Source organism: Vulpes vulpes, chromosome 4 (assembly GCF_048418805.1).
Source record: "Vulpes vulpes isolate BD-2025 chromosome 4, VulVul3, whole genome shotgun sequence".
In the NCBI taxonomy this organism is placed as follows: Eukaryota; Metazoa; Chordata; class Mammalia; order Carnivora; family Canidae; genus Vulpes; species Vulpes vulpes.
The window spans coordinates 134,843,179-134,987,357 of NC_132783.1; the positions used below are offsets into that span (position 1 = coordinate 134,843,179).

A 144,179-nucleotide genomic window follows, 5' to 3' on the forward strand; every position below is an offset into this window, starting at 1 on the left:
CTCCCTGAATTAGTTTAGGGCTGCCATACCAAAGTACCACAGACTGGGTGACTTAAAAGAAATTTGTTTTTTTCACAGTACTGCAGGAGGCTAGAAATCCAAGGCCAAGGGGTTGGCAGGGTTGGTGTCTTCCTTCACATGGTACTTTCCCTTAGTGTGTCTGTGTCCTAAGCTCCTTTTCTAATAAGGACACCAGTCAATGGATTAAGCCCCACCCAATGACCTCTTTCTACCATAATTACCTCTTTAAAGATCCTATCATCAAATACAGTCACATTCTGGGGGACATATTCAGGTGTAGGGGAGAAAAAATAGTTTCCCCTTCACCTTCTAGGTTCTTGTCTGAGAACTCCCACCTCTAATCATAAAACACAAATTAGCAGGAAAAAAACAAACAGAAGTTTAATAACATGCATACTTCACAGTGATGCCCAGGAAAACTGAGTAACCTCTGAAGTGGGCCAAGCCATCACCTTAAATAGTATCTTCAGCTAAAGACAAAAAAATGTTTGGGGGTGGGGAGGTCAGTGTTGGGAGGTTACTAGGAAAAACATAGTCAACAAGTAACAAAGGTGTGGTTGTTATGATGCCTTCTTTATTGATAAGAATTTCTAAAGATTTAGTCATCTTTTTCTGCCTGGTACAGAGAGGGAGACAGCCTTACAAATGGAAATTTTTCTAATAAATGTAAGGTTTTCATACAAAAGGAATACTCCTATTTGGATTTCAGAGCTTCTGTTGTTTGACTGTTTCTTAAAAATATTTAGCCCAAAATAATCAATATGCCAAAGAAGTAAATTTTGGATGGCAAATTCCGCATTCCTTCAGGGGGTTAAGGACTTTGACATATGAGTTTCATGGGGACACAATTCAGCTTTTAATACTCCCTAAAATCTATTCACAAACTGGCAAGCAGGGTGATCCTTGCTTAACAAGAGTCAGACTGAGTCATTTCTCAGCTCACAGTTGCCATCTTGCACAGCCCCATCAGGAGCCTGGCATAGAGGAAGACTTAATTCATGGCTTTTTTTTTTTAATGAATGAATGCATGTTTTAAGTGTGCTTTTAAAACTTCAAATTGGTGTTAACATTTGTTTAATAAAATGTAGCTCTATCTACTTTTTCCAAAACTTCATGTAATAACCAAGAGTTTTGGTGTTTCAGGATTTGGAGTTATTTTGATTCAGGTGTATTCTGTACATTTAATGCATCCAAAAGAGAATTTGAAAGGCACAGAAAGGTCAAAGATCAAAGATTTTATGACTGTGTCATTTAGTCCTGTACGAGTTATCTTAACATACCGTGGGCAGCATATTTCTCAGAACCACATGTAACTGATGCAGCGTTGAACTCTAAATATCCATACAAAGTAGAGAAGGCCTTCTTTTGATGTAATTCTCTTGATATCAGAGGAAATGTGCATCAAACTTTCTATTCATAAAGTATAACAGTGCTTTTAACAGCAGGCTTGGTAATTAGTTGGGCAATTAAGGGACCATAAATTATAATTTTAACTCAGATAGACATCCTCTCTAACACCTTGGGAAGTCCATTTACCATTACTTTCTCTATTTTCCCATCTATAAAATAAATCTAAATATAGATGCTCCATAAACTTGCTGACGAACTAAAGAAAGATAGGTTTAGAAATGGAAGAGGTTTTGCAAGGTTATCTGGGTAGGTCCCCAGCTTCCACGCACATTAATTTTGTAAGGATAGACAGTTGCATTCTCTAGTTTATTCTTGAAAATTAAATATATATATATTTTAATGTTTTTATAGAGTTTTATGTGAATAATGCTACAAAGTGATTTCCATATATTATAAGTGTGTATCGTATGGAAAGCTAAATATTAGCTAATGTCTGCTACAGAGGTAAATATATTTACCAGCGGTAAGCTTGGTTGCATCTTAAATTTCAAGGTCAATCATTAATGTATTTAAACTAAGGTAATTAAAGGTGTTAGTACCTACAGATCCTGATTCATGGCCTCCTCTCTACATATCCTATTCTGGATTTAGAACTGAGCTTTAATATTCCTTTCCCTTTCTGAAATCATGTTTTTTTAAAAAGTGCTGGCTTGTATTTCCTTTTCTTATTTTGTTGCCTCTTTTTCTCTCTCTCATTAATACACACTGTGTTACAACCAAAACCTTCAATCAAACCTTTTATTCATTTTTACTGTTTTGCATTTCTGTTATCCCAAAGGGATTTTATTCCTATAATATTTACTGCTGGGCCACATTTAATCATCTTATCTTTTTTTGGGAAAAAACCCACACATATCCTTTCTTTTCTACCACACTTTTCCCCTGGGACCCTGATGGAGTTGAAGTTCATAATACTTGAGAGGTTGCACATTTTAGAATGGTGTCACCATTCTAAAGGTGGCCTATGGGCGTGGTCCCCAATTTGGGTACAGGAGGTAGAAGTCTACCGGTGTCCTTGCCTTTTAAGGTCATGTGTTAGAGAAAAAAAATCATTCTGTTGCTTATTAAATTCTTGACACCTATTCAGCTCTCTCCATAGGTTTTAAGATGCAACAAGGCAGAGAGAGATAAGGCTCAACTCCACATAGAAGAACAAGTAGTGATATTTAGTTAGAGAGTGGAAGGGGTCGGGGCGAATGGGTGGAAAATTCTCAAGAGGACCCATCAAAGGTAGGGGAAATTCTTGTTAAACTGATCTAGCAGTTTCTGGAGGCAGACCAGGGTGAGGAGATAGCAGGTGTGAGATGGTAGGGCATGAGGAATTTGGTAGATATGAAGAGTGGTCAGATAGGGATCTGCTTTTCACAGATCCTTTCCCTTTCTTTTTTTTTTCTGTAAACAGTTATGAAACAATTATTATTAATAGATTGTATTTCCATAACATTTTTCTTCTGCCAGAATTCCCAGGGGATACCACATACAGAAATTAAAGGGACGCCTGGGTGGCTCAGTGGTTGGACACCTGCCTTTGGCTCAGGTCTTGATCCTGAGATCCTGGGATCGAGTCCCACCTTGGGCTCCCTATGGGGAGCCTGCTTCTCCCTCTGTCTGTGTCTCTGCCTCTCTCTCTCTCTCTGTGTCTCTCATGAATAAATAAATAACATTTAAAAAAAAGAAATTAAAAAAACCCAAACAATTATTTCTTACACCTCTTAACTCCGCCTGATGTCTGAAGCAATCATTGTTAATCTCAAGAATTTCACAAGTATTTTGAGTTAAGTTCTGTAAAATCCTCCAATCTTGGAGGATGGCAGCCTATTAGGATGAAATATTTGGAGGATGAAGAGCTTTAAACTTTAAAAACAACGAAGAGGTATATGAAATCTGACATTCTGGACAGAAAGAGCCTCGAAGAAAGTGAAGAAATGTGTAAATGTTACATATTTGGGGGAAGAGTTTTACAAATATCCAGCCAAATCTTAACCAGAAGAGCTTTCTAAATAAGGAGTCACTTTAAACTTTAGAGTGTTTTTAAAGTCTAGATTAGAATCTTAGTCAAAGAGTATGATTAACTATAAGTTTCTGGTAAAGTTTGGATGTCATCAAAATGGCTAGATTTTGTGCCTGTAACAATTATCTTTCATCAGTGTCTCTTAATTCTCAGTGCAAAAAGCAAAGAATGGCTAATCAGTTGAAAACAGACTATACAGTATATGACACCGAAGCGTCATGTGTGAAGGTATCACAAACATAGGGGATTATTTCAAAGACAGATACATATTGGATATAGAAACAGTGATAAACTTCTCATAGAATACAACTGAACTCTTAGAATCCTATAAACATAAAATGTGATTATTTTTTTCTTAGACTTCACTACATTTAAAATAAGTTCCATTTTCTTTTTTGCTTATACATGATAAGTTGTCATGTCTCCATTACTTAGATTGTAGGCAAGAGTCATTGTCTGAGGTCAGGCGCTTTGTATAGACTTTTTAGAATTATCTCTTCTCTCTGGAGACTACCTTAAGTTTAGACATTTCCTTGATCCTGGTCACTCTGGGAATTAGGCTGTAGCACATGGTAACTGAGTCCACTAAGGTCACCTGTCAGAGTTAATACCTTTTAAAAAATCAATAATTAGGACCACAGCTTGTCTGAAACCGGCTGATGATATGTAAGTCTATTTGTTTTCAGAAAATCCTGCACACTGACATGGCTCTTGAAATCAGTGGGGCAATGATGAAGTGGTTAATCATTTGTTCTCTAGCCTTACACATATCTGAACTTGTCATTAATCATCAGTGTCTGTGGGTGTGCTTGCATCTTTTTTTTTTTTTTTTTGGACTGGTGAGTTATAAAAAAACATACATAACCGGTGAGTGATGATTAACAGAAAGAGTGTGGAGAAATATTGGCGCTGCCAGTTCATTGTTTTGTGCTTAACTTTTGCCAGTATTCATTACTACAGAAGAATATTTGAATGACTTCATGTCAACACTATGACAAGCAGTTCAATCCTTCAGAAATATTCATAAAATACTTTGAAGCCATGAAAATTTTCACTGTGGCATATAATGATAAATCATCTCTCTCTACCGCTCTTGGTGTGTACGCCTAGGTTCAGACTTGGAAGAGTATGTCCCTCCAAAACTGAATTATAGTTTATGTATGGATTATTTTAGGGTCCCGGGTAGTTTTTTCCCTAGCTGTATATTTCCGCATGGTTTAAAAATTATTTAGGTTCCCTAAGTCTAACTGTATTCTTTCAAAGTTAGATATATCTTAGTTAGATTTCAGGGAAATTCTTAGACCTGAGGCAAGTGAATTTTCCTATACTTTCTGGACCAGACACTAACCCTTCTGGGGTTTGCTCCGGCCTTGAGGCCAACCACCACCCACATGGGTGTCTCAGTAGTCAGAATTGCTAAGTCACCTTTTGGTTCTGTGAATCTGAGGCTTTTCCCTTTCTATGATTTTTTTTTCATTACTGAGTTGGTCTTTCCAAGGACAAATTTTTTAGCTGCTAGAATGTGAAGCACACAAGCCTTGGCTCTTGGCAGTTACTATTATGTCTCTGGTCAATTTTCTAGTTGCACCGCTAGCATTTAGCTTTGATCAATTAGTGGGAAAATACATGAACAAAATTCCATATTGGTCAGATCTTGCTTTCATAAGGAAAGCAATAACCATGTGTGAGTTTATGAGTACATGCTCCTAATCACTGAGCATCTCAGACAAGTTTCTTTGACAAACATAATCTTTGCCTTCCTTGTGTCATGTATTTGCTTCTTGAATCTCCAGTGCCTTACTAATTCCTTTGTTTTTGAGTGCACAATACTTAATCCCTGCTCGTTCTACCTCTGAGTCCCACAATCTCATAGAATGTTTATAAGAAATATTTACAGCATTTGTTTTTGGAGAGAAAAAATCAGAATCCAGAGGATTGGCTTAATGATTTGAAACAGTGGTATTTCAGGCATTTGGCCCATGATTCACCTTTTAAAACCTTGTCTGGTGTGTAGGAGACACTCAATAGATATTTTTTAAATAAATGACTGAACACTGAATTAATCTTTAATGGTGCCAGCCAACCTCACCCCTTATCATGCACCTGCATTTGCTGGTTAAACATTTCAGAGTTTTTTTTTACTGTGATACAGTCTGATATTCAAACTCCTTATCTTGTCAGTCAAGTTTTAGAATAGTATGCACCATACATACTCTTAATCTTGCATTGTGTCCCAGTAAGAGAGAAATTTTAAAAATCATTAATGCTAAAACTATTATGTACTTATTATATATGAATAGCATACATATAGTACAATATTTTTTTTTAATGATGGCTGAGGGATTTGAACATCATATATTAGGTAGGTATTTGAATATTATCTCTTCTCAGACTACAATATTTAATGTTGAGAGCCAACTGGTTGAGATTTTCCTTCTCATTGATTTTCCTCTTCATTGATTTTTAGTCATATTAACCATAAAATCATTATGACAATGTAGTAAATATATCCATGGATTGTTTCTTTTTTAGTTAAATTTCTTTAATGAAAACTGCTGGCTGAAATATATTTAGAATTGTTTTCCCTGTGTTTTTTCCTATAATTTTGGATCATTTAAATGGAAAGAAAAAGTCGAATGATGCAACTTTAAGCAAAATATCACCATATAAAATGAATACACAATCTGAAATGTTATGATGATATTAATTAGTAAATAAAAGCCAAGTCTAGGAAATCCAGGAAATCAGACTTTATATATGAAATTGTAGTACATACTACAGTGTACTACAGTGCTCATACATGAACGCGAATACTTCCCACCTGTTTTTGTTAGAACATTTTAAAAAGGTGAAGAAATATATTTTGACAATGATGAAAACAATAGGAATTTATGATATACAAAATATTTTCCCCTAGATTTTGTATTTATGTAGTGGGAGCAATTGCTAAAACAATGAGAAGACGGGGAAGATAGATTTACACTTGGTATTAGTAAGACTTAAGGTTTAATTTCTCTAGCCGTATATCCTGATACTTCTTCCCAGTGTCTAAACATGTTTAGTTGTCTTTCTCTTCAAAGATATAAGACCACACCAAATCAAACCAAAATGCCTGTCTCAATCAATTTCTCATCTGGCTTCCGCCTTTTCCAATTTTGTACTCGGATCCAAGATTCTTACAAGACTTGTCTACCTAAGTGGCAACATTTTATCACTTTCCATTCACTCCTCAGTCTACTCTAGTCTGGCCTTTTCTTTATTTCAGCAAACTAGTTTTCTCTGAAATCATGAGTGAAATCCTCATCTCTAAATCCATACTTTGCTTCTCAGGAGCAACTGACACTCTGGTCGCTCTCCCCGAAATACTCGCTTCCATTGACTTGAGCTATATGGGTCTTTCTTCTACCTTTCCTTTGCAGGCTCTTTTTTTCTCTATTTGACCATTAAATATTGCAATTCCTTAAGACTCAATCATACTCTTTTCTGGTTTTTGTGTATTCCCCCTAGGATGTCTTCTTTACATCCATAGTTTAATTTACCATCGGCATGATAAGGACTCTGAAGTTAGTATTTTGATCTCAGACTTCTCTTGGCTTCGGTTTTGCATGTATGTATTGTTCCTACTTAAAAATCTCTTTTTAGATGTTTCTAAGGTGCCTTAAACTCAACGCACCCAAAACTACACTCATGGCCTCTGTCCCAAACTCCATCCTCCTGTGTTTCCTGTGGCAGTAAATGTTATCTATACCTCTGATCACATCTCATTCATCCTTCTGTGCTCTGCTCCAGCTGCACTGGCCTGTCTGCCATTCTTTGAATAAACCAAGAAAATTTCCATCAAAAGACCTCTGTACTTGCTTTTCCTTTTGCCTGGAATGTCCTGCCTCTAAATCTTTCCAGGGCTATTCCTGGAAAGTCTTTATTCATTTCTCATCTCAAACGTGGCTGTCTCAAAGAAACTTTCCCCTGAGCACCTTATCTAAAGGAGTGGCTCGCCTACCCCTGCTGTTCTCTACATGTTGCTATTTTTCTTTTTTATGCTTATAAATATCTATTGTGATGTTATTTTTATATATGTATTGCATTTTCCCAAACTAGAATCTAAGCTTCTTAAAGAAAGTTACGTTTTTTTTTTGTTGTTGTTGTTCATAACTGTCAAAAATAGTGTCTACCAAATACTACAAGTCAGTTTTACTTTTTGGTTCTCAAATTCATGTCTCTTTATCCCCATTGCTACTACTCTTGTTTGAGCTACCATCCTCTCATGTGCAATAGCTTCCTTAATTACTAAATCCATTTAGTTACTTTTCAATACACATATTTTCTGCCCTGCAACTAGAGTGGGGTTTTTACAGAAGCAAATCTGATAATGCTTCTTTACTTCTTAAAAACATTTAAGCATTTTCCCATTCTTAAGGTAATGATACAAATCTTTAACATGGGTTATGAAGCCCTGAGTGATGGCCTTCATTTCTTAATGCTTTTCCTCTTAGTCTCTTTCTTTTTAACTACTCTGTTGTTCTGAAGGTTACTCAAAAGCACCATTTTCTTCCTATCTTCAAATCTTTTATATTTTTCTTTGGCTTGGAAGTTTCTTCAATTGAATTCACTCACAGCTCTGGACTTTATCTGGTTAATTCCTATTTACTTCTCAAATTTCAATCCAAAGTCCAGTATACTCTGTGTCTGGCAATGTGCTATGTGCTAAAATATAACGGTAAGCTAAATATATCTACTTTCTTACCCTTTAAATCTAGAACAAAAACAATATAAACTTACTGGATTCCCCAAACTAACTCTTTCTAACCCCATTAGCCCTTTCAGAATTTCTAAATATATATATATATTTATGCATTTATGGGATGTTTTTGATCTCTCTCACTAAGCAATAAGCTTCATGATTTGCAATATAGGTTTGTGGAATGAATGAATGCATCATGTCCATTGAATACATACTTCTTAAATACTGTGGCACATGTCAGGACTCAAACTTGATTTTAGTTATTAATATGATAATATTTTGCATATTTGTTAAATATATACAATGAAGATAGTTTCATGGTTAACATTTGAAGCATCTGTTATTACATAGCTCAAGCTTTATATTCTGTAACATTTTTTTCTTTCTCTTGTAGAATCTAAGTTTCATTTCCCTGCACATCTCTAATTCTGTCTAATAGGAATCTTGCTCGTGCTCTTGTTTACAATATCCTTTGATGAAAAATCGCAACTTTGGTCAAACATAATCCTGATTGAATGGGCTCAGTGGTCTTTGCCACAAGCATTTAAATTAATCTGTTGGCAACAGGGAGAGAATGCATTTCTTTCTATTTGGCAGGATATTAACTCATTTCAGCCATGGAAGCTGTAATTTTCTGAATGGTATCCTAGTGGCTGGCAAAAGTTAATGCAGGTTTCTAGTCCCTTTCTTATGCCAATGGTACAATTTACACACTGAGAATCTGGCTAGACATACGTTGAGTTAAACCAGTGCCTGATGTAAAACATGATGAGTTCAGTTCAGCAAGTATGTTTTGAATTTTACTCTGTGGAAACTCTTCTTTTTAGCACTAGTGGGGGATAGAATAAAACGTATGAGAAAGTCAGGTTTTTAAATAAGATTGTAGTCTTATTGGATAATAAAATGCACATTTCCCTGGGGACTTCATGCCATCATCTGAGAGCATTACTTATTTTTGACTTCTTCCAAAACCTGATCCCCTGTTTCAAATTCAAATTCAAATTCAAATTCAAATAATTCAAATTCAAATTAAAATTCAAATTCAAAATGATTACTCACTTTTGAAATCTTGGAATTCTATCTAACATTCTATCTCTTTTCTTTTATACCATGTGTCTGGTAGGTCATCATGGTATCTCTTCCTTTTCAAAACTTACTCTTTTTTAACCCCATCGCTTCCATTTCTGTGACCCACATTACCTTCTTTCCTCTTCAATGAATGATTTTCTATTTGAGATATTAGAAATAAGTTTCTATTCAAAAAAATTTTGTAAATGATTTCATAGAGATGGACCACTGGAATGTCATTCACATAGACAAAAATGTAAGCAGTACTCCAAGGGCTGCATGAGGAAGTGGGTCTCCTATGATGTATCATCTAGCCAACCATTGCTAAGTTGGTTTTCAAATGTTTGATCCTTTCAAATGAGAAGAGATTCAGTACTTAATCAATTTTAAAGTGTGGTGTCTCTAATGGTGGTAAGTTCTTCCTATAGTGTATAGAAATCCATCTTTTCTTTTTGGTTCTTACTATTTCTCCTATTTAATAATCTAAATATGTGAATAAACAGCAGCACCCTACGAGATCTGAACGTCATCAGCTATGTTAATCTTTTCTCTAATTGTTTCTCATAAGGTGTCTAGACACATTCAAAACTCCCTTAAACTGGGATAGTGCTGGAATGTAGTTCTGTAGATTTTAGTATTTTTTTTTTCTGCAAATTTGTTTGTTTTCTCACAAGTGAATTTTGTTTTACCCAAGGGACTACTAAATTTAGTTGAATTTAATGTTGTAAAGATACTATTATATTTCAAGATACTTGTTCCTAAATATAATGAAGGGAAAAAAAACATTGTTGGCAGAAGGGTACTTTAACAGCCTAAACCCAACAGATTAAAATAATCAGTTGATAAAATTTTCATTTTAGTTATTATACAAGGCTAAAGAAACCAAGGTCTACATTTGATAAAGTTTAAGAGACTCAAAATTGGAGGAGGTATTTGAGCCTGTTGTACTGAAGTGACTGTATTTTTATCTCTAACATGAATCTTTATTAATATTTCTTGGTGTAGAATATACTTGAAGTGACAAGTTCGACTTTGAATAATTGGTTAATATAGCAACTATTCTGTGCCTCGGTAGTTGGGATAACTTCAAGAAAATCAATATAATATTTCAAATATCCTCCTTGTTAAGATTGCTCATTTTCCAACAAAAGAGACATAAAAAAGCTCAAAAGCAAATTTTTTGTTCCCAGTATGCTTTCAGGAGATAAGAATGACATTGTCTCAATACTCTTTCCTTTGGAATACGATAAGAAATAAATAATTATTTAGGATACAAATCCTGAGAGCTAGTTAAAACAGTATACTTTGTAAAAGCAGCCTATCTTTTTTTTTTTTTTTTAGCAGCCTATCTGATTTGTTGAGCACCTGCCTTGCAATTCTAGCTGTTCATAATTATTTCTATAATCCAGAGGCAAAAGGAAGAGAACATAGCCACAGCATATGTAATTGCAGGACAGACAGAGCTCTTCCTATTCTTGGTCATTGCAGCGAATGGTAATACTTCTTTCAGGGACAGGACTTTGTAAAGGAAAGAGTTTATTTTTTTCATATCAGCCCTATAAGCAGGGACCATTTTGATAGACTTAGGTAGAGTAGCCCAGGGAGCATCATATCAAGTTCTCCCTGGATGAACCTTAATTTTATTTTCACTAGTCCCCCTAGGATAAATGATGGCCCTAACCTCTTTGTATCTCTTTGCATCGAGTGTATTAATGCTGTCTATTTTAGTACCCACATTTTTTAATGCACTACAGTGTTTGAATTCTTCCCTTAAACAGTATACTGTCATTATATTCAAACATCCCCTATGATGTACTGATTGCCATAATCAGTGGGTATATTTCTGCCTTTCTCTTGTTGAAACTCGAGGTGGCATTTGATGCTTCTGTGACACCTTGCTGTCACATGCTTCTCATAATGTACCTCTCTATACCCTTCATGTATGTGTTCCTCTCTCTTTATCCATCTCTGAAATGCATATGTTTCTCATGTGGCAGATCCTGCTATTACTTACTCAATATCCATTCTTCCTTTTTTTCTTTATCAATGGAAGACCATACTACAGGTAAATATAGTCACTTCTCCAGACTCTTAAGAGCAGTCCCAGGCAATGAAATGTAATAAATTCTAGAAGATGGGCTTATGGGAAGACTGTTGCTTTCTAGATAGAAAGGGGCAGGTACCTTTTCTCTTTCTCCTTCTTTTTGCCAAGAATGCGAAGCATGAGCATCAGATAGATGAGCCAGTTTTTGACCTTGAGGATGAGAGTCACTTGTTTAGAAAAGCAAAGGTTGATTGATCCTGGGTTTTTTATTGCCTTCTTGGTCTGCCACCCCCTGATTTCTCATCATGTCATAAAAATAAATCCTTCATTGGTTAAGCCAGTATGGTTTTTGTTTATTTGCAACCCAAAGCAAGTCATGCCAATCTCTGCTATCGTATTGTGTTTTTAAATTTTTAAAAATTAAAAAAATGTTGTATTTGTTTTTTCATTTTTTTACTTTATTTTTATATTGTTTTAACTACCAATTAACACAATGTCCTTCATTTTAGTAAAAACTCCTTACATGCAGAGGTTGAGTTTTTCATCCATCTACCCAAACTACCTGGCACACATCTGGAAAAAAGCAAGAAGTCATTCTTTGATTCTTTATACATGAATAAGAAACATACTTGGGAATCACAGAATCCATGGAAAGGTCAGCTTCATTCTTTTTAAGATTTGATGGATTGATTGATTTAAAGAGAGCATAAGCAGGGGGAGGGAGAGGGAGAAAGAGAATCTCAAGCAGACTCTGCACCTAGCACAGAGACTGATGCTTGGCTCAAACCTATCACCCCAAGATTATGACCCAAGCCAAATTCAGGAGTCGGATGCTTAACCAAGTGGGCCACCCAGGCGCCCCAGGTCAGCCATTTTTATACTATTTGAAATTTTGACTTTTTAAATATGTTTTTGGTAAAAAGTATGATAATTTTTAGTGGGGACCCTAAGTAATAGTAATTTAGTACAAGGTTCCTTACAACCAGGAGTTGAAGAAAACCTAGTAAATGTAGGGGGATCAGCTTGAAATAGATTATCTCACCTAATGTCATAGAAAGGAAGGAGAGAAGGAGGAGAGAATGGCTATTAGTTAGTAAAATGGAGATAATAATGAGGCTGACCTTGAGGGTTGAAATGGGTCAACACATGTGAAGTACTTAGAACACAGTAAATAAGCACAATATGTATTAGTATGTAACTGGTGCCTAATATATTAGGTATTATTATTGTTAAAATAACTTCTCCAACCCTCCTCTAATAAATTTAAGTTAGATATATCCCTACCCATTATACTATATGCATATTTCTATTTTTGACTTATCGACAGGCGTTATAACATTGTGGAATTCAAACCCAGGGCATATGGGTTTGAATTTTAGTTCTGTTACTTACTGGCTATATGATCCTGAGCATGTTAATAAAGTGGCTCTGGGTCCCCTCTCATAACAGATTGGGTAAACCTTGTTAATATGGCACTCCCCACCCTCGCATTCTCTTGCTAACTTGTTCTTGGCAGGAGTTCATCCAAAGCTGTGCCACAAGTGTGGCAGTGTGCAAGCAGCCCCAACAAATTGTCTGCTATGGGAGGGGAGCTGGAGCCACTTTAGAAAAAGTCCTTTTCCAGGGCTGGAGGGGTGAGTAGGCCGGAGAGCACAGGGGTGGGCCTGTGGTGCCGGCAAGGTCCATGGTAATTCCTTTGGGATGGGATCTGCAACCACCTGAGAACACTCCTGCTCCTCTAGCACATGCTCTGAGATAAGTAAACACATCTCCCTTCCTTATGCCCCAGGTGTTTTTAAGATCTTTTTAAACTTCTGCTTCTCTGCTGTATCTCAGAGGGGCTCTTGTGCTCTCTCTTTAAGGGTGGGCTCTCGTTTTCCTTTTGCCCTGTGGGGCCTCCCAGAGCAGCCTGATGATTTGTACAGTTCCAGGTTCTAACCCTGCCCATTTTAAGAACCTATAAAGGATGTTAGGCCCCTCTGGTTTTCAAAATCAAGTGTTCTGGGCATTTGTCTCTCCAGTGCTGGTCTCTTGTGCCTGGAATACCTGGTGTGGGATGTGGCCCTCTCCCTTCTCTGCATCCCTATTTGGCTCCTGACTGGGTCTCTGCCCTTTCTACCCTCTTTGTTGTGACCTCTTTTCTTTTTTTAGCTGTGGAGAGTCTCTTATGCCAGTCTTTGGGTCATTTTCTGGGCTATGTATACTGATGTAAACGTTATGTAATTGTATCCAAGGAATGATGTGAGCCTAGGATCCTGCTACTCCCCCATCATCCCCCGAAGTTAGTATTCCATTGTTTTTATCGATTAACTTATCAGTGGGCACTTGGGTTGTTTTCATGTCTTGGCTATTGTAAACAATGCTGCAGTAAACATGGGGGTACAGGTACCTCTTTGAGATAGTGATTTCATTTCTTTCAGATTTTTAATTTTCAGGGACCCTCTATAGTTGTGTAAATTTACATTCCCACCAAGAATGCACATGGGTTCCCTTTCCTCCACATCTTGGCCAGTACTCTTTATATCTTGTCATTTTGATAATAGCCATTGTAATAGGTGTGAGGTGATACCTCATTGTGGTTTTGATTTGTATTTCCCTGATTATTAGCAATGTTGACACTTTTTTTTAAAAAAATATTTTATTTACTTACTTGACAGAGAGAGAGAGCAAGAAAGTGCACAAGCAGAGGGGAACAGCAGGCAGGAGAGGGAGACGCAGGCGCCCCACTGAGTAGGGAGCCCGACATGGAGCTGGATCCCTAGACCCTGGGATCGTGACCTGTGCAGAAGGCAGATGCTTAACTGGCTGAGCCACCTAGGCACCCGACACCTTTTTTTAAAAAAAAGATTTATTTATTTTAAAGAGAGAGAAAGAGAGAGGGAGAGAGATGGAGAGAGAGGGAAAGAATCTTAAGCAGACCCTGAGATTGTGACTTGAGCAGAAATCAAGAGTCAGATACTTAATTGACTGAGCCACTCAGGCACCTCACAGTGTTGATACCTTTTAATGTACTTGTTGGCCCTTTGAATATCTTATTTGGAAAAATGACTATTCATGTCCTTTGCCCTTTTAAAAAAATCACATTTTATTTTACTTTTTTGCAATTGAGTTGTAGCTATTGCTATAAATGTTCCTCTTAGAACTGTTTTTGCTGCATTGTATAATTTTTTAAAGATTTATTTGAGAGAGAGTTCACGTGTGCACATGTGAATAGAGGGAGGGGCAGAGGGAGATGGAAAGAGAAAGGGAATCTCCAGCAGACTTCCCAATGCATGAGGAGTCCCAGCCATCCATGTCACAACACAGATCATGACCTGAGCCAAAACCAAGAGTTAGATGCCTGTCTGAGCCACCCAGGCGCTCCTGCATCTCATAAATTTTGATATGTTATGTTTTCATTTACAATTCCCTCCAGATTTAAAAAAAATTTTTTCCTTTGTTCTCTTTTTTGAAGCATTAATTGTTCAGGAGCATGTGGTTTAATTTCTGCCTATTTGTCAATTTTCCACCTTTTCTCCTTTTATTGATTTCTAGTTTCACACTCTTATGGTCAGAAAAGATACTTAATATGATTTCTGTCTTCCTGAATTTGTTGAGATCTTTTTTGTGTCCTAACATATGCTCTATTGTGGTGAACATTTCTCTGTACACTAGAGAAGAATGTGTGTTCTGCTGCTGTTGGATGAAATATTCTATATGTCTGTTCGGCCCATTTGGTCTATAATGTTCAAATCCACTCTTACCTTATTGGTTCTGTCTGGATGATCTGGATAGATCTGGATGATCTATCTAGTGACAGGACTGTGGGCTGGTCTCTACAACCAGTCGTGGTTAGTGGAGTCTCAGGCTGTGCTCTGAGTTCATACAGGGCCACAAGCTATGCCCCCAAGTTGGGTGGGATCCTTAGCCATGCTTCATGATCAGGTTCCTGGCTGTACTCTTTTGTTTGGCAGAGTAGCTGGTTATGCTTTTTTTTTTTTTTTTTAACTTTGAGAAAGAGAGAGCACAGAGAAGAGTAAGAAACAGACTCCCCACTGAGCAGGGAACCCCACATGGGGGTTGATCTCAGGGCCCCAAGATCATGACCTGAGCCCAAGGCAGATGTTTAACCAGCCAAGCCACCCAGGCACCCCTGGTTATCCTCTTTGGTTGGGAAGGGCCCTCAGCTATATTTTGTAAATGAGTGGAGCTACTACTGACTGTGCTCTATGGTCAGGTGGGGTCACTGTCTGGGCTCCCTTTTTGGGTGGAGTTGCAGGCTGTGCTATGTGACTGGGTGTGGTGACTAGATTTGTTCCCTGTCTGGGATGGTTGTAGGCTGTGTTCAGTAATTGAGAAGGATATTCACTGGGCGAGTGGTGTATGTTGGACTCTGTGGCTGGGTGGTATCATCCTGGTTCCAGAGCTGCCCAGTGTCACTGTTTAGGCTCCTGCCAGTTGTGCTCCAGTTTCCTATGTTCTCTGTCTAGGCTTCTTGGTCAGGAGGGGCAGCAAGCTATACTTAGGTTGGGTGGACCCTCAAATTTGCTTCCATTCCTGGGAGAGGCTATAGAACAAGCTCCACTGCTGATATGGTTCATTGGCTGGGGACCCAAGTCAGACAAAACTGCCAACTAAAGTCCCTGGTCAGAAGGGATCACTGACTCGACTCTGTTGGTGGGCAGAGCCTCTAGCTAGGATCTCTGCTCAGGCATTGCTACAGGGAAGAATAAGATCTGCCAAGATCTGAATACCGGTTGCTATAAGCCCTTCTCCCTTTTCCAGATCTTTGACTGATCCCCAGAGTCAAGCCCCACAGATTTCTCCCAGTGATTCCTGAAACGTGAAACCTGAGTGAGTCTCTCCGGAAGTGTGCCACAACCCTGGGGAGCTAGATATCCACCCTGGAATCTCTTCCTGCTGAAGAAACTATAGGCCCAAGGGGGCTTTCTCAGAGCACCACTGTGCTGGCCTTGAAGATGGGTGATGTGGTCAGGGTGTAGTTGCTTTTACCGTTCTAATGTGATATTCTTGGTCTCTGTGGGTCAGGGTGGGTGCTTCCGCCTCACCCCTGGGGGTGGGCTCTAGAATTTTCACAATGGCGCCTTGTTTAAGAACTATTGCTAGTTGGTCTTCTTGAAGAGGGGGCCTGAAGTCAGGAACTGCTGATTTTATCCTGATGACTGAAATTGAGCTTTCTGCAGGCAGGGTTTGTGACATTCATTTTATAAATTTCTAGTAACTAATGCTGCAACAAGTATATCGTTGACATTCATCAAGTCTTTCTTGAATGCATAGATCATTTCTTTTTCTTTTTATATTAGAAAGGAACAAAATTAAAAGTAAAAATAGATGAAGTTTTATTTAAATATTCTAAAGTTTATTGTTCAGAGTCAGATCATTGGCACACAATGGGTTTCACCATTCCTCTGCTAGTATTTCTTTATTCCTGTCAGATTTGATAAGGACTATAATAAAACTTAGAGAAAACATTAAACTGCTGACACTTGAAATATCCTGTTAGAAAATCTGATGTTCCCACTATTTTCACTCCCGTGGTTCCTGACTGTATTAAGCAGGTTTATTTAAGGGCAACTTAGGTCATGAGAGAACTTATTCTGGGTGACAGATTATACTGAGCCTATACTTTGTGTGTTTCCGTCACAATGCACTGTAATGGATTTGTCGAGTTTCCTTTTTTTTTTTTTTTTTTGAGTTTCCTTCTATTTTATCATTGAGGTACCAGATAAACTTGGGTCAGGTGAGTTCCTCATACCGTCATACACTTGCTGCTGGATATTGGGCCCTCTGCAAACAATCTTCCCAATCAGTTTGAAGATTTTATACAGGTGTGTAACATGATCCAAGTTTGTATTTGGAAAAGATCAATCTGGAGCTCATGGGAAGAAAAACTGGAGAGGAGTGACAGATCAGTGAAGAGACATGCAGTAGCCCAGGCCAGGAACCTAGACAGAAACAATCACGGGGTGCAGACGTTGCCACAAAGGTTTCATGAAATAACACTCACCCTTATTTCTTGCGATGCTCGTTATTTTTCCTTCCACTTTATTCCTTCATTTCACTCTGTTCCTTTTCCATTCTGTTCTACTGTATTTACGATGTATTTACATTCTGATACACCAAACCACCAAGTTGATTTTTACAAACTATTAAGAGGTCACAATCCACGGTTTGAAAAACTCTGCTTTAAAGATCCTCCTGAACCTCATATGGTTTAAAGGTAAATTCTACTAGTAATACCTTTATTGAGAGTAGGCTAGTGTACAGGAGTTTCTAGGAGACTAATTAGGGCCCTTGTGGATCTTCACGCAGAAATCTTGCTGAGGAGCTCTAAACCAGTTAGTTAATCATTTATTCATTTCCCATTCAGCCAGTGGATATTTATGGACTGCCTCCTCTAGGGCATTGTGCTAGTTGTTGGGGCTAAAGCGCTCAACAGAGGGCAGATCCAGAGTTTCTGGGGCTTGACACCTACATAATTTGGCGACTCATTTTGAGACAAATGATGTAAAATTGCAAATATAAAATTAGGTGCCAAAGTCATTATTTATTTAGGATGGAAAAAGATATCACACCATATTCTTTTTTTAATTAACTTATTTAAATTCAATTAGTTAACATAGTGTATCATTAGTTTCAGATGTAGAGTTCAGTGATTCAACCGTTGCCTACAACCCCCAGTGCTCATTACATCCTGTGCCACACCATATTCTTAACGCCTCAGGTCCCTTTGTTCTAGGATCTCTTCAGGGAATTTGCTGAAAAGGTTTACACAGTAATGCGTACTGACTGCAGCCTTGTTCCCCTCCTCACCTGGGACATCCTGCAGCTTCCCTCACTCACAGGGGCCTCTTTAGCAAATGGACCACAACCTGATATTCATTAGCTTCAAAGTAAATCCATTTGTGTTTACTTCTGTATCAACATGGGCAAGTCAGACACAATGAAAGGACTAGTCCTATGATACATTATTCAAGTAGTTTGTGAGACAGAGAAGTACAGAGAACTGGTAGGAGAACATAAAGAAAGGAAATCAGACAGCCTTCAGCAGAGAGAAGATTTTCCTAAAGAAAGGCCAGCTGGAGAGAAGGAGTCCGAGCTCGTGTGCTGTAATCAGATCCGGGGACTGGTGCTGGTTTGCAAACTGTCAGCAACAGACCAGGACAAGACACATCCAGAAACTTAGAGTAAGTGTCTAGAACCTTTTAAAACAACCTGAAGAAATAATTCTGTGTCCATTACACCTAATTATATGGTTTAATCTTGCATTTTGCATGCCTTCCTATAATTCTGTTTTTCCAGAAATTCGTTTTTCTTATATTTACAAAGGTATGAATCTGCACAGATATCAGGAAAAAAAACTTGGTTCTTCCTCGTAGGTAAATTGAGAAACTGTCTGGGACTCTCCTTGCAGCGGAACCCCACTGGTCTCTGCTTTCTGCATGCCATTCTTAGAATAAATAAAATTAAAAAGAAAACAAAATAAGATTTGTAATAAGAACTAGACATCAAGAAGTATTATCTTTACCTTAATATAGAAAACTTTAGTAAATAAGAATATTTTAAAAATAGGGTATGAGAGTTTAGAAAACCTCAAAAAGGGGCATGGAAAATTAGGATGTGATAACTTTTAAAAAATGTATCAAATAACTAAAGGATAAATGACTACATAATATAATTTAGCATAGAATGAGTTCAGATGACAATGACATTTTTCATGTAGGAGCTCAAAACCAAATTGATGTGCATGTACTCACAGCACCAGGTTTGTTTTCTGGCTGAGAGCCAATGGGTAGAGATGGATTCCTTGGTCTTGTCCTGGGTGTGTGACGGTTCCAGCATCCATGTTGCTTTAAAATGCCAAGGAAGGAGGAGACACCAAATTCCCTCAGTGCAGGGAGTATGCATTTCCACATCCGTAGTGTGCAATCCAACAGCAACTCCATCGGATTGTCAGATATTCCTATGGAAGTTGATCAAATGGTGACATAGTGATCACATTGCCTAGTCAACAGAACATCTGTTAGAAATACAAGGACAATATATTTCAATTTAAAAGAAATCCACAGCAACCAACTTTTTGATATTTATGAACTAAGAAAGAGTTTGCTTCTAAAAACATTTAATTTCATTTCACAAAGGTCAGTAAAAGGATGTTTAGGCATTATAGGAAGAGATATGCATTTTACCTTAAACATCAGCCGTTAAATCCTTTTTAAAATAATTTCTAAGTGTTCAAGAGGATTTAACCTTTTCATAAAACTTTTATTAGATTCATGGACAGAAAAAGAAACCAGTATCACATTTCTATTGAGAATTTCCCACTTGTTTTCTCCATTTCCTATTTTAAACTCATCACATATTTTCTACTTTAAAAAAATATTTTTTTAACATGAGCCCTAGTTTCTCAAGTAAAATTTATGTAATTCCTCTCACCAATAAAATAGCTAAAATTTGGTCATCTTAAGAAAGGCTTTATTAATACAGCACAAAGCACACTATTTTTAAAAAGTTGCTTCTCATAAAAAATATTTAAAGTATTATTTTTTTTCAGTTGAGCTAAACTAGCAGATTATCTAATCATTTGCTTACCTCTCTAAGCTCCTGATTCTTGCAGGGTTACTATATCACAGTCTTCTAAAATTAATTCATAATTTTGTCAATTATTTTTCTTGACAGATTTAGAACATTGTGTATTGGGTGCGTTTAAAAGTGTTCCTATATTTACAAAATAGCTGGAATGGATGACTTTTTTATTGTAGCATTCTTCTGCCATTATGTCATAATTGCTTAATTTAGACAAAGTAATGCCATGTCACAGTGGTAATTTAGCAAAGATAAATCACATTTTTGTTAGGTTGTTTTCCCTCTGTGTAGTTAGAATTATACACTTATATGGAGCTAGTGAAATTTATAAATGGAATCCACTTTGAACTGAATTTGAAGGAAAAAACATCTTAACTGAGATTAATGCAGAAAAGATTTGTGTTTACCTGCATTTCCTGTTTTTGTTATTAATGTTTGTGTAGATACTTAAGTTTCAGAAAATTGAGAGAATTTTAGAGAAATGTCCTATACCAAAAGTGGAGCACATGGATTGCGAATAATTTATGTGAATCATTGAAAATACACCTGTCAACAGAAAAGGAAACACAGAGAGAGGACTTGGGTCTCTGCTGGATGGATATTTTTTTCTTACAAGATTTTTCTCTGTTTTGTACCATGACACAGAAATGTAAATGTCTCTTGGATAAATTGATGTTGATGGCATTTTCATAAATTGTGCTTTCATGAATACTCTCTGGTCACAGTATTTGGAAAGTGTGATAGCTATAGATAGCTTTGTGTTGGTTAGTCTACTGCATAACTATTTTTCTAATAGCATCAAGGAATGAATGCATGAATAAATGAATGGTACTGGGGGATACTTGGAACATTGATTAGAAGTCATTAAACCCTTGAAATATTTAAGATTTGCTAGAAATTCAGTTTTTCCATGGACTTAATTTGGATAGTGTGATATGTTGGTTAGGTCCATTTCCCAGACTCCTGGAGGAATTTTTTTTTCAAAGAAACAGCAACACATGCTTGTATACTTTCTCTAATTTTCAACGTATTATTTATTTTTCTGAAGACACATTTCAAAGGTGAAAATACTTGTTGCAGGTGCTGTGGATCTAATTACAGAAGCACACAGATGTCATCACAAATACAGCTTTAAGGCCCAGGATGTAAGTTCAGGGTTTGAAGCCCAGACCTCCGTTGAGGTAAGATCCATGGTTCTGTAGCAAACTAACATTAAGTGTTCTGAAAATGAGAGGCATGGTGAAATCTAGTGGTGCTTTGCTCCCATTTTATTGATGTAGTTCACCTGGGTCCAAATGCAAACTAGATAGAAATTCAGTCTTATTTTAGTTGGCTTCATTTGGGCTAGTTTTGATATACAGTTGTCAAATTAGATATGTATAGTAAGAGAAATACAGTTAGTTATGAGTACAGGTGAAATTAAATTGCTCATAAACAAGATAGCTATGAGAAGGGGAATAATTTGTTGGAGTGAAAAAAAGTGGATATTGGATAGTATATGTATAAAATAGTATTACTCGATCATGCTTACAAAACATCTTTTGTAAAATCTAGATAAAGAAGTTATCCATTTACTCCCTTAAAAAAGTAATCAGTTTATCCCAGACATGGGTGTGAGAACTTAGCTTTCCTTCAGTTCAAACACATTATTACACAGCAAAGAAGAAAAGAAGAAAGAGATTAGGGGGAAAAGCTACTTAGTAGAGGCCAGAAGCCTCTCCAAACTGAATTTTAAGTGCTGCTTCTGATGTAGGTTTCTTCTTTTCATTAAAAAGGGGTATTAAGGAAGTAACACAAGCATAATAACTGTTCACACAGCCCCTTTCACAAGTTATTCTTAGTGGCTTGCATTTTTCTGGGCCTCGTGTTGGATAGTGGAATGGAACTGGTGCAGATGGTGGAGAAACAAATTCTGTGGAAGTGGCCACAGTGAGCAATATGGTATAATCTCAGACACAGTGTTTTCATTGTGCTTGATGCATTCATTCATTTGCAGATGAATTCATTTGCAAATTACCCCCAGCTCATATCCCTTTCAAACTAAGAATATGTCATTCCAAGAAGGCCAGCACAACCATGACCCACTAGATTCTTTAAAAGCCTGCCCTGGTTCTGGTTTTCCCCACCCTCTTTTATTTCCTGTGCAAGGCTGGAAGAGTCTCAGTGAAGAAAGCATGGGCTCACGCAGAATACGAAGGAGTTCCCCCAACTAAGCATGCCTGGACATTTTCCCTACAGATATTTCATTCCATGTCCATTTGAAGAACGAACTGAAATTGGTGAAATTAACCATAAATTGATGGAGTAATCTTGGGAGAGAAGGAATTACTTTAATTAAATTTACTTTGTCATCATGGATGTGCAGTATGTACATAGATACCTATTTTATTTAGTGGGGGGAGATATCTTGCATATTCTTATATTGGGTCAAGATTGTCTCTAATGCTTGGAGGTATAAAAGGAGTAGAGAATGAAATTCTTAGAAGAAAATAAATCACAAAAGGAACTATTGGTAAGATGGGATATAATTCTCCAGTAAGCAAGAATCAGTGCTGGAGGTTTCACCTGTGTCTTGCAGCATCTCAGGATAGATTGGCCAGAAAGATTCTTTGCTAATGCTAGACCCTGACTTTTTGAAACAGCCTCCACCTGCAAGTTGCTCACACCTGACAAAGGCATCCGGGCAGAGTGGAGTCTGGTTCTGCAGATAATCCATCCTTGATAATGAAACCGTGGAGCTGAAACCTGAAGAAATGATGACCTCAGAGTCCACTAAGTGCCTGTAGAGGAAAGGCCAAAATTTTTCCATGCAGGGGATTTAGAAAAAGTGAGTGTGTGAGATGAACAAGTAGCTTCAACATGGCCCGATGGTCTTCATTCTGTGCTCCCATCTCTATCACATTTGCTCTTCAAATTAGTTAAAGGGTCATTTATGTGTGAACTGAAGTGTATAACTAACTCAGTTTTGTCCTTCTGTTTGAATGATACTCAATATATTATTATTAACGACAGGAATAATTTTTTTTAATTTTTAAAAATTCTTATTTATTTATGATAGTCACACAGAGAGAGAGAGAGAGGCAGAGACACAGGCAGAGGGAGAAGCAGGCTCCATGCACCGGGAGTCCGACGTGGGACTCGATCCCGGGTCTCCAGGATCGCGCCCTGGGCCAAAGGCAGGCGCCAAACCGCTGCGCCACCCAGGGATCCCAACAACAGGAATAATTTAAATAGGTTTTGTTCCTTTTACATAGGTTGTCCAATTTTTGACATCTATCCCAAGAAAGGTGTTAGTACAGATCGGTAGAAATAGTGAGAACTATGAAAACACATTGATCACTGGAAACTACTGTTGTTTGCACAAAATAAAAAACTCCACTTTCCTTTTTTTTTTTTTTGGATATTAGACATTACTTCAAAATATTACCTATATTCGTTCTCACGATATTCTGTGGGCAAATATTGGGAAGGATACTAGATGCTAGGTGGGTAAGTAATCATTTACAGAACTCATTAGTGGCTCATTTATTATCACTCTGAAGTAAAATATCTAGTTACTTGCCTCTCGACTCTCTTCACTCCTGCACCATGAGCATTGAATTGAAAGATTAAAAATACTGTTGCCAATGTTGCAGTGTTACAACACACTTTTTCTCCCCTCTCTCTACAATAATGAACAAAAATAGCCAGCATCTATTATATAGTTGGCAGTAACATACATTTTCTTTAATCTTCACAGTGTTCCTTCCATAGAGGCATATTATATTCTGTACTTATAAATGAAAGAACTGAACCAAATAAAATAACCTATGTGTAAAGTCACATAACCCATAGTGTAAAGATTTCAGAGATGACTCTCTGGCTCCCAGACCTATGCTTTGCACTCTGTTTTCAACTACCTGTGCAAATTTTCCTTTGAATATATATATGTCATCAAAAATATTGCCCATTATATAATCCTGCTGCTATCTCAAGATTGCATCTCTTATGGAAGGAAACATCTCTGGTAAATAAGGAGGGGGGTAAATATCCTCCATCACTCTAATTAGAATAGATAATTTTTGTATACTGATAACTTGATAGCTTCCAATAGGATGAAAAGAGCATAAATACCATCATCATTTATTTTTAAATAAACTTTTAAAAATTTTGGAAAAAAATAGATTTGTATTAAAGATAATACAGATTTTGTATATACTGGAGGATGAACACTGACCAATAGGCTGGCTGTGTTAAAGTTATCAGAGAATTCAAGGACAGGAATAAAAAGTTTACTCATTTGCATTCCCTTCCCTCAAAGAACACTGTGCTGTTACGATGTACAGAGTCATAATCATTTTTTGATAATCCTTTGCTTAGCACAGTATTGAATGAGTGAATACAATAAAAATGTAATTCTTAACTCATTTTTTTACATGAAAATTTTTTTTGCATGAAATTCTCAAAACATTATTTTTTAAGAGTAATTTGATTGAACTGGCAGGACAGTTTGGTTAAACTACTTGAATGTCTAGCTATTTGTAAGAGTTTAAATGAGACTTCCAATTCATTTCTTTTCCAGAAGGAAAGAAGGAGTATCAGATTAAATCTTTTTGTGTGTAGAAGCTCCCAAAGTAAGTTTTGGTTTGAACTGTGTTTCCCCACAGTAAACTGTAGTTTCAATGTGTTTGAGAAAACTAACATATTTTATTTTTCCTTGCCATTTCTTTCTTTCTTTCTTTTCTTGTTTTCTTTTATTTACAAAAGAAGTCACTTTCTGTGGAATTGAGTATATATATATATGTTTGCTATAAGTACACGTTAAGTTTGGCTAAAAGAAGAAGGGACATGGGAAAGTTCATTTTGCTACCCTGTTTGCAGTCATAACACCTATTTTCTGAGATTCTTGAACATTTCATTAAATTTACTTTAAAATTTAATTATGTAAAACCAGTGCATTAGGGCTTGTGAAATCATCATGGCTTGGAAGATGATCACTCAAGAGCTGTACACTCAGGGGACCTGGGAGGTTGCATTACCAATTACCAAAATATGCTTAATGCAAGCCCATTCTTCCTCCTACATGATACAGCATTTATTGGAAACGTTCCAAAGCCTTATGAATATGTATGCCCTAAATTGTCCATTTAGCTTAGCAACAAAGAAGTGTTTCCTGTTACATTGTACAATATTGGCCATCAATTACTTTTAAAAAGGGTGCTGCACACGATTTTGAATAAGCAGGCAAATAGAAACTACAATATCCTACCCTTTTGCCATACAGTAGTAAAAATAAAAGGTAGGTCCTGATGCACACACCTACACACACAGAGTATGTATACAGGTATATATTGAGCCTCCTACGTAAAAATATGTATAATTAAAGCAGTTTTTATTTTATTTTTAAAGATTTTATTTATTCATTCATGAGAGACACACAGAGAAGAGAGGCAGAGACATAGAGGGAGAAACAGGCTCCCTGCGGAGAGCCTGATGTGGGATTCGATCCCAGGACCCCAGGATGAGCTAAAGGCAGACACTCAACCACTGAGTGACCCAGACGCCCCACAGTTTTTATTTTATGTGTGGCATATAATGACCTTCCTGTTTTTTATGGACATGTGAGTCGCACCACTTTTATGAGTACACCACTTTGACTATTACTCATCAACTTAATCTCTAAATTATGTCAGTTAATTTGTTACAAGATAGTTTTAGGCAAGGAGGAAGTCTGGGAGAGTGAGGCAGAAACTGTGCTGCTGCTGCTGCTGCTGTATGTCTAGTAGTTAGAGAAATATTTTTTAATGTAATTCCTTCTTATTGTTCAGTATGGTATCTCACCCAGGAGGCTTCCTGGAGTGAGCAAGCGTAATATCCTCTATGTTTGCTAAGTATGTATCCATTTTGTTCCTCAGAAGTTATTGGCAATAACTGATTACTAAATGCAGCTTTAACAGTCATAAACCCTACTCTGGGAGATGGGGAGAAGGCATATAAGAATCAGAGTCTGAAGCAACTGATGTGCCATGGATCTGTATGATAAGCCACCCTCCATGGTGTTCTTTCTGTTTTGTTTTGTTTTACATTTGGTTTTAATTAGATTTATTGTGCAGGGAAAATTCTGAGAGCTTTTCAGTAAAATGCTTGTCATGTGCTGGCTATCACATGAAGATAGTTTGGCACCAAGGAGAAAATACTCCTTCAGTTTTTGTAATTTCTTTTTAAAAAATTAATTAATTAATTAATTAATTAATTAATGAGAGAGAGAGTGAGCGAGCATGGAGTGGAGGGGCAGAGGGAAAGGAAGAGAGTCTCGAGCAGATGTCCCACTGAGTGCAGAGCCTGACGTGGGGCCCCGAGATCATAACTTGAGCTGAAATCAAGAGTCAGACACCTAACCAACTGAGCCAACCAGATGCCCCCAGTTTTCTTAATTTCTTAAGGAAAAACAATTATATGTTACCTTTTGATTGAAAGAAGAGAAATGAGGTAGGAGAACTGACTCCCCCCTCCCCCAAACAAAAAAAAATCAAACATTAAGAATAAATCAAGATTTATGAAATCTCTTATTTTAAAAAGTTGTTTCTTTCTTTTGCAATTTTAGCAGTTGGGCCCATTTGTTTAAAATTTCTATCCTGAGGAATAAATTTTAAAAATCTTCCAGGTAAAAAAAAAAATCTTCAGGTGTCCAACCATATTGCTACTGAGTCATATATCATAAAAATCTGGCTGTAGTCAGTTTGGACAGAGTTCTTGGAAACATGACATATACTTCTACATAATAAATAGGAGTCATGAAAAATGAGGAAAACAAAGCACAAAATAATCTTCCATTAAACTGCCCCAAATTAAATTCCAAATATTTTCAAATATTCATAGTTCCCTGGGGAAAAAAAAATCATGTTACCTGCTTGAAATGATAATTACTGCAGTGCTATTTTGGAACATGCCAGGTACTTAGATTAGAATGGGACTTACTATCAGATATATGAATATGTTTGAATATGACTTCTTATATTTTATTTTTGAAAGATTTTATTTCTTCGTGGGAGAGAGAGAGAGGGAGAGAGAGAGAAACATAGGCAGAGGGAGAAGCAGGTTCCCTACAGGGAGCCTGATGCAGGACTCGATCCCAGGATTCTGGGGATCACACCCTGAGCCAAAGGCTCATTCAACCACTGAACCCCTCAGGCATCCCAGATTTCTTATATTTTAAAGGAGATCAGATTTCTCATTTTCCCTTTGGGCCATTTTATTAGGAATTCAACTTGACAAGGACTTGAAGACATTTACTTAAAATCCCTTGCTTCCCTGGCCCTAGTCGTCTACCAGCTACAGAGCCTTCAGCCAGTCAAGCTGTAGTTTTCAGGAACCATCAACAGTTTTTTTATTTTACCTTCTAATATTTATCTATTTTCTCCTTTTCTAGTAGCAAACCATCCCCAAACTTAGTGGGCTTAACAGCAGTAGTAGGAACAGTGAATCTCCACTTGAACCCCAACTGGGAAGACTTAAAGGCCGACTGTAGAATCATCAGAAGGCAGCTTCACTCCCACATTTGGCAGTTGATGGAGTATCATGGCTGGGACCTCAGTTGGGTGTTCAGCTGGTATTTCTCTGTGGCTTTGCCTTGTGGTTTCTCTGTGTGGAGCTAGTTTGGGTTTTCTTATGGGAAGACGGTTGGATTCCAAGAGCAAGTACCCTAAGAGGGCCACATAGAATCTGCATCACATCACTAAGCTCAAAGACCACATAGTGTCCCTTATGCTGTAATGGAAGGGGAGGGAGTATTGACCCTACCTCTTGATGGGAGAAGTCTCCAAGTCACATCGTGGCAGCCACTTTTGGATGCTATAATCTGCCACATTTTCCCTCTTCTCCTCACCTACAATTGCTATTTTAGGTCTGTGTCTGACCATCTTTTGCTAGAAACTTCAGGCCAATGGCATCTTATCTGTTGGTCTTTCTGCCAGTGCTCTAATTCTCTTCAAATCTACTCCTTACACAGCTGTAAGAATGATCTATCTAAAATGTAAATCTTTCTTCACACTGTTCCAAATCCTCAAAAGCTCCTTCTAAAAGGAAGGCCCTCAGCCTGGTGTACAAGCTCTTCATGTTCTGTCTGCCAAACTCTCTAACTTAGTCACAAGGCACTCTCCAATAATCTTCTTGCGGTTGTCTCTCGCCCCTGTCCCTTTGCACCCATACACATGCCTCTCATGCCTTTTCCAGGGGTGTCTCCTTTCCCTCAACTGCATCCGCCCTCTTCATCTTCCTCTAGCTAGTACATTCCAATTCTTTCTGAGTAGGTCTATGGCGGTGTCTCCTTCACCCAGTATGCAACATGATTCCAACCTATCTTTTAAATTGTAATTCTCAAAAAAAAATTGTAATTCTCATTTCCCTCCTCTACTAAATGGAAATATAGTCCTCCATTCATATGGCTCTTGGAAAAATTAAGTGAATTTAAGACATGTAAAGTGCTTATAAAATAATACCCAACATATGGGAACTGCTCAAAAGATGTTAGGTATTATTATCGTTATTATTAGCTAATTATATCTTACATTTCTGGCAAGCTGGAAAAATTCTGGAAAATGTCCTGCCTCAGTATATTTGCATATGTTCATTTTTGCATGGGATTCTGTATCCTAGTTTCTATCTAGATCCATTCTCCCTATTCTTCAAATTCTGTTGTCAGTTCCACAGATTCTCGAAAGAGGACATCTAAAATGGATTAAATGTTTGTGTACTACCCAAATGTGTATGTTGAATGCTCAAATTGATATGGTAGGAAGTGGGGACTTTGAGAGTGATTAGGTCGTGTGGATGGAGTTCATGAATGGGATTAGTGTCCTTAGGAAGAGACCCGAGAGAGCTAGATTGCCCTTCTCGCCGAGTGAGGACTCTGTGAAAAGGAGTCGTCTATGAACCAGAAGATGTGCCTCATCAGATCAGAATCTGCCTGTGCCGTGATTTAGACTTCCTGGCTTCTAAGGCTTCAAGAAATAGATGTTGTTTATAAGTCATGCTATCTCCGTTATAGCAGCCCAAACAGACTAAGCATTTTTCTTCTCCTGACTTTAGACCCTCATGTCTTTGTTGTACACCCTCTTGGAATCTGGACATTTTTTTAAATACTAGTTTGTTTGAATGTGTCTTGTTTATGGAATCCTTGAGGGTAAGGATTACATCATATATTTTTTTCACTTTAAGTTCTAACTTTCAGCCTTGCTTGGAGTAAGCTGATATTCAGTGCCGTTAATTAGACTCAAGAAAAAAGAATTACTTTGTCAGCTATTTTGATATTATTAAGCCAAGACAAATGTGTGTTAAATTTGGCATTTAGTTTTATTATATTATGTCATATATTTATTAATATATTTTACAAGGTATACCCAATGCTTTGTTTTATATGTATTACATGTGAAACACTAACTTTCATTTCTAGTGTTGATTTTGTCATGTTAATACCTACTTTTATCTTGTTTCTTTTCAATTATCCTTGCTTAAACTCTTTTCAAATTAATGCAAAGGGAAGCTATTATACACACTGTCCCCCAAAGCACCTTAAATAAAAATTTTAAAATACATATTCATACTTGTTAATTTATAACTTATTTTGAATCTAAGATTTATTTCATGACTATTCAATTGGTGCCTGATATGGGATAACACTGGGTCTACAAGGATTAACAAGACATAATCTTCATCCTCAAGAAGTTTGGCATCTACTAGGTAGAGAGGGAGGAGTCAGTGGGGGAAACAGATAAAGAGATAGAAGAGTTCAAAAGGGTGATCTTATTTTTAGCCAAGAGGAACAGTAAAGGATTTATTGGGGGACATGGTATTTGGGCTGGGTCTTGCAGGATAAGTTTGGTTTGATTTGGTAAACATTCGTTATTCCAGAGTAAAGAAGGAAGCAGAAGAGTTGTCCAGTGAAGGTAACAATGTAAATATACCGTGGTGGGAAAGCAGAGTGATATGCACATATGGGGGAAAGAGTTTGGTTGAAATGTCCTGTGAGCGTAAGGGGAGGAATAAGAAAGGTAGTGGAGCCTGGTGTCGACGTCTTGAAATATTCTGCTTTGTTCTGTAGGTGATGTGAAGCCATTAAAAGGTCTAGGGTGATCAAACTGAGTTAAAGGAAATTGCATGGGTGGGTGGGGGGGGAGAACCACTGAAGCGAATGGGTTAGTAAAAGCATCTGACCTCAAATACTTTCTCCGTAAATGTTTAAAGAAAATCTAATTTGGATGTGGATATATTTGCTTTTACACTGGCAATCCTATTTCATAAGCTTGAGGTTACTTTTTAGGTGAGCATTTTCAATCACTCCCATCCCAACCAGGAATCACTCCAGTGAATGACCCTGGAGCGACAGCTCCACAAACCAATTATAGTACTCTGGGGATTTCTGCACAGAGTCTGTGTCACTCTAATTTCAATTAACATCTTTCTTAATTAGAAAGAAGTACAGAGGTACAGAGGCTAATGCTTTTAATTCATTGCCCCTTATTTAGCTTTCTGTCCATTTGATACATAAGATCACATAGATGGAAATTTGGAGAGCCAAATTCATGGAGAACCTGATTAGGACAACAAAAAGTTAGGTCAGAAAAATTATATACAATTTATAGTTTATTGCAGCATCCACATTTGTCTTGAAGAAATTGTGTGCTTGTGTTTCAGAAGCTATATCAGTGGTCTCTATATGTCAAACTGTAGTGGACAATGCTCTAATTAAGCCAACATCATACCTAAGAATTAGGTCCCTAATTCAGTTTCCAATACAAAAATCTGTAGCATAGTTACCTGTAAAACAACAAAACACCAAAATGAAACGAGTTTTCTTTCATTGTGTCAATTGTACTTTGAGACACTTAGTTAGGCCATTGGAGGTATCAGTGTATATACTGAGAATATTACTTCGGCCAAGTAGAAGAAGACCCTGATTCACTACGACCATCCCAGCCTTCTGGTCTTTTCAGAAAACTGGATAACCTGTCCTTAACTTGATAGCTCGGGTGATAAAAGGTCAAGGGCAAATCATTGCTTCCTGAACTTAAAACTAACTATACTCAAATAAGAAAGGAAATGCCTGTTATGAAAATGGTAAGACAAAAGCAACTCAAAAGGGCTTTTATACTATAGTGAAGTCAACACTGTGTAATATTCAGTAGAGATGATAATAGAGAAAAATCCCACCAGAAGTATTTATGGGCATTAAACACAGCTATCTGGAGGTAGGAGTCCCTAAGCAAGGGCTTTATGTCATCTTTCTTTAATTAAAGAGGATGAATACTTTCATTTAATTTTAAAAGAACCTGTGAAATGCTTTCATCATTTCATACACATTGTGATGAGCCTAACTTGATTAATGGAAAGTGGGTTTTCCCTGTATTAGGTCAATAAAAATAGCTTCCATTTATTGAATGTTTATAAATGCTTTGCGTAAATTATCTTATTTTTTCCCCAAGCTTATGGGTTGATATAATTACATTCATTTTACAGGTGAGGAAGCTGTGGCTAAAGATGTTCAAACACGTTTCCCAAATTATAAGCAGTTAAATGAGTTAGTGTTTGGATCCAGGTTAGTATGAATTCAAAATTTGAACTATTTCCAATATTGTAATTACTGTGATGCATTATCTTAGGATCTTCTGTGGGATGGTATTTTAAAGTGTACCTGAAATCTACATTGGCATTGGTTTTGGCTGCATCTTCAGCAATATCTTATTAATCGGGATCTTTTAATACTGAATTTGTGAGGTTCACAGGCATAATATCTTGATGCAAACTGAATTAAGAAAGGTTTAGTTTGTAAACTTCAGGTGACTTTTTCAGATCCCTAATTTGGTGAATGTAACTGTCAGTTAGAAATGAAGCAAAACCATGAATTGAAAGAGTTCTACTTGCTTTTTAGTCTGATTAACTTAGCTATCTTCCTTTCCTTATACTACTCTTGTTTCTGTTCACAAAGTAGTATAATTGTGAATTGCCCCTTATATTTAGGACAATCTTTATGTAGCATGGTTCAGCCATTTAGAATTCAAATGAAGCTTAGTACCATAGTTTAAATAAATACTTTACTTTAGACTGAGGTCTATGGTCTGAGTTTGTGTGTCCCTTCAAAATGAATATGTTGAAATCCTAACATCCAAAGAAAAAGTATGAGTAAGTGAATCCTCTGGGAGGTTCTTAGCTATGGAAGTAGACCCTTTCATGAATTGGATTAATGTCCTTATAAAAAGATCCCAGAGAATCCCTGGCCTCCATGTGAGGACACTGTGAGAAATCTTCCATCAGAAAAAGGGAGCTCACTCGACCATGCTGGCACCATGATCTCAGACTTCCAGCCTCCAGAACTGTGAGATTCCAAATTTCTGTTGTTTTATAAACTTCTCAGTCTGTGGTATTTTGCAGTTGCAGCCCAAATGGACTGAGACCCTGAAATCTCAAAAGTTTTCAAGCATGAAGACCTGCTTTTTCCTCTTATCTCCTTACCTGAATGCATTTCAGTAGGTCTAGTATTTTTCAGCTCTGAGTCATGCCTCCTTAGCTCACCATATACCCTGAATATCAACTAGCGCCAAGGGCTACTTCTTGGGTTTGTCCTGTCAATTTCTAATTTAGGAAAATGGGATGCAGTAACTTCCTTGTACTATTTATACACATTCAATACTTCTACACCTTTAAGCCCTCAGGGACATTCAAGGAAACTTCACACTTTTGTGTCATTCTCTGCTCAGATTCAAGGCCATCATAATTACAATTAAATTTGCATTTTAGACCCTTGTATAAGAGGATGTCACTTCTTGGAAATGCTACTGGATGATAAAGCAAGAATCATCCTCTGCTCTGTATACACTTAATTAGGAATTCTAGTTAATTACTCATTATGTCTCTTTACATTTCTGGAAATTTATAGAGAAAATCTTCCCCCTTTGTGTAAAAAAAAAAAAAATCCCTTCAGCACAGGAAAGCTTTTCTTTTTCATACAATCAGATCCTTAACTGACCTTTGTTAAAAATACTTTTCTATCTTGATGTTTTCTTTTACTTTTCTGTTGGTAAAAAAAAAAAAAAAAAAAAAAAAACCTGTCTGAAGAGAGGCAAATTTTATAGTGAGGCACACTAAAAGCACAGTATGGATGAAAATAAACTATTTGTTTTATTTTTTAAATTCAACAAACACTTGTATGTTAAGTGCCTTAAAATATTAGCTTATTTAATCCTTAGAGTAAGACTGTGAGGCCGAATTCTATTATTATCCTGTTTTATAGATGTGACTACATCTGCAGCCATTATTAGATATTAAATAATATCATTATATGGGAAATGATAAAATGTTCAAATTCTGTATATGGGTTTGAAGTAAAATGTTGATCACCAGCTTCTTTTGAAAAGCTGTTATTTCTCTCTGTGGCAGTTCTCTTAGACTTAATCTCAGTGGTGAGTCAAATCTGTGTTAGAAGCAGCTTCTTCAAGAATTCTAATGGACAAACTCCCGAACGAAGTTAATTCTGAAGATGAACTTAGTGTATTAAATTCTGCACCACAGTGAGCCCATTATAGTGAAGCCCCAACATGGGTCCTTTTTATAGTTAGAGTAGCAAATTAAAGGAGATTTCATTTGGTTTTGAGCCATTCCCCAATTTAATTGTTCACATTTATATAATAGGTGGTAGCATAACCTATTGGAAAGGATAGCCAAAAGCAATTGAGTTCTATTTGTTCCTCAACAGGCTGTGTGATTTTAGGTAAATCCCTTTATCGTTTTCTGATTTTTGTTTTCTTTTCAGTGAAACAGGAATAATGCTGCTTTTCTTTCCCTACCTATCTCTTAGGAATAGTCTATGATAAAACCTCCAAACAGCTCTCGCTCATGAGAAGAGGCACAGCTGTGTGCTCCCTTTTCTTTTCTTCTCTTTCAGCTTATGTTAGACTACCTGTAATATTATCCACTATTCTTGCCTAAGTGACATTTTGTGATTTTGATGGACAAGAGCCCTTGCGCAGTTTGTCAAATGTCCTATTACAAAAGCCTTTGATAAAAGCAGGATTTTAACACTTTTCTGATGATAGAAAGTTGCTCCTTGAGATTATACTTGTTTTGATGTAATGGGCATAGAGGTTAACTTCTTTATTTTTTATGGAAATATATATTCAGTACTGCAATGAATGATAGGAAGGAAAATGGGTGAACATTGAAGTAGAATTTTAAAACCCTGACTTTTACTTACTGCTTTACCATTTATAGGCCTCTGCCCTGTGATACATTATTTAAAGTAACTGAGATTTTGTTTCCTCATCTATTAAATGAAGCTACTACTATCTCATCTGCTTTTGAAAACTATAGATGCCATTTGTCTTATTGATTTTTATCAACTAATTGATGGTGATATTTAGGCGTGAAACTAGATAAAGGGGTGATGGTAACCTGTTCTGGTTTTGCATGAGCAATGAGGCTGTTAGTCTTTTTAATTTAAACGATGTTGTAGAAAGTTGCCTCTGCACCTTTCCTTAGGAAACCCGGAATTATCAAAGGGAACTTATTTGTGCTATAACAAAAATATCCAAATATTTTTTTCTGGGCTTTCTCTAAAAGCTTTAGTTGAGTTGGACTCCGCAGATTTTCTTCAAAGCCTTTTGAAATCATGTAGAGAACGCTCATAGTGTTTACTGTGAGCCGAGGTCAAAATAGCATCGAGCTCCTTCCTACTCAACTACTCTTCTCCCTCTACACATGTCTAAATTGGATTTGCCATATTTCCTCCAAAAATGCTTCCTTCCTTCTTCAGAAGTTCCTGTTTCATACTCATTATAGGGTGGAAACCAGAGTCATCATGAAATTCTTCCTGTGAGCTTATTCTTTCTTCCTCTTTGCTTATAATCTATAAACCTTTAAAAACCACTGGTTTCTTCTTTCTCTTATTACTTACACATATATATTACATATATATTTCTTTTCAAAATTTTGAATGGATATGAGGAGTAATGTGTCTTGGGTAAGATGCTATGGAGTGGGAGAATCAAAGCCACTGAAATGACCATCGATAGTATAGCCTAAAGTCAGTGCTAATCATAACAAAAAGAATAAGTATTTTATTTTTAAAAACAGATTTGAAGAACAGATTTGGAAAAGAGTAGTAGCATTCTGCTTAAGTATTTACTAATTGACATGGAAATTAGAGCAAATCAAGAATGCTAGTATAAACATTCACCAATGTAAGACAAGCAGTATGTAATATGACATGTTATTTAATAACAAACTTAATGACTACAATCTGTTGATAGTTTTTGATTGTCTTGTGTGTGTTCGTGTTGTGTTGTATGCTCGTGTGGGGTAGATATTACGGTACGATATACTATTATCATGGGTATAAGAAAACGAGCTAACCTATATTAAATATTCTTCTAAATGATTTCCCAGATAGACTCTTATTTAAACTTTATAATAATTTCATGCAGGAGGTACTATTATTATGCCCATTTTACAAACAGCCATGACTAAGGCAAAGAACAGTTATTTGCCCAGTGTTACAAATATCTAATAAGCTTCAAAGCTAGGATTCTGATCCAGGATGTCCCAATTTAGAGCCTAAAGTCAGCCTCAACATGCTTCTCTTGTACCTCATGAGAATTTCATCATGATCCTTGATAATAGTAATGCTATGAGCCAGTCAGGAAGAATCATCAACAACAGAGTCTAGAATATAACTCTATTATCAGGGAAGTAATATATGCTTGGCCAATACACTTTGCCTGTTTATTGACATTTTCAAAATTAAATTCAACTGTGGGTGAGTGGTTGATGAAAGGTCACTGCATGGGAAGTAGATGACTAGAGAAGGGAGAGCTGCCCAGAGCTATGTATGTGAAGGAATCTGGGAATTGAGGAGGGGTAGAAATGGGTTTTATCACAGAGTCTGCCTTAAGGGTTGATTCCTTAGCAGGTTCAGAGAGATCTATGATTGACCCTTGGGGAGAAATTTAAAGAGTGGTTTCTTAGTCTACTAGAAAATCTGTGACCTATTATGGCTGTTGTATAAGATACGTATATATACAGGGCAGTGGTTTTCAACTGGGGGCAATTTCACCTCACCCCTGGGTAGCATCTGGCAGTGTCTGGAGACATTTTTAATTGTCATGACTGGTGATAGGAGGTACTACTGGGATCTAGAAAGTAGAGTTCAAGGATGCTGCTAAACATTTGACAATTCACGAGACAGGATCCACAACCCCCCAGCCAACAAAAAATGTTATGTTTCAAAAAGTCAATAGTGCCACTATTGAGAAACCCTGATACAGAGGACTAGGTCCTCATCCTGTCATCATATAGACTTTAGCAAATGTTGTTTAACACAGCATAAATTCATAATTAATAACCAGAAGCACTATAATCCATAAGGTCCTAGCAGTAATAGTCATGGTAAACCACCTGATGCATCTTTATCTTCTTTTAGAAGAGTCTGGAAGAAACCTGGGACATTACTTATATGGAGGTATCAGTGGAGCAGTCTCTGGTGACTTTTAAAAATAGTAAGAAAAGAAGTAGAAGGAAGATGAGAGATTCTTCTTTCCTCCTTCCCCTCATTTCATCAAAGTCTGTCCTTCCTCCCCTTCCCCCCTTTCCTCCCTCTCTTCCTTCCATTCATCTATCCATCCTTTGTCCTTTCAATCAAAACAGTTGTGCGTCTCTTATGTATTAGGTGATCTGTATAGATAAAAACACCAAAACGTCAAAATGGAATAAAAATGATACTTTATGGTATCTGTTCATCTATTTGCAACATGATAGTGGTGAAACCAAGTGTATGAATAACATATACCTATGGGTCAAACAAATCTGCTCAAGAAAAGACAGAAACACTTTGCCTCATATCTCCACAGCCAATATATGTGAGCTCTCAGAAATTTGTACAATAACAAGGGAGAACCAAATAAGATTGCAGATATTTCTGTGCAAATCAATCATCTTTAATAGAAAAAGTCCAACCCTATAGTCCATGTCCTACTGACTAATCACTGGGATTATACTTAGACTGAAAAAGAAGACTTTTAATTAGGAAATAATTCCAACAGGAAATACAGATATTGACAGTAGATTCTCTACTTGGGAGATTGGGGGAGGGGCTCTGAATTCAATAGGTGTATTTTTCACAAAATTTTCCTAAACAGTGAAAAGTGGCCTTCTATGTATATCTCTTTTTAGAAAACAAAATCTGTAAATTGTGTTTGTAAATTTTTAGTAATTATCCTCCTAGAATATTCTGCTAAAACCAAAAGGAATAGTCAAAGCTCCAGAAGAATCAGTAAGAAAAAAGAACAAAGGCAAATATTTCAGCAAAGAAAATTCAAAGCAAACACTGAAACAAATGAGGTTACAGACAATGGCATGAATGTTAATGAACATAAGGCCATATAGTGGAAATCTGCTAAATGCGTAGTTGAGGGAATTGAGAGGACATTTCCCTAACAGTTTGTTCCTGTTGCTTATAATTTTAAAAAAGGTATTGCAGGATGGCCCAATTCAGTCCCAACATCATATTATGCAGATGCGTTACAATTCCCTACTGAAGTTCTGTGGAAGAATCGAGTCTAATTTAGCACAGTTGTTTCACACGATATCATCAAGATCGGTAAATGAATACCCAAAGCATGTGTGAAAGGCTGAGAAGTGATTGCAGTTTTGTAACCAAGAGCTAACTATTCTTTGGAGGTTCATAAATTTGTGAGAAGGGGAAAAGAAATTATATACAACAACAACAAAACTCACACAACAGTTAACTTTTAGACATTTACCTTCAAATTCAAAATGCATTTTCTTTACATTTTTATTTATAATGATGAAACCAGAAAGCTTTACAGTTTTTAATTAAGGGAACTGCTCACCTCAGAAGTCCTGCTTATGTTAGGCTGAGAAGGAAAACATGTTGGCACTCTTAAGGCATAGCTGGTATGACAAGTCATGGAGGTAGGCTTATTGTCAAACATCCGGTCCCCAAAGTAGGCTTGCACTTATATCTCAGTTCTCTCAAGTGCAGAAAGGATGTTCATGGATGATCTATTGCAATACTCTACTGAACATTAACCCTTTCCACAGAGAGAGAACAGTATTTGTTTATGTGCTTATTAATTTATCCCTTCAATGGAGATTTATGGGATGTCTATTATGAACAATGTGGTGTGTCTACTATTTGAAATGTATAGTCAAATTGGGAAGATAAACATGAAACTAATGAACAATCATACATACAATTGGATAAGAACTAAAAACTTTGTAGAGCCTGAAGCACCTATGACAGAATGAACTCTTGTCTAGAAGAATGAGGAAAATTTAAGGATGTATTCACAAAAAAGGGATGGATAAGAAGATGTATAAAAGAGCAGTAATATTTTCCTAGACATAAGGTAAGTGTGAATGCTATGCTGCTTCTTTCATAAGACCACCTAATCCATCCACATGTCAGATACTAGCTAATTTTTTTTTTTAAAAAAGATGAGTTATAAATACCCACAAGCATCTTGTTAGTTACCCTGGAATCCATCACCACTTGTGAACTTTATCATTGTCAGGCTACAATATCCTCATCAACTTATTCTGGATTTTGTGACAGACTTGTTGTTGTCTATGTAGACCCTATTCTGGCTTGCTGTTCTCTCTGAAATCCTTTTTTGATTCTCTAAACACCAAACCACTGCTAGTAGTGATTTGCCTGGCATAAAGGGCAGACCACTCCTACTCCTCCTGAGAAAAGAAAGATTTACCAGAGTATCTAGAAGGGCACTGAGAAGTGATGAGTTGTTGGTGTTTCCAAGGAATTGATTTTTTTTTGGTATGGAGCATAAAACATATGTGGGTCAGATGAAACTGGAAATACAAAATTAGTTCTTCTCTGCCATCTACAGATTAATTTTTTTTAAAAATGTGGCTGGTAGAGATCTGAACAACATTAAGTAAGGGAGAAAATGGATTAGATTTGTATGTTAGAAAATGACACAATGGACAAATAGAAGAGGGGTTGCTGATATAAAGCAGTCAAAGCAGTACCAAAGAAGAATGGATGGGTTTCAAGAGTTATTAAAAAGCAGTATCTCAGGGCTTGATTTCTTTTCTGTCCCATTTATTGACCACTTTTCTTATTCCCATGTTAGCAAAGAGCAGAGGATGATTGCCAGATTTTTACCTTGAAATAAATAAAAAAAAAAGCCAATGATTATTGGCATTGTGGCATGCATCACACTCGGTGCCTTACTTGCACCATCTAATCTAATCATCTAACAACTTGATAAGTTAACAACTTGATGAATAGTTGTTCTTATTAATGCTGTTTTGTAGTTGAGGAAACAAGGGAGGTCCATGCAAGGAATCTTGAGAAGGAACACATTTTCTGCGGTGGGTATGGGAAGAGGGATAAGAGAATGGGTAAAATTAAGGAGAGAATCTTTGGGAAGAAAAAGAGGCTCAGGACAGAATCCTGGGATAAACAACAGCATTTGTGGGGGTGGGCATGAAGAGGGGCCCAGCAGAGGACTTATAAGAAGTTCTCAGACATCTAGAAGGAGAATGGGAAGAAAACAGGAAAGAGTTTTGGGGGAAAAAAAAAAAAAAGAATGGCTTGCTAGGCAGTGCCCCAGACTGTGAGAGGTCAGGTTATTTGAGGATGAAAGGAGCCTTGAATTTGGCCTTTAGAAGCTTGTTCTATGCACTGTTAGCAGGGTGGTGGGGTAGCAAACTGAGGACAAAGGATGAGGAGTGAATTGAGTGGAACTAGTTCGTAGCCGCCTGAAGGGAGGAGATACTGAGGAAATCAGTGATGAGGAGGAGATGCACAGGTCGATAACCAGAAGACAAAGAGATTAGAGACATTTCCTTTTTTTCTTAAGATAGAAAAGAGATTCATCATTTTGTTTATATAGAAAGGCTGAGGGGAAGGAGCCACTGAAGATGGTGAAGAGGAGCATAATTGAGAGAATGTCTTAGAGGATGTTGGAGGAGACGGGTCAAAGGTATAAAGTAGGGCAGAAGGAAGGACACCTCGTTCCTTGACCCTGGTTTCCAGGGTTCAGACACAGGTTTGAAACGCGGGTAGTGTGAAGGAGAGGAAATGTGAAGAGACATCTGAGGGGTTGGGGAAGTTAGACATAGAAAAGCTTTTCATGCTATTCCTAATGTAGAACTGGGGCAGGCTGTAAAGTTTTATATATTTTTTTCATAAAGAAAAATAAATAAATGTAGTACATCTGCAGTATGACTTTGTACTAAAATGAACCTCACTATGGTGCCTTCTTCAAAATTAACAGATAGAGGCATAAAGTGTTACAGAAAGTAGTTTCATTTAATTTACTGTATTTCATTTGTTTAATATGGCATTTGCAATTGATGTTCCTTTTGGTGTGATAACTATCTACAAATTGCCATGCTTTCTTCCTCAGAAATTCACTGTTTTTGAAAAGAGTTTGCAGATTAAATTAGACTTGTATTTTTAAAACTGTATATTTGTGAACATAAAACATAAAACATACAAATCTATGTATTACACCAGTACATTTATCTAACCTCCCTCTCTCTCTCTCACTATATATATCAGATTAAATATAGTTGACCCCTGACAACATGGATGTGAACTGCATGGTCCACTTACATGTGGATTGTTATTTGGATAAATAATGTACAATACTGTAAATGTATTTTCTCTTATGATTTTCTTAATACTTTTTTCTAGCTTCCTTTATTGTAAGAATACAGTACATAATATGTATGTTGTACGTCATATGTTTTAACTGACTCTTAGGTTTTCAGTAAAGCCTTCTGGTCAATAGTAGGCTATTAGTAGTTAAGTTTTGGGGGGAATCAAAAGTTATATGCAGATTTCTGACTGCATGGGTGTTGACATCCTAACCCCCTGCATTGTTCAAGGGTCAATTTTAGTTTTAAACAACAGCAACAAAAATAAAGCAAATGAAAGCAAAAGGAATAGAGGATAAAATAGTATTAACATTCAAAAGAAAGTGAAAGATTTTAGATTCTTATATGGTATAAAGGGTTCATTTCAACTTCTTGTCTCTCCCTAGGAAAGGAGCATTTTCTTATAATAAGACTTATTAATAGAATATCTCAATGACATTTGGGAAGAAATTCAATTCCCAAACATATAATTGCAGCACCGAGGATGAGAAAAAAAAATCAACATTTTTTACCCTAAAAAAAATGTTACTTTTAGAATTGAATGAAATACTAGAAAAATTAAGGTATTTTTACACAGAGCATGCCAGTAGGAGTTGCTTACATATATACCAATTAAAATTTAGTTATTATTATCCAGTCATTTCCTGGCCAGAATGCTAAGCCAAGATATATTTAAATGAAACAAAAAGTAATCTTTTATCTATATCCATAAACATGTATTTTGGTAAGGAACTGAATATTTCCTTCTGGCAAAAATTTATTATGGGAAAAGAATAATTATTTAAATATGACTCTGAGCCTACCTGCTTTCAGTTTGGTAAAAAGTTTGGTCTTTTTTTTTTAATATTTTATTTATTAATGAGAGACACACAGAGAGATGCAGAGACATAGGCAGAGGGAAAAGCAGGCTCCTGATGTGGGACTTGATTCCAGAACCATGAGATCATGACCTGAGCTGAAGTCAGACGCTCAACCACTGAGCCACCCAGGTGCCCCAAAAGTTTGCTCTTATGTTCTGTTTTCTGGATGTTTTTAAGACACTCTGACATTGGGAATAGGTAGGTCCTTCTCAAAAGGTTCTCAAGATTTTAAGATCTAGATAAAATCTTAAGAGACTATTTGTGTTTTTATTCAATGTTATGTTCTAGACACCAGTGTTTCATTGATTCAACTTTCTTGCTTTGGGATGGGCACTGCCTTCATTCCTTAAATATAAATGTCTTTGAGGGGCAACATATTAAGTGACTGTTTCCTTTTATTTTATTTTTTTTAAAGATTTTATTTATTTATTCATGAGATACACAGGCAGAGAGAGAAGCAGGCTCCATGCAGGGAGCCCGATGTGGGACTTGATCCTGGGACCCCAGGATCACGCCCTGGGCCAAAGGCAGGCACTAAACCGTTGAGCCACCCAGGCTTCCCCGTGACTGTTTTCTTTTAGAAATCAACTTATCAGAAGTAAATCCTCACTGATTAGGGGTGAATAAAGCATTTCCTAAAAAGTGGGCAAACTCCCCAGTAAGTGGAGCTAGGGGATTATCACAGAAACTTTTGCTTGCTTCTTCATTTTGCATGTGGCCAAAAGCACCCTCATCTTCAGAAACCATTTGACACTGGGCTTTTTCATGTGGAAGTGCTATAAATGGACCTTCCAAGAGACACATCAAAGGGTTTTCATTTCTGTTAGAGTCTGTTTTTCAGCTAAGTTCATTCAAACAGAATTTCTTGGCGTGCTCATGTAAGTAACATGTCTGGATTGCCTAAAAATGTAATTTATTTCCCTTCCCTCAGATTTATGGAAAGTTAATGAAGGCCAAATTCTTCCCTTGCATTGTGGAAGAGCACAATTTAGTCTTATGAATGTGACTCTTACATATGCCAAATATAGTATGGATTTTCAGAAAGCATTTAGTTTAGTTGGTCCCTAAATCTCTGAGCTAAAGAAATTGGGTTGATAATCATGACATTTCTATTACAATATTTCTGGGATTTAATTGTCTCAAAATAATGTAAGGAAGGCCTTTTTAAATAAACATTCTATGAATCAATTGTCTAATCTTGTGGAATATCACTTAAATTTATTTGGATAAAATAGTGATGGTTGAAAGCTACTTGTAACCAGTTGCACATCATAAACAGAACTTATTCTGTATATAAACCATGACTGTTCCCTATATCAGGCAATTAGGAAATAAGTTTCAGATGCTTAGAACTTTTGGCTATTAGTCACTTTTTTTCTAGTTCCTAGCAAAACTAATATTAGATATTAACAGTTAAACTGTCCCACACTGTACTGGAATTTATTTAATTATCAACACTGATGCTGTTGCCAGCATCACTCCCTTCTTACGGATGAGGATTCCCCAAATCAGAGATGGTGAGTGCTTGGCTCAAGACCTCACAGCCAGTACAGGACAGAATTAAGACTCAGTTCCAGTTTTTGACTCTGAGTACAGTGTTTCTGCCAGCAAAGGCAAACAAAACAGCCTCTCCATGGTCTGCAGTTGACAGCAGCTGACATTTGACTTGGAGAACAGAAAAAACAGGACAGTATGATTCCTTAGAGCAGAAAAAGGAAATGATTGTAGACTCTCAAGGAATTGAAGATTTTGAGTCTGTTTAATGCAAAGGGAGTTCCATGAATGACTTTCCTACTTACTGTTCTTTTTATTGACATTGTTGTCAATAAAGAAAGTCAGCATGATGAATGTAAGCCATACTCCCTAAGACAGAAGCAGGACATAAGTGCTTCTGAAATCTCTGTATCATACGTATTCAGCTGTACAAATACACAAAATCTCACCCTGAGATACTTGACTCTGAGACATGTGTTGGAAGAGTATGGAGACTCAAACTTGCAGACTTACATTTAGCAAGAAAAACATGGTCCTGTGCATCAAGGGATGTCATGTAAAGGGTTAAAGATATAGCACTTTTCAATATAGAAATTCACCTTCTTCCACTTTTTGTTTTTGTCAATCACTCAAGTTATAGGAAAACAGATTGCATGGTATCTAGAAACATTATAAATATCTTCACACGAATTTATCTTGCTAACTGTGACCCTTAGAAAAATTTTGGTGGAAAGCCATGAAGGTAATTTAAAGCTTAGGATTTGATTGAATAGATTGGCTACTCAGAGAGAATTAAGACATCCACATGTCCATGACTACAAAGTGAACACTAGCTATGCCACTTAATAGCTGTGTGTCCTTGGTCAGGTCACTTAACCACTCTCTGCCTCAGATTTTCGTCTTTTTAATGAGACCTTAAGAGTACCTATCTCATTGTATTATTATGAAGATTAAAGTGATTCACATCTAACCATGGGGGGCCTGGAGGTGATCTCCATCACAGACAACACTCCTATCCTGCACAATGGCTGCCGCCCCAGGAAGGCTCGGAGGCTGTGATGGAAAGGAAGCCTGCCCCTGAACCTGCCCTCAAGTCCTACCTCCAGCACATCTATAAATTATTTAAAGCATTGCCTACCATATATATAGAATGTGTTTGCAAAATAGAAATAAATTAATTATATTGTCCTCAATTAGTAACTTATTACTTCCAGAAAATAATAGAGTCAGAAATTTAGAGGAAGGAGGAACCACACTAGTCTCTAAAGAAAAGTAGGGTATTATATGGTAGGTCTGTTCTCTAATGATACAATTCCTTTTTCAACTACCTGTTACTAAAAAGCTTCTGGTATCTCAATTTCATTGTAGTGAAGTTTCAGCTTTAATGAGAAAGAGAGTAATATGCTGGAACTGTTTATAAGGAATTAACTTGTGAAAATAAAATATCCCACTTAACGTCTGCTCTGTTTGCACAGTAATAGAAAAAAAAAACCCAAAATTCTAAGTGTAACTTTTAATTAAGCAAGCAGTATGGTATGTTTTAAATAGTCATATATCTGGTCACCTGTTGAGGCAAATGGCACTGATTGGTTAGATGAGATTCTCTGGGATGTTTTTTAATCACAGGGCAGAGGATAAAACTATAGGGATGTTTTCACTCTGGTTTCAGGCCTCCTCCTTGTAAGTCTGTCTTTATGAGATAATTAAAGGAGGACATTAAGGAATATAAATGAAAAAGTTCAAACTCTATTATTATATGACGATGTCACTTTTCCTTCTGGATATCTTGCTTCTTCTTTTCTGTTGACTACACATGGCAGCTTGAACATAGATACATACTGTAGAGATGCTATCATTAAAACAAATTGGAACGTTTTTCTTTTTCTGACTTTTAAAAAAAGGCCTGACCTTTTGGTATGTTAATCACTGTTTAAAGAAATCCAGTTCTCAACAGAATTTTACTTTCCTTACATGATACAGATTTTTGTTGTAATAACTCATATAAATGATTAGTGTCTATGGAGCAATTATTTTAATCAGTCCATTGCAAAGTGTCTAATTGTATTTTAGATTATAGTGGAATCCAGGGTCACATTGGTCTTATCTCATAAAATATCTTATAAAATTAGCAGGATATTTCCTTCTGACATTTTATTTGACATATTATTTTAATTTTAAAGTACTTAGAGACTGATTTATCTTATCGTTACTTTTTTACTTTTATGTGTGTTCTATCACTATGCTAATAGCTGTGTTTGCATAAACAATATTCTGCAAAATAAAAATGCCTCATATTTCCAGTTAAATAAGAATGGAATTTTATAAGTACATAATGTGTTATATAAATGTGTTTCATTATTTTATTATTAATTAGTCAATAGGAAAACATGAAATCTGTATTAGCTGTGAATTTGGTTTCATTGGAAAGAAAGAAGGGTGCAATCTACATTATCATATGGTCTGTAGTCAACACTGACCGCTGTCTCTGAGATAGCCCTTTGAAGAATGATGACAGAAGGGGAAAGATAAGAGCCAGCTAAGGGAGGCAGTCAGAAAATGGGGCAGAAATAAGTATTCTATGTGTAAAATAGTAAAGAGAGAATCAATTAAAGAGTTGTTTGTATTAATACAAAAACTATTGCCAACCGCAGTGAAAAATTCAGCCAGAAAAAATACCTGGAATTCAGCTTGCCAAAATACTTTTCTTCATTTGAAGAATGCTGTGCTGCACATTGTATATAGTCCTACATTTACTATCTCATTATTCAGTAACATGCTGAATCTCAGCCTTTGTTCAAGAAATGTAAAAAAAAAGATTATTATTCAGCCAATTATGACATAATTCAAAAACATTTGATGGATAGGCAGTGCTTAGTTGAGAAAGAAGTAATTTAATTCATTTAAGTATTTTTATAATTAAAATTATATTAATTGAATCCCCTAAGTCAAATACCCCATATTTGATTTTCATATATGCACATATGCATATAATATATATGAATGCATATGTATGTATAAATTTTGAATTTATATTAGTTATTAAATGCATCTAGTCACAAATCTCTGTTGTATCAAAATGTAATGTGCTTACTTTTTTAAAATCCAACTCATGAGCTTTTTTCCTGCTTGGTCGTAGCACCTTTATACTAGCCATTTTAAGGTAACCCAGTCACATCCGAATTTTAAAATATATTTTTAATATATTTTTTAGGGCAGTTTTAGGTTTATAGAAAATTGAGCAGAAGATATAGAGACTTCCCATATGCTCTCTGTCCCCACACATGCATAGCTTCCCTGTTATCAACATTCTCCACCATGGTTGTAGACCATTATAATTGATGAGCCTATGTTGACACATCATTTTCACTCAAATTTCATAGTTTACATTAGAGTTCACTCTTGGCATTATACATTCTGTAGGTTTGGAAAAATGTATGATGACATGTATCCACCGTTATAGTACCAAACGGAGTAGTTTCACTGTCTTAAAAAATCTTCTGTGCTGCATGTATCCATCCCTCCCTTCCCCCTAACCCCTGATAACCATTGAACTTTTCACTGTCTCCATAATTTTGCTTTTCCAGTGGAATGTCATATAGTTGGGATCATACAGTGTACAGATTTTTCAGATTGGCTTTCTTCACATAGTAATACACATTTAAGTTTCTCCATGTCTTTTTCATGAATTGATAGTTCATTTCTTTTAGTACTGAGTAATATTCTACCAACTGCATAAACCAGTCTATTCATCACCAATTTGATGGCTTTCAAGTTTTGGCAGTTATGAATAAAACTGCTATAAAAAGTATCATGCAAGTTTTTGTGTGGGCATAAGTTTCCCATTCCTTTGGGAAGATATGAAGGAGCATGGCTGCTAGAACTTATGGCAAGATTGTTTAGTTTTATAAGAGACTGTCAAACTGCCTTCCAAGGTGGCTGTGCCATTTTGCATCCCTACCAGCAATGAATGAGAGTCCTATTGTTCCATGTCCTGGCCAGGATTCGATGTCATCGAATTTTGGCTATCCTAATAGATAGTAGTGATATCTCATTGTTGTTTCAATTTATATTTCCTTGTTGACATGTAACATGGACCATCTTTTCATATGCTTACTTGCCCTCTGTATATCTTATTTGGTGAAGTACCTATTAAAGTCTTAGGCCCATCGTATCCAATTTTAAACTCAGTAATTTTTAGGGTAAGTATCCTCTCATTTCAGAATTTACCCCCATAACTACCCGTTGATGCATTCCTTTTTCCTTCTTGGTAACTACATTTCGGAGTTTCACTTAATTCTTTATACTGGGGGTGCGGTGTGAGGTGCACCTTTAATCCACAATGGCCTTTGGTATTTATTGGTCTCCACTGAGGTGTATTTGTCCCTCATACTTTTGGGAATAACCTTTGTAACCCAGCTGTATCTGCTGTGAAGGTCAGTGCTTCCACATTAGTATGCAGTAGTCAGCGCAATAGAATATTCTTCTTCTCTTCTCTGAGACTGAGAAGTATTTACTAGCCTCTTCCATTTTCCTCAAGAGACTCAACAATTTTCCTGCACCCACAGGGGTAGAAGGTATTCCTTGTAGCTGCTGCTTCAGGAACATTCTCCTAGATTCAGGCATGAGCCACCGGGGATTCATTTTAGCTCTCTGACTTCCCTAAAAAGTTTGCACCTTCTCAGTTTAACCTGGGAAGGCCAAGCACCAGTCCCTTCTGCCTCTCATGTACTCCATCACAGTTTCTGTCATCCTGTTCTTCTCTCCCAAGGACTTACTTAGGCCCAAAGACTTCCTGGAACTTCTCAGCATCTAAAACCCTGTGAAATTTACTGTTGTTTCTCCTTTCATACCAACCCAGTGTTGATCCTTTTATCCCCCCCCCCCCGCCCCCCCACAAAGAGAAATCGTCATGATTCTTCCATCTTTAGTGTTATGACGTTACTTTATGTTCTGATTTTTTTCTGGGATTTGGTCTTGATATTTTAAGCAAAGTGATTGGAGTTTATAAGAACATTTTTTTTTTTTTAATTCAGTCATGTACCTCTGCCAGTCAAAAACCATGGTGTCAAGACCATGTTTGGCTATTTGCCAAAATTGACTCATAATTTCAAAACCCAAGAATTTGTCCTTTGTTCTTCCTATATTATTCCTATCCATACAATGGTAGAAAGCCTCTGCTATTAAATGATAAAGAGCGTAGTGATAACTTTTAAGAGTTTAGATCACAAACCTTACTCTATTACATTTACATATAATTGTAAATGTAACAATGATACCAGTTGTTTTGCTCCCTAGAAGACTTTCTTTCCTCCAAAAGCAATTTCTTTCTGTACTCAAGCAATATGGGTTCAATAGAGCTTCCATTTTCTTACAAGACTTTATCCACTGGCCACATTTGATTGGTTATGTTAGGGGGAATCTTACTTATTATGGATTAGTCAGAGGCTTTGCAGGGATTTTTTTCAAAAGAAAAAATATAGAAGATATTTGAGATGTGAGGATTATGCATAAGAAAACAATTTGTGATGAGACAGAATAAAGACAACGCACAAAGGCAAGTAGAGGTCAGAGACAGGGAAAGGCTTGAAAACACAATTGGAAAATCAGAGTAAAGGAACATCTGATCCTTCACTTTCTAAGGTTCTTTGGATATCCATCCAGGATGGACAGTGTTGGTGATTTGCAATTTTTGGTACCTGTGTGATCCTGAACATGTTATTTAAACTTTCTGGGCTACATTTACTTTTTCTATGAAATGGGTTAATGGTGCCAACCTAAATAGTTTAGGTGTACACACTTGGCATCTGTTATTCTATAACTTGTATCAGATGGACTTAATGATAAAGCTAATCTCACCCCTAAATTAGTTTTTTGTTTTCTTCGTAGATGACTTTAAAAAGGTAATTTTCTATATCATCCTAGTTTTAGTGAACAGCAGTTCGTGGTTGCTGGGAATAGAAAACATGGATGAAATTGATGTATTATTTAATCAGAGAAATGTAGGCTTAGCCAACTCAGTCCCAATATTTGAATATATCTTATCCCCACAGAAGCATTCTGAAATAGACAGTGCTTGCACAAATCAATGACTAATAATTGTAGATTGCTAACCTAATATTTTTTGCGGTATAAGATTTTTCTCTTTTTTAATATTATAGGAAAAGAAGAGTTAAAAATGACACAATTCATTTCTATAACATTGATTCAAAAAGAAATTCAATTCTCTTCTGAATCCTCTCGTATCTTTTTTATATTTCAATCATGACCTTGATTTTGGTGGAGAGTACAAAATATGGGGGTTACATTTATTATATTTCTGCAGAAATGCTAATGACTTTAACTTCATCAGATTGTCATCACAAAATTGCCTTGACAAATTAAATAGACGTTATCTTTATCCGATAGTAAATGGAGGAAACACAGCCAGTGAGAGATGAAGGCTATTTTTTCATGGTGTTTGCGGTCACTTAGTGTTACTGGTCTGGGTCATTATAGATAGTGCTCTGTGTGCCTGAAACAGATGAATGTAGACAGAGGCGATGGACTTTGATGCCTGTTACCCTCTAAGACTGTACTTTTGCTTTTAAACTGTGGGAGGCACACTTTCTTGGCAGGAAGAACTTCAGTCCATTCATTACCTATGTTTTTAGAGCCAATTGTTCTTTAAGAACTTTGAATTTGGGGGTTCTGATTATAAAAATAATTGTGTGTTTCTTGTAGAACATTTGGATCAAACAGAATATATATATGGATATAATACATATATATATACATATATACATATATATATATGAAGAAGAAAATCACACCTTTCACTGTATCACCTAGAAGCAATCACTCTTCATTATTTCTTTCATGTCGGGTTGGCATATGAGAGATATTTCTGTGTAATCAGTTTTATCATCTGTCATTCTCACCTACTGTTGTGACATAAGCATTTCTTTCTAATCATTGAAAACCTTTTGGAAGCATAATATTTAAAGGCTGCATAATGTTTTCTGTAATATAATGTATTCCATCCTTGCCTTATTGTTTTTGCATTTCTTTTAGGTTTCTAGAATTATAAATAATGCTGTGATGAACAGTTTCTTTCTTTCCTCCATGAGAAGAGCATAATGAAAGCAGACAGAGCTTTGAGAGAGCAACTGCTCTTTCCATTCTGCTCTCCCATGTTTTGAGGTCCTTATGTTTTATAGGGATCATCATGTATTAAGATAGAGAGGGCGGCTTTGCTGGAGAGCATGCTCAGAACGGGATGTAGTTATCCCTTGTAACTCCACACCCTGACTGGAAATAATTTTAGTTTCTGTAGTTTATTGCTTGGTTAGGCTTTCTGTTATCGAAGACTCCAGTGTTCTCCTTGTGTCCACCATATTGCATGGCTCTCTGATGTTCACCAGATTGTTTTCCTTGATCCATGCCATGTTGGGCACTCTGCAGAAAGCAATACGGCATGAAAGCCATGGTACTGATGATGATGCGTATCTTTTGTGTGTTCTCATGAACTCCAAGTGAGGAAATTTAGTAAAACTTTCTTAGATAAGAAATGGTGGTGTTGACTGCTAACCTGAATAGAGCAGAGGCATATTTTAGCCACATCATATTTTAATCATATCATGGCTATTAGTTACCCTCCAGAATCTTTAGCATAGTTGTTGGGACATTAAGAATGTAGTAAGAATCATATACCCCCCTGACTCCTGTCATTGTTTTACATTTTATTAAAGTTTCCCCTGAGTCAAACTGCCATATGGTTATTTAGGAAAATAGTGACTTGGAAAAGTAAAACAAATATGGAAGGACTTTCAGACTGACTTTTTTTCAGATTTATGATATAAAATCACAGGAGCTCATATTCATATCCAGCTCTGCCCCCTTTCTCTCTCAACACTGTTTGAATAATAGAATTAGAGTCACATTGTGAAGAAAACCTTCATTTGCCTCTGAGGTTGGTTAGGCAACTCTAATTCACTAGAGAATATGAAGAGAGACTTCACCCACACTGGCTCTGCACTTACCTGACAGCCTAAAATAGCTGCATTCTAGATATGGGAGGTACTTAATTGGAAGTGTAATTCTTAAACTCTCAACCTCAATATTGCTCAAAAACTAGCAGAGAAAAACAAATGCTTATGGAGGATTGTCTGAGAGAAAAGCACTAATTCATTTCTGTGAATCAGTGATTCTCAGTGGAATGTGGGGAAGTGGAGGAAGAGGAGAGAAGGAAAGGAGGCGGAGTCCTAGTGTCCTCTCCTTAGAAGGTCCTGGTTCCAAGATGGGGACATAACTGATAGCCACGGCTCCCCTCAGATGTTGATGTGGATAAAATTTGAGAACCACTGCTTGAGAATGCTAAAGTAGGGTGACAAGCTAGAGATCTCTTAGTCAAATCCAGCTTGTAGACATGTTCTCTCCACTTTATATAAACACAGACACATAGTAACAAGGAATGTAAAATTTACGTCACACCTAGATTTCCCTGGAAACAATAGAAAAGATCTGACCATACTGAGCACATATTCCTGCTGGCAACAAATTCAGGGAATCAAGAAATAGTTCCTTCTTCGGTCACTGTCCTTTTCCTTCCTTCCTTCTTTTTTTTTTTTTTTTTTTTTAAATTTATTAATGAGAGACAGAGAGAGACACACACACACACACACAGAGAGAGAGGCAGAGACACAGGCAGAGGGAGAAGCAGGCTCCATGCGTGGGACTCGATCCCTGGTCTCCAGGATCATGCCCTGGGCTGAAGGAGGTGCTAAACCGCTGAGCCACCTGGGCTGCCACCTTCCTTTTTTGCGTACTCCTGGCTCACACCACTGATTTAGATTACCAGAGTGGTCCATGAGGGTGCTAGGGTTTACAGCCTTTGACCAACAAGTTAACCCTAGATTAAGGCAAAGGAAAAAAGAGCTGGGTACCTGGGCCATATCATTTTACATTCTAGAAGCAATGTTTTGGATCATTTAGCCTGATGCCCTGGGTTTTGTGACATAAGGAAATGACCCGGTCCAAATTTAACATAAAAATATTTTTTCATTATTTTGGGCATTTTATAAATATAGTGACTAAAAGGACAGACTCTGGAGCCAGACTGCAGGGAACCCAATTTCAGCTCCTGAATTTTCGAGCTGGAAATCTTTGGCTTGGCATTTGATCTTACTTTGATTCAAGTTCCCCTTCTGTAAAATGGAGAAGTACCACTTAGGATTTTTGTTAACATCAAATCTATTAGTGCAGTGTGTTTAGGACAGTTCTAAGCATTGACATTGACCAATGTTTCATAAGTGATACTATTACTAATATTATTCACTTTTCCCTCAGAATTAAGTATAGTTGCACCTACTAGTATGTACTTCAATTTTAGAGAGAATCTAAAACTTTTAATGAGTCATGTTTGGTTCCTTATTGGCTGCTAGAAAGTTTTATGTGAAATTTGATACATCTGTTTGATAAATATATCACCAAACATGTTTTGTTCTGCCTCTATCTTATTTTCTTACTGTTCATTGTCTTCTGTATAATTCTTAATTATTCTTGATTTTTCTAATCTTTGCTCTACAATGTGCGTCTTTGCAAGCCATCTTAATTCTCTTTTGAAACAATAAATAAAAGGCCCTAAAAATAAACCAAATGCAAACATATATGAGTTTTCCTAATGGACAATATGACCAGTAAAACTAATTATTTTCCAACATGAATTTCATGTGAAGTTTGTTTTTCTGCTGACATTCTGAGCTTCCATTTATTTTCAGCTCTGTCTTTTAGCTTTAGGGATAAACTGATCCAGTCATCTTCGATAGCGGCACTCGAGCAAGTTCCTGCAGTCATGTTATTTCCCAGATGTCTTCAAATATATTGCATTGCTGCAAATTGATTTTTAGCTTGTCTTTAAACCTAACATCTCAGTATCCTATGCCCAGCTGGCCTTTTTTTAGGTGACCAAAGGGAATTGTTTGTATATTTAAATTTGCTATGGTGGACGCAATATTATAAGCAGCTACGTATTCTATATGTCTTGTGTAACGTAGGCTATTCCACCCATATAAATAAAGCTATTTGGAAATGGTCGGCCTCCTAACATTTACTCCCAAGAGACTTAACAGAATGCTTGGAGAATTTTACTATAATCATTTGATACAATGAGTATGAGAAAATTTTATGATTATCCGCCCTAAGGCTAGTAGGGAAGGCAGGGCTTTATTTCTCTCCTTTCTAATTTGATGGTAAATGAATGAGACAATTTTAGGATCTTATCAGCCATTTTAAATCAGTGAAACAGAAACCACTCTATTGGGGTTTAAGATGGGGATTTGGTTACCAAAGTGAAGGATGGGCAGTAGAGCAAAAGGGAGAGAGGTGCTGTTGTCCAGGGCCTTATGAATCACACTCACCACCAACATGGCTAAAGCCCTTGTTTTGAGTGAGACCCGAGGAGCCCATCCTCTCACTAATGCTTATACTGCATTCCTTCCTTCCTTCTCTTCTAATCTCATGCAAGCTCCTCCTGTTGGCAAAACTTAACTGGAATACAAACTGGCAAGGGGTTCTGGGAAGTGGGGTTTCAGACCTCCTTCTGGCAATCTGAGGCGAGCATAGAACATATTTTCCTGCATGTACTTCCATTACTCTGAGTCACTTTGCTGCTCTGTTGCTTTCATATGTTGTATTCATGTAAGAATTCTAATTTTAAAGCATTTGAACCATATGAAATATCTCTAACTCCAGGACAGTGTCAATTATGTCAGAAACACTTACAGGAGCCACTTCCAGCAGTCTAACAGGAAATATTTTAAGTTCTTTTATTAACAGTTATATGGTTTTTGCCAATCCTTAAATTATAAATTTTTTGATGAGAGAAAATACTTAATGTACCTCTCTATTCTTTTAGCTACTTGAATTCTGTTCTTGTTATAGGGGTTAAAATACTTTAACTCTTATATATGGATATCTTTCAATTTATTTATTTGTATTTGATCTTCATTGTGGTTTCTTGATTTTCATAAACATGCATTTGTTTTTAAATGTCCTCTGTCAAAGTGTGAGTTTAACTATTCAGCTCCTACATCAAAAACTGTGGCTGATCAGCTTTCATCTCGAGTGCCAAAAACATTTGGAAGAATTAGGGATTCTTGAAATGCATCATAAAATGAACCCAGAAAGACTAAGGTGTTCAAGTGGCAGAGATCGAACTGCTCAGAGCTTCACCGTAATGGGGTTGGCAAGTCAACAGAATCTGAGTTGGAAGCTCATATCTTTCTACAGCCCTTTGTCCCCAGAAGGGTTTCTTGTCATTTTGGCAATGGTTGACAGGACTCAGTGGAGTCCTGGCATGTGCTGTGACTTCTGTAAGTGTTTCTGACATAACTGACATAGTCCTGCGGGCTTTTGACAAGTTTGTCAACCTAATGAATGGGCAACTAAGCTTTAAAACCACAGTAAAGATTGTGTAAGTCGTTCAATAAAGGGTGCAAAATCCAGGTAGCCAAATGATGGTTTCGGAATTATTCTGCTTGCTGCTGGCACTTCAACAGACCAAAATCTAAAAAAAAAAAAATCATCTTTGAAATAAAGATTCATACTTGGGAATATAATATAGCATATGCCTTATAACAGAGCACCTTTTGTTTTAAAGGTATTTGTAACATTTATCTTCTCATTTGTGTTCATTTTCTTTTGTGTATATGATAGCTGGAATGCTTAATGCTTTAGGTCTCTGGTGAGTTCTGGCTCTGTCTGAAAGGTTTAGGTTACTGTGGTGAATGTTTCCCAGGAAATGGAACAGTGACTACTAAGTAACTTTGCTGATGTGAGGATTAACCAGAGTAATTACAATTGCCTGGGATTTTGTGTTTCAGGGGCAGTGTTCTATATGGAAATCACTAGGGCCTCTGACACTCAAGTGTCACTCTATTTGAGCAGAATCATAATTAACAATAATAATTAGATTAAACTTTGAGAGTTAGAAACAAAAAAATAACCGCACATGTCTGTACTTATTAAACAAAATGAAATTACATTCTTCCTTTACTATTCCACTTGAAAGGTATGGTATTTGGCTTTTACAGACCAGATCTACTTGAGTAAACCTAAATCTAAATTGACTATCTAAATTGGACCAGAATTTTAATGTTTAAGTCCATTTTTCTTGGGGCTCAGGTCTCTGTTACTTTGGAAAATCTGTTATTCTCACTTTGTTCATGGATTAGAATATTTCCAGTGCAGAGAGTTCTGAGTTTCTTATCTCAAAGCCTATGAAGTAACTGATATTTTACTCAACTGGAGTGTAAAGCCAGAGGAGGGTATGGTCCAACAATCACTAAGTTTTCATGTACTATAATGAAGTTATTAGTTCAGCCTGCTTTTTGGAGGGACCTTGATCTTGCAATGAATCTAACTGAAGATGCCCACCCCCTTACTCCTGTATTCATTCATTGTTAAAAGCTGGAAGGTACATTCAATATGGTCACATCCAGTGATTCTCATTTTTCCCCAACGGTGAGGTTTAGGGGTAATAAATGGGGTAGGTAACAAGGTGATTGGGTTAGTAGGAATGAGTGTAAGGGAAAACACATACAGCTCTGCATTCCTACCTCTTCTCAGATGGAATTCTGACCATATGATATATATTGGAGGTTCTTGTGATATGTAATTCTGCCGCTACCAGTTCCCCTACATTTCAGATGAGAAAATTTGGTTCCAGACAAACTAAGTAGCTTGCCCAAGACATGAATCTACTTCATGGCCAACTGAATTCAGGATCCAGTTCCTAATGTTTTCTTTTTTAAAGCTCAATCAATAGTTTTTGATAGGATTTCTAGTAGCATTGGATAGGAAAAGCAAGAATAAAACTCTTATCCTTTCAAAAGACTTACAGTTTAACAAAAGGTGTGCAAGTAACTATGATAGATATATGCCCAGAGAGTCTCTAAACAAAAGAATGCCTCTCATGTGTTCTTAAGTAAATCGAGAGGTTTCAGAAAGCTCTTATTTCTTTTTTAAAAAATCTTATTTATTAGAGAGAGAGAGATAGCACAAGCAGGGTATGCGTCAGAGGGAGAAACAGACTCCTCACTGGGCAGGGAGCCAATGCGGACTCAATCCCAGGACCCTGGGATCATGACCTGAGCCAAAGGAGATGCTTAACCAACTGAGCCACCCAGGCACCCCGAAAACTCCTATTTCTCGAAGGTTTTTTCCTATATAGTATTAGCAGAGACATTCTAGAAACTCTCAGAAGAGTTGCTTATTTATAGAATTCTTACTCTATAGTCATATTTTCATAAAAGTAAGCTGATAAAAGAAAATATTTTAATTGAGTACAGACAATATTTATTATCTAGAAATTCAAATATTTATCTAGAATTTTAGCATATAGTATGCGCTGCTTCCAATATGGATTTCTCTCTTGATTTGGATGGTTTGAATCACATGTTGCTTGTTCTTCAGCCTCAGAAGTGGGCCTTATCTGTTAGAAGTTAACAGTTGCTATAAAAAAATAATGATACTTAATTATTTCACATAACAAGTGACCTTGAGGTCTGTGGCTTCAGGGATGGCTCAACAATGACATCAATAATCCAGGATTTCTGTCATTCCTCAGTGTGTTGACTTTTCCTCCTCTGGTATATCACCGCATGGTTGCAAGATGCTGCTATGCCTCTGGCCTCAGGTATTCACACCAGCAGCTTCCCCAGTAGGGCAGAAGGAAAAGGGAAACAACAACTTTTGTCAGATAATCTCATGTTCATCTACCAAGAATCCTTGATTATTTTGATATTTTATTTTGATTAAATTGACTTAAATACAATATATTTTGGTTTATATTAAATAGAATCTATTAGGTGTGGGCTGTCCAATAGTGTCCACACTGTGTGTGTGTGTGTGTGTGTGTGTGTGATGTAAAACCTGTCCGTTCCTCACCATAGATAGTGGATGTGACATGAAAGGAAAAGTTTGTTCAGGTAGTCCATGTTGAGGGTAATGGGTTAAAAAACTGTTATGATGTTTTCCTCCAAATATAACCTTTATTTTTAAGGCATGAAGTAAGAAAGCTTGTACTTACCCATAAGTCTTTGCTCTCACCATGAGTAAACTCAGTCTATCATGGAATACCACGGACATGGACATTTTTGCCTAAATGACTTTCTCTTCTTTCCACACCACAGACCCTGGCTGAGCCACTTCACAAGCCTCCTAAATGGTCCTCCCATGGACACTGTACCCCCACCCTGCAGTCAGTGGTTGACTCTGTTTAGAAAAGTATAGTAGGGGACATTGCTCTTAGAAAAGAAAGAAAAATTTTAATTACCTTGGGGCTGACTCACCCTTATCTCTCCAGCTCCATCCGTAGGACACTCTGTTTTCTGAACTCCCATATTAGTGGTCCATTCAGTCCCTCAGATGCTCTCAGTTCCTTCCCTTCACCGATTGTGTTTGTATGTACCGCTGCCTCCACCTGCAGTTTCCTTGTACTTCTCACTTGCCTCTCTTCCACACGCTACCCTTTATTCTGTGGATTGAGGCTATGCTACAGTGTCTCACGAAAACCTGTGGCCCTGAGAGACTTTCTTCTCTTAGCACACCCCCTGTGTATCATTTATATGACTCTGTAATTTCATAACTATTTTTGTGGTTGTGTGCTTGGTATCCATTAGTATCCAGTTCTCTCCACTGGATAGATGGTGAACTTCATGGGGACTGGACCTATTTATCTTTTAAATTTATCTTGTGTTCAAAATGCTTATGTGATACTTGGCACATAGTAAGTGCTCAATGTACATGTGTTGACTGTATCAATAAGTGAATGAATAAATAGTATTTATGGTGTTATCTGATCTCTGCATGATTTAAGTATGTCAATTTCTGAGTTTAGTTGATGTGGCTATAGAATAGGTGATTTTGGGTCCTTTGTTTTAAAGATTTTATTTATCTAGTTAGTTATTTATTTACTTAATCGAGAGAGAGAACACTCTTGGCGAGGGGCAGAGGGAGAGGAGAGAGAAGCAGACTTCCTGCTGAGCAAGGGAACCCCCTGCTGCTGCTTGATCTTAAGACCCAGGTCTGAGCGGAAATCAAGAGTTGGAAACTTAACTGACTGAGCTCTCTTTGGGTTCTCTGTTTTAGAAAATCAGTTAGAACTTTTTCCTTTTATTGGTCATTCCCTGAAGAATAATCCCCATGTGTCTTTTTATATGCTATATGTATGAGATTTTAAGTTAGAGAACTTCTAAATACAATGACAGGTTTTCTCTTAATAAAGTTGGAACCTATAAGTGTATGATCTTTGAATTTAGAAGTCAGAGTACTATTAAAATGGTGAAAAAAAACCTGACCTTCTATATATGGATTTGAGTTTGGAGAGATCCAAATGTCATTTGGAGTAGAGTCTATTGTATAGCATGGTATCCAAGAGAAATAAGAAAAATGGTTAAAGTGATGTGGTTACCAAGTTCAGATGATTTTTTCCCAACATCCCTTATAAACTTTTTATATTTATCTGAAACCGTAACACTTAACTATCTTTGCCTTTGGAAAATCAACAAAATTAATGAACAGAACACTTATCAAGCAGATACTATGTGTCATTTATTAATTTGGCGAATAATTATTGGTTACCGCTTACTTGCCAGCTATAAAGTCGTATTTTTGTCAGAAATTTATCTAAGAAAATGACACAGTCTCTGATTTCCAGGAGCAAACAGTGTGGACCAGAAGTTTCAAATCCAGCATGATAAGTACAAGTACTTTGTTAGAGGTAAGCAGAGAGGGTGATGAGGCAGTAGATTAAATGTCTCTAACTCAATTTCTGTTAAGGCAAGCGAGGAGAGAGGGGAAGCTGAGGGAGGGCTTCCTGGAAGAAACATGTGAGTGAAATTCTGAAGGGCAAGTAGAAGGTTTTAATGAAATACCCTTTATTGATGGTGCTAATATTCTTATTATATTGAATTGTTTAAGTAGTATTGTTATTTTCTCCTCAACTCTTATCATTTTGTCTCTCTCACATTCTTGAGAATTAGAAATATGTTTCTAACAAATTATTAAACGTTGGGCTATGCATCATCTGGATACACACTGGTGATTTCTCTTTCTAATATTAAGTGGATTGAAGCTTTGCAGTGGTAGTTCTAGGAGACAAAAATAACAGCAACGACAACAATAACAACAAAGGCACTTGGACCAGATTCCACAATGAACTGTGCTTTATTTAGATCATTTAGCTTAAGTAATTGCCACTATCCTAATATTTGGAAAGACTAAGTGGCTTTCCCTGTATGGACATTCATAGGTGACATCCTTTGGTTCTAAAATTTGGACCTTTGCTCAGTCACAGACTCATATGAGGGTCAGGGTTTTTGAAATAATGTTTAATGGATTCTGTCTTCAGACAGGATGCATGATGAGCATTTGATAAATACACTCTCAGTGATCAAGCTCACTGGTCTATGCATCTTTTATTTCTTCCTCTATTTAATCTGCCACTTTTGCTTTCAAAACGGGGAAAATTTCAAAGAATACATGCAGGTTATTTTAATTTAGAAGAGTAAGCAATTTTTAACTATTCTGAATTGAAGATACACCAGATATCTTGGTTCGTAGGACCATCTTCTGAACCAATAAATTGGTATTTAACTGATCTTGACGGAGGGCAAGATAAACACTTTCCAAGATTACTGATGGAGAGGGAAGAAAGAATGACCTTATTAGATGCATTGTAGCATTACTTTTTTGCACTTATTTCCTAAGAAATATTGTTTCATCCGACATTTTTTTTTGTTAAAGATGTTGAGTTTATTATTTTTGGTTTTGTCACTGGCTGGTAGCGTCTCCAGTTGTTTTCCCTCTTATGTGTTTCCCCTTCAGATGGATTATTTATTTTCTATTAAGTTGTTCTTCTCCACCTACATAAGTGAGTTTTGAGGAGCTAAACATTATCTGTTCACTTAATCTCTCTTCAGAGTTCACATTGCCAAGGCCCTACCTTATTTTTAGAAGCTCTTCTCTGTATTTTTCCATACTTTTTCAGCGGGGTGATGCCTGAACTGTTTTAATATCCCAAATGCAGCTTTCTAATGCTTTGTAAAGTAGCAATATAACCTCTCATTATGGAATATTTCTTTTTAATCATGTTGGGTTAGCACTGACCTTTTCTTTTTCTTTAGGAATGCTACATAGCTTAAGAAGCACTTATGCCAAATGCTCATTTAAAATGAAGAAATATACAGGTTAAAGCAGAAACACACACAACTACTTACTCATTGTGGAGTACTTACCTGACAGTTTTAACCATCAGAAGCTTCAATAAATGCAGGCAAAGGCCTCTTGAGTTGTAGCCGTTGCTTACGACATATTTCCCAGATAAATCTGTGGGCTTAGTGGCTGTGCTTCTAACTAAACCCTTAGAATTTCACTTAGGGACTCTTTGCCCATGTTTACAAATAAGGTGGTTTTTCTGATTTCTCAGCCTTCAACAGATTGGAAATAGTACAGTAGAAACCAGAAAGGAAGCAAAGGACTGGTATGTTTTGAAATGGGGATAATATAAATAATGAACACATAGGAAAATTTATCCCATATGTGACTCTCCTGATTATTAGAAAAGATAAAAACATTTTGTTGACCTTTATACGTTACATTTTGCCAATAGTTGAAATGGCTTTGAGTAGGAAAGAATGTTTTTAGTTTATCTTCTGGGGTTCTTTTTTGAAAACTAGAGATAAAAGAAGACAGAATGTGAATTATACAGATATATTTTTATTTGTAAGAATACTTTATAATTATGAAATATGGTATATCTCAAAGACACTGAAGATTCAGTTGCTATACATAAATTACAGTGAGGGTTCATCAGCCTGTTATCTTTCTTAATTCAGTTCTAGAATTGTACAGAACAAGCATTCTTCACCAATCCTCCTTTGTGTATCTGAGTATGAACTCTTGACCTATGGGAATTATATGTATTTGCTGTAAAACAGATAAATGTAAATAATGTAAACATTAAAAGAGTCATTTCATTTCATGCCTGATAATGATAATGAAAAATAGAACATTTTAGTTCAGTCCTTTGAAAAACTTGTCCACTATTTAAATAGTTTTCACATAAGCAAGAATATTCAAAGAATGGATTTTTAAAAAAGAATTTATTTATGAGATACACACAGGGAGAGGCAGAAACATAGGCGGAGGGAGAAGCAGGCTCCCCGCGGGGAGCCCAATGTGGGATTGGATCCCAGGACATCAGGATTCTGAACTGAGCCAAAGGAGACGCGCAACTGCTGAGCCACCCATGTACCTCTTAAGATTGGATTTTGAGGCATTACACCGACACTTAGAAATCATGGGTGCTGGAAATGTGAGGGTCCAAAGGACCCCCCTCTGAGTGCTCTGGTGATGATGACTATAATCTGAGAGCCCCCAACCGTTTCTCTATTCTCTAGTTTCATATATGACAGACTGCCAACAAGCATTGTGCCAAAGACTATTCGTGACACAAAATTCATGCTATTTGACATAGCAAATAACCTTTCTCATGAACAGCCTTTAAATGTTTTCATTAATACCAAATCATGATCCTAAGTGGCATGTGCTTATACCTTTTGGATTTTGTGCTGGAGACAGCACACTGCAGTCTAGCTCTCACTGTGCTAGATCCAAGGGCATCACACATCATGCTTTGTGAGGCCACCCATCCCTGCTTCTCTATGGCCTCAGGATGCCCTGTCAAGCATTTCACTGATGCTTTAACAGCTGAATAAGCTGCTAAGATTATTGCTGGCTTAGTGAGGTAGGTCTGCACAGGAACATGTGAAAGGAATCTCAGCTAACACAGAGGTGGAGTTCAAATGGAAATCTTTTAAAATATAAGTATTCATATATTTAGTTGCAGTGACTAGTTCTGTGTTGAGCCTGGTGATGTTGGTTGTTCCTTTCGTAATTAGCAAAGAGAAAACCAAAGAGAGGGTAGAGGCCAATCCTCCTCTATCTTCTCATTCCCCTTCCCTCCTGACTCATCTGTTTTTTCATTTCCTTTTTTTTTTTTCTTTTAAAGTAGACATGACAGTGAGGTGTTATGTTTACTTTGCATGGATATTCCTTTCCTGACCTCCCCTCGACCTGCGAAAAAACTCAAACATGCACACACACATTTCTTCAAGTGTAATGGCGGAAGGTAAAATGGAAGAGGATTTCCTCCACTAGTTTCTTTGAAAACAAGATTAAGGAAACAATCTAGTTTGTGAAACAGTGTATTTGATCAGTAAGAGCAGTCCTTCAAAATGTGTGTACTCTGTGGTACAGTGTGTTTTTTGATTTGCCAAGTTTTGAATCATCACAAATCGATAAACTAACCCGTCATCCTATACACCTGGGTGATGTGCTGCTTTCCTGGGCTTGATTTGGCAGAGGACGAGTGAAGTGTGGGATTCCTGTTAGCTCTTGGTAGTGTGAACGCTGCCAGTGTGTGTTGAGAAATGAGTGTATTTCCCGGAAACACCCAAACTTAAAAGTTTCTCTGTTTCCCCCCTACACCATTGAGTTGAATTCAAAGAAGTTGTCAGCGTCTTTGATAACAGCAGTGTGGTCTGGTTGGGCATGGCTGCATTTTAATCACTTCATGGATATTAAGAGCTTTAGTTCCAGTTTATTCCTGCCTCTCTCTTCTTTCCAGAATTCCCCTTAATCTGGCTCTCGATAGGAGGGACTTGCCTGTAGGGGACATGCAGAAGCAAAAGATAACAGGAAGGCCCACACTTTGCCAGGGTATCTTGAAACATGAAAGGTCAGACACTACCTTTCTCTAAAAATAAATCTCTTTCCACAGGGTCAGTAAAACTATCATTAAGGAAAATCTCCACTTTAAATTTCTTCTTTTTCCTCTAGAAAAATATGCCAGTATATTCTAAAGTGTGGCTGATTAACTGTTAACAGAGTTGATTTCAAACCTCCCAAGCCCATTTTTAAACCCCTTTAGAGGGATAACTGATAAGATGTCTACATTGCAATAAATATGCCACCACACGCCTTTAGAGTGTGGATCTATATTAGTATCATTATCAGTATTATTTTTTTTCTCCTCCCTTTCTTCATTTTGCATAAATTGAAATTCTTTCAAAACTTCAGCGGCATGTTATTAAAGTATCTGTATACAAAAAAAAAAAATTGCAAATGATTTTCTTCTGGAGGAAACGACTGCTGAGGAGTCTTTGAAGCCCATGCTTTTGTTGTGAATCTGAGAGTCATTGTTACCTAACAGATTCATACCCTAGGCAGAATTGCTATGGAATCGTGTGCATAAAACACTGTGTGTCAGCCTAGTGCGCCTCAGGAAGAAGCAGGACCATCGAATGTCCATCAAAAAGAAAAATATATGGGTTTCAGCATCCACTGCTTTCCAACCTCACTATAATGGTAAAGCAAATTGTATACTCTTTAACTCTCTGTTTGCCTACTGTGAGGGAAAAATTGGAACAGATCCCAAGTCCACATTGTCCTCCTGCTGAAATGTCTGTCTTATCTGACTGATAAGACCATTTTCATGGGCCACTTGCAAATAAGACTGTGTTTTGCAATTCTGCAAGATATACGTATGCGTATGTATATCCACCATACATAGATATACATAAATATGTGTAAATATGCATGTATATATATAATATTTATTATCTATCTCTCTTTTTTGAAACTCTAGGGAGATATTGACTAAAAGCAGGTGGAAAAAGAACTCCCTTCAGTGTCAAAGACATCCTGTTGCTTTAATCTGCCAAGACTGCCATCTCCTTCTGTGATATGGGGTTGGTGTGTGTGGAGTGGGGAAGAAAGTGGGGGTGTTTCAGAGCATTTTTAAGTGTGTTTGTATTTAAAACAATATAGAAAGGAGGGTTTCAAAATTTGAAGTCTTCAGGGAGATTCTATGTTCTAATCTTTATATAACAGCAAAGGTGGGGCAAGCTACAGGAACAATTATCCTGGACCTCAGGTCTGTACATCTGCTTACTGGGTTTCACAAGTCTGTTTTGACCAGGCTAACAGAACCTGATGTAAAATAAGTTAATACTATTTAATGGCAGGAGTCTTGAGTGGATAATGATACCTACTTGGAGGAATATATTTTAGGCCTGGTACTTTTCTTTTTTTGTAAATTAAAAATGAAAACAGGGATACTTCCCATTTAATTGAGAGATGTTATAATAAAGGAAAATTTATATTTCAAAAATTGCATTCTTTGGAGGCACTAAATCCAAAGTAGATAATTACTTTTTTTTTTATATTTCTGGAATATGGTTCATTATAAATTCCATATTTTAGGAAATTCAAATGGTAATTAAAACTTTAAATTGTATGGGGTACCTGGGTGGCTCAGTGGTTGAGGGTCTGCCTTTGGCTCAGGGTGTGATCCCAGGGTCCTGGGATTGAATACTGCATCAGACTCCCCTCAGGGAGCCTGCTTTGCCCTCTGCCTATGTCTCTGCCTCTCTCTGTGTGTCTCTCATGAATAAATAAATAAAATCTTAAAAAAAACCCTTTAAATTATATATAATTGTTTGGAAAACATATAGATGGTACAGGAGCTTTCCTGTTTATCAAGTTTATTTCAGTTTAGAAGAGGAACACTTTTTCTCTCTTCTCCTAATTTGTTTGGATGGTCTAATAATTAAATTAACATAAGACAGACTAACATGAGAAAAAACTGATTTTGTACATATGGGAACCCCAAAGATATAAGGCCCCCTGACACTGAGATGGGTGACGTGTGTATGTCATCCTGAGCTAAGGAGAAGGGAGTAGGGGCCTGAGACATCAGAGGGGAGGAGGACAATTCACGGGGTATGGGAAGAGCAAAGTTTGGAAAAGCAATGTCTGCCATGTGTGTAGAGAAGACTTTCTGATGTAAAAAGTTATCTCTTGTAGGATCCCTGGGTGACTGATGGTTTAGCGCCTGCCTTCAGCTTTCAGCCCGCAGCTGATCCTGGGGTCCTGGGATCGAGTCCCACATTGGGCTCCCTGCATGGAGCCTGCTTCTCTCTCTGCCTATGTTCTGCCTCTCTCTCTCTCTCTCTCTCATGAATAAATAGATAACTCTTAAAAAAAAATAAGTTATCTCTTGTAACTGCTGTCTTCCTGATACAGGCTCCCTGTTTAAATTCTTTTAGGCAATTAAGGGAGAGGTTAAAAAAAAAAAAATCTTCCTGAGTCTGTGAGGCCTGGATTATCTCTTCAGCTCAACATAATCCACATACCAAAGTGGCATATTTTGGAGTCATGAGTTCTGTTCCCCCTTGCAGTCCATATGAGATAACTATGAAATTAGAAAAAAGAGAATTTCATCATGGAGAAATGAGATTATTTTAGTTTGCATATGACCAACCAATGAGAGAATAAGTGTACATACTCAATTTGATTTTAGATAAATTAATATGCATATTCATTTGCTAAATGTCTCTAGACCTAAAATGACTTGCTCAATGACTTGCATTTTATAACTGTTTTCATTATTTTTTATTCAGGTTGAATATATACTCTACATGGAACTTTAAATGTTTAACACTAGAGAAATCTTTTCCTAGTTTCTTTTCCCATGAAGCATTTGGCAACTCATTTGAAATTGAATCATTCAGCTATATTTTTACTATTGTTTCCTGATACTGAAGTTTACTCAGTATAAGGGCTAACCAGTTATAGAATGATTACTCAGTGAATTTCCCAAAGTTTTAAATGTCCCTGTCCCCCCAGCTTGTGACCTCTTGGAAGGCAGCTTCATTGGTTATCAAGAACTTTGAGTGCTGTCTTGATTTTGATAAACTATATATAATCACTGAATCTAAAAGTCCCTCCTATTGAAAATATGATTCCCACAGTCCCCAATTTTCTCTTATTCTCCTTGAATGCATGAAGTAGTGTATTTGGGATTCTAAACCATGTTTTTTTATTTAGCAGTGTAGACTCATCACTTTTCTTTCCATAAAAGAGATACACTATTATGGGTAATAGTATTGGCTTACTCATTGATAATAATGTTCAAAATTGGCTCAGTGTTTTTCCTGAAAAATGGTGATTATTTTAGTTTGAATTTCAATTTAATCTTAACCAGGGTAAGCAAAATAATTAGCATATCCATTAATGAAAAGGAATTTTATCTTAAATTGGAAAAAAAGTTGGGTGTTTGGAATAATTTATTCATGCCAGGTTTGTTTCAGAGGGTTGAATTTTTATTGTAAATTATACTCTATTCTTTCAACTATTTTATTCATCAACTATCTGCTAGATATTTACTCTTTTCCAAAAAATATATGAATCTATTGATTTAACAACCAGAGACAAATCAGCTTCAGTCTCTGTTAGACTAGGTTGAGGAAGGGTTGAAAAAGTTTCTCAAGATCCATAAAGTTTTTTTGTTTTTTAATTCTCTATACTTAAAATCTACTCTCACACAGTTATATAATGGAAACTCTTACTGTCTATATGTTAACACAGCTGTAAATTCTCTAGGGTGTTCCAAGTTTATTTGATGATTTTAATGTGTCATGAATCTGTAGAAAAGAAATAATAACCGAAAAAGAGAAATTGCAGATTTCAAAAATAGGAGGAAAAAGTTGGGAAGTTGTACTTTCCTAGAAACTGAATATAACCAAGATTTGCTTTCTGTTATTTGCTTTTCAGGAATGTGTCTGACTCTTAACTGACAAAGACTGCATTGACAGAAAGCCTTTCCAAAGGTTAATTATTTTACAAAGAAAGAAATCAGTACTATATTGCTTGTTACCCTTTATTTTAATCTTAAAATTATTTTCCTTAATTACCTGACTGCATAGTTTCAGGGATGTTTTTGATTTCTGATTTACCTTATCAGTTAAAATATTTTTCAAATCTGCATCTTATCTGGTTAATCTTATTTATTCTGAAGAGAATAGATTAAATCCACTTAACTGTCCACTTTATTAAATTTTGGCTATAATTTATGTTACTGTAATAGAATCAGGACAGGAGGAAATTAAATTGCTTAAAAAATGCAGAAGAGTCTGTGGCTTCCATAGTCTCCTAGGTAAAGTCTGAAACCATTTAATGCTCTAAGTGGAGAGAGTAGCATTATAAAACTTCATGAAAACAAATGCCAAAATAACATTTACTTCTTTTCATTTTGATAGTGGCATATTGGAAAATCACTGGACTCTCTGGGTAGGGATTTTGATTTCCCTTCGAATAATTTTATAATCATTCACAAGTTTTAGGTAGAAAACTTTTTGTTCTAAAATTTTGACATCAGTTGCAGTAGTGCAGGGATTAGACTATTTCCCAGTATTTGTTCCCTGGGCAGAAATTAAATAGAGTTTGTATTGGTTATCAATGCTATAAATCAATGTATACAACTAATTTGGACCAGTCAAGGATAAAAATAATACTCCATTTTATTCTGTAATTATTCAAAAGATTTACCTCTTCTTTCTATTTCATTTTTTTTAGCAACCCTGCTTGGGAGGATATACATGGAAGATGCATAGATTTACAGAGATATGAAAAATTGTCATGAGGAAAGAATTGCTGGAGAAATTGTAATACTGTAATCTGTTGTGTCTAGTCTGAAAATGAAATCATTGGAAACCTGAACTAATTTGTACTGCCCAAGAACCATAAGAATAGGACTATCTGGTGCCATTGTTTAGGAATGGTAATTTAGAACATGAAAAATGATACAGTTATTGGCACTTTTCTCAGTATCCACGTTTGTTAAGCGGTATGAGCCATGTACTGGGTTGTTTACCTGCTAATTAATGAGCCCTTTCTGATACCTACTGTGTATGAAGCAATAATTTAGGTGCTATGTGTGATGGTATTGAAGAAACCCCCCCTGTAAGTAGGGCCAGCCCTAATCCAGAGGCAGCCCATCCAGGTGCCTTCCTGAAGTTTTAGCAACAAAAAGCATTCTGTTTGTGATAAGAAAACCATTTCCCCCCACACCCTGATTGGAATGTCCCTGAATAGGTTCATGTTGACCTTCTGAGAAATCAACCTGGATGCTATGGGACTCCCGCGGTTCTTTTGTCTTTAAGCGAGTTTTTTCTTTTACCTTTAAAAGATACCTGTAATTGCTAATTGGGGCTCTTTTCCTCCTCGGAGGCGGAGAGCCCGTTTGCGCAAACGTTCAATAAACCCTCTTGCTAATTGCATCTGCCTGTCTGGGGTCTGAGTCTCTGGGGCGTCCACCGGGACACGTTGGCACCCGTGAGCCAGGGTCCAACAGTATGGAGGGTGTAAAGGACACGTAAGAAAGGGGCAGCTGGGTCCCTTGGTTGGTTGATTGTTGGACTCTTTGATTTTGGCTCCGGTCATGATCTCAGGGGTGTGAGATCGAGCCCCTAGTCAGGCTCAATGGGGAGTCTGCTCCAGATTCTCTCTGTCTCCTGCCTCTCTTGCACACCAGTTCTCTCTCTTTCTCTCAAATAAATAAATATTTTATTAAAAAAAAGGAAAAAAAAAAAAAGACAAGACAGTCATGAAATACTGAAGGAAAACAACTGTATTCCTTCACCACAGGCTTTTAGCATGTCATAGAAACAATCATTTAGGAGCAAAGCAACAGAGTCAAATGCACGGTTTAAAATCCACATACATTGGTATGGGATAGAAGTGGGTCTGACTGTTCCCTTAACCTTTTAAACTGAGAGTCCTGAGTTCTGATTTTAAAAATAAAGTTGTATATTTTCAGATGCTCACATTGCCTAAGCACTGAAGACTGAATTCTGTGTTCAGCTATTTGGCTGTTGTTAGCACTGATGCATGAAGCAGAAAGAAAACAGCTTGATTTCCATAAGTTAGGCAAACTCTAGAGAGCTGGGAATGGCAGGGAGGCAATTGGCTTGCAAAATAAACTGACCAAACCGGAAGCCAAAATTAAATAGAGTGTATAAGGGCACCCCAGGGATCGCCTTAACAATGTACTAGTTACGAACTAACTATTGTCATATTACCACTGCTAATGAAGAAGCCATAGGAGAAGGCAAGCAGTGCCTCTCCCTGATTCCTGTGGGCTTCCGGTTTAACTAGCAAAGGCACTCAATGATCCTTTAAAAAATGAATTTACTCAAATGTCTTTCTGCTATTAGTGAGGATACCATTAGACATGGTTTAGCTTCAGAAAGTATGAAGACAGTTTGGCTAATGATGGCTGAAACTGTTGGATAAAACAACATTCTTAGACATAGGTTTTTTTTTTTTTTTTTTTTTTTTTTAACCATGTTTTGTAACTTGATAATGATTTTAGTTTCTAATACATTTTTAAAAAATGATCCAGGGAAGTTACTAAATGCCAATTTTCATTTAGAATTATTAGTCTATTGGCTTAGTTAAGTTTTTAAAAATATTTCTGATGCTCAAAGTCTGGGAAAAAATAGTTTGCCAGTGATGGCTTTTAGGACAATGGAGGTCAATTAATATGCAAAGTGGTGTCTCTCTAAAAGAATGCACCATTGGTAACTATACTAATTTGACTTTAGGGGCAAATAAAAACTAATGATTAGAATATCTATGAAAATATCTAGAGTATCAATGAAAATGATTCTTTATCCAGCCTTCTTATATTTGGAGAAAAGCAAAAGGTATTTCCTTATTTGATTCAGCACTTATTAATCATTTATTAATCTATCTAATTCTTAACAAATATTTATATTTCTACCACAGACCAAACCAGTTGATGAAAAATATAATATTGTTTTTAATAGATAACAACAATAATAAGTAATATTTCTTAGGTTGGGAACTTGGACTGGAGGGTACTGATTAAAGGCAAGACAGTAAGCCCCTACATCCTGGGCTGGAATCCTTACTCTGCAGCTTATTGATTGTGTGACCTTAGGCAAGTTACTGATTTTTCAGTTTTCTTATCTGTAAAATGGACGTACAATAACAGCACCCATTTCATAGGTTTATTGTGGAAATTCAATAAGATAACATCTGAAAAACCATCTTGAACAGTGCAGGTTTCATGGTAAATGATCAATAAGTATTAACATTTATAATTTATTATTTTAATTATTGTATTTAATCTTCATAGACATGAGCATACCAATCAAATACTTGGAATGAAACAGGTAAACAATATAAGATGAGAAGGATTATAATTTCTTCTTTAGGAATTAAAATGCTGAGTTTCCACAGTATGATGTCTTTTTGTCTCACTTTGTGAAATATAAGTCTTCACACCTTATTAAAAATAATAATAGATATACAATAATAATAATAGCTATACAAGTAATAATGGGTTCTTATGGAATATTTATGAATGTAGTCTGATTGTCCACATTTTATACTTGAAAAACTGAGCCACAAAGAGGCAAATAACTTGTCCAATATCAAGCAGCTGCTAAGCAAAGGAGATAGAATTGAGACCCAGGCAGGGTGATTCTTACCTAGGTTGCTATGCCTTCTCCCAGCAGGGCCACATGGCTTTTCTCCAATTTAAAGATCACTCAAAAAATCACATATGAAGTCAGGTTTTGAGAGCAATTTACTCAGGGTAACATAGTCCTGAAAGCAGATAACAGCTCCAATCTTCTATGTAAAGCAGCTGTCTCTTTGTATCTGGAATAATTAATTAAAATAGGTCATTCTGATCTATAAAGCTGTAGAAGATCTGAATTCTGATTGCTTTAGAGATTAATTCTCTAGACTTACTGTCATGATCATCAAAGTACTTATGCTAATATTTCCCAGGTTTGAACTTTGGGAAATCAAATGCATCCCCCCCCCCCCTTTATTTTCACATTGTAAATTTTAGGCAACTTTCTTGATAAAATAGAATTTAGGTCAAATCTCTCAGACTCATGCAGGTTCTTTGTATATGGAATGAGGAAGTAAATTAAGAAGGAAAGAGAAAGACCTCAATTTATCTTAATCTTATGTTGTATGAGCCTGTGTTATGCTAGATGAAAAATGCATACATATACATAACAAATGGAAATTGCTCCTTGACTAGAATGTCAATTCAGGGTGTTATTGCAAACTGTAAATGTAGCCAAGAGATCCGTTCCTCTCTCCTCCTCCCCAGAATAATGAAACTAGTACATATTTTCCCCTTTTCTTTTTTATTCTTTCCTTTTATTCTTCTCTTCTCTTATTTTTTTCTCTTCTCTCAGTAAAGAGTACTCAACCAGAGATCATGCTTGCTTCACATGAAATAAATACTTTTGCTTTTCTGGTTGCTGTCCTTCTCAGAATCAAACAAAAGTTTTTAGGCAGGAAAAAGCCCTGGTTTTCTTTCACGTAGATGCTATGCCCAGATTCAACATTTTGATTTGACTGAATGAGGAACGATATAATCTACTGAAGAATAATATTAACATAAAAACACAATAGAACTTGTCACAAAATGCATGGCAAACATTATAGCTTGTAGTCTGGAGCTTTAATTAACATATTTGTTAAATGCCAATTCTTCGAATAGACACTATCAACAAAGGGAAGACTTTCCCTAACACAGATAATGCAGATAGCTCGCCTTCCTTTAACAGAGATTTTGACAGTTATACTATTGAGCTCTGTAATTCTGCTGGGAACCAACTCCCATCCTTCTGCCACCCAGGCTTTCAAAATCAGAACAGAAGAGAAAGTAGTAGCTTTTACTGCTCTACAATTTATTCCAAGGCAGGAGTTGTAAATGGATGTATACACAGACTCAGGAATTAGTATACTGAATACCTCCTCTCAGTTTTCATATGTCTGCCTCTGTCCCTGTCATTTAATTTGCATTTATTCACCAATCAAGTTTGTTTCCTGGATGCCTCACTTGCATGAATGGGTAGCAGAGTAATTACAGCTAAGTAAAGTGGTTTTATGAATGAAGGCACAATTTATAGTATTGTGTGTAAGTATCACCTCCCCTTCTCTTGTTTAATATTCAGACCTGTCACCTTGCACACAAGCTGTTAGAAAAGGCTCCAGAAGCCACACTTACACTTCTAACAAATCACACCCGATTGTACTGCTCTGGAGGACTTTCTTGGGGTTGAGCAAAGAAGAGTCTTAATAAGAAGCCTGAGACACAAAAGCTTGATTCTTTATTGCATATAAAGAACAAAGATTTGGGGAACTGACAGGTAAAATGAAGGGAGAAGGTAAAATAGAAAAAAAAATTACATTTTATTTTTGGAGAAGATTGAATTTTATTCCAAGTATTTGCTATAAGATTTTCTCTTTAGAACATTGATGGTTCAGTTCTTGAACACAGAGGAGAAAATTCAGTAGGAACATCTTTGTTGACCATGGAGATAGTACTAAAGCTTGACGGTTTTCATGTGACATCAGGTAGGCATTTTTGAAAATGCTGCAGAATGTATTTATAATCTGTTTCCATGGATCAATTAGGAACTATTGTGACAGACATTTGCAAGTTATTCCTTCATTAGTTCACTCTCATTCCCTTAAGCCGGTTCTCAGCTGGGGGTGATTTTACTTTCAGGGCACACTTGGCAATGTCTGGAGACATTTTTAGCGGTCACTACAGGGCAGGGGCCAGTGCTACTGGTATGGACTTTATAAAGGCCAGAGTGGTTGCTAAATAGTCTGTTGTTTAGGACAGCCTCTCTCAACAAAATATTTGGTCCAAAATGTCAGTAGTGCCAAGGTTGAGAGACCGTGCCTTAAGCACAATTTGCAAGTATTCCTGTCCAGTAACTGCCCTCCCTCCCACCATCCCTGTTCCACCACTGCCTTTTCTTGAAGAAAATGATCTTGCCACTTGGCTCTTATTTTACAGAATAAAAGCTGGCAACCATGACCTCTTATCTCTTCCCATTCACCCACAAACATGTTTGCACTTAAAGTCCTTCCATTTAAAGTTTACTGTCATCCTTCTAGCCCTGAAAAAGAAGCCCCTTTTGCTTTATAAGGCTAATTGATTCATTTGTGTTCTAGATTTCATCTTCCCGTCTCCTAGTAGGCATTTCTTCATCATTCATCTCCTTACCCTTCTCTTTTATCTAAAACCTTTCATTCTCCATAGATTCAAGATTCATCAATTAAATATAAATCCTTTGACTGAAGCTTTCCTCTTTCCATCACAGAAGTTTTCCAAGAGTATTTTATAGCTGCTGTCTCTAATTCCCCAAATGTATACCCATTAGTCCATTGCACTCTTTTTAAGCAACTGATCCTACTTTCAGTGTTTCTGTCAATTAGTTATTGCTGGGTAACAAACCACCCCAGAATTCAGTAGCTTAGTTTGCTTAGTTTACAAATCTATGATCTGGATGATTCTTCCAGTTTCAGCTGAGCTCATGAATGTAGTCAGTTACATGTCTGGTATGCAGGGTTTTAAGAGATTGAGTGAAGGTGGAGGCTCCTTCGGGCCTAGGGTTGGAATGGGTGCAGTTCTGCTTCCAGCACATGTCAGAGGCCGGCCAAATTTAAGAGGTAAGAGAATAGACTCCCTGTCTTGATGGGAGGAGGAGAAAGTCTCAGATACAATAAGGGGTAGAGAATCAGAGCCATTTTTGCAAGCAGTTTCCCAATTGTATTAAAATTACCGATGATTTAATATTAAAAATCAACTCTAATTTCACTCTTTCCTTGATTTTATGGCAGCCTTTGACAGTGAATACTCCTTCCTTCTAGAAACTTTACTCCCATGTCTCCTATAACACCATTATCTTTAATTGTCCAACTCTCTGATCACTTTTGATAATCCTTGATTATTTACCATAACTGATAAAGACTGTTGGTTCCAGGGTTTCTATCTTTGGATCTCTTTTTAGTCTACAAACACTTACTTGGCAATGTTATCCCAATGACCTTTTTATTTGTCCACCTGTATTTGACACCAAAATCTAAATTTCTAGCATTACATATTTTCATTAGACTTGTATCTCCATCTGTATACTGGAAATCTTAACCTGGAGACTGAATGTATTATTCTTCCAACACCTGGTTCTCCTCAAAATATCTAATTATGTAGCCAGTTATTTTTGGCTCATCGTTTTCTCTCATTATCTCCAACCCTTTAACCATTATACTCCATTTAGTGGTTTATTAAATTCTACTGATTTATGTCGTCAACTCAATTAAACAAGTATTTATCCAGTGCTTACTATGTGCTAGCCTCCATGGGGCTTAAATTATGTACTGTATACTCTGCTGGCTGATGATAAGTGATATGGAAAGATTTAAATTTGGGAAAGGGGAAGATGAGGAGAGCCAGTGGGTGTTGCCGTTTTATATGAGGTGGTCAGAAAGATCCATCGAGGAGGTAATATATTATGAAAGACCTGAAGGAGTTCAAAAGTTTAACTATCTGGTGAGAACATCCCAAGCCCACAGCAAAGCAAGGCTTAGGTCCTGCTGTGGCAGGTTGTGTGACCATTGAAGGAACAATAAGGTAGCTAGTGTGACTCATTTGTGGGGGAGAACAGTACTTATGATCCAATTAATATTTTTGTAAATTTTATTATTTATTGTGTTTTTAAAAATATTTTTGTCAATGTCTAGAATCTTTTATACCCTCCCCATCAATAAGACAGGAACTTAACAAGCTTTTTTTGTCCCTATTTCCTTCCCCAAATCTTCATATACCTCCCAAATTGATATCTTTGTGATTTTAGCTTCAAGTTAGTATTTTCCTAAAGTTACTAACATTTATATGTAACTCTTCTGGTACAAAAAAAATTTTTTTAATGGTTTTTGGAGAGTTTTGTAGGATTTGCCTTTCTTAATGATAATTGGCTGGACATGAGATTCCTTATTTAGAACATCGACAATATCAGTATATCAATTCAGTGTTACCTTCTGGGTGGGGAAACTAATGAGGTTACCAGATTTAACAAATGAATATGTAGAACACCCAGTTCAATGTTAATTTCAGATAAACAGCAAGTGCTTTTTAAGTTATAATTATGTTCCATTGAAATTTGCAATGGGGGCCATACTTACACTAAAAAAACTATCCATCATTTATCTGAAATGTATAGAGTAACTGGGCAGCCTGTATTTTATCTGGCATCCCTAAATCTAATGTAATCTGATTATTCTTTTTCTGTTTTTCTAGAAGGTCTTAATAAAAGCATGTCCAGAAGATTTTAAAAAATATGTTTATTTTTGGAATTCTAAAATGTCATCATGGTGTGTCTGGTTGTGCATCTGTTTATCTGCATTTTCTTCTTCAGACTCAGTATTCTCTTTTAAACTTAAGCTTTCCATTTGTCTTCATTTCTGGGATTTTTTTTTTTAATTCTTGTTCTGACAATATGCTACCTATAGTTTTCCCCAGTTCTTTCTACAACTCCTGTTGGACAGGTGTTGAACCTTCTGAATATAACTTCCATGACACATTCTTGTCCTTTCATACATTCTGCCTCTAAGTTTGTTTGCAATGACTCCTGGAAGAATTTATTGGCTTAATATCTTTGTGCATCAATTTAGTCTTTAGCTGTGTATATTTTGCTATTTCCCTGATCATTACAAGCTTGGTTTCTGGGAATGGGGCTTCCCTACAAATCTTGGAGTTAATAGTCCTCATATCATGGCCTTTTTGATCTTAGCACTTTTATTCCTCTGTTAGCTTTTTTGCAGCTGCTTAGTAGCGCACTGGGCAAACTGATTGCAGAGAGGAAAGGAAGTATAGTCCTCTAGACAAACTCTAGCTCTGTTTCTTATACCTGCTGACTCTTAGTGGGGCTTTAGTAGTCCTTGTGCTATTTTATGGTATGGCCTGACTTGTGTTCCCCAAGTACACATGTTGAAGTCCTAAACCCCAGCATCTTACCACATAACTTATTTGGAGATAGGACCTTTCAGAGGGGCAGTCAAAGTTAAACTAGGTCATGACGGTGTGCCCTAATCCAGTATGACCATTGTCCTTACATGGAGAAGAAGAAATGCCAGAAACAGTCACTCAGAAGAAAGGTCATGATAAGACACAGAGAGAAGGCAGCCATCTGCAAGCTAAAGAAAGAAATCTCAGGAGAACTAAACCTGCTGACACCTTGATCTTGATTTTTCCAGGCTCCAGAACTGTGAGAAAATAAATTTCTGTTGTTTAAGCCACTCAGCCCATGGTATTATGTTGTGGCAATACTAGCAAACTAACATATCTGTCTGTAAAAAATGGTCTCTTGATGTTTTTCCTCCTGTCTCTGTTCTTACATTTTTGCTGATGTGTCAGTCTCTCCCTACCTGTGCCTACTTGTTGAAGATTTACCCATCATTCAAGGTGCTAACCACCTATTCTTGTAATGCTTTTCTCTTGCCATCTTGCCTTTGATATGCTGAGACCCATTCTTTGGCACCACCAATGTGCATTTCTGTATGTCCTTTACAACATTATGGCTAGATATTAAATTATTTCTCTATATTTGTTTGTACCATTATACTATTGAGGATGGAAGCTGATTATCTTTGCACCCTACTGGCTTAGGTATCACTAATACTCAAAAGAAGAATTGCTTACTACATGGATTACAAATGAGTAAATAAAAAAAAAGAGTAAATGAGAGTATAAAAAAAGACCATGAAATCTTGAGTCATCTTTCAGTTTTTAAAGAGTTTTAAGGACCGTGAACCATTTTTTTATTATTTCTTTTTAAACTTAGCATTTTCTTTTGATTTCATTTCATTCCATGCCACCGATTATTGTACTGTCTTTTAAATAAAAATTGGCAGGTAGAAACTTCAAATCAGTTACCCCCCCCCCATTTTTTTTTAGTTAACCCTTTGTATTCATTAAAAACCTAAGTAAAAATTTACTTAAAACAATTAAAATGTAGGTCAACATTTCTTGTACCTAATTTATAAATACAGTAGGTAATTGCCTTGGGACATCCAACAGGAGAGCAAAAGAATTTCATTTACCACTTGCTCAGCTCTGTATAATCCAGAACACTTATCCTGAAAAGGGCACATATTCAAAGAGGAGAAACAATTATCTGCAAGTGAAACAGGTAATGAAGTTTTCTATGTGCTATAATTTTAATTTAAAGAGCATGTTTGAAAGGCTAAGAGACCCAGACAGGCAGATATTTCCTTCTTCACAGTTATAAAATCTGTCACATCTTAGAAATACTCCCCCATTGAGTGGCAATCACAATTTTTATTCTAAAGGTTCCACATGCGTGGCATATTATGTAATGGACAGCACTTCAGAATAATCTAATGAAAAGAGAACTCTTTTCCATGCTAATAAACTTCAGATTCTGCTTGTTTCAAGAAAATGAATTCAGGCTTTGAACTGCTGAGGTCCACATAAATTCAGGTTATCCATACAGCCGTGCGGAAAATCTCCAAGATGAGTTCTTTATTAATAGCAAGAATGAGTGAGTCAGTCAGCTCATTTAATGATCTGGCCCATAATTTGAATCCATTGAAAGTTGCCTGTTAGCACCTCTGGGAGCTGGGATCAAGCGTGACCTTGACTTGTGATAGTCTGAATTAAATCCTTGTATGATAGTTTCCACCCCAGCTTTGTTTTGATCATTTGGCATGCAAGCAGACTCCTTGAACATCCTTATAATTATTACAAACATGAAAATTATAAGGAAGTGGGAGGAGGGTTATGCTAACATGTGAAATTTATTTTGATAGAAAAGAATAGGCAATTCTCCTCCTCTGTGAAATTACTTGTAGAGGTCTATTAAAAGTGATAAAGTTCATGCAGGCAGTTTTGTTAGGCCTCTGCAGAACATTTCATATACATGTCTATTTATTAGGATTTCCTATTTTTAAATATATCTATGATTATGATTCAAACAGGGAGGAAAAAAATTCTTTCTACCTATGAATGACCTAGTTCTTCATCTCTCTTGGCAACTTGAGCTTGTGAAAGTTTAAGGTTTAAAGTCTTTACCACATCTTGGTAATCATTTTAGAATTTGGATCTATCTGGGGCACCTGAGCAGTGGTTGAGCGTCTGCCTTTGGCTCAGGTTGTGATCCTGGGGTCCTGGGATTGAGTTCCACCTCGGGCTTTCTGTGGGAAGCTTGCTTCTCTCTCTGCCTATGTCTCTGCCTCTCTCTCTGTGTCCCTCATGAATAAATAAGTAAAATCTTAAAAAAAAAAAAAAAAGAATTTGGGTCTATCTAAGCTTTTAAAATATGATAGATTTTTAGAAAAGATTTTATTTATTTATTCATGAGAGATATAGAGAGAGGCAGAGACATAAGCAGAAGGAGAAGCAGACCCTGTGGGGAGCTCAATATGGGACTCAATCCTGGGACCCTGGGATCCTGGGATCATGACCTGAGCCAAAGAAAGACGCTCAACCACTAAACCACCCAGGCATCCCTATGATAGGTTTGTTTTAAGATTTGTTTATCTTAAGCATCCTATTATTACACTGAAATACAAAATTAATTTATACTTTTCATATGACTTTAAAAAAAAATTATTTATTTTAGAGAGAGAGAGAGAGTGAGAGATAGCATGGTGGGGAGGCGTAGAGGGAGAGGAATAGTTTTAAGTAGACTCAGAGCTAAGCCTGGAGCCCGACGTGGGGCTCCATTTCACGACCCTGGGATCACGATCTGAGCTGAAACCAAAAGTCGGATGCTTTAACCAACTGTGCCACCCAGGTGCCCTAGTTTTCATATGATTTGTAGGTGTTGTGATATTTCTGCCTCTTCGTCTCCCTGCCTCCATCTTACCATTTTCCTATAGGAAAATGATAAAATGTAATTCCCTAAAAGCACAAAACTTCTCTATAGGAAATTAGTGGCATTAGGACCCTTGCTTTATAATGGAAAGTGTGTATATTTCCTAGGGCTGCTTTAACAAAATGCCTTAAGCTGGAAGTTAGAACAAGATATGTTTATTGTTCTGGTAGCTTTGGAGATGAGAAGTCTGAAATTGAGGTGTTAGAACCATACTCCCTCTGAAACTTATAGGATAATCCTTCATCGTCTCTTGCTAGCTTCCGATTGCTGTGTTGCCATCTTTGACATTCCATGGCTGGTCAGTGCATCACTCTGATCCCCTGTCTTCACATGGCATTCTCTGTATGTCCCTGCATATAGTGCATGTTTGCTTCTCTGCCTGAATTTTCCCTTTTTATGAGGTTCCAGTCATATTGGATTTGGCCCACTCTAATGATCTCCATTTAACTTGATTTCTCCTGTAATAACCCCCTTTCCAAATGAGGTAGCATTCTGAGGCAGCAGGGGTTGGGAATTAAACATATCATTTTTTTGGGGGGGGGACATAATTCAACCCATAATAGAAAGACAATTTAAAATGTCGTATTGGCATGTATTTTTTTCTTTTGGGTTTTGCATTTAATATTTCTACTTAGTATTTGAACTATTATAGATGTATTTCTAAATGTGAGATATGAATTATTTTTCTTGATAATGGCTAGGGGACAATGAGAACAGGTAGTATTACAGTGCAGTGTAGATGTAATTTTATATGAAAGTGCCTCATACTGTGAATCAAACCAGTATGTCAGAAAAAAATATGTTTAGAATGACAACTTTAGATAAACTCGAAAACTAGAAATGGTTAATATTACAGATTGTAACAGATTGTCACAATTGGCATGTACTAGTGTTTTTTTTCTTTGACTTTTCACTGTGATTTTTCCATTGCTTTATACAGCAGAAGTGATTTGATTTTATCAAAGTGTCTTCAGTTTCTTGTATTAATAGCTTCATCACATCAGAAATGGCATAAATTCAGGGGAATGTACAATGCAGATTGATTTAATTTTTTGGATGTTTCTTAATTTTAGGGATCTTCAATCTTCTAAATTGAAATTTACAATGGGTGGGGGCAGTGTGAAGCACTTTTATACTTTAATATCATCCATAGCTTATAGGTTTAGAACTTTAAATAGTTTATATAGTTTTTTTTTCCAGTTATGAATTAAAAAGTAGTAAAGTGAATTACTTGCAGGTAGCATGAGCTGGCTGACAAACCTAGGTATTCCATGACCTTCCCAATAATTTGTAGTCAGATAGAGTTCAGTACTATAATTATTTTAAGACTGGGAAGGGAAGAATTGAGCTTATGAAGTCAAATAAAAATCAAATAAGAATAATTTTTATTTAAGAATGTCGCCAAGTGAAAATCACAGAGGGAGTTCCCTTTGAGGGCAGCACACAGAGATCTCATGTAACTATAGGAGAGGTCAGGCTCATTGTGATCAGATGGACAGAAATGTTACACAAGGACAAGTTACTCTTTTTAAGTACATTAACGTGAAATCATTACAAACAGTACTTTTCTAGTTGATCACTAGACTCCATGAAGTATGATTTTACTTGGTTTTGGACTCTGTGACTAAATCTGCTGAAATACTTGGTCAATTTAATTTACTCTAGTTCATTAAGACTCTCTCATATGCACCAGGACAGTTGTTAGGTTTCATAAGTATAGATTTTTGTTGATACAAGATCATTTAATTATATCTAGCCATTCCATGGTTATATGGACAGAACATTAGTAAACTGAACATCAGTTTTCACGCTTCTTGAATATTCTGTGTCATTTATGAAACAAATATCCAATATACCTACCTATTCAATGCATTTTAAAAACATGATAACTAAGAAGAATCTAAATAAATAAGAGGAATCTTTCCAGGTCAATTCCACCTTGGAATCACTATGGGACTGTAATGCATATAAATCTTTTAATATATATATATATATATCTTGTATCCTATTTTTTTTCAATACACACATAGCTTATTATGTTTCTGCTGTGACTCTCAATAGATGATGGAATGGAAAGTAGGAATAGTTTCTCGTTTATTACATTGCCAGTTTAATAATTAGTTCATGACTCTGTGCTTGTGGTCAATTGCAGTATTTCTAATCTGTTCCAGGGCCGGTCAATTTCAAATAATATTTCCAAATTGAAATCCATTAATCTCTTTGGTCTGACTTCACTAAAATGTATTTATGGAACAGGTTAATTGGAGCCACCACATCCATGACTGTGAGCCAGTCATTTTGAATGATATAGGTAGCATTAGCTCATGCTAGACCACAGCAAGCTCATTTTCCAGAGCCAATGCCACACTTGCATGCTGGACCTGGGCCGTCACTGAAGGGGTCCTTTTGGAATAGAATTATTCATACTTCACCTCTATTTGCAGAAAAGAACAAAGAAGACACCAAAATGAGAAGATGAACACTGTCCAAACCAATAGAAAGTGCTCAACTCCTGTGCGTGGGGAAAGAAGTCAATAAATCTGGAGTCCTCGAAATGATATAGTTCATCTGTCTTTGGATCAGCGTGGTTTATAGAATAGTCAAGTCCACATTTTTTAATAGTGGCCCCCATAATTAGTAGTTTACATTGTATATTCTGTGTCTTTTATGAAACAAATATCCAATATACCTACCTATTCAATGCATTTTTAAAACATGATAACTAAGAAGAATCTAAATAAATAAGAGGAATCTTTTCCAGGTCAATTCCACCTTGGAATCACTATGGGATTGTAATGTCCTTATCATTTCAAGGACTCCAGATTTATTGACTTCTTTTCTCACGCGCAGGAGTTGAGCACTTTCCATTGGTTTCGACAATGTTCATCTTCTCATTTTGGTGTTTTCTTTGTTCTTTTCTGCAAGCAATATTGATTTTTATAAAAACTGTGATGTGTTGAGAGGCTTCATGTTTAGTGTATAGCTGTAGAACCCGACTCCAGCATGAATCAACGGATTATGCAGCATTTATTCTTCTCTTTTATTCCCTTATCAGGAGTCTTTCATAATGCTTCATGTTTCATGGTATAGTATTAGAGAAATTAAATTGCTCAAAATTTTATAATTAATTTTTTTCAGTTTCAATTATGATTCACAGTCTACTAGCCTGGCACCTCCTGGCAGGCAATTATACAAAGTCAGCAAAGGATATGTGTTAAGTTTCTTCTTCATGTGCTTTTCTCAGGAGATATTTTTTCCCCCTTACCCTTTCTCTCTGCCTCCTAAGTCATAGGTAGAATGCATATTGGGGTTAAGTTTGCTTCTTGAACCATAAGCTCTTTTCTCAAGTGTGTACAATATTGCTCTCTACTCATCTGCTTTTTTTTTTTTTTTCCTGAACCTTATTTCTTTTAGTGCCTTTGTCCCTGGAATTTCCAGTCCTCATTTCTGTAACTCTGCCCTTAGTCTCTTTCTTATGTTAGACCAACTGAAGGTGCTGTGCTTATTCTGATCTTCATACCTGGTTCTCTGAGCCTGCCATTCATTCTTGTATTTATTTAACAGATATTTCTGAGTGTCTTCTATTAACTTACATTGAGTCCACAGTTGTATACCAGGGGAACTTAATGTTAGCCATGTGAGGTGTCAAAGAAAAAAACGTAGATATGTCAACGGTCTTGTTTATTACTACTTATCTTTGACTTTTGCTAACGTAACCAGTCTTTCTCGACTTCCCCACATAAGTAAAAACACAGGTGAGAAACAACAACTAGCAGACAAATAAGGCTCTAATTTCTCTGGCTTGTTGGCCTCTGGGTAGCACCAGTAAAAGCTGACACTTTTATTTAATTTACTGTGTGCCAGGGACTATGGTAAGTTGTTTTAACCTTCGTAACAGCCCTATGAGAAACACAAACAAAATAATAAAAAAAGGGGGGGAAAGAGGTCACACAGAAAGTTTAAAAAACTTCCCAATCATATCCAGCTGATAAGTGGTGAAGCTGAAATTTGAACCTAACTGCCCTAGTCTCTTCTAGCTGCTATAACAAAATGCACAGACTGGGTGACTCATAAACAACAGAATATTACTCACTGTTCTGGAGAGTGGAAAGTTCAAAATCAGGGTGCCGGTTCTTTAGTGTTGGGTGAGAGCCTCTTCCTGGTTCATAGATGGCCATATTGTTCTACTGGCAGAAAGACTGAGGGATCTTCTCTGCAGTTTCTTTTATAAGTGCAGTGATCTCCAAAGGCCCATCTCAAATACTATCACAGTGGGGATTAAATTTCAACGTACGAATTCTGAAAGAACACAAATATTCAGTCTCCAGCACTGACTAATCTGGTTCTAGGAGTGTTTCTATAAAGTCTAATGTATATCCTGTGAGAGTAAGGGAAGGCCTGCCCTGTTCTGTGCCAGCAGTAGCATTTCCCAAGGCATTTCTGTGCTTCTTGAGTTTGAGAGCACAGACTTAATAGGATTACATCTTGTTCAGTGTTCCAAGTCTAGCATCTAAACCTAAATGAATGGATGTGAGCAACTAAAACTGCAGTTATTATATGTGGATCATGGTTTACAAATTTCTGGAAAGTATGATTTTGAATAATTGAATAGTACACATTCAGATGGTATTTAAGGAATATTGCTTCATATTCTCTATCACACTAAATATCTGATTGGGAGATTTATTTTATTCAGTTTTTTTTTACACTTTTGAGTTCAATATTCATGTTTCAGGTGACCCTTTTCATATGATGTCTTATAGAAGCCTCAAAATCCAGCATGGCCTGGATTGAATTCCTTCATCTTCCCATGCCCCTCTCCTAAGTGGCTCCTTTTATGGATTGTGTTTCAGAGAATGGCGCCATTATCATGGCTTTTCTAGGCCTGATACTGGGGCTTCTTTCTTCAGTTTCCCTGCTTGCTTCACATTACCTTTTACCCCTAATCAGATCATTCCTCATGATACATCTTTTCTACGTCCTTAATATTTCTCAAATCCTTTCACTTCTCTTCATCTCCACAACTTAAGTAGTTTATTTTTAACGTTGGCTATTTGTGGTAGACAGTTCTCTGTATCTCTGGCCCTCCCATCCACTGCCTTGATTTTTAGCATGACATACAACATGCTCTATTATGTGGCCCTTGAATACCTTTAGGATTCAACTCTTAGTCCTTGACAATCTCTGCTACCTGTAAGGCGGAACTGCAAGGGCCGTTCTTCAGATGAGCTATGTGCTATATTTCAGTCCTAGGATTCTACTCTTCACTCTGTATGGCATACCCATCTCACCCCTCACTCTTCCTTTTACATCATTCCTGCTCACACTTTCATTCTGCCTTTCCACACAGAATCTGGCATATTATGAGTACTTAAGAAATATATATTAAGGGACTCCTGGGTGGCTCAGTGGTTGAGTGTCTGCCTTTGACTTAGGTCATGATCCCAGGGCCCTGGGATTGAGTTCCGCATTAGGCTCTCCACAGAGGCCTGCTTTTCCCTCTGCCTCTGTGTCTCTCATGAATAAATAAATAAAATCTTAAAAAGAAAAAAAAAGAAATACATATTAAATGGATCATGGAATGATTATAGATGGTCTACCTAGAGAAATGTTAGGAGACTGGTTTAAAGATGAGGAAATATTTGTGTTAGAGAGTGTAGGTGATATTTCCCAAAAGCTTATTGTTTATTTTTAAAACAATAAAACCCCCACCTGGGGGCACCTGGGTCGCTCAGTCAGTTAAGTGTCTGCTTTCAGCTCGGGTCATGATCACAGGGTCCTGGAATCGAGCTCCACATCAGGCTCCCTACTCAGTGGGGAGTCTGCTTCTCTCTCTCCCTCTGCCTTTCTCCCTACTCATGCTATCTCTGTCTCAAATAAATAAATAAATAAATAAATAAATAAATAAATAAATAAAATCTTTAACAAACCCCAAAACACTTAATGCCTAGTTCAAAAGTAGAGTTTTAATAAATGAAGGTATGTACTTGTTATATGAACCCAAAAGACAGACGAACTTGTTTCTATATTAGTAATAGACTAGTGATCTCATTTTTATTTGTCCCAATTAAAACTATCCTTATCCCTATATATTAGAAGACACTATGCTAAGTTTCTTTTTTTTTTTTTAAGATTTTATTCATTTATTCATGAGAGATAGAGACAGAGACAGAGACAGAGAGATAGAGTTAGAGACACAGGCAGAGGGAGAAGCAGGCTCCCTGCAGAGAGCCTGATGTGGGACTCGATCCCAGGACCCCGGGATCACGACCTGAGCCAAAGGCAGACCCTCAACCCCTGAGCCCCCCAGGCGTCCCCTGTGCTAAGTTTCTAAAGGTAATTTCATGATGTCTTTATAATAACCTCTATGCATACAATTTCTCTGAACTGGGTAGACCAATTTATGTGAGTTTCTTGAAACTGTAGACCATTAATATTTATTTTTCTAAATTGTTAAAATATGTGTGATGCTTTAGGTACTTTTGTTGGATGAATAATTTAAAGAATAAAGAAAATCATGGAAAATAAACAGTGTAGTAAAAACATGACTTGACTTATTTAGTAAAATAAGTTCACTTATTTCAGTGCAGGTGGTGGTCAGGATATTACCAGCTTGCACCGATCTAATGCACCCCCAGCATAAGTGGCAGTCGGTCAGCAGAAGCACATGGAGACTTGTCAGTGTGCTTCCATTGACCCTTTCACATATCAGCTTGTTACATCATTGCGGTGTGAGAAATGTCAAACACTCGTTCGGAAATTGAAGTTGCTCTTCTTTGCCCCTCTGCTTGCCTTTTTACTAAGTATCCTCTCTAAATTCTAGAAGTTGACAAATATTCACACCTTAATCAAACTTTAGTTAGGCTCCTCAGAGCCCTCTGTTCAGCTGAACCTTCAGCTTCTGTGTCCATCCTTGTGGAGTCCAGTTTTAGCAAGAATCTTGTCAAGTCGGTTTAAGCAGAATCACCCCACCCTAGATGTCTGATCATCCTTGATAACTGATTGGGTTCCTCACCTTCCACCCTGCTCCCCCCAGCCCTCCAACCACCGGGTAATATCTAATTATCTTAGCCTGGCTTCAGCCAGAAGAATCCTATTAGATTAATTTAGCAAAGAATTATCCTCTTAATTTTCCATCTACTGACCCCCTCCACTCTGCTCCTTGGCTACAAATTTCCCTTTTCTTTCTTGTATTTGAAGTTGCACCCAGCATCCCTCCCCTACTGTAAAACCCCCTGTGATAGTCCTTTATCTGTTATGACAGTTTCCCTGAATAAAGTCTGCCTCACTGTTGGAACAAGTGTCTGAGTAATTTTTTCTTTAACAAAGCTGAGGTATATAGTGTTCTGTATTTCAATATTGCAAAGACCACAGAACTCAGCAGGGTAACAACTGAAAAGAAGAGGATTTGTCTCTAAGAGCAGGAACCTCAGAGACCAGAAGAAGAGTTCAAGATGAGGACAAAGAGAAGCAAGTCAGAGTGGCTTTAGGAGTACTCCAGTGGTTAATTACAGTTCTTAGTTATTCTGGAAAATAAATGCTCCGAGACGTATGCAGGTATGAAAGTGTAGACTAGAGACAGAAGAAAAGAAAGAAGATAGAAATAATCTCACAACCTCTTGAAATTATGAAATTATTTTTAAATGGCAATAGTTCTAATCAGGATAATAATGCCATCTTCTTTCTAATTTTTAATTGTTTTTTTAAAAAACCTGAGGCATAGAATACCAAGCAAGGGCAGGTTAAATTTGGAATAGATTTTTCCCAAATTAGGACATCTTGCTCTTCCAGTGCTTCATGGAGACGTGAAAGTTATGAAAATAGTTAAAAATCCCAAACCTGTAATTATGTCTTTTGCCTTAACATTTTAACTGGGATCTTGCTTTGAAAAAGCTTTTGTTCCCTTTGTTCCCCACTCCTGTCACTGCCATTTTGTTTGTCTGAGAGCAGGCAAAAATATAGATCATGAAATGACTTTGAATAAAAATGAAAATAGCAAATGAAGCAGTCAACAAGAAGTCTTTAGGGGGCATTTGCTTCCATCTGTGTATGTGGCACTTTCTTGTGGCTAGGCCTGTGGGTCAGTGGTCATAATTGTTTTTATTCTTTAGATGCAGTTTGTTGTACTGGCTTTCCCCCTGTCACTTGAGTTCAAAATGTTATATCATGAATGAGCAATTGCAGAGCAAGAATGACTGGATATGCTATGTGCTGAAATGATAAAATTGGAGATATTTTCTGTAACTTTTCCCCAACATATCATTTCTCTTTCTCTATGCACCACTTACAACAGATAGTGGGCGAAGAAAAAGAATGTAAGCTTGTAAGAAAGCAAGCAGTACATGAGAGAAGTCACGAGAAAGCAAGAGAAAAAGGCCCTGGCATTTCAAGGAAGTGGCCCGTTATACCTCATCAGTCATGAACAACTGAGATTTTCTTGCAAAGCCCCTTCCTGTAATCACCTCGCGTCTTCTCGTTTTTTTCCCTTGTCCCCTCCACTCCACCAACGCATCCAAACATGATGGCTGCCATAGGTGACCTCATTGCAACTTAATGATGTGATATGTCCTCCTTTCCTTCTTCAGGGTTTTCCAAGGTGACAAGTTCCTTATTTGGCTAATAAGCTAATGCAGGGTGACGAGGAGCCAATCCTTTTCCATCCTCCTCCTTTCATCCTCCAGGAATATATGCCCGTTATGTCATCCCTTATATTGCATAAAGCTGAGGATGACACTACGGTACAAATTTCCTTCCAGAAAACAAAAAAGAGTGTGGTTTTCGGCATACCAATGGAGTGATGGATGGGATTTTAGCTCAGTATAAGCCCCACTATAAGGAACAAACCATGTGTTGCGACTGCCAAAAAAAAAAAAAAAAAAATACAAATAAAAGCTAATGCAATGCACAGAATGTCCCTCAGCATTCTCATTAAAGGGTTTGCCTACAAACAAAGCTAATGGCAATTATTTGTACAGATTAAATAATGTTTATCAAATTATCCAAATAAATTAATAAAAATTACAGCGTGGCAAAAATTTCTAAGCAGCCAGAGAGAGAGAATGTGGGCTTTAGCGATCGCTAGTCCTGCTGAGTTTCTGTGTGGGACTGCCAGCAATTTAGGGGTTCCTTACAGACCGCAGCAGCCACACATTAAAGAGTACCTTGTAGTAAGCACACTGTGTATAATGATTTACCATTTTCAGAGCACTTTCAGTATATTTCTTCAGCAGTAACTGTGATGGGGAGAGTAACTCCTCATTTTACAGATGCAGAACCTGGGAGTCCATGGGGTTTAATACTAAGAGAAGAGAAGCCTTGAGCTAGAAGGTGAGCCTCAGACAATCAGTTTACTACTATTTGTTTTGGACTGAATGCTGTGTGTTCCTAAAAATCATGTGTTGGAGCCCTAAACCTCTATATGGTGGTATTTGGAGATGGGTCTTTGGGAGGTAATTAGGGTTAGATGAGATCACCAGGGCAGGGCCCTCACGATGAGATTAGCTCCCTTATCAGAAGAGACACCAGAGAACTTGCTTTCTCTCTCTCACTCTCTCATTCTGAACACATACAAGGAGGAGGTCATGTGAGCACACCAGGAGCCCCAGCAATCTAGATCAAGAGCAGAGGGCTCCAAATGAAACTTCCCTCTCAGGCACCTTGCTCTTGAAACACCAGCCTCCAGACTGTGAAGGATAAATGTCTGGTGCTTAAGTACCCAGTCTATGGTGTTTTGTTATGGCAGCCTGAGCAGCCTGAGACATTCCTTTCATCTAGCTATATGGTTTAGCTCATTGGTTAGGTATCCCTGTGACATTAAGCGCTAACCAAGACCTGGTGTGCTGCAATTTCATCATTATTTTGTACTTTCATTCTTTCATGCAAAAGCATTTTCATTAGTACCTGTTTTGTGCTAAGAAGGGGCGTCAGGTGCTAGAGATACAAAAATGAACAAGCCATATTCAATTTGCTCACATTTTGATAGGGGGATGACCCATACATATAAGAAGATACTAATAATATAATTTGATAAGTGCTGTAATAAAGTATTAAAGCACTTTGGAAGCATGAAGAAGCTCATGTATTGGAGGAACTCAAGAGATGCTTCCCAAGGGAAGTAACATGGATGACTTTTTAAAATGATTACATGTGAGGCTTGGAACCCATCCACCCAGATGCCCTCAACAAGGATGTGGCTGACAGAGGGAAGGAGTGAGGGCAGGCATCACGGAGGCAGGCAGCTGCAGTTCTTGGGCTTTGTACCTGGCATTATGGTCAACAGCAACCTAGCACTTCTGTCTACACTGAAATCCCCCCAGGGTTTATGTAAACCCAGAATCCTGAGTCTTGACCCAGATATGACCTAGCAGAATGTAATCTCCGGGCATAGCACAGTGAAATAAGCATTTTTTTTTTTTTTAAACAAAGACACATCATACCAAATCTTTTTATTTTTATTTTTATTTTTTATTTTTATTATTTATGACAGTCACAGAGAGAGAGAGAGAGGCAGAGACACAGGCGGAGGAAGAAGCAGGCTCCATGCACCGGGAGCCTGATGTGGGATTCGATCCCGGGTCTCCAGGATCGCGCCCTGGGCCAAAGGCAGGCGCCAAACCGCTGCGCCACCCAGGGATCCCAAAATAAGCATTTTTAATAAGCACGCCAGGTAATTGATACTCACTGTAGTAAGAATAATAATGCACTGAGGATACAGGAAGGAAAAGTAGGCTTTCTTTGTATTTCAGCGTGGATGAATTCTGATGTCAGATTTCCTACATACTTGTACATAGCCCTTTATAGTCCAGTTTTTTTTTGTTGTTGTTGTTGTTTCAGCAATGAAATTTCTTCATAGCCCTACTTTCAAAGCATCCATACTGCTCTGTCAGTAGAATAATTCCTCCTTTTCCTCTTGATTAATGAGCAGAGCATCATCTGTTTTGTCAAGGTGATTCAGTTCTCTACTTCTACCTGAAAGATCTTACAGTTGGCTAATAAGAAAGGAGGCTGCACAGCACAAGGCCTGGTGAACAATTACTACTAAATAGAGATAAGTTTCCTCCCACAGCATCCTCCTATTCCATTGTCTCCGAACCCCTCCCTGAATTTAAACCACATCACAGGCATCAATTAGTCATATTTAGATTCTTCTTAAAAAATGCTGAACATGTAATTAAGATTAAGATACTCTGAGGGCTTTCTCTACCTTTGAGGTCAATTCCTCCCTCTCTTTGGATGTTTGTCATTTAACCTCTCTTTTTCTATAAATGACAAATGTACCTGGCCTGAAAGAACTTTTCTGAATATTCAGCAGTGATGTTGGTCAACTGCTTAGCACATAAAAAGTGCCAAATAATAGCTATGTGATGTGCTGGGCAGAAACTCTCTTTGGAACATCTGTGGTACTTGACCCTTTCTGTGATTCTCTTTTCTTGACAAATTATGTCATATTGCTTCACTGCACATGAGAGAGCAACAAGATATAATGTAAATAATTAAAGCCAAAATTCTTATCATCTATTTATGTAACATAGGAATAAAGAACAGCAATGATGTAGCACCACGGTATTTGATGCAATAAGAAATCAAGTATTTTAAAGGAAAAGTTTGAAAAAAGACCAAATAGCAACATGGGGTGCCACTGGGAACTTTCTTTCCTTTGAAAGAGCTCCATGTCCCTGCCTATCAAAGCATGTGCTATATATAATCACAGCTGCCTTCTGGATTGTTTGGAAATCTGGGAGTTACCTTTGATTTCTTCAGTCTCCCCCACCAAACCAGTTGATCCTACTGGTATCTTTGAACTTGTCTATCTTTTCCCAATTCTACTTCCACTCACTTATCTATCACACCAAATTTTTTCCATTGTCTATTTTAGTTACCCTTTAACTGGTCCATGTACTCCCTTATTATATCTCTTCCAACCCATTCTTCACACAGTAGCCAGAGTGATTCTTTAAAAATGTAAATCAAATATTGTCTTTCTCCCCTTACATCCTTCAGTGGGTTCCCAATGTACATAGAACATATGAGTTTCCTTACTTTCAGTTATAGAAGCATCAATATGTTGAACTCTGCTTACTTCTCCAGCTTCATTTTAAACCAGTTGCACTTTCTCACTGTTGCTCAAGTACACCCTTTAGTTCTTAGAATACTCCAAGCTCCAACCTACCTCGGAGCATCTGTGCACAATTTTTCCCCTGTAGAACCTTTTTACAATGTGTCCTTCCCTCACTCCTTCATATTATTTGAATCTCAACCAAAATGCTATTTTAAAAGTTAGCAATTTTCTGGGGTTAAAAAAAAAAAGGAAATCTCAGCACTTCCAAGCACTGTTTAATGTTTGTTACCACCAACCTGATCATGAGCTCAATGTGAGCACTGACCAAGTTTTTTAACTTATCACTGTGTACTCGGTGCAGAGAATACTGCCTTGACAATTACTTGGGATTTAATGGATGATTGTTGAATAAATAAATGAACAGTAGAGAAGGTGGATCCTGTTTTGGGGATATCCATTTGTAGAAAGCTCCTAATTAGCTTGTATATCAAAAAAAAAAAAAAAAAAGAAAAAAAGAAAAAAGCTTGGAAATAAGCTCATAGTACAAGATGGGAAGAACTGAAATTACATCTGAGAGTGAAGAGTCAAGGAAGAGAAATGGAGAGAGAGAATAGCTGCTAGACAGATGAATAAAAACAAAACAAAACAACATAAAAAAAAATACTCTAATGTGTTCTGTTGAGGGACTGAGTATAACACTGAGTTTCTCTATTTGCAATTTTTTTTACATGCCGTTGATGTAAACTTAGCTCTCCCAAGTTACCAGAAAAGTATGCTAAACACGAAGCCTGATGTATGTCAGGGCTTCTGTTTTAGGTATGTCAGTTATCTACTTTTGCATAGCAAATTATCACACAAATCAGCATCTTAATATACATTATCTCAGTTTCTATGGCTCAGAAACCTGAGAATGGTTTAGCTGGGTCTTTAATTTCATGATCTGTCACAAGGCTGCAGTAAAAATATTAGCCAGGGCTGGAGTCACATCTGAAGGCCGGACTGGGGCTTTCCAAGTGTTGGACTGAGGGCATCAGCCTTGGGAGTTGTTAGACAAAGGCCATCTTTGATTCTTTGCCATAAGGGTCTCTCCAGTATGGCAGCTTGCTTCATAAAATTATGTAGTCCAGAAGGCAATAGAGAAAATCTTCTAAAAAGATAAAAATGACAGCCTTTCATTACCTTCCAACAGAAGTCATATTCCATTACCTTTTCAATATTTAGTCAGTCACAAGCAAGTCACTAGGTTTAGGCCAGATTTAATGGGGGTGGGCAGCTATTGTATAAGGAGTCATTATGGGCCAACTCAGAAGTCACCTACCATAGTATGTTTTTTGATGTTTTGGTTAGGAGTATGTGTGTTTGTATGTGTAGGTGTGCATTTAGGAAGAGTAAAATTTACATTTAAAGTGACACAATTCAGTAGGAACAGACAGCTGAAACAGACATAATTGTGGAAACATATATTCCCTGAAAATATGAAGAAAATTTGGGACAGCCATTTGCATGGTGTTGGTAAAGGTCTGAATCATTATTACTTAGGTCCCATGGGGCACTTGGACCTTTAATTCTAACATACTCTAGTAACTGGATTATCTAGAGCACTGCCATAACTTTCCACTTTGCCTTCCCTGACAACTCTTTTGAAGATATAATACATAAAAAAGTTCTAAAGGTTGCCAAAGAGTTAGGAGGGAGTTTTATAAGACTTTGCATCAGAGTCTGCACTTGAGTTGTACAAAGCCTCTCAGTTATTTTATAGTTCATCTTGGCTTAAGGTCTAATGTAGAATGTCAGAAGTTCTCCAGTGATCCAGCACTAACTCTGAAACTGTAAGCGCTATGATTGATTGGATCAGAAAAATGTTTTATTACAAAAACTGGATTATTAATATACTTATAGTAACAAAAATTTCTTTTATTTAAAATCAACTGAGGTGTATTGAGTGTTGTCTATGTGCCAGGCATTGTGTTCGGCAGTTTCTCAGGTATGAATTATACATTGCTAAAATAACCATGGTGAGTAAACAATTATGAAGGCTGATAGTAGAAGAGGAGTCTGTACAAAATGTTCTAGCTTGAGAGACTGGGTCATTTATGAAATAATTATTTGAAATATGATGAGAATAAGTTTGACTATGGGCAGATAGGAGATGACAAGTTCTGTTTTATCCATAAAATCTGACAGCATATACAATGATGTCATGAAGAGTGTGGAAATAGAGGGATCATATTGGGAAGTATCATGAGTAAGGAATGTAAGGTGAGATACCTGCTGTCCATCTTTTTTTTAAATATCAGTGTTATTCAGAGTCGATTCCAGCAGTTTTTTTTTACTTTCTTTATGCCAAAAATGTAAGAATGCAATTGGTAGCAATAAATGCCTTTAGTATGATTGATGAATGAGTATTTATGTAGTAGTTGACACTTTGAGAACAGTGACACCTTCCAATAAGAACAGGTAGAGCTTAGTGGTGGTGTGGTCACCTGATTGCATCAGGATGATCTCCTTTGCCTTTGGACCCACAGGAGAGCTGACTATTTGACTCTGTTAATGGACAGAGTAACATTCAGTAACCATGACAGTTGATGCTACTTTCCAAAAATGGAATTAGACATACTTTTCCAAATGATAAGTGCCCCATCTCTCCCCTTGTTCAGTCTCATTAAACCCTAGGAAGATCGTTATTCCAAAAATTCAGTTGGCATGGTAGTAAAGAAGGAGTCCTGCTCAAAAGGGCCTGCTGTACAGAGTGTAGTTGACTGACAGTTTGCATGTGGGGGCCATGGTTCCCTTAGGCTGATACCAGCTGATGGCAGAGCATGGCAAAGGTACTTGAGTAGGTAGGGCCTTCCTCTCCAATCCTGGGCTCTTCTAATAGGCAAAAGGACTCCCCTTTGTCCTGGTTAAGACTTTCTTAGTCTTGTGCTGTGGTGTAAGGATCTTCTCACTCAATGCCTCCTTTTCTATTTCCTTTCATAGGTGTCAGGCCTGCGTCACTATCTGAAAACTCTTTCCATCTATTTCTGCTTCTCCCTTTTCTGCCCTTCATAGGTGACTTGAACTGTTAAAATCTCTTAAGCATGTTTAATGCCATCTTGGTGTCAATGTGTTGAAGGACCTGAACTGCCCCAGGTAGTAAGTTCACCATCATAAGTGATGATTGTGCCATACACTATTTTTAAGAGCATCCACAGTTTCTGAAATCAGCCTGTAGAAGTTGGCATAGTGACAAGGTTGTGGATGGCATTGATAGACTTAGATTCCTCAGTTGGATCAAAGTGGAGTTACATTTTGAGTACTGCATTTTATTTAAGAAATCAGAGCAGTATATTACCATATTAGGAGAATTCTTTGTTCAAAATAGGATTTTCAAATTTGGAATGTTTTTCCATTTCTAGGACAATTAAGTCACTCAGAACACTATGTTTGCATATTATGTCAAATGGATGAGGTATTTCATAATAATAATAATAATAATAATAATAATAATAATAATAATGGCCTGGTAGGTCGAAGAAGGCATATTTGGATTGAGCGTATTGTTTTTCTATGTGTTTAGATATATGTACATGTGTGATGTTGGAGATTTGTTATGGACTGAGAGCAAAACTCAGAATATGAAAATTTCATCCATCCAATGTATAACCACCCCCAATTCACACTTTTCTGTTCAATCATGGTAGTTTGGAGTCCCAGCAGGATTTGTACGTATCTTCTGAAAAAAAAAAACAGATTCTGGTCTCCGTGGTGGGAGCCTTCAGGTCCATGCTGTGCCTCACTGTGTTACTCTGTACAATGCTTCATACATGGTCGATGCTCAATAAGTATTAATTGAAAAAAAAGAAGGACATTATGAGCAGGGGAGTTTTAATGATGAGAAAATGTGACTCTATTCTAGTATTCTGACCATTTTTATATGTAGAATAATGCATTAATCACAACTAGTCATAATTGTGTCTATTCTTCTATGATCTGTATTTCTTTAACACTGATTACTTTTTATGTGATGAGTAAATAGGGGAGTGATGTTGGTATAATATTAAGGAGGGGTTGGCTTATACATGATTTTTCTCACGGTGTTAATTCTTTTTAAGTGATTGGGCTGAGCTCTCTCATAATTAAATGCTTTAGCAATGTGTAAAGTCCTTATGAAAAGATCTGAAACTCTACAGAAGTGCCTTGTTTTAGTGCAAACCAGGCTTGGCCTCCACTATGTTATGCTACAGTGAAATGTAAGTGCATGTGAAGGGCATGGTGCTGACACTTCCTCCCTTATTTAAAACAGTGGATTAACACAACAGCCTAGTCTGGATAAGATTTTTGATTTTGATGACTATGTCTCTATTGAAACAAATGCCCTCCAAGAAGTGCATCTCAAAGCAAAATGTTTAAGTGCCAGAGTTCATGTTGCAAAGAGCTAACTGTGATACTTGATGCCAATGACAGCATATTTCAGATGTATTTGTGTTTTTATTAGGATTGACATTGGTTTTGATATTCTGGATATAGTACTTTTTCAGTGATAGGTTCCAACCCTGTTTTTTCCCAGAGCCAATGTTATTTTTACCGTGTGATTTTACAGAAAGCATGTCTTCTCCCAATGTCTACAACACACACATATAAATATATATAGCGTGATAGCAAGAATGCTTTTATTTAAAAGAAAAGCAATAGAGTAACTTGGTTAGGAATTCATCTCTAGAATCAAATTGGTTAGATTTAAGTTTCAACTTGGCCAATTCTGAGCTGAGTATATTTGACCATGGCACTTAATATTCTGTACTTTGGTATCTACAGTGGTAAGTGGGGAAAATAATAGGATCTGTCTCATTGGGCTATTGTGTAACACGTGAGTTGATGTAGTAAAGAGCTTAGAAGAGGGCCAGGCATATAGTAGGGAGTCCACTGATGCTAATGGTTGTTATGGAATAAAGCAGCTCTTTCCCCAGCTAAACCACATGAGCGAGAGTTCGCCCTGCTATGCGAAGACTTGGCATGGTTTCATAACTGGGACCTCAACATAGAAATTTCTTTAAGGCTTGACTCATAGTTCTTGGTAGGCATTTTAGGAACTAGTCCTCTTTTGAATTTGTACTCATTATTGCTACAACCTGTTTTAAAATTTTGGCTAGAGTCACTAGACTGTGACTTAAATTATAACTTTAAAACTGATTTCCTCTAGTTACTTGTACTCCATACAGTAGAGTTCATCACACACTTACTGCTCCTACTTGGCATTTTCTTTTACTCTTTTTCTTGATAAATTATGACCTGTTATACCACTTCCTTTATATGTGAAATTGTTGCAGTATAATAGAAACAAGATGTAATATCAATAAAATGATCTATCATAAATACAGCTAAAACTGCAAAACAGATGTCCAAAATTAAGTGATACAGAATTAAAGGATACTTTTTTTCCCCTCTAGGAAAAAGCCGATGAAACCAAAGATTAGAACAAGGACAAAAGCCTTTTAGTATCTCTAGCAATATTTGTATTTTGGGGGAATCTTTGGGAAAATTGGATACGTGCTGTTTGGGAGTTTGCTTTAAGAGTGGGATCTCGGGGCACCTGGGTAGCTCAGTGGTTGAGAGTTTGCCTTTGGCTCAGATCGTGATCCTGAGGTCCTGGGATCGAGTCCCACATCAGGTTTCCCGTGGGAAGCCTGCTTCTCCCTTTGCCTATGTCTCTGCCTCTCTCTGTGTCTCTGATGAATAAATAAATAAAAATCTTAAAAAAAAAAAAAAAGGAGTGGGACCTCTGTGTTTATATGTCCTTTATAAAATGCTTGGATTTCCAAAGTAGTCATTCGTGGCCTGGGGTTAAACAATGCTCTCTTCCAGCTGAGTGTTTTAAAATGACTTTTAAAATGGTAAACCAACTGTACCGTCACTGGATTAAGCCTGATGATCAAGCTGAGTGATAGGTTAGACAAAAAGATTTCAAAGATCCTTTGAATCTATAAAACACTCATTAATAATAAAGGGGCTCCAACACCTGAGAATGTTTTGTTGTCCTCCATTCATAGTGGAAGGAAAATATGAGAAAACCAAGGACTTTAGCAGAAAAGGACTATATGGAAGCTAGAGTTCCCTGTTTTCAAATTCTCTATAGGACTGGGGCAAGAATCTCTACTATGAATACATATAAATAAAATTATGATAAGAGGAAAAAAACAAATTATATATCAAATACCTACCTCAGGCTCTGAGATTGATATATACCATTTCATTTAATTCCCTCTCTCTATCCCCCACCCCCCAAAGAAAAACAGGACTTCAACTTAGACATAATTGTTTTTACTTTAGGGGTAAGAGATCAGGCTCAGAAAAACTGGGCAATGAACAGGTTACTCACAGTCTGTTTTCTTCCCACTATATCAGACCTTGCGTAGGATCTTCCTATTCTAGTTCCCCCTTGTTGACGTAACTTCTAGTTTCAGACCATTAGACTGCACTCTTTTCCCACCAATCCTCTCACTTTTAGCCTGTATAAGTCAGAATTTGAAGGAAGTGTGCCAGCATTGAATGTCAGCAGGCTGTCTAGAGGAGACCTCAGGGTGCATCTGCCCTGATGATTGACTTACTCCCTAATCTAACTCTCAGTTTTGCAGGTCAGAAACTTGGTTTTTAGAAGTATTGAGAGTGACTGTTTCCTTGTTAACTAAATCCATACATGTTGATGTTTGAAGCCAAAATATCAGTTGATTTCATTTACAATAGTAATCTGGCCAAGATCCTGAACTCTTACATCCCCTGGCTAATACGTTCATTCTTTGCAGATACATGTCTTAAAAAGCCACATTATAATCACAAAATTGTTGGTGACTACTGAGTCATTAGAACAGAAAGAATTAGTGATTCAGTGAGTATTGATGGCATCTGGTAAATTAATATAGAGTATTCACATCCAAAATACATACATGAAAAACTGATGAATGGAGTCAAGTCCTTGGGCAGTGGACACTGTCAATACTGTTTTTATCTCTCTCTCTCTCTCTCTCTCTCTCCCCCTATCCATCCACTCACCCATCTATCTATCCATCCTTGTCTCATACTTGCTTCTGTTTCTGACAGTTCAACTTCTGATTGCCTCATAACTCAAATTTTGCTGATTCCAGGGAGAACTTGTAGAACTTAGTGTGGCTTTACACATATGTGTTTTAATCTATTTAGTGTTGATTTTTAAATTAAACTTTCAAGCAGTAGCCTTATTTCTCTTAATTGGAAATGAATTTAGAGTTGGATGGAGGAAATCCCTCTGTACATCACAAAGCCATAGATATAAGATTTCTTTTCTTTCTTTTTTTTAAGATTTCTTTTCAAAAGAAAAGGACATATATGCCTTAGGGCAGAGATCTGTGAGGATTACATTTTTGGAAATGATAATTAAGATTTAGTGAGGTATTAATAATGGGACACTATACTTATATTTTGCTTCAGGAATTTTGTCTAAGGACTCTTACATATGGAGGCACCTTTTCTCAGACCATGTCTTATGGGAAGAAAATAGTCAATGGCTGCCTCCAGGATGAGATTCAGAAAGTTTTGGGAAAGATAGGCCTCAAAAATTTTTCTCACCATCTGTCTGTAATTCAACCTTTGAGACAAATTTCTTTGAGTTTTAAAATCTTTTCCATTTAAAAAATTCCTTAGAATGTAGTGCATCTATCTGGGATAACACATTAGGCCAATGTTTATCAAATGGATATCATTAAACAAGATGCAGTTATAATTTCAACATCTGGAAATTCTCTAGAAGAATTTAGTTTTAATAATGTAATGATAATATATGCATATTCTGGATCATCTGAATAACTATGTTATAAATGAGTACGTTCTTCTAATTTAAAGCCTGAATTTATGTTTTTGTTGTTTTTGGTATCAAATATTATTACTTTAATTGTCACTGGCTCATTAATGATGGGATTCTTAAAAAAAAAGGTCAAACACTATTTGCACTATACAAACAAATCTTCTTAAACATTTACAGTACAAAAAGAAGTGGGGGAATGGAATTCTAGCAAAGGGTAGTGGAAATAGATTGTACTGATAATTAGCATCTGGATGACTCCTGATTTGGGGCAAATGGACATTTAAATCTTACCAATGGGGTGATCAGATTGAAGTCAAGCTTCCTTATATCAATTACTTCCTGAATTTGAATTAAAGATCATTTTATTGTCTGTTACCTTATCCCTTAGAGAAAAATATTGATGTCTCTGATTCCCAGTAGTGAAAAATGGGATGCCTTCCTCTATTGTGAGAGATTAAAATTGTTTGAAGTGATTTTTCATCACAGAATCACACAGTGGCTTACTTTTTATTTTTAAGAGTTTGTGGATTGATTGCTTACATACAGAGTAGGTTTAGAAGATTCTTAGATATTGATTTAAGAGTCTCAACCTATATAGATCCAAGAAATATGTTTTCCTTTCTCTTTACACCATTGAGCTCAACCTATTCTCCCGAGTTTAGGATATCATTTGAATTTCTGGGAAAAAAAGATGGCTAAAAGCTCTGAGGATTCTAATGGCTGTCATGTTCAATAAGACTCATTAGTTAATGTAATAAATCTGTTACTAGAAACCAGAAACAGCAGTTACTTTGATGAAGCATCCGTGTGAATGGAGAAGTTTTCCTAAGAAAATTGTGGTTGTATTCCACTACCTACCACACAATGCAACTCGTTTGCTTCTTCTTCTTTTAAATTCCTATTTCTTCCTTTGACTTTATTTTCTGTCTTTCTGATCTAAAACCTTATATTTTCCTTACTTTCTATTATTCTCTATTTTCTTCTTTCTTCATATCCTGTGAAAGAGAGAAGAATTTTTATTGATGCTGGCATTTATGTGTACAATAGTTCATTCATTCACACACCCTACAAAATAGGTAAATTGAGACCACGAATGTATAAATAACAGCCTTAAGACAACTAATAAATGATAGAAACAATTTTGAATTAATGTGTTAGACACGAGTATTCCATACATAAAATACTATTTATCTTGCTGTATAGTATCTCACAATGTATAACATATAGGTATCAACTATCCGCCTATCTGTATATGACTACAGTGTGCTAAAATCCCTTTCTTCCTTCCTTCCTTTCTTTCTTTTTCTTTCTTTCTTTCTTTCTTTCTTTCTTTCTTTCTTTCTTTGATTTGAGGCAAATAGTTGGGCTCCAAATATTTGTTGAATAGAAGACATATCTCTATTAGAATATTTCTATCCTATTCTGATGTATATAGAGTATGCAGTATTCATGACCACAGATACAAGATGCAACCGAAGCACTTAAATTTAATTTACTTTTCATTTAATGCCCCAAATCCAAAGTTTAGAAACATGAAGAAATTTGTACATGCTATCAATATTGGATGCTGTACAGTGCTTGCCATCAGAATTCATATTCTTCGATAATAGGATTAACATCACTTTAGAAAAAAGGGTAATGACAGATTAAAAAATTAAGTTAACTTAGACATAGGATTACAAACTGAGTGTATTTATATTTGGAGGTAATCAATCATTGCATGTGCCGGAGATCTATAAAAGATTGGCCTCAGAACTTACTATAGGGACTTTATCCTTTTCTCTACAAATTGCTCAGTTCCACCAAAGCAAAGACACTATTCCCCACTGAGGACTAAATAAATGACAAGCTTGAAGTGGTGAAAAATAAATTCCTTCTCTGAGTTACTTGAGTAAAAAGCTGCCTGAACAAAAATCACACATTTCTCTTCACATAATGGAAACTTACCACTTCTACCATACTGTACTTATTTGAGAAGAAGCTTGGGAAATTCATTATAAAGAGTAGGATATTTGGGATATTAATCCCACCACACCCACAAATCATAGAGAACATTGGGAATAAGGATCATTTGCCCTATTCATCCCCCCAAACCTTTATCTATGTTATTACATTCCATATATTGTTCATACGTATGAACACTTTCTTGTAACCAGGGAGCACTTTATTTATGCACTTTATTTCCACTGCATGTCTATAAGAATGCAAAAATGTAAACATTGATCTACATAATCATATACATATATTAAGGGAAGCTTCCTGCAACACTGTGAATCAGATCATTAAAAAATAGTAAAATTGCAGTTAATGGCTTATTAGCTGAAAGTGGGTATTTTAATTATTCTAGATAGTTTGAATTCATGAATAACTTATTAGTCACTCATATTCTGTTTTTTTTTTTTTCCTGCTCTCATAGTCCTGATGAGCCTCTGGTATTTAGATCATAGTCTTTGTTGCTTCATTATTTGAATTCTTACTAGAAAGTTCTGAAAAATGATATGGCCAGCCAGGGTAGATGGAGTCCCTGTTCCAGGTCACCATCAGATTGTGTAATCCATTTTCTAAGAGAAAAAAGTACTAAAGAATGTAATGTAGGATACTTAGAAGCAAGAAGTCTTTTTTATTTTTCTAAAGTAGATGACATGAAAAGATACTGAATTGTAGCAAAATTACATGTATGTATTTCACATCTTTTTGTTTTTAGGCTCTAAAGGAAAGAACATTGACTAGAAATCATGAGGAGACATAGGTTTAGCTCTGATCTTATATCAAAAACTTCTCCTTGGTTGTATTTCTTGAATATTGCTGCTATTCCTTCAATCACTGCCATCAAACCCCCCACTGTCTTCCTTGTCACCATCTTGCTTCCTCGCCCATCCCCAAACTTGCCAGCTTCTTTCTTTCCTGGACTATACCAAGATCTTTTCTGCCTCACTGGCTTTGTATGTTATTTCTCTTTGTCATGTTTTAGCTGATCATCTCCTAATCATCCTTTGGGTCTTAATTCATAATCACTTTCTCAAGTAATTTTCAAGCCCACCATTTCTTTGGAGCTCTTGTATAATATGTTCATAGCATCCTGTTACTACCAACCACCGGAATTATTATTTAGAAATGTAAACTTACTTTCATTATTGTATTTTATTGTCTGGATAGCATAGGTTATATGTTTTATTAAGGCAGAGAGTTTGTCTAGCACATTGTAGATGCTCAGTAAATATGTGAGAACTAATAGATGAATAAATTAGTAATAGAAGAGTTGAGATAGGGTAAATGATCTATAAAATCTCATCCATCTTGAGTAATCTATAGTATGGGGGTGAATTCATAATTTTATTTCTATGTGAAGCCAATCCTGAAGGAGGCTTTATCATAAACCATACTTTGTGCACATAGTCAGGAATTGCAAGTGAGTCTCTTAAGCTCTGAATTTTGGACTTTCATTTAGTCATTCATACCAAAGGATTAATCTGTAAAACATAAATCTTATCCCACATATTCTTATTGAAACCTGACCTGGCTCTTCATTGTATATAACATGAAGTCTAAACACCTTGTGATGATATGAAAATCACTCAAGATCTGCCTATTTTTTTCCAGCTATCGGCAAGGCAAAAATCCTGCATTTGACATTTAAGACCCATGTAGAGTTTCTAAAATTCATAGTGCTTTCTAACTTTTTTTCATTTGGTGTCATGTCTTTACCTCAGCCGTGTCCATGTTTTAAAAAGCCTCTCTTCCCCTTTTCCTTTTTAGCTTTTGTTCATTAGGCAAATTCCAACTCAGTCTTCAAGATTTGGCTGAAATTTTGAATGCTTAGTCATTTTTTAATCTTTTCAGAAAGACCGAGGAACTTTATTACATGCATACCTCTATTATACCATTTAACAGATTTCTGTAATCATTAACCCATAAGACTGTTTCCCCTTGACATTGCCAATCCTGAAGTCAGGGGTTGCATTCTTATCATGTATCTTCTTGGTCTCCACACAGCGCCCAGCACATGGTAGGCAATTCGTGAATAAGGAATGAATGAATGAATGAATGAATATGAAATCCAAATTAGTATGTTCAAGGCTTAGCTTATGTTTTCTAGTGCTTTAGGTGGGAGTCAGAGAAGTTGGTCTCTAACCTCCCAGTTTTATTCTAATATTCCAAGGTTTATTAATAATGTATCACTTTGTAGACTTGTCTTTATAAAGTTAATAACTCAACATTTTTGGATAATTTTATTGATAATTATTTTATTGCTTTTCTCTCAACATTCATGTTTTTATTTTTTTTTTGCAGGTTTATTAAAATTCATTCAAACTGGAGGGAATCATCTATGTAGAAATAGTGTTCCTTAGATTTTGGTAGTCATAATTCTGAATATCTCAGCTTCTTGTCAGATTTTAAAATATGAGAATTATTTCCTTTAATCCTTTGTTCAATATTATATTCATTATTACTTTAAATCCTTATCTTTCATATTTAGTGATTGGTCTTCATTACCCACTGATTTTTTTTTCTATGATAAAAATGCATGATTGATCCTCAGCTCCTTTCAGTTGAATGTTGAATGATTTTATTTTTTTGAGTACTCATAAATTCTGTTCCTGTTTTCCAAGACGTCAGAAATAAAATCAAACATTTTTGCTTCTGATTGTAATAAAAAAACTCTGCATCACATCATGGTGTGGTACTCGTTAGTAAGTTTCCTCTTCTCTGTCTCATGTATCAAACCCTCTGAGGTCTCCGGTCTTCTGACCCTCCAGAGAGTCATGAAACTCAAATCAGCCCATTTCAGGTATAGGTATTCAAGAGTTGTTTTTTTCAGTCACGTCACTTCTTAATGCCATTTATTTAGTGTTAAATTGAGTGTCAGGTGACATTCCGATGATGGATGGGAAAAATTCAACCATATTTCCTTTTAAATAAGGATGATGAACTATCAAAGACCTCAATACATGTTGTAAAGTGCAAAACTCCCATCTTTCAGGTTTGTACTTGTAAAAGAAATGGAATCTCTAATAAAGACAAGGGAAAAAAGACAATTTTACGTACATCTGTTTCAGAACCAGCCTATGCTAATAAAACACGACTTTAAGAGGAAGAAAAAAATCTTTCCCAATACTTGAATAGTCTTATTTTAATTATTTCTATTGGCTGACAAGCCAAGTGCCAATGTGCCCTTGCTTCAGTCTGGCCTCAATTATTTTAGAACTAGCAGTGGATTGAGCCTCCCTGGGGCTGCGACAGCCTGGGCATTTTATGAATGGTTCAATTGCTCCCTACAGGTTGCCTGTTCCTTCTTGCTGAGCCTCAGACTATCTTGACTGAATGGACTGAATGCTCTAGCAGTGCGACTTTTATTGATAAAAACATTGCAAACTGACAAGAGGAGGTATTTGATAACCAGGAAGGCTCATTCCCTAATTTCAAATGAAAGCAACAGGACTGGTGCTGTGAGTTGGTAGGGTCTTCGGTAGGATGAGGGATTAGAGAGAGGATTGAAGAGTCAGTCTCTCTAGTGTGCCTTTTGTGCCTAGAGATCAAGCATTTAAAAACAAGAAGAACATGATAGCTCAAGAATATCTACACCTCTTCCAAATGGAATCTAATGTGTGACTACAAACTTTAAGAGTTTAAATGAGCGACCACACATGATTGAAGTGTACAGAAAAATGTTTCCAGGAATACTTAAACTATTACTCTGTTTATGGCAAAAGCATCTGGAAGGGGAGAAGTAATTGAGGAGAGATCTTGAGGAGGAGGAAAGATGCATTTTTGCTCTGTGTACTTTATATTTTTAAAAATGTTCTGTTACAACAAAAATATTATCTCTATTTTCTAAAAAAATATTTTCCTAAGTACACATTCCCCCCCCCCCCCCCCCCCCCGCCTTTGGTAAATAGCAGCTTTTTTTTTTTTTTTTTTTTTTTTTGGTAAATACTAACCTATGTGAGGTTCTCTAACCTTATTTACTATGTAACTTACCAGTTTTGTAATGACTAATATTTTAAAAAGGTATCAAAATCTTTAGTATACACTTTAATTACCCTTTACCATTAGTAGGGCAAGGCAAATTATTGACCAACTGGAGAAAATCATATTTAGGGGACAGCAGAAGGTCCCCAACTAACCTACCAGTGGTCATTGTCATCATCATCATCATTATCATCATCATCAACATCATCGAACAGCAGTTTTTAAACAGTCCATCTGAGCATGGCATGGCACAGCACTCTACAAGGTTAATGAAACAGAGTGTCAAGGACTGTCATTTTCACTATTCCTACTCATACCAGAGACTAAATGTCAACAGGAACACGCACACTTAGCACTATAAAAACACTATCTCCAAAATGATTTTGGAGATGATATTGGCCATTACTAATTGAGGAAACCAACATGCCACAAAGGACATTCTTTTACGTTTTCCTTCTTTAAGAAGAGCTTCAGCAGGAAGTTGTTTGAGAAGATATTTTGTGATATCATGGTTCTGATCTATAGAATCTTTGTTTTGAAGTACTAACAGTATGAGAATAGTTACTTGCAAGTAACAAAAAGTGTAATAGTTCTTAGTAAACACTTTTTTTTTTTTTTTTTTTTTTTTGCTACTGACCAGGATAAGATGCATCATTCTGGTTATATTTACTAGAATATTTCTTTTTGTTGGCTTAGGATGAGTACTCTCTTTCTTCACTGAATTTTCCACTATTGTCATGACCTGAGCTCTAGGAACATCAAAGGATATACATTTTTTAATTTCTATTTTGGTCCTAACAATTATCTCTTATGATTGGTTTAGACGTTGATCTTGCCTTCATACTTTATAAGAAAAACGGCAATCAATTTGAATTTTTATACAGTAAGACTCTATAAAAAACATCTTTTTTTGTTAGTGGTGTTCATGAGTTCCAATAAAATCTTGAAAATAGTATGTTTATCCTTCTGAAAATTACTACTGTTATTTCTTTTTTATTAAGCTCCTTTTGTCAGGGGTTATGGAAGAATAACCTAAGTTTTTCTTGCTTAGAGTTTTAAGAAGGCCAGGTGGAAATTGAGTCATGTTTGTGAGAGCTTATCAACACATATAATAGAGAGAGAAAAGGCTTGGCATTTCAGAATCACTTTTATTTTATTTCACTTTATTTTAATTTTAGAGCAGTTTTAGGTTCACATCAAAATTGAAAGGAAGGCGCTGAGACTTCTCAAATATTCCCTATCCTCACATGTCATAGCCTCTCACATTATTAACATCCTGACTCAAGCAGTACCTTTGTTGCAACTGATGAATCTGCGTTGACACATGATTATTATCCAAAGCCAATAGTTTACTGCAGGGTTCATTCTTGGTGTTGTGCATTCTATGGATTTGGACAAATGTATAATGAACATGTATCTGCCATTATAGTATTATACAGGGTAGTTCCATTGCCCTAAAAATCCTCCGTGCTCCACCTATTCATCACTTTCCCTGCTACCACTGATTTCTTATTGTCTTCATAATTTTACCTTTTCTAGAATATCATATATTTGGTACCATATAGTATGCAGTGTTTGCTGACTTACTTTTTTGCTTAATGACACACTCAAAGTTTTCTCCTTGTATTTTCAGGAGTTGTCATATAACTCGCTTCCTTTTAGTATCGAATAATATTCCATTGTCTGGATATACCATAGTTCATTTACCTATTCAGTTTCTGAAAGACACCTTGGTTGCTTTCAAGTTTTGGAAAATATGAATAAAGCTGCTATAAACATCTGTGTGCAGATTTTTGTGTGGACATGCGTTTTCAACTCCTTAGGTAAGTACCAAGGAGCACTCATTGTCACTTTTGAAAAGAAAGGCAGGGACTCAAATTTTGGTGTCACAGTAGCTTTTGTTCTGTTCTTTAAAATCCTAGTTGGTGACGCTATTAGTTATGCTATCTTCACATTAAGCCTTTTTCTCATTTGGATAATGTTTTGTTTAGCAGAAGGACTAATAGAAAAAAGGCTTCAAGGACTTTATTCCACGAGCAGACTATAATTACTATGAGAACAGGACTATTTCAGATTTTTTAGTATAAGCTAATAATGTTATAGATTCGGGAATATAAGTTTGTCAATGATGGTGATATGACGTTAATTCATTTCACAAAAACACTTCACGTGGAAGTGTTATTGAGAAGTAGCTTTGGTTGTTATGGGAATAACGCTGACTTTCTATGGGGAATTCCTGAATTTGTGGCAGTCTGTATTAGACGTGATTATATTCTACTGATGCATTTTTAAAAATTAAAACCAAATAAAATACATTGTGCAGTAAGTTCAGGTTCATTATATACATATTCCTTCCCTTCGATAAGGATGCAACAAAGAACAATAGCAACTCTTGTTCTGCTATACTTCAAACTCTTGGCAAACCTCTTATGACTTAATATGTAAGGGAACCATTGTAAAGATCCTGAGTCAGTCATCTAGAAATGCTCCCACACAAAGACTCACAAGAGATTACTGATCATTTTTCAGACTAGGGACAGTCAAATGGACTTAGGCCTGAATAAAATGTAGTTATATAAGGAATCTAAAAGCAGTAAAAATTTTCCATTAACTGTAGAGAAGAGAAACCATTACCATTCTGCCATTTCAGCAGCGTGATATAAAACAATGCTCTGATAAAAGATGAAAACAAATCTATAAATCCAGTCTGTGCTTGAGGAGGATGCATCCACAGTGGCATTAAATGTGACTTCAAATCACATGCAGACAACCTGAAGACCTTCCCAGTGAGGGTCAACCTCGGTGTGATTGTGAAACTTTGAAACTTGGCCCCACAAAGATAAGTGCCCTTATTTCCTTGAGAGGTTTTATTTACTTGTGAGTGCACAAATCTCATTTACTATCTAGACAGTGGCAATAACTTCCAGGATTTTGACTAGTCCATCAGCATTGGAAGAATATGACAAAGTTGAAATAAAATGTGTCTATTTAGCATCTATTTTGTGCCCCAGATTGTGCTAGGCATTTGGGGAAAAAAAAAATCAAAGCTATAAAAAAGAAGAACAAATTAAATTATTTTAGAGATGACATTTGCTTGCATGACAGAAATAGTGAACCACATAAGACAGTTCATAGTCAAATTTAGTTTTCTAAACAGAATATGAAGTGTTAAAGAAGCTCACAAGAAGGGACTCCAGCACAAGCTGCAGTACCCAGGCTTTGTGTATAAAATGGGTCTTGGGCTATGCATTAAAAGGTGTTTCTTGGAATGGTATTAAGGAGAGAAGTTTGATTTCTTTTGGTTGGATTAGCTATATGTGTAATATGAGTGAAACATGGCTGTGGAAACATCAATAAAGAGAACAAAAAAATGCTATAAGGACACTCTTAAAAGAAGTAGATACAGTACTGGGCACTTTAAAATATGTTAAGAGGATAGATCTCATGAGAACACATGTTAAGTGTTCTTAAAAAACAAAACAACAAAGCAAAACTTATAAAAGCATGGAAGGAAATTTTTGGAGGTGACATGTATGTTTAGAATCTTGGTTAGAGCGATAGTATTATCGTAAATGTCCAGGGGTATGTTCAAACTCATAAAGATGTATACGTTAAATGTGTGCATTTTTTTAAAAAAAAGATTTATTTATTTGTTTGAGAGAGAGGAGAGGAATGGAGGGAGGGGCAGAGGGAGAAAATCTCCAAACAGACTCCTTGCTGAGTGTGGAGCCCGATGCAGGACTTGATCTCATAGCCTATGAGCCAAAACCAAGAGTAACATGCTCACCAACTGAGCCAGCCAGGTGCCCCTAAATATATGCATTTAAAAATATATCTATCATGCCTCAAATATAGCTAAAAAAAGGGAAATAATCTTGACATGTGGAAATTAGAAAAGTTACAGCTCATGCAGATAATAGAAGGTGACAGTTAAGGCTATGGCTTATAAATATTAGCAGAAGCAACTGAGTGGGATACTTATTACACATAAAAAAATTGGCACTTTTATAAAATTTTTCCAGTGTGTTGGTGCAATAGAATAATCTCAAGAAGAATATAGAATATAGCTAAACTTTTGCATCAGCATAGATATCCATAGATATTGGTAGATGGATTCACATATGTGTGATTTTTGAGTGTGAAGCATGAAAGATGATGTTTTAAAATAATTTAAAATCCTATCAAGTAATAACATATGAAGCAAAATTCTACACTGAAGTTCAAATTCTAAACTATTTGGCACAAACTAGCAGAGGTATTGTCTCTTCTACCTAAAGTTAGTCCCTCCACTTCCCACAGGAAACTTAAACTACCCGTTAGCCCTTCTGTTTCTCTTATCTCTAATTGCTTATGTTTACATACATCTTGCTAAGCCAAATTGTAATTATTTGTCAGATGTCATCTTAAATATTACCTGCTTGTAAAATAGTTTCTGACTACCTAAATGTAATAAGTCTATAGCTATGTAAAGCTTTTTTTTTTTCCTTTTCATCCTTTGAAGCACCTAACATAAATATTTTTCGTTGGCAATATGTGAAATAATTTGCTTATTGAAGGCACTCTCTTGGGCTGTACCCTCTCATCAGCTGTTTATGGCTACAGCACTGAATTCTCAGTGACTGGAACACTGACTGGCATACAATGACTCTCAGTGCATTTTTATTGCATAAGAGGGAAGCTACAGGGCCTAGTCTTTCTAACATGTGAGATTACTCCATGTAACTCTGGTCCTTTAAGATGTACCTGGTGGACAGAAAACAGACATTCTACGCATGTCTTCAAACCTTATCTCTCTCATCTTTTCTCTCTCTTTGATTCTGTTTGGATTTTGGATTTTGTGTGTCCAGTTTGAAGAAAAGGAATGGTGGATAAAATATGGTAAATAAGAGAAATACAAATAGAATCTAAAAAAAAATGATGGACAATATGCCAGAATTCTGAATCAACTCCAACACAGACTTTGAGGAGCATTTCCTACTTATCTGATCTGGTTGTCTGTAATGTGTTCGCAGCTTTATCAACTTTTATTAGTCCAGTCCTGTGATGAAACATAAGCACTAAAAATATAACTTGAGTGATCATTACTCTAAAAGTATTTAGATTGCTATATGATTGCTTCTGAACTCCCAGGCTCTAATAATGGCTAGATCAATAGGATAGAATAATCTAATTGGGGCATAATTTAGCCATTCTGGCTTTTCCATCATCATCCTATTGTACCATGGTTGGTTACAGGCCAGAAACTCTCCAGAATGTATGACTTGATTCTCTCACAGGCAATCCACTCACATAAATTAGACACAGAAAGACACCAGGCAAATATTTAAGTGGACATGGACTACATTATAAATAAAAGAAAAAAATCTGTTGAAATTTCCCAGTCTCCATTTCTAGGCAACAGTCCTGCAATCACTGGGGCAGCTAGAATGAATTCGTTGGCTCTCTTTTTAAGGGGTGCTATGATGTACAGTTAAAATAGAGAGTAAACTTTAGTGCAATTAAGGCATTTAGTTTCAGCAGCTTTATACAGAGATTTAAAATAATTTTTAATTTTTGCTGATAGTTACAAAACTAAAATTTAGAGTTTTATCTCCATGATGGAGAGGATGCTCAGATTACTGAGGATAAAAACACACAATTATAGTCACCATAGTCATTCTTTCATAGTTTATGCCCACACAAGGGATAAAATAGAGCTTGGAATTCTACACAAATGAAAATAGTAGTTGGACCATTTAATATGGTCATTTAAATTTAAAAAAGCAAATTTGATATATTCATGTGCAGATGTATCTCTGTACATCTTATTTTTGATGTCTTCTGATGTGTACTGTCTAATTACAGAAGTTGAGTGACTTGTTCTATATGGTTGTGTTCTGCAGATTAGCATGAAACATAAAATATTTCTAATGAATTTAAATCCCTGTTTGTTTGGCTTTAAATGCCATTTAAAAACTACACCTCAAATTCCTATGCAGGTTCATTGCTTTTAGTGGATTATGATGCAGAGGCAATATGATGATCCCATTTGCTTTCCAAAAAGTTTGAAAATTTTCTACTGTAAACTGTGGCACATTTGCCTTCCCTGCTTGATTGCAGGCTGCTTTTCTCAGTTAAACCAAAATTACCTAGTTTATCAATGGAATTAGGGTTTGTTACCCACGCTGTTGGAATTACAAAAAGTACTTTTGAGAATATATTGTCCCTGCAAGTTAAAAGTAAATGATAAAAATGTATGAGGATTTCCTCCCTTTTCTAAAGAAGTTAATATCAGGGAGATGCTTAGTCACTCAAAGCATTTGAAACATTTTCATCTGAAGATCAAAATTAATGTAGAACATGATTTTAATACCCTTTTTCTTGGCCTAAGAACGTGGACTATTCAATTTGTGTAGTAACACTCCTTCTGTGCACAAAACCACACAGAGTATCTGGGGACATGCAAAGGATGACAATCTTATACCTATAAGATTTGACTTTCATGAACAGGAAGAAAAGCAATGCATATAAAGTGATTAATATGAGATGATATATGTTCAGACATCAAAAAGGTACAGATACTGAATACCATAATAATTCCAAAGAGAAAAAAGTCAAGTGAGGACTTCAAAGTAACTTCACTGAGATTGAAGGTCTTGGGCTGGGCTCTGAAGAATGCGTAAGATTTGGGTGGACAAAAGAGAGATTGGTTCAATACTCCAAGCCATAACCTAGTATAAGCAAAGGCGTAAAAGCTGGAAAATGTATGGGAAACAGTAGAATCACACAGTGAGAGAAGAGGCTAGAAACATTTGATTTCAAAATCCAGTCTATCATTTATTATTTGTATAACTTTAGGCAATTTAATTAATTTTTTTAGTCTCAGATTCATATGCAAGTTGGGGTTATAAGCCCACAGTTATATATATGGTCAGAAACAATGTTTATTAACAAGGTTTTCAAAATGTCATGGTGCTGAATAAATTTTGATTGCTCCATTTAATTAATTTATTTATTTGGAAGAAAGAGAAGATTTATATTGGAAGATGGAATACATTTAAGTTAGATTTTAGAAGACTTAAATGACATACAAAAAAGCATTCGAACTTTATCCAATAGGCAATGGATGGATTTGGAAAATGTTGAGTTTTGGATGGATTTTGAAACAAATTCACCTGGTGAATATATGCAGGATTTATTAGTAATGTGTGAGGTTGAGTCAGAAAGACTGGATGAAAGATTCATTTGGTAAGGCCCAAGTTAAGGCTTGATGAGAGCAGGAAAAAGAAAGATAATTTTGTGAAGTGAATTATTAGTGATTGATAGGTTCTGATCAGTGTCTTTTGTAACTATACCTCAATTGGGATAAAGTTTCATATAAGTCACTCTACAATTCAGGGTATTGGCTAAAGTCCTTAACTTCAAACAAACAATAAAAACAGACTCAATTTAGATGAAACAGATTTAAGAAGGATAAGGTAACTCATAGATTCTCTGAGGGGTTTGAAAACCTTAGCTGTAGAGACTTTTTCTCCAGACTCTATGCCCCAATTTATACCCTAGATCCTTTCTGGCAGAGATACTACTAATATTATGGCTAAACACTAGACGTAAGGCTAGAATCTTGATACTGCTCCCTCTGGAAACAAGATGTACTTGCCTTGTTCTCCTGAAATTGGATTGCCCAGAGTCCCTCATTCTTTGTGTTACCTAGTTATCTGTGAGCTCAAGTCATATGCAAGAGAACCTGAGAATTTAGCTTCAATGGCAATAGGAAAAGATTCTTAATGTAGGAAATTCCCCAAATACAGGAAAAGTGCTGTTTTGTATGAATTGTGTCCCCTTAAAATTCATACGTTGAAGTACTGACCCCCAGTACTCAGAAGTTTACAATATTTAAAGAGAGGACCTTTAAAGAGGCAGTTAAGGTTAAATGGCATCTTTGAGGATGGACCCTAATCCACTTTGACTAATGTCCTTATAAAAAGAAGAGATGCAGGGAGGGAAGACCATGTGAAGATACAAGGAAAACATGGCCATCTATAAGGCTTAAGAGAGAAACCTCAAAAGAAACCAACCCTACTGACATCTTGATCCAGGATTTCTAGTCTCCAGAATTGTGGGAAAATAAATTTCTGTTGTTTAAGCCACCCAGTGTGTGGAACTCTGCTATGGCATCCCTAGCAAACTAATATAAGTATTCATAGGTACTGAAAAGCCAAAAATAATGGCATATGACAAATATAAACTATGTTTATAAGAGAGGGGAATTTCCCAGGTGGGGAAACAAAAAAAACAAAACAAAACAAAACAAAAAACAAAAAAAATAAAAACAAAAACAGAAACAAAAACATTTTAAAAAGCCAAGAAAAAACATCTTGGCTTGTTATATATAAAAAGGCAACAAGTCAGAAAACCTTAGTACAGAATGCTGATTTGGATAGAGAAATGTGAGTTTATTTGAGACATTTGAGTTTGAAATGGTGGTGAAATCTGAGTGAGAATGTTCAATGATGCAGACCTAAAAAGTAGACTAGAGTTCAAGCTTGATATATGAATGTAGGATCTTTCATGAAGAAAAGGTCATTGAAGTCTGGAGAAAGAACCCATGATAAGTACATCTGAGTAAGATAGGAGAGCTCCTTTAAGGACTAAAAAAAATGCCAAAGTTAGGGGAAGGAAGAGTTAGAGGAAATTCAGAGGAGAGTTACTACTTGTGTAATTCTCTCGCATCTCAGTATCATATAACTGTGTGCCAATATTTGTGTTTAAAAAAGTGAGTTCAGAGTGATGAGGGGCCCCAGACGTGGGTAAAGGGAGTACAGTATTGGCAAAACAAACAGTGAGTCAAGGGAAAGTATGGTTGGGGTGATAGGCTCGGCAGTTTCAGTAAATCAAAATTGATTACCTGGGAGAAGGGGCAACATAGCAGGCGTTTTTGTGGTAGGAGCTTATTGTGCTTGTTTCAGAGATAAATGATAAATATGGAAGGAAATAAGATAGACCAGCTCTATCCTTCGGATCTTGCTTTCTCATAAGCATTGTAGGCAAGTAAACTGGCAGTTACAGTGTCATGTGCCATGACACAGAACAAATGTAGAGCCTGGGATGCTATAGGTACCTATAAGAGACAACCTGACTGAGACTTCAGAAAGTGACATCTAAGATTGTGAGAATGAGAAGGAGATAGCAGGCTAAGAAGCTACAGGGAGATGGACTTACTATGTAGTTTGGATTTGAACCTATGAACACTGATAATTTTATGTAGGGGAAGTTGACAGTCAGATTTATATTTAAAAGGGACAAGACTGAAGGCACAAAATCTAGAAGGGACTGCTGAGTATATCATGGTAATGGATGATCATATAGTGAACTAGAAGGATAGTAGAGAGAAATAAATTTCCAGTGCATGTAGGAAATACAATCAACAGAGTTTGATCAGTTAGATGTGGAAAGTAAAGGAAAAAGGTAAAGAGCAATTCAAAGTTTACATCTTGTGCAAAGGGGTAGACTGGCTACTGTTCACTGAGCTAAGAAGCATAACAGGAGGAGAATGGAAGTGTTGAGGGGGAGAAGAGAGTAGACTTCTGACCTGGATTAATTTAAGGTAGATATGAAACTGAGTTCCAAACTCTTGCTCAAGAGAAGGATTTGGGCTAGAAAGAGAGGTTTGGAAGTCATCACATGCTACTGCTATTACTATTAATATTACTACAAAGAATAGCAACCATAATTACAGACTGTGATGACTTGGTGGAAAGTGGTAGAAGGAGAATATTTCAAGATAGCAGAAGTTGACTAAACTGGAGATGGAAGCTATCAATGGCCAAGCTAGGTTCATAAGACAACAAAAGATTAGGACATGTAGGCCATGGATGGAAGGTTGCATGTTATATCCAGATACAACATTAATTTCATGGTAAGAAGAAAAGGTAGGTGTAAATAGTCTGTCAGTTTGGAAGTTGGGAGTTAATGGTATTCATTTCTGGTAGCTCGTATGTTTATTTGTTAGAGGGGGAAGGGCTGTGGTGTAAAGGAACTACGGTAGTAAATTCAGGTGCAGAAAAACGTCTTTTGGTGAAGGTTAGTCTTATGAACATATTTGCTCTATCCTGTGATAGACTTGTGTTTGGCTGAGGTTTCTAAACACTGCGCTCCAGGAATATACTGATTGCATAATGGAGTTACTGCATAAGAGAAGGCTTAATATTCATGGATGTAAACAAGCTTATAAGGGGGTTATATTAAAGCATTTGACCTCTACTAATGTCATAAAGCATCTCCCAAAAAATGGCAGCGCCAACACAATGTGAATTGGATTATATGTTATTTGATCCTACATGTCTTTTCTCAGCCTTCATGAAGGACGCGAAACAGATGTAAGGGACAGAAATCCAAGTATGTGAGAGAGCCATAGTAGTGCATAAAGTTCTGAATCATCCCATTATTTAGAAAGACTGTGTCAGTACAATGTTTAGATTAGTACCTTTGACATTCCGGGTCCTCAGTGATGGGGAAAAAGAAGTGAAGAAGTGGTGCAGTATGGAGGAAGGTAAGAAACTTTCTTCCAGTGGGTTGACTTTATCACTAACTAGCTGTGGAATTTGAGGAAGATGACTTAATCTCACCAATTTACAGTTTTCTAAGTTAAAGGCAGCTAGGAATCTAATTTGTGAGTGCCTCTGAATGTCATCATGTTTTTATATGTTGTATATTTAAACTTCAAATGTATATTATTATTTCCATTTTCTAGATAAGAATATGGAAGCTTGGTTAAATTAAATCACAACTTCAAGTTTAAATAGCTTGGTCCTAAACCTAGGTCTTATCTGTATTCAAAGTGTATGCATTTTCCATTATACTGACTAATCTTCCGCATGTCCTTCAGCCCAGAAATCCTACATAGTATGAAGAATTAAGGAAGAACTTTTTTTATGTTGGTGACACTTCAGTTCCCACCTCTCCCTTTATCTATTCTCTGTACTGCCACATTCCTCTGTTTATTTTATAGTTCAGTATTTGGGTCCCTTGGCCCACCTCTGTTTTCTTTACACCCTCTACCACTCTCCTAATTTTTCCTCTTTCCCTACTATTAAATGAGCAGAGGATTCTGATCACCTGAGAAGGTAGCAGGCCATGGTCATAAAAGTGCATGCTCAGTATTAAGGGCAGAATTGTACTATAAAAGAAAATTGTGTCATAGAACGAGTTTTTTTTTTTTTTTTTCACTGACCCCATTACCCTGGTAAACTACTCTGCTTTATCTATATTCTTAGCTGTAAATGGACAGGCCATATTTCATAGGTTGCTTAACCTAAAAATCTTGCTGGGCCCATCTGTTCTGTAGAACCAATTTCCATCAGGAAATCTAAAATCCTACAGCTGGAAGGATCTCAAAGATCAGCTAATCATATTCAGTCATCTTAAAATTGGAAAATTAGGTCTCTGCAAGAATAAGTACTTTCCCCAAGGTTACTAAGAGGAGCAAAATTCATACCTGCCCAATGGACAGCTTTGAATAAGCATGTTTGACTTGAAGTTTCAACATCTGATCAATTATTTAAATAGAAAGGGATGTGAAAGTCTTTGTATGTTCCCTAATAGGATAAGTGGTTAAGGCCATACATCTTTGTGGTTGAGAGGATGTAAGGTTAAAGTCACAACTCTACGGCTTTATATGTGAAACTCTTGTGCTCTACGAGCTCCGTAAAGACAGCAATCATATATCTTTTGGTTGTCATAGTATATGCTGCACCTGGCATGAAACTGCTAAGTCAGGGATACTTGACTTCATTCATTTGGAGGAATAAATGAATGCATCAGTAGTTTCTACCTCTTAAATCATTATGAGGTCTTTAAGGGAAGTTTGGCACACCAGGGCAGAAGAAACTGTGAGTGAATATTAGTTATTATTATTGCTAAAAGTAAAGCTGAGTCCTCTTGCTTTATATTCAACACTTCTGAACATTGAAGATCCTTCTGATCATGTTCAGTAAGTTCTTTAATCTTAAAGCTTATTCTGGGAGCCAAAGAGTGTTTATGGGGCCCTTAGAAACAATTATTAGACAAGAAGGACAAAAGAATAGACAGTGAACTTGCTATAACATGAACGGGTACAGATGGTACAAAGGGAGGTAATAAAAGAGTCCGTGTGTTGTAAGGTTGTGGAGAAAAGGGCAACAATGAAGTTTCAACTGTGTGGAGACTTTCTGCCAGGATTTTCCTGTCTCTCTCTCTTTTTTTGATGTTGAGCAGGAACAACTTTCTTATCAACACAAAGTGTTGGCAACTTGGTTTTCTGCAGTTCTTTGAAGTTTCCAGTGAAACTACACAAATTTAACTAAGCTTGAGGGACTCATTTACTTAGCAGAAAAGTACAACCCCCTTGTTTTTTTAAAAAAGTGAAATCTATTCAATTAATACCCAAACCTATGTAAATAGGGGCTATAAACTATGGATTGAAGGAAATGTACTGTGTTTATTTTGGTGTTTAGTTTCTTAGTAATTTTTTGGGCATTCATATATTACATTAACAAATGATAGCAGTCTGGCATAGAGGTTGTGAAAATGTAGGTCCAGATCATAAATGTCATGGTTGTGTTCAGCATTTATATTTGTATAGTGCTGAAATGTTTTCAGATTATTAATAAAATTAGTCATAATTCCTCAAAATATATTGATTCCAGCAGATTACTATATTTTGACTTTTTTTTACACTGAAACAATATATCATTATTGGTTTCTATGAGGGCTTGGGTTATATATAATTTTAGAAAAAAAATGAGATGATGTCAGTGGCTTGTGAATTACTGTATTCCTTATATGTTAAATTCTTAATATGGCATTTACAAAGCTATCTATGGATCTTTAAAATATTGCTCTTGGAAGAGAATCTCCACTTGGGATAATGCCCTTTCAATCCATTGCCTGTGTCTGTAGAGAAAATATTTGAGGTCGAGAGTAACCAAATCCTAGATACTACTACACTCTGTTAAAAAAAACAGGGCATCTAGAATCCTTATTTAGGTACTAGTGATGCCTATTGCTACTTTTCTCTCCTTATAAAATAATTCACATTTGTTTCGGTGATATGAAAAGGAAGCAGGCTACAAAATATTTATTTATTTTTTATTTTGAAATGTCTTAAAATAATCAAGAAATCCATTTTTAAATGTCAAAATTTATTCGGAATATATAACCTTGTACAGATAATTCAAATAGTAACTTTACATATGGAAGAGAGCCTCATTAAATTGGATTTTAAATGGATGGGGACACATGATTGCATCTGACACACAGAATTTCTCTTTCCACCAGAATTCACAAAATCTACATCAGCCATGGTGAAATTCGCGTAGGCTGTTGAGTCATTGATTAAAATATGAAAATAGTTCCTTTATAACACAAACATTTTTTCAAGGGCTTACTCATCTATAACATTTTTTAATGTATGCAGTTACATCTTAGTGACAATGTTTTTTGAAAATTAGTAATGACATCTTATTTTTCACAAGTTATACCTTTTTCATAAGCTTCCCCTTTTTAATCCTTTTGAATCATACACATTTATTGATGATCTTGATTTTTAAGTTTAAGTAACATGTAATTATGTTGGAGGTCTATTTCAGTGGTGTGGGAAAGACATGGCCTTTGGGGCATAGTGTTAGCACTAAGTAAGCCTATGTTCGACAAGCTAATTTAGAGAGAAAAAGGTCCAGGGGGGTCCAGAGTTTGATCAGGTAGGTCCAGGAAGAGGATATACGTTAAGCCTGGCTTGTTTCTTTAATGTGGCAAAAATCAATATAGTGGAAACTATGGGGAAAGAAACAATACCTTCCTCTTTTGTATATGCTCCTTCTCTACTGATGGATAAATTCTGTGGCCAACAGAATAAGGTGTTCCCTTCCTTAGCACCACTTTTCTGATCTCACCTTTCTCTGGAAGCATTGATTATATAGCTGGGGACATTTGCCAAGAACCCTGGCCAATAGTGGTCTCCTTCAGTTTTAAGTGAACACATGGCATGAAGGCTCTTAAGGACTGTGCCTGAGCAGCTTGATGAGACCAGAAAATTCAAGCCCAAACTCTGGGACAGCTGCCCCTCAAAGGATAACTGATGCTGTGAGCTTCTAGATTGCCTCCTTGGTTTGTTTATGGCTCACCACTCTTCAGAGTCTGTTTGCTGCTATCTGCTTATTCAGAAGTTCCTAGAATTACCACTCAACCAGTGAAATTATTTAAAAAAATACTGACCTGGTCAATGCAAATACTTATTCTCTTAGAATTTCATTACCTATGTGAAATGCCTGGCATAGTGACATTGACAATTTTCAGCGAAGTACCTACAGAGAAACAATGTCTTAGAAACAATACTTCCTTGCAGTTTATTTTCATCGAATTAAACATTAGGTATCCCATTTTCAAGAATTGAGAAACGGAGGCAAAAGAGGAAAGATACAAGATAGAGTTAAAAAAAAAATCTCAGAAGCTTCTTTCATATATATAAATCCCTTAGAGTGAAACATATTTTATAGTGTCATAAGTGCAATGTATAAAATATCTTTATAGATATGCATCAGATTAGCACTGACCTATATTTCTCTTTGAATGGGAAATCTACTGGCCACTCTCCTCTGTTTTGGGTATGCCTATAGAAGCCTTAGTTAGATTTAAGCGGGTTTAGTAACAGGGCCACATTTTTAAATACATGCTTTCAGGCAAGTTTATTTGTTTTGTTTGGGTTTGTTAGGTGGTGGCTAACATATAAAACCCACTATATTGCTCAACTGAATCAGTACCTACTTGCCTCCAGGACTGCCATTTGCTGTGAAATATCACGATGGGCATGCCATACCATACCTAACATCCTTCATTTCTCCTACATCATCCAACATAACCAGTTATTGCCGTGCATGTCTTTACGAAGAAATACTCAGCAGAGGCATGTTTAGAAGAAAAAATAATATTAATACAAATTTTTTTTCTTCTCTGAAGCTCATCTTTTGATTTAGCTTCTTTTAATCTACCTTGTCACCAATGTGTGTGAAGCGTGCGTGAACAGTGTATAATATAAAAGAGTCAGGCTACAGAGGAAATAGTAACAGTAGTTGTATTCAGTTTATAGATATGTTCACTACTCTACTTTGTCTGAAAATATCATACATGGTATAGTGGATATAATGCATAATTAAAATATTCATGTTTGTAAATATAATGAGAGCCAAAAAGCAAAACTTCATCAGCATGATTGCATAACCTCCCATACATTAAGCAGAGCAATTCCACCCTGTGACTAGTAGGCTGTCTGGTGATTCGAGTGAGTCACCCTACGTATACACATGTGTTGAATTGTACCAAACTGACAAAATATTGACCATGTCTTCTATATGAGTCATTCATTCTTTTGAATATTTATTGAATGCCAGGCACTGTACAGCAGAGTACAAGACAGATGAAGTTTTCTTCCTGTTTGTTTACATAAGACTAGCCGGGGGATGTGGGACAAGAGAAATAGATACAAACAAATAATATTGTGGAAAGGGATGATGAGTGCTAAGAATGAGTAAGTGGAGGCTGTGCTAGAGAATCACAAGAGGACTTCCTTCATATAGAAGGAACTGTAGGATGTAGGGTGACAGCAGAGAGGCAGTCTCTCCCCTCAAATTGCTGACAGCCCAGGAGGTGGCTGAGATGTGTACACCGAGAACCATTACTCACTAGTGTGCTATTTCTCAACAGAGTTCTGCCAAATTCTCATTTTGCAAGAGAGATGTTAATAGGTATTTTATGAAAACAATGAAAAGTTCTGTGGTCATATATATCTGGGGAGCACTGCATAGCAACGTAGCTCCTTTTGGAAATTCACAATGCACAGCACAAAGGAGTGTGGGCTCTGGGAAGCCCAATAGTAATAAAAGTTGTACAAATTTGCTTAATCCTGTATTTCAAAAATTATTTTGACCTTAGATCCTGATTCCAGGCCAGGAAGTTCTTTATGGTTCAATGAATTTGTTGGAAAATCTTGATATTTTGGCTAACGCCCATACCATGAAGAGTCTGCTACAACTTTGTGAGCTATGAAATCATTATATTACGTTATATTTGAGATACCCATGATCATTTTACTAGTAGTCCATACCCCACTGCTTCTATAAAATAAGGGTAGTGACTACTCTGCCTTCCTCCTGAATTGAAAGGTAAATAAAAGCTAGGTATCCTGGATAATCAATCGGAGTCATTTGCTTTCTACTTAGTTCTTGCTTCTTAACTCTTGTAGGAGGATTCGGTTGGAGTTCTGCTCAGATCCCCTTGGATCTGTTTTACTGTTTCTTCTTATAACCCCTCAGATTCTGGATCTCTTGCTTCTTATGGCCTGTGTGTGTAACTCCACTGGGACATAACTACCTTTGGGTACTGGCACCACTTTGCTGGTGTGTAGCACTTTCTTAGTCAGCTCAGGCTGCCATAGCGAAATACCATAAACTGGGTGGCTAAAACAACAGAAATTTATTTTCTCAAAGTTCTGGAGGCTAGAAGTCCAAGATCAAGCTTTTAGCATGATTGTTTTCTCGTGAGAGCTTTCTTTTTTTCTTGTAGGCATCTGCCTTCTCTCTGCGTCTTCACAAAGTATAAAGGAGAGGTAGAGGAGAGCAAGCCTTCTGGTTTCTTCTAAGAGCATTAATCTGATCATGAGGGCCCCATATGGTTTCATCCAAACCTAATTATCTCCTAAAGGCCCTGTCTCCAAATACTTTCACATTAGGGATTAGGGCTTCAATAAGAATATGGATTTGTGGGGGGGGGGGGGGGCATATTTTAGTCCAGAGCAAGTATGGAGGTGGATGTGTGTGTAAGCTGATATTCTTTGGGGCAGCCTTTAACTACTGAATAAATTGTACCCGAGTTTGAAGTCTCACTTCCCTTATGTAAGCTGATATTCTTTGGGGCAGCCTTTAACTACTGAATAAATTGTGCCCGAGTTTGAAGTCTCACTTCCCTCACAAAGCAATGAGGTATGATTTATACTCCATGGGAATAATCAGTGTTATGTGAATTAGGCTGAGGAAGGGTGTGTTCAGAATGAAGGGTACTGCCTGGGTGGCATGCCTGTGTGTCTTGGCGCCGTATGTGACGGTAGGGTGGGGAGGGGGGAGGACATGCCTTTGAATTTTTAGTTCCAGAGATGAGAAAGTGAAAGAAGGTGGGAGGTCAGCTTTCAGATTTCACCTTTCTCACTGTAATTCCCAGGAATGAGCTATAGTCATATCTCTCTGAATCAAGGATTTATATATCTCTGAATAGTGATTATTTGCTCATAGAATAAGAGTCTTGGACAGACCATTCTGGTTTTTTTTTTTTCCCCAGTTCAAGCAAAATATTTTCGAATGGGATAAAGGTCATTTTCCCCTTCACAATATAATCTATATGCATAAATTATATCTGATTTGAATCCTACTTCATATATTTAATAACAGTAATTTGACATGTTGGTGTGGTACCTTCCTGGAGCTGTAGGATTTGTTCATTTATTGACAAATCAGACACAATTTTTATACTGTCCTATCTGCAAAACATGTTAAGAGTCTGTCAAAATAACATTTTTATCCACCTGGTCCATTAAATATGTATAGTATAGGATGAAATTAGTATCTTTGACATTTTTTAATGATCAGTATAAGATAACCTGTCTTTAAAAAAAATAGAAAATATTTGTTAATACTTCTGTCACCGGTATTATAACTACATCAAAATTGGTTTTTAAGTATGTATTATACACATTCAAGACTCTAGCTTGATAAACTAAATACATGTGTCTTTAAATATATAAGAATAACTTCATAAGCTAAATAGTGAAGACGAATTTCTCTATCATTTCAAAACTAACATCATCATCTATTTAGATTCTCAGGGTTATAATTTTTGAAAACTACTGTTTTCTCCTATGAATGATGCCTTACACATCCATCACATTCCTGGCTAATTTCTGCACCAAACTTCATCATCTCTTTACCAGGCTGCCCAGATTGTTATCACTGAGTGTCTTATCCAGCACTGAATCCCCAGTATCTAATAGTGCTGGGTTCATTGCAGACACTTTGCAAATATTTGTTGATTGAATGGTGAATTGTTCTGTTAATTAAATGGTCCCCCAAGGAATCAAAATTAACTTTTGACCAATCTATTCTTTATGGATTTTCCACTTTCAGCTTTAAAAGCAATTTGCCCTATAGACATGTGATGAGAAAGCGATCTTTATTTTTCTATGGCATGTAGAACTCCCACCTGTCAGTTTTTGCAAGTCTTGTCTCTAGGCTAAAGATTTGGAAACTATATATATTCCTTTTTCTTTAGCATTAAAATGAGTAGGTTTCAAACTATTGGAAAAAGAAGTCAATTGAAAAAAATTTCAGCTTAGCCGGTGATTAATGTAACAGCAGGTAGATTACTTTACTACTTTGTCAATCAGTTTCCATAGCATGAAAATAATGATATTTGCTCCTTTACTTTTCATAGGGATGATGGGGAGATTAAAGGGGAAACACTGGTCATGGATTTCATCGCTTGTGAAGCCAAGCTGCCATGATGATTTAGCTCCATGTGGAGCTATTTTAAGCTCAAAATACTTCAGCCTGGTCCTTAGCTACCTAATGTCCTTTAGACTTTAAAAAGCCACCCTGGTTCTGCTGCGAGTGTAGAGTGCTGGTCAGAGCTTTTATGTTTAAAATGACCACTATCTAGGGACAGAGAATTTCTGTATAACCACATGAAACACCTTTGGCTGTCTACCTTCAGTAGAGAACCATAAATGTTATACAGAGGGCCAGAAAAACCAACCATCTTGCTTTTGTGCAGTTAAGGACAATAGTAGAATTTTCTTCGAGTTAGTGATGCGGAGTCCACTGCTGTGGAACATGCCTGTGTTCAGGCAGAAACTGGTTCAGTGGTTCAGTCATTCCACATGAAGTTTCTGCTCTCACACTGCATAGCAAAGTGCTGGTGTTCCAGTTCGGGTCGATTAATAATTCTTTATTGGAAGGTGGCAACAGAAAGCAGAAATGGCATAGAGATATGAAATCAGATATAAAGCAAAACTTAGAAATGTAAGAATCTGTCAAGAATGGTGAGGAGTTAGAGATTTTATTCTAATTGCAAGTTAAAAACTTAGTCTGCCACAACTTCATGGATGCTGGCAGAAGATACAGAGTTTTCCGCTGGAGACAAGGGACTTTACAACTCCCAGCAGAGCAGGTGGCCCGAGGTGCATGTTTGCATTAGTTCTCTTGTCTGTCACTCCTGGGGGGTGGTGTGTGGGGATGCTCTGAACCCAGTGTGTGTGTGTGTCTCAGCTGAGGAATCCTGAGTTTAAAGAAACGCAGTATTAGGAAGTAGAACAAGTCAAGTTGTCCAACTTTTGCACTAGGGAGAGATACTCTCTTTCTTAGTCTGGGCAAGAACAAAACTGCCTTTTGCCCCAGATGGAGATCCTTCACCATCCAGGGCTCTTTGCTGTGAAAACATCCTGGAAAAAATAGTCGAGAACAAAAGCTATCAGTGCCTTTGCACAGAAGACATGCAGAAATGTGAAAGACCAATGGATAGTTGCTTCCCCAAAGTCTCATGAGACCCTGAGCTGGCTCTCCAGTGTCCTTAGTTGCCAATATTCTACACTTCCTTGGGAACAGTGCCTCTCCACTGGTTATGCTTTTATACGTATCTGTATTCTAATAAAGTGCTCTGCATGATATAAAATATTTTGGGTAAATGACTTTAAACAGTTAACCAAAGGTCTCATTTTCTGATGCCTGTGTAAGTCACTATTTTCTCCTCAGAAATTCAGTTCTGCTCAGCCATCAATCACTCAATGGGAAACTTTGCAAAGGTGGCATATCAGATAAATTCATTAACCAATTTAATCCATTTTATGTATATACTAGAAATTGCAGGGGGATATTTTATTGTGTTTCCAGCCAAGAGAAGAAATTTAATAATAAATTACATCTGTCATTTCATGCAGACTCCTCTATTTACCTTTTTTGGGGCCACTTTTATTAGACTGTTGATTCCCAAATCTTCTTATGTATCAAAATCTTTTGAGATCTTTTATAATAGTCAGATGCCCTGGCCACTCCCTTAGAGATTCATACTGAAGATGTCTGTCTGGCATGTATTCTTGGAATACCTAATTTAGAAAACTTTCTGGGTGATTTTAAGGGTAACTTGGTGTGGGCACTTGCAGATTTTAACTATAATTTCACAGTTATTAACACTTCTATTTATGACAAGAGGAAAATATTTAAAATCTAAAATGTAAGGAGCAAAAAAAAAAATAAAATGTAAGGAGCTGAGGAATATTCTATTCACAACCGTGTAATTTTAATTGGGAAAACATATCTTTTGAAAAAACATGGGAATAAATTATTTTACACTTTGAGCACCTTTGGTGCTTTGAGGAAAAGTTTCCAGTTCAAGGACTGTTGGAACAAATCAAAAAGTGTGAAAGAGCTGGTAATTTTAAAAGGCTGGAATTACCCACATTTCGATCAGCACAGAGCTGTGGGTTTGGAGAGGATTGTGGTAGGAGCACAGTGGCAGAAGGGTGACATTAGAGCATCTTCTGGCCAGGGTGACTAGAGGTTGTGCTGAGGGTTTTGCTAAAAGGGACTAACCATGCAAAAGAAACAAGAGGAAGATGGAACAGAAATTTAGTATTTTGGCAAACTTTTGAAGAAGAGTGCCAAATTTCAGAAGATTAAATACTGGACATTTCTAGATTCTAATTTTCAATGTAATCCCTTTTGGCAGCTTCTGGGTATGCTACTACTACTACTACTACTACTGCTACTGCTACTGCTGTTGCTGCTGCTACTACTACTGTTTTGATTATTCTTATTCTAAGTCTCTGGCTATTTGGTTGAAATGAAGGTATGATGAACCCAACTGAGTTTGCAACAAGTTGCAGTCCTGGTTACATAACTCTAAGTAGCCTTGTGATCTCTCAGAAATGTGTTAATCCTTTCTGGCCTTTGCTTCAAATCTAAAACATGAGTGTGTTCTATTGGGTCAGTGGTTTAGAAGTGTTACCTCATAGCCTAATGCCTTGCCCCAACAAGATTTTCAATAACCTAAAACAAAGTCAAAAAATAGAAAATAATATTTAAAATATGTATGTAAAAGAACAACAAAGAGAAAGTTTAAACTCTTGATTCTTTATTCTGAGATTATGTTTTTCTTGCCTTTTTGGTGGTAGCACTTTGTTTTATATGTAATAAGAGAAAAAAATTATTTATACATTTTTAATGTTTCTATTTCTTGGCAAATTTAGGAAAAACGCTATGCTGATTTGTGTGTGTGTGTGTGTGTGTGTGTGTGTGTGTGTGTATTTCCTGTTTACTGAAATTCAAGAGTTTGGGAACACTGTGGAAAACACTTTGGTAGGCTAAACATAGAATTACTGTAAGACCCAGCTATTCCACTTCTATATATATAAAGCAATGGAAAACAGAGACCCAAACAGATATTTGTAGACCCATTTCATAGCAACATTCTTTACAATAGCAAAAAGATGGAAACAATCTGAGTTTCCATCAATGAATGAATAAACAAAATGCGATATACATACAATGGAATATTATTCGGCCATAAAAAGGAGTGGAATTTTGATATAGATACAATATGGTTGGACCTGAAAATGTTATGTTTAGTGAAATAAGTCAGACTCACAGGGGAAAATATTGTATGATTCCACTTATATGAGGTACCTAGAGTAGTCAAATTCATAGTGACAGAAAGAAGTGACCTGGAGCTAGGAAGAAGTGGGGGTAGGGAGAGTTTTTGTTTAATGGGTATAAAGCTTTTGTTGGGGATGATGAAAAAGTTGTGGGTATAAATAATAGTGAAAGTTGCACAACATTGCGAGTATATTTAATGCCACTGAATTCTATCCTTACAAATAGTTAAAATGACAAATGTAATCTTATGTGTATTTTACCACAATAATAAAAGACTGGAAACTCCTAGACCACAGGGCCTTTCAATTTTTATGTCTTTCTAGTATTTCATTTTTAACTTGCCCTTGCTTAATAATATGCCAAGGATTTTTGCCTATAGCAGATTATATTTAAAGATCAAGGAGGACTACTGTTCAATTATGATAAAGTCTGTGGTTAATATTATATTTTATAGTACAGTCCCAACTCACTAAAAAGTAATAAGGAATATTAAAAGTGTTTTCTGTAAATTGTGGAATTTTGGTAGCTCCCTGTGTTTTCTAAATCTTAAGTAAACTGATTTTTAAGTAGAATAAAAGCTATTAACACAAAGTTTATAAATCAGAATTTCTGAATTGGGCTAGTGTGGTGGGCAGACCTCTGAGATGGCCTCCTATTATACCTTCCTCCTGGTATTCATGGGTTTGTATATTCTCTTCCCTTCAAGCATGGGTTGGCCCTAGTGACTTGCTTCTAACCAATAGAGTAAGGCAAAATTTCTGCAGTTAGATTATGAAAACTCTAACTCCCAGTTTTCTGGCAGATTCTTTATTGACTTCTTGGTTTTTAGACTTTCATAAAGTGAACTGTTATGGTGGAAATTGTGGTGGTTAATTTTATTTGTCAACTTTGGTAGGCTATAGTGCCCAGTTGTTTGGATTATCATGAGTCTAGATATTGCTCTGAATGTATTTTTTGGATGTGATTAGCATTTAAATCATTAGGCTTTGAGTAAAGCAGATTAAATAAAGTCGATAATGTGGGTGGGCCCTGTCCAATCAACTGAAGGCCTTAAGGAAAAAGACAGAAGTTCCCTGTGGAAAACAAAGTTTTACCAGCAGATGGTCTTCAGACTGGGGCTGAAACATCAACTCTTCTTTTGGTTTCCAGTTAGCCTAGTCTGTTCCGCAGATTTTGGATTTGCCAATCCGCATGATGACATGAGCCAATTCCTTAAAATAGAACTCTCTATATTTATATAAATCCTGTATGTTATGCTTTTTGGAGAATCCTGACTAATACAGAGAGATCTACATGGCAAGGAACTGAAGACAGATTCAGTCAAATGAAGTGTGCTGCCTTAAGCTGCTAAGTTTTGGGATAATTTGCTATGCAATAATAGATGGCCAATATAGTCTTGTTAAAAAAAATATTTGTTAGCAAAATGAAAACATCTGGAAAAGAGCTTGACTTTATTGTATTTTCTGGAAAAAAAAAGTTTTCTCATAATTTGTTTACCTGCCCCTAGTCACCTATTTCTTTTCCTTCAAATTTGCACTTCCAATCTGCTGTAAAAGATGACATTGATAGCTAGACATTTTAGCATTAATATTAAATAAGTTGTGAATAGTGAGAGTTTAAAACTCTTAAAAAATAAAATAAAAACGCTTTGTGAGAGAGGATGCATGATTTGACTCCCAAACTTCATGTCATTTATTTTGGTACCTAGGTGCCATTTTATTTTCTTGAAGTTTCTTCACTGTGTTTCTGGAAAAGAAATATCCCAGGGGATCATTAGAGGCTTTTTTTTCCCCACTTTATTAAAAACTTGAAACATAAGAGAGAGAGACAGAGACAGAGAAAGAAATAACAAGTGAATTTCATACATAAATTAGGAAAAAATGCTCACATTTTGGCTTTGAGAACGCATGAATCCTGAAGTAGTATTTTGGGCCTCCTTAAATAGTTGCAGTATTTTTTTGTGTTCAGCTTCAGTATTTTACTTTGACATATTTTCTATCTTTGAGGTTATATTGTCTCCTAATATTTGAAGAACCAGTGATTCAAAATGAGGGCAGAAATGTCAAATCATGTTTTGAACAGAGTACAGGCAGCAGAAGGTCTTGGGATTTATTTCTGCGTCCACAAGTGACTTGTAGTGCAGTAGGGCACTGTTCTGCTAAACCTCTCCAAAGATTGCCAGTCAACAACATGGGAAGATTCACAGGGTTTTGTAGGGGTAATTCATGTTTGTAAATACTCCAAGAACCTTGACCTAATGATGCTATTGAGGTGCAAAGTATTATTTTCAAGTGACTGAACATCTGGAACCTATGAACTCTACAGAATAAAGTGGTTTGAGTAGTTAACTTAACACTTCTTGTGTTTGGTTTTACTGATTGCTGGGCAGGAAAGATATAGAGAAGATTCAAAACAAATGAGCACAGGGAAAGACAAGACAGAGAAAGAGGCAAACCAAGAAACAGACTTAACTGTAGAGAACAAATTAATGGTTACCAGAAGGGAGGTAGGTGGGGGGGGGGGGGGGATGGATAAAATAGGTAATGGGGATTAAGGAGAGCATTTGTCATGATGAGCACCGGGTGATGTATGGAAGTATTGAATCACTGTATTGTACACCTGAGATTTTAATTACACTGTATGTTAACTAACTGGAACTTAAATAAAAACTTAGAAAATAAAAAAAATACACAAATAAAAAGAGAGAGATTCCAAACAAAGGTTTCATCTTCCTGTTTTAAAGAATCTGTACCACCTAGCAGATTTCACACCTAATTTGAGGATATTCCTCTTGGTATTCTTCAGTGTTTCCTCACTTTTTATGAATCTGTTTAGTTTTATGAATCTCTAGCTATAGCTACAATTAAAGAAAAAAGGTTGATACCCTAGAGATATTGTCAGAATAACTTAGTAGCTGTGTGAGGCCACCAGGAGATTCCCATATCAATCAGAGCGGCCTGTCTTTCCCTTGCATTTGAAGCATGCTGAAGAGCAGGGTGATGCTGAGGGCAGCGTCTTCAGTGGTAGTGAACACTCTGCCTTCCAGGTTCCCCTTGAATACGACTCTTTCAAAGACACCCTCATCCCTTCAACTTTGCAAAAATATGAGAAAGTGTGACCAAGTGGCTTTCACCTAGCAGCAAGAACAGAGGGAGGACATGTGTTGAACTTGTCACTGATTGAAGCTCACTTTTGCTATAGAATGTTCTACACATCGCCGCAAGATAGAAGGGGTTTTAGCACATACACTTCAGTAGACGTTGAATTGCCTGCATAATTACCTTTCTCTGTATCTCTTGTTGTTGAGAAAAACCTTACTTGTTGGCTTTTTAGGATACACCGTGAGTATATTTTATGATTTTTTTCCCCCACTAGTTTCAGGTACTACGGTTAGTTATTTGCTATACCACACAGCCATTTGATTAGCCTGTATAAATGTCAGTTTGAGTGAGTGGTTTCACTTTATGTAGTGTCTGGAAGTCTAACTAATGGTACCATTATAAAGTGAGGAAAGGAAACAACTATAAGAATCACAGTCCTTCGTGGAAATTGTCTTGTTCCTTCTGATTTGTGAAGTCTACCAAGTGTTAAGAGCTCCTTGATTGAGCCTAACAGTCCTTGAGCATAAGGATGGAGTTGAGTTTTAATGCAATTGAATCGCAAACTATACAGTATTTTGTAGACTCACATCGATTGGCAGGCTTGAAAATGAGGACTGGCAAAAAACTCACACCCGTAAAACGTTTCTTAGGCTCATCTACCTCAAATGCTTTTTCTATCAGTGTTAGCATATTTGTCCCAGCTCTCTGGACTCAAGTCCTTGTGAGGAATTACAACTCAATTTTTCAAGATCACCTCTGAATCACATCAGTCACTACTTTTTCTTATGTCTTGTGCATGAGGTTTCTCTTTGTTGGTCTTCTGTTGTTCTCTCCTCCTCTGGCTCCTATACTATCACTTCCAACCACATTTTGTCCTTCAACTTTGCCAGTTTCTTCTCTGCCTCCTTCTTCATTTAATTTCCTTTCTGTATCCCTTCATGGCTCTGTTGCCTTCTTCCCTCTGCTCTCTTCAGGCTGTATTCCTTTCCTGAGAAATCTAATCCTCACTCATCACTTTATAATTGCTTAAATGCTAATGATTTCTGAACATATCTTGTCTTGACCAATCCACCGGTGTTCAGATTTGTTACAGCCTGCTCTATCCATCCATTTGAGTTGGGTGGTAGCTCATATGAGACATGTTCAAAACTGAATCCGTTGTCTTTCTCCTCTTTGAATCATCCTCTTGAATTTAGAATAATAACTTACACACCACCCCCTGAATTAGCTGACAGAGACAGAAAGTCAGCAATCATCTTAGATATTTCCTTCTTTACTTTTCTTATCCAATAAACCCTGCAATCCTTTTCATTTAATCTCTAAAATATTTTTAGAGTCTCTCCTTAGTTTTTCATCACTGTTATTCTGCCCGGGTTAATGCCCTTTCACATCAGGATTATGCTAACAGTATCTTAACCAGGTTTCTTCTTTTCAGCCTCACCTTGTCCTAATTTTTGCCTTAAATGGAAACTTGTAAGACACAAATCTGACCATAACACTCTTAAATTAGAGTGGTATCGTTTTATCTATAAAATTAATACCAAGCCCCCAAATATGACCCAAAAGACTGCCTTTGTTCTCTGTATTATATTATGCTCTTCCTCCTCCAGACTGATTCCTCCCTCCAGCCATTGTAATTCTCCCTCAACCTTTAAGATTGCAGTTCAAGTATAACGTACTCAAGAGACTTTCCTTTTTCTCACTTAAGATGTGGGCTAAATGCCTCTTCTCTTTCCTCCACAGCGGCATATCTACAACATTCTCTTTGTACTTGTGAAGTTGCAGAATTATGTTCCTTATCCGATGAAGTCCTCAGTACTGCCATCCTTCCACTCCCAGAGCCCAGTGTAGTGCCTAGACCAAACTTGGTGAACTGAGCCAGGATATTCCAGGTTCTTATGATGTCAAACAAATGCTGCAGTAGCTTTATAAGTGGTATGCTTGCCTCCAACACATTCTCGCTACAATCCGATGCCTTACACACAGTTGATACGTGAATATAAATAAAGCACTGCTCTTTGTAATTTTCCTTTCTACTTAAGATCTACAAAAGCTTCCTGATGGAGATGAAGATTTATGATCAAATTTATGAAGATTTATGATCAAATTTATCACTCTTTCCTCATGTGACTGATCCTACTTTATCCATTCAAATACATTAACTGCTGCTTTTCAACTATCTTTTCTTAACTCACACTGCTCTCCTTTGCTATCATCACTCAGTTCCATCCTCATAAGCTTTCAACTTTAAGTAAACTTTTGGCATTTAAAATGAGCTTACATAATGTGTGTTCATTCCCTAATTTTTGCTCTGCTTTTGCCTTCTCTGAATCCTAATTGAAATTCTATTTTCTTGAAGGTTCAAATCACAATTATCACTCCTCTGATATCCACAAGAAAATTTTGCAGTCTTTTTCTCAATTTGTACTTTTCTAATAAAAATAGTTTTGATTTTTTCCATATGGTTTTTCCCACTCTAAGTATCTCTCAAGTTTTCCTAATGCTTAAAGCTGCATATTGTATCTTTCTAACTAGCATCAGAGTTTTTCAAAGGTAAAGACTAAAACTTCTTTTTCTCTCTATATTTTCATACATAGTCCTTGGAACAGAATAGATTCCCTCTGTGGGTGGCATTTACTAAGATTTTCTTCTCCTTCTGTGAAGTAAATTTATTTTCTTCTCATACTTAAATTCATTCCTGGAAGATAGTTGATGTATCCTTAAGTTTCTTTTCTTGTAGTATCTTGTAGTATTTTTGGACAGTCCTTCAAACGATCAGAAAAAAAAAAGATTTTTTCTTTTTTGATGACATTGATCTTGACCTGGCTCCCAAAATGAGATTTTGCTCTGCAATCAGTAAGACTGCTATTCCACGCACAAATAATAATCTGTAATATAATACAGTGTATCAACATAACTACAGGCTAATAAACTAGACTGAAGTAAAGGATAAGGTGAGTTGTTTTTGTTTTTTAATCTATTTCAGTGAGGTGATAGAAACACAATTATTTGGAAGAAAGGATGTTGGGAAACAGGCTTACCTTCCTTGGTTGCCTACCATGGATTCCTTTTTATTTTCACACACATCAGCAGTATTATGTAGAAATAATGAGTGCTTATATCATGGAGACTAGGTCTTTGCCTTAAAAAAATAAAGCAAGTTTTAAATTGAACACAGTTGGGGAAAACAATGATAATAATACAAAGATAAAGTACCATGTTCTGTGTAATGAGATCTACAACTACTTTTTCACATGTTATAATTGGGTAGGATTTATGTTTCAGGTTAAAGCTTCACAAGCAAGCAAATTCTAGAGATTTTTAAAATGTAAATTTAGTGGTAACAATAAATCCCCCCAGGGAGTCCAACATTATTTACAGAGTCAATTGGGCTATGACAGTGATCCTTCTTTTATCTCCTATATAGCTCCAACTCCATTTTTTTCAGCTTTTTCTCAGAGCTCTACAACCTATAACTTAAACAGCATATATCAGGCATACTAAAGTCTGCTCTTCTCATCAGGGGACTTGTGCAATTGACTTGCTGTCCTGGTGAGAAGAAGAGCAAATTGGTATGGGGCAAAAGGTCAATCTGCATTCATGGTGTGCTAATGTCTTTGTAGATGAAAAAAATTATAATAACCCTCCTGGATATACCACACTGTATGCATATCTCTCTCTCTTTTTTTTAATAAAAACACTTGTGCAAATTCTTTGAAGATATTTTAAGTATTTTAAGTGAAATTGAACTGGCAATTTTATCAGGGTACTACTTACCAATGGCCTTCTGCCTCCAATTTGAGAGGTACTTCCAAGGGAAAGAATGTTGTTCTGGAACTCTCCATTCAGACAGGACCCTTGTCAGACATGGGTCCCTAGCTGCCTTCATCTCTTTCATATTAATCTCATATCCAATAGGAAGTAATTTAATAAGAGGGCTCACTATTACTTAATTTTTAATGAACATAGCATATCTGAATTTCAAAACATTAAATCTTAGTGTTGTTTTAATGTTTCATGTCCTGCCATATTGAAGGGATGTTTCTGGTAAAATCACTTAATTAACAGCCAATCATGACGAGGGGCCTGTCATTCGGAGTCAAGCCAGCATGCACCATATAAACATGATTAATAAAAGAACACCCTGGAGTAAAAGAGGTCAATTTCTGCATCATGACATTAAAAATTGGACTGTAGCATGTCAACAACTTTAATTGAGTTAAGTGTTCCATGAAAAGAATTGAAAAAGTCAGAATGAGAAACAGGGGCTTTCATTATTTCCACATTTTTTTTTTTTCAAGTTGGGGAATCTTGCAACTCTAGAACTATCAAAGTGTTAGTCGGCCTCTCTGAAAAAGAATATTAAATACCTCCTTCAATAGAAAAGCTAAAACATGATGTGATATCTATTGGATTTTCAGTAATTCTTGTTCTTTTTAATTTAAAAAAGAGAATAATAATAATAATACAACAAGAGAATTTCAGAAGAATGGTTATTTACAAATTCTAAAGAGGAATTTAATAAATATAGGCTCTTTTGCCTTTTATCAATCTGTCCCAAATGCTCCTTTTTAGGTTACTAAAAAAAGTAACTTGTGATTGCTTTAAAAATTATGAATAATTTATACACAATAAGATGTATAGATTTTAAGTGGTCTAGTTTGATGAGTTTTGATGATTGCTTACACTTATATAAAAGGAAGAGAATATTATACCATTTCAGAAAGTTTTTTCATGACCTTTCTATTAACCCTATAGTGAGGTGCAACCACTTATTTTTATCATCGTATATTCCTTTTACGTCACCTAGAACTTTATACAAACGGAATCACACCATATGTGCTCTTCCAATGTTTCTGAGATTCATTAAGGTGGCAGTAGATATATGGTCTGGATTGGTAGTTTGCTCCTTTTTTTTTCTGATTATTATTCCATTGTGTGGATATAATACAATTTGTTTTTCTCTTTTCCTGTTGATGGACTTTTTGGTTGTTTGTATTTGTCTTAAACTTTCAGAAATTAGTATTTTTCTTTTTAGAAATGCCCAGCCTCTTTACTTTGCTGTCTTACTGCCTGCGAGGCTAACGCTGTTTCTTCATTGTTCTGAAGAGGGTGGGTAATTTTAAATGAGTGATGGAAGAAACATGTTTGTAATTGTTGAAGAATTTAGCTATGGCTGTTAATGTCTTAGAACAGATTGTACTTTTCTAAAAAGAAACATAATTCATTAGGATTGTTATTTAGAATGTAAATACAGGTATATATGAAAAACTGTAAAAAGAATTTATAAGATGTTGTAGTTTATACAAATGATGGGTATTTGGATAATACTTTCAAAAACACCTATTCCATGGAACAAAATGTCTCTATTATACTTAATAAAATTAAAATTTTTCCATTTATTGATGTGCTTTAATCTTTCTTTGTTCTAGAAGTTTAAGTAAATCAGGGTATGCAAAGATACAGATTTGTGTGCATGTATTTTTAGCTATCAAGAAAATGCATGTTCTAAAATCCCATAATTATGTACAGAGCAATACCTCTGTCCAAAAGACTGTAATTATTTAGAATACAGTGGGCACACTGTTAGCATAATTTACCTCATTGTTCAAAATAGCCAAAGAAATGGTCCTACTTCAGATGACTGACAACTGCTTTGAAAGTCTCAAGGGATGGGCCCAAATATCAAATTAAAGGCATGCCATAACACATTTTTAGCTTGTCATTTGCTGTATCCAATTTTATATTCAGATTCTGATGTGAAATTAAATTTCCCATAATGGATGATATTTTTCTTCCCCCCTGCAAACTGTTAGCTCCTTGTGAACAAGTTTTGCTTTTTGTTCACCTCTGTGTCTTTGGATCCTAATGTTCACCCCATCCCCAGATCCTGGTAAGTAATAAACATTGATAGGCTGATTGAATGCCTGTATATGCCATTACTAGCCTTGGTTGATATATGTCCTGTTTTGTACTGCATCAAATACAAGACCAGTTGATGATCAAAAAAAAGAACAAATTTTTCTTGCTTTTTGGTAATTTATTTCAAATAGCTTTTCTTATTCAATCCTTACTACAAACAAACCACATTGGTGGTGTTTGTTATTTGGCTAATGCTTTCCACTTTTCTAGTGTGAAACAACTCTCTGCATTTGTTTCTCAGAAAAATAGTTTCTAGAGCCTGTAGGCAGTGGAAAAATCTACACCAGGAACAGTGACAATTGTTGTACAACCTGGAAAACTTGTCTGTACCTCTTGTCTCTACTTCCTGGGCTCACATTCATTTTCGAGCCCTCTCTAATCTGCTTCTGGCCGTAACATTCCACAAAATGGGGTCAAATCCAATAGACACTTATCTCTCATTTTACTTGAACGGTTTAATTTTGATGCAATTGGTTACTTCCTCCTTGCTTAAACACTCTCTTTTTCTGTCTCCTGGTTTTCCTACAACCCATGGTACCCTTTGTCTTCTTTTTGGTCCCTCTCTGACAATCCACATAAAAATCTTCTTATGGCCCATCTGGGCCCTTTCTTCTTTCTCTCCTCTCTCTTCAAAAAACTGCAGAAATCTCTGGCTTTTCATTCCTCACACAGACTGATAATTTCTCACTTTGCATCTCTAGCCCAGAGCTCTCCCTTGAGCTCTGGACTTGCATATGTAGTTGCCTACTTGACATCTCTTTTTAGATGTCTCACAGACATCTCAAAGTAACAAGGATTGCAAAAGAGAGTCTTGATTTTCGTCAGCCAAAAGTAGTCTGATAGTCCTTATCTGTCTACTCTAGTAAATGGAAGCTATTTACCCTCTTATTCAAACTAGATTCGTGTAAGTCATTATGGACTATTCTTTCTTCCTATTCTTTCAATTTGTCATCATATCCTATAAATTCTACTTTCAAAATATACCTTGAAATCATCTACTTCTTTCCATTTTTCATCTGTTTCCACCTTGTTGTAATCATCTATTTTCTGGATTATATAGCCATGTTCCCCACTTGGCCTTTTTCCCTTCTGTTTCCCCTTTAAATCTGTTCTCCACACAGCAGCATGAAGAATGAGATTTTTAAAGCATAAATTATAAAACTATATCATATCATTTAAAATCCCCCAGTGAGGTGGGTGGGGGAATGAGGGAAATTGGTGAAGGGGATTAAGAGCACATTTACCTTGATGAGCAATGAGTGATATGTGGAACTATTGAATCACTATCTTGTGTACCTGAAACTAATATAACACTGTATGTTAAATACTCTAGAATTAAAAATAAATAAATAAAATCCCCCAATGATTTCCCAGTACACCTAGAAAAACTCCAAATTTGTTGCCTAGTCTATAAAACCATCCAAAATCTGGTCTCAATGTATTTGTCCAGTTTTAGGTTTTGACTCTATTCCCCATATACAGATCAACAAATTCCTTATAATACATCAGCTTCTTTCCAATATATGGTCTCCTTGCCATAGAGGGAATATAGTGTGATGCTTATGTACCTATACTTTGCAGCCAGGATTTGCCTTCTGATCATACCACTTGCCAGCTGGGTGGCTTTGGGCAAATCACTTAAGCTCTCTGTGATTATATTCTTTCCGCATTCATATGGAAAGTGAGGAAAATAATAGTGTCAGTGTCACAGAGTTGTCCTAAAAATTGGACGTAAAATATTCAGAAGAGTGCCCAGAAAATCCAGGCATAGCTGTTACTATCTGTACCGTACTGTAGTGTTGCCCAGCACTCACTTCCACCTCTTCTTATCCTTCAGTTCTCACCTTTAAACATCAACTGCCTCAAGGAGGTTTTGAACACCTCAGCTGAAACTAGCCCTTTTAAAAATATTTCTATATTTCATTTTCTCATTCGTGTCCATTATAGGACTTTTAATTACACTGTCCATTTATTTTATTTACTTGGTTGCTCTCTTCTGTGCCTCTATCTTCCTGCTTTTTGGTTGCTAGAATGCAAGTTCTTGGAAGACAAGGATCATGCAGCTAACTCAGCACCTGGCATATGATAGACAGGTGTTTAGTAAGTATTTTTCTGAATGAATCAATGAATGAAATTCTAGCAGCTGAGAATTCATACCCACATCTCAGTCATAATGTTAGTTACTTGTATATATTTATCACCTTCTCTTAGTGACAGATGCAACACGAGGGTGGAGATGAGAAAATAAAGGCACATTCTCTAAGCACTTAATTTGAAAGAACCTGTGATTCAAGAACCTCTTGATTTCTACCGAGTTACAATGGAGTCACCTTAGTGTTTTTATCAGTACAATAAGGATGTTAGTCTACATACTTCTACATAAATTTATATGACTTATATTTAGTTTTATGATTCTCCTATGTATGAGTATGTATTTTCTTTTTTAAAAAAATATTTTATTTATTTACTCATGAGAGACACACACAGGGAGAAAGAGAGAGACAGAGGCACAGCAGAGGGAGAAGCAGGCTCCATGGAGGGAGCCTGATGTGGGACTCAATCCTGGAGCTCCAGGATCACACCCCAGGCCGAAGGTAGGCACTAATCCGCTGAGCCACCCAGGGATCCCCCAAAGTATGTATTTTCATTAGATAATTAGTTCTCAGCTTCCCTCTTAAATTGCAAAATATAATTAAACAATTTTCTAAACTCATTCATTGTCCAATAATAGAGTTGTATTTGGAGCAACTTAAATAAATCGAGTGAAGAAAGTCCATTTCCTGAAGATTTTCCTGTTTGTTTTTTAAAACAGATGCCCTGGTTTTAGGTATATGTATCTGAACCAAGAGAAAGGGTTTTCTGATTCAGTTACTTTCTGTAGGAATTGGTAATTAATTGCCATTTTTAATGACTCAAGTAAAAAATGATAGTCAACCCCATATAAGAACACACCATGTATTTATCCCACAAATATAATACAGAAAATTTCACTTAAGTATACTCAATTTTAAAAAGTAAATTTATTCATGTAAATATAACATACATAAAGAGAGGTTCACAAATATTAAATATACCTCTTGGTAAAGTTTCTCAAAGTGAATACATCTGTGAAACTATCATCCAGATTAAATAGTAGAATATTACAAGCATTGCAGTCCCACCTCTCTCCTCTTGTCTCAATCATACTCCCCACTCCCCATAAGTAACCACAATCCTGAATTCTGAAATCATAGATAAGTTTGCTCTATTTTTGAATTTTATATAAGTGGAATCATACACTATGTGCTTTTTTTGTGTCTGGCCTCTTTTACTCTATTTTATTCATGAGATTAATCCATACTGTTGATAGTAGGAATAGTTTTTTTCTTTTTCTTTTCTTTCTTTTTTTTGTCTTGTAGGTCCTCTTTATTTATTTATTTATTTACTTAAATTTAAATTTAATCAATTAACATATAATGTGTTACTGGTTTCAGAGTTAAAGGTCAGTGATTCATCAGTCTTCTGTAACACCCAGTGCTCATTACATCACATGCCCTCCTTAATGTTCATCACTCAGTTACTCTATCCCTCTATCCCCTCTCCTCCAGAGACCTTCAGTTCATTTACTATGATTAAGAGTCTCTTATAGTTTGTTCTCCCTCTGATTTCATCCTGTTTTATTTTTTCCTCTCTCCCCATATGATCCTGTTTTGTTTCTTAAATTTCACATATGAGTGAGATCATATGATAATTGTCTTTCTCTGGTTGACTTATTTTGCTTAGCACAGTATCTTCTAGTTCCATCCACATTGTTGCAAATGGCTAGATTTCATTTGTTTGATGGCTGAGTAGTATTCCATCGTATATATATACACCACTTCTTTATCCATTCATCTGTAAATGGACATCTGGGCTCTTTCCATAGTTTGGCTATTGTGGACATTGCTGCTATCAACATTGGGGTGCAGGTGCCCCTTTGGATCATTACATTTGTATCTTTGGGGTAAATATCTACTAGTGAAGTTGCTGGGTCATAGGGTAGCTCTATTTTCAACTTTTTGAGGAACCTCCATACTGTTTTCCAGAGTGGCTATACCAGCTTGCATTCCCACCAAGCAGTAGTTATTTACATTGATGTATATGTTTCCATTTTATAGGTATCATATATATTGGAGATTATCTCAGAGTTTTTATGGAGATATCATAATTTATCTATTTTACTATTAATGGGAAATTTCTTTCAGTTTTTGGTTACTATGAACAATGATGCTACAAGCATCTATGTTCATGTGTTTCAGGGCATGTAGGTACTCTTTTCTGTGTATATACCAGTAATAGAAATGTTGTCTCATGGGATACAATTTAGAAGACATTGGCAAAGAGATTTTCAAAGTCATTATACTAATTTGAACTTCTATCAGCAATGTTGAAGTATACGTTGGTACGTAAGTTGGGAGTTCTTCACCAATACTCAGTATTGTGTTTTTGATATTGTTCATTTGAGTGGAAGTGTACTGAATTGTTATTGTGCTTTTATGTCATCTTATGTTTTATTTTGTTAAAGTTTGTATTTTAATTCTAGTTAGTTAATGTACAGTGTTATATTAGTTTCAGGTGTACAATATAGAGATTCAACACTTCCATACAACACCCGGTGCTCATCATGACACGTGCACTTCTTAATCCCCATCACCTAATTCATCCATCTCCCCACCTCCCTCTGGCAGCCATCAGTTTACTCTCTACAGTTAAGAGTCTGTTTCTCGCTCTCTCTCCCTCTCTCTTTTTCCACTTGCTTGCTTGTTTTGTTTCTTAAATTCCACATCTGAATGAAATCATATGAGATTTGTCTTTCTCTGACTGACTTATTTCTTTTATATTCTCTAGCTCCATCCTTGTTGCAATGACAAGATTTATTCTTCTTTTTATGGATGAATAATATTTCATTGTATATATACATCACATCTTCTTTATCCACTCATCAATCAGTGGATACTTGGGCTACTTTCATATTTGACTATTGCAAATAATACTGCTATAAACATAGGAGTGCATATATCCCTCTGAATTAGTGTTTTTGTATTCCTTGGGTAAATACCCAGCAGGGAGATTACTATCTAGTAGGCTAATTCTATTTTTAGCTTTTTGAGGAAACTCCATACTGTTTTCCACAGGGGCTGCATCATTTTGCATTCCCACTAATAGTGCAAGAGTGTTTCCCTTTCTTCGTATCCTTGCCAACATCTGTTGTTTCTTGTGTTGTTGATTATGACAGGTATGGGGTGATGATACCCAATGAAGTTTGATTTGTATTTTGCTGATAATATGTGATGTTAAGAATATTTTCATGTATCTTTTGACAATCTATATGTCCTCTTGGAAAAATGTCTATTCATGTCTTCTGCCCATTTTTTTTTAACTTAATTGTTTTTTTGGGTGTTGGGTTTTGTCAGTTCTTTCTATATTTTGGATACTAACCCTTTATCAGATATGTCACTAGCGCTTCTTCCATTCCAAAGGTTGTCTTTTAATTTTATTGATCACTTCTTTTCCTATTGTTGAAGCCTTTTATTTTGATGTAGTCCCAATAGTTTATTTTTGCTTTTGTTTGCCTTGTCTCAGGAGACATATCTAGAAAGAAGTTGCTATGGCTGATATCAAAAAAGTTATTGCTCATGTTCTCTCCTAGGATTTTTACAGGTTCAAGTCTCACTTTTAGGCCTTTAATCCATTTTGAATTTATTGTTGTGTATAGTGTCAGAAAGTGGTCCAGTTTCATTCTTTTGCATGCTGCTGTCCAGTTTTCCCAACACCATTTGTTGAAGAAACAGTCTTTTTCCCATTGGATATTCTTTCCTACTTTGTCAAAGATTAATTGACCATATAATTGTGAATTTATTTCAGAGTTTTCTATTCTGTTCTGTTGATCTCTGTGTCTTTTTTGGTGCCAGTACCATACTCTTTTGATGACTGCAACTTTATAATATAACTTTAAGTCCAGAATTGTGATGCTTCCAGCTCTGCTTTTCTTTTTCAAGATTTCTTTGGCTATTTGGGGTCTATTGTGGTTCCATATAAATTTTGGGATTGTTTATTATAGCTCTGTGAAAAAATGCTGGTGGTATTTTGATAGGGTTTGCATGAAATGTGTAGATTGCTTTGGTAGTATAGACATTTTAACAGTATTAGTTCTTCCAGCCCATGAGCATAGACTGTCTTTCCATTTCTTTGTGTCGTCTTCAATTTCTTTCATCAATGTTTTATGGTTTTGAGAGCACAAGTTTTTCACCTCTTAGGTTAATTTTATTCTTAGGTATGTGATTGTTTTTGGTGCAATTGTAAATGGGATTGATTCCTTAATTTTTCTTTATGCTGCTTCATTATTAGTATATAGAAATGTAATGGATTTCTGTCCTTTGGTTTAATATATGAAACTGTACAGAATTTATTGATAAGTTCTAGCAATTTTTTGGTGGAGTCTTCTGGACTTTCTATGTACAGTATCATGTCATCTGCAAATAGTGAAACTTCTTCCTTGCTGAGTAGGATGCCTTTTATTCCTTTTTCTTATCTGAAAGCTATGGCTAGGACTTCTAATACTATATTGGATAAAAGTGGTGAGGGCCATCTGGGTGGCTTAGTTGATTAAGCATCTCATCTGACTCTTGATTTTGGCTCAGGTCATGATCTCAGTATCATGAGATCAAGCTCTGAGTTGGGTTCCGTGTTCTGTGGGGAGTCTGCTTGAGATTTTCTCTGCCTCTCCCTCTGTCCCTTCCCCTGCTCTTTCTCTCTTTCTCAAATAAATAAATAGATATATATTTAAAAGTGGTGAGAGTGGACAGCTCCATCTTCATCCTGAATTTAGGGGAAAAGCTCTCAGTTTTTCCCATTAAGGATGAGGTTACCTGTGGGTTTTCATATATGGTCTTTACTATGTTGAGGTTTGTTCCCTCCAACCCTACTCGGTTGAGGTTTTTATCATGAATAGATATGGCATTTTGTCAAATGCTTTTACTTCATCTATTAAAATGATCACATGGTTCTTATTCTTTTTAAATGATGTGATTTATCATGTTGATTTATTTGTGACTATTGAGCCATCCTTGCAACCCAAAAATAAAGCCCATTTGATTGCAATGAAGGATTTTTTAATGTATTGTTGGAATCACTTTGCTAGTATTTTATTCAGGATTTTTGCATCAATGTTTATCAGAGATACTGGTTTGTAGTTCTCTTTTTTTGTGGTGCCTTTATCTCGTTTTGGTATTAGGGCAATGCTGGCTTCATAGAATGACTTTTCCTTCCTTTTCAATTTTTTGGAACAGTTTGAGAAGAAATATATTAACTCTTCTTTAAATGTTTGGTAGAATTCACCTGTGAAGCCATCTGGTCTTGGACTTTTGCTTGTTGGAAGGCTTTTGATTACTGAGTCAATTTCCTTGCTGGTAGTCAGTCTGTTCAAATCAGAATTCTAATTCTTCCTGTTTCAGTTTTAGTAGGTTATATGTTTCTAGGAATTTATCCATTTCTTCTAGGTTGACCAATTTGTTGGCATACAGTTTTGCATAATATTCTTTAATTGTGTGTATTTCTGTGGTATTGGTAGTTACTTCTCTATCATTGTAATTTTATTTATTTGAGTCCTTTCTGTTTTTTTTTCTTATTAAGTCTGGCTGGAAGTTTATCAATTGTATTGATTTTTTCAAAGAACCAGCTCCAGGTATCATTTATCTGTTTTTTTTTTTTTTTTTTTTTGGTTTGATTTTGGTTTCTATGTCATTTATTTCTGCTGTAATCTTTATTATTTCCTTCCCTCTGCTGGTTTTAGGTTATGTTTGTTCTTTTTCTAGATCCTTTAGGTTTAAGGTTAGTTTATTTATTTGATATTTTTCTTGCTGCTTGAGGTGGGACTGTATTGCTATAAACTTCCCTTTTAGAGTTGCCTTTGCTACATCCCAAAGGTTTTGAACCATTGTGTTATCATTTTTATTTGTTTCATGTCCTCTTAAATTTCTTTATATTTCCTGGTTGACCTATTCATTGTTTAGTGGCATGTTAATCAACCTCCATATATTTGTGGTCTTTCTGGATATTTTCTTATGGTTGTGAAATGTCATAGTGATTTTATGATTTTTCTGATAGCTAATGAAGTTGAGTGCCTTTGTACATATTCGTTGACCATTTGGATATGGTCTTGTGAAGTGCTTCCCCACATCTTTCGCTCATTTTTCTAATGGGGTTTTCTGTCTTTTTCTTGTTGACATTTTAGAAATTCTTTGTATATTCTGCATATAAGTCTTTTATGAACTAAAAATGCATTATACATATTCCTTGCTCTCTAGTTTGCTTTTTGACTCTTGATATGCTCTTTTATTAAGAGGAAGTTCTTACTGTCAATGTAGTCCAGTTTATCAATCTTTCTATTTTTATTTGATACTTTTTATGTTCTATTTAAAATTTTTTTGGGATCCCTGGGTGGCGTAGCGGTTTAGCGCCTGCCTTTGGCCCAGGGCGTAATCCTGGAGACCCGGGATCGAATCCCACGTCGGGCTCCCGGTGCATGGAGCCTGCTTCTCCCTCTGCCTGTGTCTCTGCCTCTCTCTCTCTTTGTGTGACTATCATAAATAAATAAAAAAAAAATTAAAAAAAATTTTTACTATCTCAAAGTTGTGAAGATATTCCTCTCTAACATATAGAATTCTGCTATCTTTTAGATTTAGATTTGTAATTCACCTGAATTGATTTTTATTTTTTTTAAGATTTTATTTATTTATTCATGAGAGACACACAGGCTCCATGCAGGGAGCCCGATGTGGGACTCAATCCCGGGTCTCCAGGATCACGCCCTGGGCTGAAGGTAGCGCTAAACCGCTGAGCCACCCAGGGATTCCCCTGAATTGATTTTTAGGTATGATTAAGATTTGCTTTTGGCTTTTTATTATACACACACACATATATATAATATACATCATATCTTGTTTACTTTATACCATTTGCGAAAAGACCATCCTATTCCACTGATCAGTGGTGTCCCTTTTTAACAAACAGGTGTTTATATTTTTCAAATACTGTCAGGAACCTGTTTAAAAGA

General features: G+C 36.4%; 1 long non-coding RNA gene across 1 annotated transcript; it reads left to right on the forward strand.

The window, feature by feature from the left end:
• Window positions 1-8,131: 8,131 nt before the first annotated feature.
• LOC140598474 (uncharacterized) lies at window positions 8,132-67,994 on the forward strand. Its single transcript, XR_012000899.1, has 5 exons — window positions 8,132-8,159; window positions 20,962-21,062; window positions 31,375-31,453; window positions 66,564-66,619; window positions 67,365-67,994. It is a non-coding gene; the product is annotated as an uncharacterized lncRNA (long non-coding RNA).
• The last annotated feature ends 76,185 nt before the right edge of the window (window positions 67,995-144,179 follow it).